Source organism: Chlamydotis macqueenii, chromosome 4 (assembly GCF_036417535.1).
Source record: "Chlamydotis macqueenii isolate bChlMac1 chromosome 4, bChlMac1.mat, whole genome shotgun sequence".
Lineage (NCBI taxonomy): Eukaryota > Metazoa > Chordata > Aves > Otidiformes > Otididae > Chlamydotis > Chlamydotis macqueenii.
In genome coordinates, this window is record NC_141559.1 from 23,807,324 (window position 1) to 23,909,313 (window position 101,990).

Below are 101,990 nucleotides of genomic sequence, written 5' to 3' on the forward strand. Positions count from 1 at the left end.
AGATTTGGGAAAAAGTGGTCAAAACAAAAGTATAACATCCCATGCATCCCATGCCAACGTGGTATACAGGCTTATGGAAATGTTTTCCCTTTTTTTTTTTTTTTTTTTTGGGGGGGGGGGAGGTGGGTGGCATAGCAAGCTGTGGCAACCATCGCCTCCACTGCCAAGTCAGCATCACCACCTAAAAATATTTTCCTCCTGTTTCCCAAACTGATTAAGATCCCAGCACTGCTCACCTTCCCAGGGACAGGCAGTTTAATTCTTCCCTCAACTTAAACTGTGCCTTCCCTTTGGTTATCCCTAATCATTGGGGTAGGTGAGACAAGTTTAAATCTTTCTTGATACCATTAGCACATCTTTGCTAGAATGGGAGGGATTCACACTACTGCACAAGCAATGACTGAAAAAATGTCATTGTATACAGAGCAGTCATCTTATATTTTAAAATATGTGTAACTTTCCAAAAAAAAAAAAAAACCCAAACAACTATCTGCATCCTACAGTACACAAGAGGAAAAAAAAAAAAAAGCAAGCCTTTTCTCTATCTTGATTGGGTTTTTGGGAACTTCTAGAGCCAAGAATACCCAAATTTTGTCCTCTTTGTGAGCATTCAATGCATTATTTTAGGATTTACCTCTCTCTAACAAACAAGAGTTCTCGTGACTCTCCATGTCTCCCTCAAGATTTACACCTCAGTCTGGCAATGCATGCAGCTTTTGTACTGAATTAGTAACAAAGACCAAGAGCAGCTGGACTACACTGTGCTCGTTCAAACCTGGGCTATGCTTTGGCAGGATCAGGATGAAAGTATTTGTCTGCTACCCAGCTTTTATGTGACACACAGAAATAATTAGAGAAGACAAATGTGGGTAAATTTCAAAGAACCACTAGAGGCCAGTAGAAGTTTGAAATGCGGGACTGAAAGATGAAATAAAGGGAAAAAGCAGTTCAGTTTTTCAGGATGACAAATGCGATTCTCACCAGCAAAGGAATTTATATTTAAGGCTGGTATTTGCTTTGCACCTTTTTTTTTTCACATAATACATAAAAATCAGAAAATACAAGAATAAAATTACTTGATTTATTTCAATAAAGTAATTTCAAAGAGCAATGCACGTACCAGATGAATAGCATTAACAAGAGTCCCAGCTGTAAAGGGTGGGAAAAAATGTGAAGAAAAGTTTAAAAGTAGCAAAAAATATCAGCTTTAGTTTTGCCATTTTGCTAATTTTTAGTTCAGTCAATGATTTTTACCTTTAATTTTGTGGTTTATTTCCTTAAAAATGAGCATGCTTCAATTTTTTTTTTTAAGGTTAAACTAACAATTCTTATTTTTAAGAACTTGCCAATCAGATGTGTTGTGAAAAGAAAAATCTGCTACGTACCATCTTTCTGTCCTGGTTATTCCATTTTTTAAGATACTGGTCACTTCAATATGCAGTCATCTCTTATGAAATAGATTTTGCATAGTAACAGTGAAGACTGAAAAGCCTTTTGCCTAAACAAAGAAACAGCAACATCCAGTTAATTCTCGCCTAACTGTTTAGCGGTAATTAAGCAAAGACAATTTCAGCATCAGTGAAACCATGAACATGGGCATTCTAAGATAAATTGGCTAATAAAAATGGACAGATTCTGTTTAACTCAGAAGCCAAGAAAACTGGTTCCCAAATGCATCAATTATTAGGTGTACTCAAGGTGTACTCTAGGTTGATGGTACCAAATCAAAAAACGTAATAGTTTTTATCGTATTTTCCAAGACAGCAAAATTTGAAACATCTGGAGCCATTTGACTTTTCTTTTTCCCCATAGCCTCCTCTTTTAAAAATACATATAACACTAAAATCTGAGTGAATTTGATTAAATAAATTAACTTTAAAAAAATCTCTACCCCATATTTGTACCATGTTAAAGTTAGCTGTGGCTTTTGGGATTCGCAAAAGGTATGAAGCAAGGCCGTCAGTTTACTGACTTGCTGAAGCAATGAGTGGTACATGGCTGTGGTCAGGAGAACACCACCACCTCTGGGCTTCAAGCCTATTCATGCTCAAAATCCCTGTGACTTCAGTTTATCTGCACTATTGTAGATTCATTTTGAATGCAGGTATTGAATACATCTTTAGAGACAGTATTTTCAAAAGGAGCTGAAGCTAATACAGCTGCAAATCTCCTTTCCATCTGCTGGGAAAATCCCAGCCACTTTCACTTTATTTTTTTTAGTCTTTTAATTTCCCAATTTACAGGCACGATTTCACATTCTTAATGGGGACTCCAAAGTGGGGATTGGAGGGGATGCATTTGTTTCTCTGATTTATTTAGTTAATTAGCAAAGTAGCAGAGAAAACTCTAGGTAGTTTTCTCTGTAAAAATGTGCTATTTGAAAGTACTACAGCCAACACAGTTCAGTTTAGCACACAGGCCAGTGCAGAAATTACCATAAATCCACATCAACAAACTTTAGTGGATTTCCAAACATCCTGCCATAGGCTGTGGCTTGCCATCTGCTCTTGCAGGAGCAAGGTGCTGACTGGCAAAGCTTTGTCTCCTCTCTTTGGCAAAACGTGCAGTGTAGGAGTGCTTTGCTGGCATGTTTAAAAGGACTCTAGCTTCTTAATGGGGTCGGCCAAAGGATCTTGCCACTTAAGGCTGCTCTAGCAAGTGACACCTTCCTAGAAACCATGCTAACAATGTTCTTAAAATCCTGATCGAGATAAACAAGGGCACCAATTACCTAAACTGATTCCATGCTGACATGTGCATGAATGCATTTCCAAAAGCAAGAACCAGCTTTTCTATGCACGTGCATCTCTAATGCAGGCTGCGAGTTGCCAGATAAATATTCATTGGGTTAAATAATAATGTTTGGCTCTCATCTTTTCTAATTTGTTAACAGGAGAGGCAGATATGGAATTGGAGTTTCTACAAGCTTTACTTACATAAGGAATCCCGGTGACGGATTAATGTCATTCAACCAGACCTCTTCACATTATTAGACCTTGTGCAATCAGCCTCTTATTTCTTTCCTACTTGTGCTCCAGGCTGAAAATTAGCATTGGGCAAGCCTCAAACAACCTGATTTGAATAACCAGAAGTTTGGAACATGTTTCTTGATGCTTTACATCTGCCTGGGAAATCTCAGCAGAATTGGTACATCAACTGTGTAGACCTCCCTACAGGCAATTTCCAGGAATGCCATATTACAGAGTTAAGTTTTTCCAAGGCCAGAAGCAAGGTGGTGGATTCTTGGATGAAGCTTCAGATCCATTGTCAAATCTGCATAGCACTAGCTTAACTGAAATTCACCTCTGAGTATTTTAGAAAAGCAGATGTCCGGCCTTGTCTTTGCTGAAACATCTGTAAAGCTCCAATCACTGTTAAAGACAAACAGTTTCTAGAACAGGGAATCAACATAGAGGTCTGCAGTTTTAGAATAGTCTTATATAAAAATAAAGAAGATTAGTCTATTTTCAATCGTATACCATTTTTAGCTTGGCTATTATTAAGCAAAAAAAAAAAGGACCAAAAAGGAGCAATTGTTTTTAAATACATTTAATGTTATGAAACATATTACCTTTATATTGTTTAAATCCTTGCTAAATCTTAACATCAACAATAATAAAAGGTTTTTAAAAATATTTTCTTTAATCACACAATATTCTCTTTGTTTTATTCTAGGGCAAAAAACAAACAGAGTCTTCATAAATAAAACACTGACATGGAGTATGTAAGACAAACCCAGGCAAGACAGTTTGCTAAAAAAATTTGTGAAAAGTGCATCTGGCTGGCTCAGGACTCCCTGAGTAAGGTAGACATTCTCCCACACACCTCTTGGCTGTTTGGCCTCTCACAAGAAAATCTGAAATAAAGGCTGCCTTTCTCATTTTAAAGGTATTACATATACATGTCACTTGCAGTGTGAGGTAGGAACCAGTTTATAGGGGTTGTATCTAATCTGGGCCTCACCCCCTTATTGTTGCCCCTCCATTTTCTAGGCAAAAAGATAGATTTAAGTGCAAGCCAAAGCCTTAGCTATCTATGAAAGCAAACTACTGTTTACTTTCAGTTGCAATTCATCAGTTGATTATAAGGAAGGACACTTGTCATGATTTTCACCTTCAAAGCAATAAGCAGCACAAAAAACTAGATGAAATTTTTTTTCCAAAGTATGCCTTCAAAAGGAGGGGACCTGAATACTAGAAGAAAACAGTGTTTCTAAGTGATCTAATCCAAAACTCCATGAAGTTTCTATTTTGTAACTGAACCTGGCCCAGAGTAAATTCTTAGTTGAAAAATAGCAGCAACTCAAAAGTGCATAAATTACAAACTTCATCAATAAATTAAGGGAATGGATTTGCTGCATCTAACTATCCTCCTAACTGTCCCAAGATCCTTTTCATTTTATAATGGACATGGAAAATCAGAACAAAGACACTACTATTTCGAAACCAAAACTAATATAAAACCTTCAGCAGATTTCTTTCTGAGATAAGGCTTCTACTGAAATTCAAAAGATATGTAGAAAGATTGGAAGGAGCCTAATAATAAGACAACCCCCTCCTCCACCACCGAGGCTTAAACATAGGCTTTTCCATCCATATGTAGACTTGTAATTCAGGGTGTAAGTTTTCAAGAAATGCCAAGCATCTCATTCCCAAGGATGCTGATTATTGGAGAGCGTGCACAGTAGGAAGGCTGAGGAGAGACCCAGTCCTGGGCAGAAGGGGAGGCAGGATGCTTTGGAGAGATTTTCAGCTGTAGTAGGTGCAGCCATGGGGCTTGCAGCTCCTTTCATTTCTCATACAGACTCCTGTGAGTCCTGCATTCACAGCCTAAGCAGTCTGGTAGCCATTCAAAGACTTCAGGAGACAGTACTGGAGTGACATTTTGGATTTTCATATTGAAGGCCTGGGCCGTAGGGAACAGTAATAGTCATGTCACTGGACCCTCTTCCACCAGCAATCCATGAGATTTCATGCATGGAGGTAGGAAAAGCACTTAATTGGTGTGTAAGGATTGCATTTACTCTGAAGTTCTCATCAGGACTATAATACGAAATTACTCTTCAGCAGGACGTTACTTGTAAGACAAGATCATATTTATTCATGGCACAGATGACTGAAGGAAGACAGTACCACTCATTGCTTTCTTTGCAGTGCGATGGTTTCCACTGGCTGGCATGCCCTTGAACTATTTCTTGAACGAAAAAGGTAGTTCCCAGTTTATTTGTGGTGAATATTTATTCTTCCATTAGCACAAATTTAAATGCTGAATTTCCTTCCAGGGAGGTTGTTTGTAGAGACACACTTGTTACAAACAAATTTAGGTAGAGCTTGTGTTTCTGTATCTTAAGCATATTGTGAGTTGAACAGAGTAGATCTAGAAAGCCACTGGTACAGAGGTAGCAGCAGAGTATTGTGATAAAAGCACTTCCACAATAGCACTTTCAAATACCTTGATCGTCACCCAATCCACCAAAAAAATTCTGTTAAAAATATGCTTTGAAAGAAGAACATCAAGAGCATCTTTTCCATTCCAATTTACTGCAAGCACAGAAATCCTCCTTTTCCTTAGCTAGGACCTACCCTCAGTCCTGGCTGACCCACTGTTAGCCATCAAGGCCAGGGTGAACATCCAGGGTCTTGGCTGCTGTCTGTGCAGATCATAGTTTCTAACAAGAATAGTAATGAAGAGCTCACTTTGCTAGAAACACAGCTGTGACAGCATTTGCTTCACTGGAGGAAGAAAGTTCAGCTTCAGACCTCAGCCATGGCTGAAGAAAAATTTGGGTTTTTTTTCCTGGAAAATGTTTGTATTTATAAAGCAGGTAAATTGGTAACTTTTAAACATTAGTTTAATGACATCAGTTCATAATTTCTGATTAGTGAGAATGTTTCATGCCTCAAAGATGAGGCAGGCAATCTCACATGTTTAGTATAAATTCTCAAGGGGTTAGGATCTCTGACAGCAAAGATAGCGTTTGCTGCGGGCAAAGGTTGCTTCAAACTACATATGAATATATATACTAAAAATAACCTTTCAGAATTACAGACAAATACGAGTTACACGTAGTCTGTGTAGTTAAATACATTTTTGATTTTGGAATTAGATGCCAGTTTTTGAGGTAATCCAGTCACGGAAATAAGTCACTCGTGTGTAAACTCCAGGTTTATTTGGTTTGGCACATTCGTCTCCCCAGCTCACTATTCCCACGAGGTACCACATCAGTCTGGAGTCTGGAGTAACCAGTGGTCCCCCAGAGTCCCCCTAGAGAAAGAGGAGGGGAAAAAAAAAGATTTAATTGATCAGAAGGGAAAATATTCTCTCCATAGACAGGGTGTGTCCAATAAGAGAGGAAGGGAAGCAGTATTTGAAGAGCTGCCATTTGTGCAGAATCCAGGCTGTTTCTGAAATTTGAGTCAGAACTCTGTGGCTTTTTCCTATTTGCCATGGAACCTCCTGACCTGTCTCTGTGGTTTTACAGTTAAAAAAAAAAAAAAAAAAAGCTTCTATTTTTTGAAACACTGCTCCCCACCTGCCTTGTCTTTCTCCTCATATAAAGTAGGGAAACACAAATATATACAGCAATCTAAGCCAATGGTAACTTTTTTTTTTTTTTTTTTTTACAATAACCACTATCCTGTCAACAACTTGCAGCAGTAACATTTCAAAAAGATTTCATCAGGAACTTGGTCTTCTAATTAGCCAATATCTCCTTAAGATGTTAGCCAACATGAAAGGCTGAACTCAGATACTTTTAATAGCATGACATGGTAGTAATAGTTAAACTGGAAACCTTACACGCTGAAAGGGAATCCTTACACAACAGATCAAATTCCCTATCTTCTCCCAAAATGCTTTACTTAAATAAACAGCAGTTACACCCTTCTGTTCAGGTCTCTTAAAGGCTAAGCCAGAGAGGAACAGAGGAATCGAGGCTCTCAGACTTATTTTGCAAGGAGTTTGGCTTTGGGCATAAATCTGCAGGACTGGGATTCTGGAAAGAGTTTATCTTGCAACAGAACTAAGGAGTACATTCTTCATAAATAACATAAATAGAAATTACCTTTTCAGAAGTTACTGTTATAGAAATATTTTCATTTGAGCATAAGCATTTCCTTGCAACATTTGCAAACCTGCACCACGCATGTATCCTTACCATTCAATTTACACCTACCTTCCTTACAGTCATGTTTGTTTCAGACAGTTTTACTTCCACTGATCTAAGTCTGTTACCAAAGATCATATCATAACAGATCTATTATGAGATGATCCAGTCCAGAATTTAGTTTCAATGAGTGGTAGTGCTTTTTTCCTGGCAGCTTAACTGCTACATTCTTGAAGTTCTTCCTTCTTAACTCTACAGATGTCTGGTCATGGCTGGTTGAGACATTTAATTTTTAGCTCATATTTAGTATTTCAGCATTTAGTATCTCTGTCAGTGTCTTGTCATATCACTTTGCAAACAAATTGTTAGTTAGATTTCACAGAAGAAATTATAAGAAGCAAATGGGCTTGTAGCAGGTATTCTGAATTACAGTATAGGAATTTAATTTCGTACTATGAAAGGTTTAAGTTTTGAACATTATACTAATTTAGCTCTCTTAGTATGGGTTTGATGTGCTAAATTATATGTACTAAATGCTATTTAATTTTACAACTTAATTCCTGTTTGAACAGAGCCTATTTAAAGGACTAATAAACTGTAAGTTAAGATTTGGTCAACCAGATACTGGAGCCAGCATTAAAATAATTTTCCTTTCTAATTTTCAGCTACAGTTACCTGACAAGCATCTACTCCTCCTTCCAAGTATCCAGCACACAGCATCCTTGGTGTTATGTCCCCATCGTACACTTCTTTTCTGTTGCAAGTGTTTGAGTCAATAAGTTTTACTGTTGCTTCCTGAAGAGCATTTGGAGCTGGACCTGAGGGAAAATATAGTTTGGGTATTTATCAACAGAATTACTTTGCAGTAATTAAGATACAAGAAGAGCTTTTAATGTTCTTTCATGGAGGACCAGCTTGGTTTGGTTTAATATGGAGGTTTTGCTTGTTGATCTGTCTGGGCTAGGCCCTTAAGGAAAATGTACATACTCATAATCTCACTTAGGAACTGTACAATTAAGACAGAAGTCACAATTGCATGGTACATAGTGCCTTAAGTGTAAAATTATATATTTTATACATGTTCCATATAATACCATGGAACACAATACCTAGCAATTTGCGCAGATGATACAAAAAAAAAAAAAAGACATCTTGGTTTCATTGCTAATTCTGCTCTTAGCGTGGCCTGATAAGAGTGCAAGCTTGAGTAAGTCACCATCTGCAGCTCACTCTGCATATTTTCCTGAAAGTCCACAGAGTTATCTGTACCTTCTAGCTAGGGCTGGAAGAATATTTTTTTAGGCGCTATTTAAACACATGCATGGCTGGACCACATGTCTTAAGAATTTACAATATGAAATGGAAAAGCTGGAAAAAGAGAAGAGTCATCTTCTTTATTTCTGCTTCAGTGGATTGCCACTCTGTCTTTGTCCAGTCTAATTTTAGAACAAGAAACTGCTGCTCACAATTAAACAAACCTATTGCTTATAGACACAGAATTAGGCTCGCTGCTATACAACATACAGCTACAGAAGAGGTATCCATTCAGCAGTAGATCAGAGCCACTGTTTATGTAACATACAGGTCACCTGGTAGACTCAGGACTCACCGTCATTGGTAAGTGCTCCCCAGCCTGTGATGACAGCATAAATATTGTACGGAAAAGTCTGAGATGGCTCAGGCAGACAAACACGGTGTATGCTACTTGTAAACTCAACTCGTTTAGAGAGCTGCACAAGTGCAATGTCATAATCATGTTCTGGGTAGCGGTACTTTTCATGAATAATAATAGTCTTGACTGATCGTTTCAAGCTTGGTGGCTTCAAAAGAGCTCCAAAAGTAGCAATCCATTTCTGAGGGTGACTCATGCTGAAAAAGGTAAGAGTGCTGTAAGTATTTAGCTGTAAATATACGTTTTTGGGACTTTAAACTTGGTAAGCACCTTTACTTTAAAGCTCCTTCAAGCCAGCTCCCAACTAGATTCCTAAGGCATCCATCACCTTCCATAACACTGAGTCCCACCTGATTGTGGGCAGCTGCTAGAAGAGGGCAATCCTGCATTCCCTCCTCAACCATGATCTCATACTCCTCCCCGCTCCTTGTCCCTGACCTAGCCATTGTGTGTCTGCAGGGTGTAATCAAATCAAAAAGCTCTTCTGCTAGAAAACTCTTCATCTCCGTTACTCTTTTTGCATGTTAATAATCCGCTGAATCAGCTGTTCCATCTTACATGCCCTGCAGCTTCACAATTGCCACACTTGAACCAGAAAAGTGCTGGGAGAGTATGGCTGAATGGAAGAGTAGGAATGTAGGATTATAACTTCTGGTAGCAGCCTGCAGTGACAGCAACCTAGTTGTGACACAAAGGAGCACCTTTAGAAATGTTTTGTGCAACAGGAAGGAAATACTCTGCCATTTCAGTCATATTACCTTTGCTCAATATGCCAAATGGCTATTGATTTCCATTCATACAATTGGCAGTTCTGCTCCGAAGAGTCTTTAATTTCTCATTGAAACATTCAAATGATGGGTCTGCTTCACCCTGACTTTTCTCTTTCAAGGCAGAAAATTTTTCCCCTGGAAAGAGCCAGGGGTGTCGTGCAAATCTGGAAAGCTACACAACTTGGTACACATGGGGCAAGTTCTGCTGCAGATTCTCTCTAAGTTGGGAACTTACTCTCTGAAACAGTGAGCTGCAGATACAAGCCATGTATTGCTGATGAGTGTTGCACCACAGCGATGGATATTATTGTACTGCAAACTAGCTTGCCACGGCCAGTCCCCGGTTTCTGCAGAAGACAATCCGCCGACTATTCTCAGTGATGATGATTTTGCCATTGACTTGACTGATCTATTCTGCCGTAACCCACAAACTGTCAAAAAGGAGAAAGAGTGTATTAGCTATTTTTCCATTTAATAAATATGTTTGCCAATGGCTGTGGAAAACATATGTAAAATTACACACCACCTAACACCTCTAACAGTATTAACATCAACAAGAAAACATACCTTCCACCAGCCCCCCAAATCATGCCCCAAATCAGAGATCCTCATGCACAACCCATTTTGTTAGAAGCCTGAATTAATAACTGACTATTATGGAAAGCCATGATGGTCAACCATTCAGGCTTAGCTGCGTGAGCAGCCCAAATTAGGAATCAAAACCCTTCACCACACACCCAGAACAATTCCCAAATACAGGGATTGCCAACTTTAATGTCCCAGGTAATTTGCCATTAGGATGAACATGGCAAAATCTAAGATGAGAATGATCCAAGCCATGGGTTTTTACCATACATGCACCCAGATTACATTAGCAAGATGTCACCTGGAAACAGGCCAGGCAGTCTGCAAATGGACCTGGAGAGGCACTGCAGGCAAAGAGCATCACACTAATCCAAGCCAGAGATGACAAAGGCATGGATACCTCCAGCATGGTATGCATCCATGACAAAAAGTATTATCCTCCAAACCCAGAGAGAAATTAAAATATCCATGGTTTTAGCCACTAAACTCAGGATATTCAGGAGCAGCTGAAGCTCCCCAGTAGCTTTAGAAACTTCCTTAATGGACAGAGCTGCTTCAGCTGTCTTCTCCCATCAAATCCATCTTACCTGGACCAAGACCTACTAGTTCTCATCCAGGCCCCGATTTCAGCTAGACATTAGGAAAGTTGACAGACAGGACTATCCCAATCCATTGAAAAAGAGACAGAGCTAAGAATTATTTGCATAGTCACAACACAATCCAAACCATTGCACTGCCTGTCTCCTGCAGACAGTGACCCGAAGCGGGACAAAGCAGAAATTGGTAGTACGTCACTGAAGAGCTGCCACCCCCAGGGCCCTTGGAGTCCTCGGAAGTGAAACACTGGAGCCATGCAGAGTGTAACCTCTGCTCCTTCCTGCTAGGATCTGCACAAGGTTATGTTAACAGTACCTCACAGTCAAAAGCAGCAGCAATAGCACAGCAGATTAAAGCTGTTCATAAATTTGAAAAACAAAACAAAACAAAAAGTCATACAATATTGAGATGCTCATGTTCTCAGTGTAGACTCTACCCTGTTGTGAAATTTAAAACCACAATGAAAGAAATCAGTGAACTCTAAATCTACTAGTCCAAAACTTTCCATGTGAAAGCAAAACTGGAGAATATACTCTGCACTAGCATGTTTCCCTCCTGAAAGCTATTTGCAATCCTAGATTAATGGTCCTAAAACTGCACAATCCTATCAAACATCTGAACAGTGAATGTTCAAAACACAGCACCACAGACAGACACAGCGTAAAAGCTGTCACTGGTACCAACAGCAACTGGATCAGGCTAGTAAATAAACAAGCGTCCTGAGCATTACAGTGCTCAGCCCTCACTGGCTAAGTCCTCTGTTTCCTAGATGGCAGGGTTTACATTTAAGATGCACCCTCCACCTTCCATACCAGCACTGCTGGAGGTAGGACCATGCCATAGGCACTTACGCAGCAGGACCTGTGTCTCCTCTCTGCCCAACCCTTGGGATTTTTATAGAGCCCTCAGCACTTGCTCTTTTCTCATTTCTCACAGAATTGCTGATATTTTTAACAGAAGGAATACCTCACTGCAAAAAAAAAAAAACTGAGCAGAGAACTCAGGAGTGGGTGTAGACTTTTTCTAGAAGGGATTTTTACCCCATCACCACTATTTTCAAACCAATCTTCCTAAGTATCCCAGAAGACACTAATAAAAAAGGCTGTCTCATGACTGAGCAGAATTTCTAAACACATAGCTCATCTGTGTGAAGTACATGGTCACATTCATTGGACAGGAGGATGAGAAAAGGCTTTTAAGGGCCAGGAAAAATGCTCAGAGACTATTGATGCTAATTAAAACAATCAAAGATTTCCCAGGCTTAAAAAGCCCTTACTTACTGTCACTGAAGAGGGCTTCTGCTGTTTTCATCTCCATATCTGAAACAAAAAAACCAGTCAGAGTAAGACCAGGACAGCACAGACAAGGTTTCTCATCTGGATAGTCATCCCACGCAACAGCTATTGGAGTACAGGGCACTGCAGGAGATATGGCTGAGGGATCTGCCAGAGAAACCAGTGTAGCTCATATGTGGTCACATTCTCGCGCTGGCTATTGCACTCCTCTCTGCAGTGCTGCTTGCTGTTCTCCAGCCAGCCAATATCCTCTGAGGACCAGGTATAGCCCTTCTCCCATCCTGCTCAACCTTGATGTTTCTGGAGGGGAGTACAGACAAAACAAGCCCTGTATTACTCAAGATCCACAATTTTGTTGTGGATAAATTTTTACAGTGGAAAGCTTTGAAGTTCTTTTTTAGCAAAAAATCAACTGGCCACATTTTACACCAGAGTGAGGGCCAGAGGAGATCTGATACTCACTCCGTGCCCTCTTTGAGATCAGAAGGCACTTACTTCACTGCAGCAATACCAGCTTACAACAGCAGTGGCTCACTCTTTCTCCTATCTTATTGAGCATCAGGGTGTCTGGCAGACTATTAATACTAAAAGAGATAGTTAATAGCAATTTATTGCATGGCACAGCAGGTTCTAGCCATACATTCCCTCCTGTAATATGCATGTTGTATGTTCATGGACAATACAGTATGCTCATGCTGATGTGATGGATGCACTTGACCCCTTCACCAAACTAGTGGTAGTCTGGTACAGGCTCCAAAGGACATAAAGGCCTGAGCCATAACCAGGCCAAAAACTCCTCTACTTCCAACCTGGTCTCTGAAAACCCATAAAGGAGCAGAGTGTCACAATAAACATCAATGCATATGAGCTTGGAACACTGATCATGCAATTAACATATGAATAGCAGGTGGCTTTTCTAAGATTTATTTATCAAGGAACAAAGAAAGTTGTGGGTACAAGCAGTCTCATACATACCTTTTCCATAGCACGTTATTTGACTACAAGCCAACCACTTTATCCTTACTCTTTCTGTATCCGGTCTCTCTGTCAATCACTCTAACTTGAGTGTAACTCAGTTTTAATTTGCATGTTTTTCCATGCAGTAATTAATAGAGTTAATTAGACTATTAATAGAGTTAATAGATTTAACTTTGTTAATTCGCACTTTTACAACATTGTATTAAAACCACTTTTCCTAATACCCTTAACAGTGCTTCTTTAAGTGATCTAGATCACCCGTTTATGACAGCTGACAATAACAAGCATTGGCTCAAGGTGTAAGTCTATTCCCCTTCTTCCAGGATACTATTTTACTAGAGCTACCATTTTAGTTGCCAGCAGTAAAACCAATTTTTTTTTTTAGACTACACTTTCAATAAAATTTTAAAATTATAGAGTGATTCTTGTACAGCATCCACAACTTCACATTTTGCAGCTGGATAGCCTTTCTCAGATGATCCCTATTCTTATCCACATACTTAATTCCTCTTTTCTCTTTGCAGCTACACAGAACAATATCCTAGTTTTGATCTAAAACCACACCAAGCCAAGCCAGGAGGAGTCTTTTTTGAACACAAAGGGCTCTGGCTCATAGAATCATAGAATCATAGAATGGTTTGGGTTGGAAAGGACCTTCAAAGATCATCTAGTCCAACCCCCCTGCAAGAAGCAGGGACATCCCTGACTAGGTCAGGTTGCTCAGAGCCTCATCCAACCTGGCCTTGAACGTTTCCAGGGATGGGGCATCCACCACCTCTCTGGGCAACCTCTTCCAGTGTTCCACCACCCTCCTTTTTCCTAATCTAATGTGAATCTACCCCCCTCTATTTTAAAACTATTACTCCTTGTCCTGTCACAACAGGCCCTACTGAACAGTCTCTCCCTATCTTTCCTGTAGGCCCCATTGAGGTACTGGAAGACCGCTATCAGGTCTCCCCAGAGCCTTCTCTTCTCCAGTCTCAACCGCCCCAACTCTCTCAGCCTGTCCTCATAGGAGAGGTGCTCCAGCCCTCTTATCATCTTCGTGGCCCTCCTCTGGACCCTTTCCAACTGGTTCATGTCCTTCTTATGTTGGGGGCTCCAGAGCTGGATGCAGTACTCCAGGTAGGGTCTCACCAGAGCAGAGTAGAGGGGCAGAATCACCTCCCTCGACCTGCTGGCCACACTCCTCTTGATGCAGCCCAGGATGCTGTTGGCCTTCTGGGCTGCAGGCACACATTGCCTGCTCATGTTGAGCTTCTCATCCACCAGCACTCCCAAGTCCTTCTCCTCAGGGCTGCTCTCAATCCATTCTCTGCCCAGCCTGTATTTGTGCCTGGGATTGCCCCGACCCAGGTGCAGGACCTTGCACTTGGCCTGGTTGAACTTCATGAGGTTTGCACGGGCCCACCTCTCCAGCCTGTCAAGGTCCCTCTGGGTGGCATCTTGTTGCCTATTGCGCTTGTATCACTTGTGTTTTGCTTGTGGGCTTGACATTCCTCCTGGTATGCAGGGTGAATTCCATGTTTGTAATCCACCATTACTAGATGTATACTCATTCATTTCTGAATATGACATTAAGCAGATTATGATAGAAAAAGGAAACAAACAGAACTCCAGTGCACATACAGGTTGACTGCGGACAACATTACAGAGCAAAGGCAGTGCTAGGGCTGCTGTATGTGCATGCAGTCGCTGCTTTATCTTGTAAGAATGGGAGATGAATTATAATTGGACATTTATATAGTAACATAGTCTTACTCAATATAAACAAGAATTGTTCACATAATAAAGATAAGTAGGTTTTACTGGTAGGTAAGCAACAACTTGTGAGGTTCTCTGTCAGTAAAAATGCTCACTTGTACTTTCTCCGTTCCTATGAGAGGAGGAAAACCCTGTATTGGGTTTGCGTGGCAAGGTTTTGGTAGCAGAGGGGCTACAAGGGTGGCTTCTGCGAGAAACTGTCAGAAGCTTCCCCTGTGTCTGATGGAGCCAATGCCAGCCAGACTCGCTGGATGGCCAAGGCCAAGGTGAAGGGATGCGGGGTGGATTGTGTGTAAATTGTCCACTTTTGTTCCGTGTTGTGATGATGTTTTTTTTTATTTTGGTGTGGGGAATTATTCTTTGTGGATGTGAGTGAAGTTTGTAAAGATTGTGTGATGAATATGGATTTTAATGATAATTCTGAAGTATGTGATTCACAGAGGCGAGGGGTAGAATGAACAGGTACTTCTGCATTTCAGGAATGTCAGTTGTATTCTGTGAATTTCCATGGATAATATGGATGGTTGTTGCCAGGATTTCCTACATCAAAATATAATAGTACCAGACAGTAAAAGCTAGGCCAGCAGAGGGATTCAGCAGTGATGTAAACATTACTGTTTGGTAACTTACAAAATAAGGAAAAAAAAAAAGGTGCTGAGCTGTGCTAAGGATTTGGCTACTTCAGCTATATGTTTATATCGACAAGAAGTGCTTTCAAAAATCTGGCCCTACTTGTTTATTTCAACTCTGATGAGTATCCAGCATTTTCCTAGAAATTCATACAACCTTCAGAACTAGCTCACCATTTGGGTCACACTAATATTTTATAGCTGGAAATTGGTAAGAAAACAACAAATTTAATCAGCAATGAAAGAGCACCTTTTACCTTCAAGTGCAATATTGATAATAATGTTTTTTAGCTCCTCTCTGGGTGGAGAGACATTTACCACATAATGCCTAATTATAAAGCCTGCAGTCAATTATTAACATTTACATTACGTTGCAAAGCTCATCAAGAAGACAAAAGGAGCAAGCAGCTTGTTAAAGTGCAGTGCCAGAAGCAATTCAATTGGCATGTTCTCACTGCACTGAGTTTTGCTGTGAGTCACACAGCTGTTCTGCAAGGCACCTGTCTGTATCCCTGTTTGCCTTTTTACGGGGCACCTAGAAAAAAGTACAAACCTCATGTGGGCAAAATTTTACCTGTTGCTTCCAGCTGTACTGACTTGTGTGTAATTGGAGAAACAAGTCTTCCATGCACACACTGCAAGTCTTAAATAGGATGTCTGTACAGCTTTGAATTTTAGCATATTTTATAATATATCAGGACTATACAGGCAATACTCTTCCACGCCCACACTGCTGAAGGAAAAAGTTCAGTGACACCTGTCAATAAATTTAATGTTGTATTCACCAGGGCAGGGACACTGCTTTGCTTTAGAGATCTTCCAGATAAAATGCCCTGACCATGTATCCCATAGCAGGAGCTGGAACATAAGTACTAAAGAAAACACCACAGCAACAGAGAAAACCTCAAACTAAAGGGAGTTTTTAAGAGGTGAAAGCATGTCTGTCTGGCAACAGACCTGTGAACCCAATGTACAGATCAGGACAGGTGAAATTAAGGACACAATATCCAGAACTCAAAACCAAGGTCCCAAACCCAGAGCACACCTGTGTGTTTGGAATCCTGAACTAACTGACACTGTTTTCAGATAAGCTGAGCCCACAGTAGATCTCATCAAAAGCAGGGAGCACTTCGGGTTACACGATACTGCTGAAAATCAGGTTGCTCACTGGTTTACCTCATTAGGGGCTTGCATTCGTTTGTAATAGCTTGACATTTTTGGCCTGGTCAACAGCAGAGCTGTTGACATTGTGCTAGCCAACATGTTGCAAGCCCTACCTTGAAGCAATCACTTGTAAGGCACGAGAGACAATTTTGCTGCCCTGCTCATTCACTAGTTGCCCCAGTTGTTTGCACTACCAAGAAAAAGCATCAATTAGTAACAATTAAAGTGTCATATCTTGTCCCAACCACATACAGCTGCAAAAATAGTTGTTTGTGCCACATTTAGGAAAGCAGGTTCAGGCATTCACTACGAAAAAAAACCAACTTGAACATGCATTGCCTACTTGTAAAATGGGACTTGCTATTTAGTTAAACCTTGCCTACCTTAAAAGAGAAAACAACTATTTAAATTAAAATCACAGCAATCTATTGAAACATGTCTTAGAGATCCTTCAGAAGAGGGCTTTATTTTCCAACTGGATAACCAATTTTGTTAATAGAGTTATTTTGCATATTTAGTAAACACAATAACCTTAAAACACACTTAAATTATTGGTCTTAATTTCCTACTGATGAGAATAGTGACTTGCAGTTACTATTTAAGATTATTACCTTATCAGTAAATAATTTATTTTTACTCCTCAGTATATGTGTTTGAGCAAACATGGAAAGAAAAGGTGACAAAGCAAGAGCAGGAGCGCGTCTTTATTTTGTGCAATAGCCACTTAAGGCCAGGATTTCTAAGGGAGTTCAGTGTCCAAAGCCCATGGATCTATTTGGCAACCATCTAAACATTTGCAGGTTCATAGTTAATTGCAGAGTGAATGTAGCCACTTACATCTGAGAGATTCAGAGCTTCCTACATAAAAATGTGCTCACTTTGCCATGCGTCTAAGGACTAACAGTGTCAGTGCATCAGAAGAATTATTCTTGTGTTCACTGCCCCATTTCATTTTAGCCACCAAAATAATTTTTTATATTAAAAGGAAATAACAGGCAGAACTCTCAGTGACATAAATGCAGCAGACATTATATTGAAGTAGTTCAAGAAAGGCAAGCAAATGCATTATTAGGGGATAGTATGCATTTTCAATGTGGAAAGGGCTGGAGATGGCTGCAAAGTTAAAGATGAGAAATCTGTTTTAAAAATCTGATACAGCTTTATCCAATTACATAATTTTTCAGAGATGGTGATTCCTACAAGAAACTTTATTTTCTTTCAAGGTTTCCACCCATGATTTTCTAGATGTCATAACATAACTGCTAGCTTCAAAGCCAAACTGTGTGTTCCATCCTCTATTATATCAAGTTCCCACATCTCGCTTGTTGAAGTTGGTTTTTCTCTACAGAGAAGGCAAGATAGAGGTTATCTTAAATGGAGTATGAAGGGAGGGGAGGATTGTAAACATAGAAGAAAAAAAGAAAAAGTACATGTTTCAGTACTAATAACGCATTCTTGGACATGCATTTGAAGCACAGCTTTGTGAAATGCACCAGGGAGCAGAGGAAGCATTTTCCCCACTGTCCTTCATCACATTTTAATAACAACTTCCTTGAAAAGAGAAAGAATTACAAAATTCTTAGCTGCATCAGAAACAGGGGGCTCACCTAGTTCAGTATTATTTAGGGTAACAACAGTGCATGCAGGCAAAAAAAAAAAGATGTGTGGCAAGTTCCAGTAGGTCACCAACCTGGACAGCCGACAGGAATGTCACAGAGTGCATCTGTCCTCCACTGCAGACAAAGATAGTGATAATAGGTCTACCCTAATAGTCTTTAATTACATTAAAGACATGAAGGCCTTGAGGTACTGGAGTGAAATGAGAATGAGAGCAGTGAGCAGCAGATTCAGTTATGTTCCCAAAAACTGTATTGAAAAGGAAATGCAGGAGTTTCCTAAAGATGGCAAAACATGAGCTTTGCGCTCAGCAGGAAAGTCATGCTCTTAAGTGGTTACATAGTGCACACAACCTAAAACATCTCCCCACTAACCTTCCAATATTCTCCCTGCTTTCTCAACAAGAATTACCTCCCTAGAGTTATGCACCCTTGTAGAAGTAGCAAAACGTAGCTTAGATAGAGGTGATGCAATTCTCATTCCTTCAATGGGGGAGAGTAATCTGGTAAAGACAAGGCAAAGGCTTTGTACCTCTAATTGTCCCTGTCAACCAGCCCTTCCTTCCCTACTTATGTCCACTGGACCTGTCCTCACATCTACGACTTCCTCCCTCCTCTCCCATCAACCATATCTTAATTCTGTCCATTTAGGACAGACAGACGTCCATACCTCACAGCATGCTTAAAACAACTCCATCTGGCTGTCCTGCAGCCTGAGGAGGGATCTGCATGGGAAACGATGCATCAGTTTTGTAGCAGGTATCCAAGCTAACACAGTTTTTAGCATTACTTTTCTTCCTGGCCTACACTCATGCCCCAGCCACAGTCAAGGTCCCACTACAGTAGGGGCAGCCCAAATCACTTGCAACCTCTGCAGGCAAGGCAGAGAAAGGGAAAAATAAGAATTGAGCAAAGAAATTAATTAGATCAACTTATCTGAGTCATCTAAGAAGTCAGGCCAGGATGATTTCCTGCTTAATTCCTTCATCACAAGCATGTCCTTGCAAAATATTCATTTAAAAATACATTTCATTCCCTCCCATTTCAGTCAGCCTCTCTATAATGTTGCAAACACTGAAATGTACCACCTTGTGCCAAATTAATGGCATCAAAGTGGAAGAATGTCAGCTCTCCACTGTATTTCTCAATGTACTGTTCCACTGGACATGTTCAGTCCACTCTCCCAAGCTGCTGTTGTGGCTAGTAAAGTACAAAAAAACCAGACTGCTACATACATCATTTGAGATGAAACATTACTCAGTCATCCAGGTCAGACACTCACCTGCACGTCTCCGAAAGAAGACTCAATAAAGAAGTGAGAATCTGTCTCCTATGTTCTGTACTTTGTGTTTGTAAGGAGCTTTAGCAAGCCCCAGATGCCAGATAGATAGAAATAATAACAGTTGACTTGTTGATCAAAACCAATTAATGACTCATTGTTCATGGTCAAAACCCTTGGCTGTGCAACAGATGGAAATACTTCCTACTCACTTTGAACAGTGCCAGTGATCTTGCCACCAGTTTCTTTCTGACGTCAGAAGTACATTCCCAAAAATACATTTTGGGAGAATTCCAACCTTCCTGACAAAGGGAAATAGTCTGGCAAGCTGCTCTACACTTTGCTTAATAGGGATCCAAGCTGTGAGGTGACTCTACTTCTAACCAAGAAACCTTTGGGGAAAAAAAAATTCGGCCTTGTAGAAGATCTCTTTGGTGTCAGAACTATACAGAGGACAAACTGCGACAACTTCTTTCAGTGCTAGTGGAAGAGCAAGTCCTACCATAGGTGTTTCCAAGTCACTCGACTTTGATATCTCATTTTGCTGGCCCTTGCACTACTGTTCAGAGAAAATAGGGCTTTGTTTGCTTGATTCTCCAATATTAGAAAAATATCTGGGCTTCTAGTGGAGTTTGTACACAAGTGCAGAGATTTCTATCACCTCTCATTCGTCATCAAAGCTATAGTAGGTGTCTGGAGATACTGCTGTCCTTGACCAGGGGACATAAAGTCTAGCTAAATAAGAAAGCAGGGACTTCAGTAATAACACATCTGAAGATATCCTGAAGACATTTGTCTGAAGACAAATGTATTTTTGCAGCCCCATGTAAGGAACATCTACTGTTTAGTCATGATACAAACCAGAGAGAATATAATTTTTTTTCCTGTAATTTTTGCACACTTGTCATTTTTTTCACACCTGTATGATCAAGCTTCTCTCTCCTTTCAAAAAAACCCTGAACTAATAAAACATTGTCAGTTTAGATTTTATCCCCTCTTTATTCCCAATACTCAAGAATGAAGAGGCAAAGGAAGTACTACCCCTGGGCTGGCAGACTACTTAGTTTTGTATTGCTGCCCTGAACTGCAGCTGAAGATCCTAAGTGTTGCACCCAATTTGAGGAGTTTGTTGGAGCTGATCCCCAAAGCAAACACTTTTAAGTGAAGTGCAAGTTGAGACATGGTGTTGAACAACAAAACTATTAGGTCCTGGGAGGTAGACTTAAGGAGGTTCTCCTTATCAGACCCTCCTAGCATGAAATGTAAGTAAGCACCTGACATGGATTGGCTCAACTAGTTGGCTATGCTTAGCTACACTAAGCTATATATTATGGCCCCCAAAGTATTTTGATAAGGTGATTACAATGAAGAGGTTAATGATTTTTTACAAGCTATTATGAAAATGTTCTGAGATTGCCTCAACCTAAATGAGGATTCCAGCTGGTAAATCCATCAAAGCTACAATGAAGGAAAATTTAGAAAGGTGCTGCAGAGCATGGAAAAATTCTAGGGCTTCTTAGCTTTCCTTGGTTTAAATACTAAAGTTGAGCAGGATGGGCGAGAGAAATGGGAAATGTAAAAGCTAAATCCCTCTCTGGACCTCCAGGATCTGTTGAAAATTGTCACTTCTCCTAGGTGTGAGGAAGAAGACTAGCTTTATAAATTGAGACCTGCATCTCCTCTAAAAGTATGGGAGTGCCCTGTTCTATACTCTTCACTTGAGTCAACCTAGTTTTCTTAAATGGCAGCAGCAACAAGAGCTTGCCTAAGCCTCATAGCATTGCTGAAATCCTGTTAGCAAAGATAGAGCCAAATGGAACCTTTTATTGTCATCTCCTAGAAATGGCAAGGTATTGTTTATGTTCCTTCGTGTCACGGTTGCACAATGCTACTCTTGTAGAGAGTAGTAGACCTAGTGTAGTCAGTGTCTTATGGTTAGGCTGGGAAACCCAAGAAAAGTAAGACAAAGTTTATCGTACATCTTTATCAAAGTAATACAGATGTGCCATCTTTTACTGAGATCAAATACTTAACAAAAACATCGTGATTCAATTATATCAGCTGATTTTTTAAACTAGCAACTAGTGCTTTACTGTAACAGGCCTGGTACAGTTCAAGGTCAACTAAAACAGAATTCTGAGTCACTTCCCACATCTTCCAGACTGAATAAAAGCAGCTAATCAGACAACTGATGAGAAGATCACAGTCCTTTTCTAACAAGTGTTTTTGTACTCCTTCCAGTTTTATCCTTTATGTAAGGCACCAAATTATACTGAAGCTTCAAAATACCAAATCATGACCTGACTGTCTTTGAAAAAAAGAAACAAAACAAAAAAAATCCAGAAAACTCTTTGAATTTCTCTAGTTGATGCCTACACACTACTCATTTCTGGAATAAATTACATGTGCACTTTCCTGAACAGGAACTACCGGCATAGAAACACCACTGCACAGAAATAGTGATTCTTTGCCCAAAGGGCTGTCACCTATCATCTCAAGCTATTCCAATGGGGAAGGCTGGTTGGCCCACCAAGAAACGATGGGTGTGTAACAACTCATATTTGAGTTTCACTGCATTGCTGCAATGCAATGTGCTCAGTTCAAGCACCAAGAAGCAGAACAAGAGGTCGCTACTGGTCATTTCTAAGAGGGAAGAAGTCTGGATCCATCCAGCATGGAATCTGGCCCAGGCTGCTTTTTCTTTCAACACAGCCATCTGGCCCCTGCAGATCTCTGCCGGTTTAAGTAGTCTAGTGTGGAAAAGCAGGCAGCAGTACTCACCCATGTGCTGTACTGTCAGCATTGTGCTAGGAGTAAGCAGAAGGTCTGCAAAAACAAATGGAGCAAGTATCTCTCCCTTCCTTTCAACTAGCAACTCATTCTTGAAAACTCTGACACCCAGAAAAAATACTGTTTACATATAACTGAAGCCAAGTCAGAGACAAGAGTCTAAGCCTGCACAAAAATTCTCTAACAGATAAGAAGTGTAGAAGGGGAGGAAAACCCACCTTTCAGTGTCTGATAATTCACTAAATCAAAAACATAGTGCTGTTAATTTTCATATCCAGCAGATGCAGGTCTGCTTTGCAAAGAAGGTGATAGAGCCTCATCTGAGAAGTCACATAGATAAGAACATTTTCCCTTTCTTTCCCTTTCCCCTGGGGAATTTGCAAGGATTCCTTGCAAATATAAATAAATTTTCATTGCGTTGGCTGTTTCTCCACTGTCATCTAAGCATAGTTTCTGCACTTTCAGGCTCCTCAGAGCAGCAAAGACATAGGGAGCATGTTTGTGTTGCTGTGTACTGAAGCACTGTGGTGAAGCTCCTACTCTTTACCCTGATACCAGCGTAAGGTTGGTAATGCAGTTTGAAGGGAGGCTAAGGCTGTACTGAGAGGCCACAAAGCAACTGCTCCTGTTAATCCGTATCTAAGTCATATTTAAAAGACTTACGTGGGGTTTATACATTGCCACTGATTTTGTTCTGACTTAATGAGCTGGAAAGTCTGTCATTCAGATGCAGTAAATAGCCACCATCAGAAGGGAAAAATCAAGACCCACCAATAAGAAAAGGGCAAGAACTACCTTTAAGAGAGATGTAATATACTTACTTGAGATGGTAGAAGATCTGACATTTATTCTCAGAGGCCCTGTGTATTTTTTCAGGCCCCTCTGTAAGATCCTTTCAACTCTTTCTCGCAATGCTTCTCTAGAATCCGTGGAGGAGAACCAGAATGTGAGCAAAGCCTCTGCCATCACACCGTCAGCATCTGGGCTACAAACCAATGAAACATAGTCTAGTTACCTTCAGCCCATTCTTGCATTTCTTAGTTTTCATCTTAGCTCCTTTAGCAATGGCAATGTAACATAAAGGATTAGATACATTTTTGAACATTTTGTACATTTTTGAGAGAAGGAATTGCCAAAAGAAATCCAAGCAAATGCTGAATGGTCGAACATGTCTTAGGCTAGAAGAAGGTATGATGTTTTCTGTGAACAAATGGCCAGACCAATGTTATAATGGAGTCTAAAAAGCAGTCACTGACTACGTGCTTAGGACACAAGAGCAGGAAGGAATAAACTGATTTGACTCTAATGAAAAGCTGGATACACAGTGCTTCAGAAACATCAGGCAGATGATTAATGGTATCTAGACAGACCTTTCCAGGGCCTTGTATATACACAGAATAAAAATTTCCAATCATCATCAATAAGGTACTTGAGCAAAGAGGAGAGATCACACAACCCAATTCCACTACTGCAACCTCTTGGGAGAATGTGACTAATAACCTCACATTATGCAACAATAAATGAAACTCAGTAGCATATCCACAATCTACTTATCACAGCCCAAGAGATGGACCACAAAAGGGGCCTTTAACACCTCACTGAAAAGTACAAGTGGCACCCACACTGGGACATACAATTCCCCAGTTTTGATGTAAGATCAGAGGAAAGAAAAGGAAGAAAAATCTTCTAACAGACTGAATTCACCTAGTAGTAGTGTTTACTTTTCCTTAAAGCATCAGATACTGCAAGAGACTGAATGCTACAGTATAAACACCAAAGAGTCTAATCTGGCATAGTAAATCTTGCTCCGTGTTTGCAGATGGCTTATCCTTGGTCATTACAGAGAGATGATAAGAGCATGCACAGAGAACCTTCTTTCCTGTTCCTCCTCCTACCTGAGCCAAGAAGCAATGACACAACCCACAACAGGTGGAATCACAGTTACTTTATACAGGGGGTGAGCTAAAAGCAGGTTGCTCTGCATCATTCAGATAGGAAAGGAGAAGATCTTCCAGTTATATTTCACGATTTTAGAAATTTGTAATTAGATAAAGAAAAAATAAGAAAATTAAAAATAGAAGGCAAGTAGCTTATACAGAAGTCATGCAATCAGGCTATGATCTTTGAAAGGAACATGCACCAAAATGAAACGGACACTCCTGCGATTACCAGTGAAGGACAAATAAAAGGTCATGTGTTATGAGCACACCAAGGCATGCTGAGTATTTCGTAGGTGAGCAGAAAGACACGTTCCTTGCTTGAAGGATCTCATAATTGAGACTTAGTAGCTCTATGTGAACTTTCCTACAGGCTGCTTTTTCCCTTTGTGCCAACTTCAACATGATTGCCACTCTGTTTATTTTCCAGATAGTATCTGATTCAACTGTGGGTGTTGCTCTGCATTTCTGAGGTGTTCCCTCACCTCTCCCCCCACTCCTCTTCCTGTGCTATGCCACACTGGAATTACTGTATCAACTCTTGCAAGCACACCACACCTCTCGAAACCCTCAGGTAAGTACAGCCTGCCTTGAATCACTCACTATATAGCAAAAGTCCAGAGCCAAAGCCACCTAGTCAAGATTCATTTTGTCTTTCTCAATGAGCAGTGGGCATTATTACTAATGCATTATTTGTACTGAGCCAAAAAAATATGCACAGTACTTTCCAAGCAAATTCACAACAATGACTTTGTTTAAAAGAGCTTGCAGTCTGAGCACTTAAAGAGGCATAAGGCTTGTATATTTGAAAAAGCAAAGAAGCTTTGGCGCATACAAATCTTGCATTCAACACAGGAAACATCACAGCAAATACCTCACTCTGTCCTTGGGAACAAGAACTACAGAACTTCTGTAGGGAAGTTCTGTAGGGAACCTCTCCCTACAGACTGGCCTCTCAGATCCTTAAATCACCTTGTCTATACTTATAACACTCTAGCTAGTATCAAAAATATTCCTAAAGCTACATTCAAATAATGAATTGTGTGATTTGCCTAACTGGGAGTTAAGGTATTATTAGCAAATGAACAGAGAATAAAAGAGAAAAAAAATTATAATCCCCACCACAAGTCTGACCCCCTTTTTTTTTTTTTTTCCTTTTGATCTCAAAAAGTAGGGAGAGCAGACTTGAAACACATATGAAGCAGGGTGACAAGGAACAGTTCCTACAAAGAATGGCTGAGCAGGCTGGGACTTTCAACTGAAAAAAAAAAAGAGTAGAGCTCATGGGGTATAAGAGAGAAAAGGGTTATGATGGGAGTGTCCAATACCACTAATTCCATGGGAAGAAGGGATAGAAATCCACTTTTTATCACCTCTTCCAGCATAAGAACTAGGGGCCATTGAATGATCCAAAGAAGGTGGCTTTTCACAAGTAACTCCCTACTAAAGGATTGAGGTCCAGAAATTTCAAAGAGTCCAGGGGAGACTGGATGAGTCCTTGGAAAATAACTCCACTGGAGGCTGCTAAACAAACCACAACCACTTCAGGAAATCCCAAGTGGTAGATAGCTGGAGGTAGGGAGCCTACCAAGAAGCATTTATCATTCATGTCTGCTGTGCTGCTACTGTTCTTTGGGCAGCTGCTTATGCCAGTTCTTTAAGATGCAGCAGGGACAAGGGAGACCTTCTGAACCAGCGCAGCTATGCTTTGGTTTTACTTGACAAGCCCAGCACAGTAGCAATACTTGACGTAAAATGACATCTGTATTATAGTGAAGGAAATAGTTTTGAAAATGCTTTTTATTTTTAGATAGCTCAATTTATAGCTGCTTTATTAGCTAAAGTTTGCTCAAGATCTGAACACAAACTTGTACAGAATTTGGACTGAGGGAAGTTTTATCTTCTGCATCAAGATCCAAAGCAGGGCATGGTCCAGAATAAGATTATGCACAACTGGGGATTATGCTCCAGTCTTACATAAAATACACTTCAGTCTATCAGATCAAATGGCTCTCTAACTGGGCTTGGTGTGCATTTCATTTTATCTCAGCTGTGTGCATTTATTATAATCTCACATACCTCACTCTGATTAAGCGTGAACGGATGTATTTTTTCCTTAAAATGGAATTGTAAAATGTCTTGTCGATCTGTTGAAAAAAGAAAAATATAAGATAACCACAAAAAAGGAGGGAAATGGGCATATTGCTGGAAGGAACATTCAGAAAACAGCATTCAGTTACAAACTCACAGCTTACAGAGCCAAGAAACATAATCCAGCCCAGCCTGTAAATAAAATTTGCCACACACTGTTTCCCATTTGGCCTAAGGCACATAAAAAAAAGTTAACTAATTTTTCTTAATATCCTATGACTACATCAGTGTGCCACTATAGTGTTGTCCCATCCACTCCCTGGCATAATAGGAGATATTTACAAGCATCCTTGAAACACACTGCTGCAATCTCCCAAAGTACAGCCTCCTAAAGATGGCCTACAGAAGGGCTACAGCATACTGTGCGCTGCACTGTAGTGAGCCGCTTTTGTAGGGCTCCTTTCTGATAGAGAACTTACCCTTGGTCCTACAGAAATGTATAGCAAAACTACCAGTGATTTGAAATTACACCCCTCAAGCACCCTTGTGATTTGCCACATGCTAGGGGAATTGTCAAGCAAGTCTCATCAGAAATTGGAAATCTAAGATTCATAAGGAATCGATTCCCAAATGACATCTTTGCTGGTGCCTGCTTAACCACATCCTGCTTTAGGCTGAATGTTGTCTCAAGATTGCATGATCAGTCTGAGACAGCGCAGTCTGATATAACATGGCATGAAATTCTGCCAGGAATAGTTCAGGAACACTGAAGAATATCTATTGAGAAATAGCAAAGTCACTAGTGAGGTATGCAGTTCCTCCTATCAGCAAGATCCAGTAAATTGAACGTATCGTGTAAACATCAAATGCATTACAGGAAAAACTACATAGAAATGCTTCACAAAACCATGCAAGTTGTCTTTTTTTTTTTCTGTAGTGTTTAGCACATAAGGGCTGTCTGATTCAGCCAAGTCTCCAGATTCTCTGTCTTCCAAAGGAAAGAAAAAAGTAATGGTTCTCAAATTTCTAGTATGTTGGAATCTTTCAGATACAGAAACAAGCATGTAAGCATGTAATGTGGGAGTGATTCCTCCAGAAGAACACAAAGCCCCTCTTTCCAGCCTTGGCTGTCATAAGATGAAGCTTCATGTCATTATACAGTAATACTGAAGCAGAATAATTTCAAGATGAAAACTGCACATTTTAATATTTTAAGGTGATTTTAAGTATACATTAGTAAGGAAAAAATACAAGTTCTTAATGGTCATGTATTGTGCTGATCTTTTATCTTGCTGTTACTGGCAGTTATCTGGAATCACTCAGGCATTTGGAACAAACAAAATTATTTGAAAAAAAAATCAACTGCAACAAGCTACTGTATATATGCAGAATACACTTTATCCTGTTACTTTGCAGATTGCCAGCTGCTACCACTACATTTTATGAGGCATACAGGTAGAAAACAAGAACGAAGTGTTTTGTTTCCTCTGCAGACTGTTCTACCAGACCTTGGTTATTGGAAGTATTTACCCTCAGACAAAAAGGTTCTTTTTTTGGTTGTTTGTTGGTTTGGTTTGTTTGTTTTTTTAGTTATATCATTTGCTTATAATTTCTGTCAGCGTTAACTGCTTCATTGATGATTGTGTAAACAGAAGCATGCAGTTAAGCAGCACTGCCAACTTCATGGCATCCAATAGCATGTGCTGTCTTTGGCTGCACTGCGTCTGAGAACTTTTGAGATCTTTGGGACAGACACTTCTTTGCAGAGTGCTTTGCAAACAAAAGAGAGCCTTGAGCTGGGCTGAGGTACACCTCAAGCTTCTACATTGCTAAAAAGTAAAGCGAAAGCAGGCTTACTTTAACCTTGGGACTGAAGAGGGCAAGAATTCACAGCAAGAGAGGGTTAAGTCAATATCACATTCCTGAATCCTTTATCTCCTCCTGGCAATTATGTTTTCAAGTTATCTGTACCGTCTCATCTCAGATTGCAAGTGGTTTTGCTACACTTTCCACCTGCATTTCTGCAGCAGATACAGGGATCCTTACTTCTGTCACCCATTCTCTTTTGTGTCTTTGCTACAGCCTGAGTAGCTCATGTGACTGCGTTTTTTTGTACTCCAAACCTGTTCAGGTTTCTCCTTTTCTCCTTACCCTGGACAACTTCCTAGATGTTCTATACAGTCTGATCAGAAACATCATATGCTGCAGCAAAGACAAAGATTTCCAGTGGCATCTGAAAACTACACACAGTGCTTTTCATGAAAAGAATCTACAAGTCCAAATGCAACTGAACAATCAGCAACAGACATTGTTTTCAGAAAATTCAATGCAAAAGGGATGCTAGTTATTTTGATAGAGAGAACAGTAAGCATGTAATTTAAAATTATACCAAAATGACTAGATTTCTGTTACTTCCATTCTCTTTCACAATTTCATATCTGAATGAGACAGTAGCCACTTTTTCCTTCCTGTTACATACTGTCACTAACTTTCCCCTCAGTACTACATCACCAACAGAGAAGAAAACAACTAGAGAGTTATTTTGTTTCCAGTGATCCTTGCAGGGGCCTTTAACACCTTCAAACTTGACCTGGTATTTTTCACTTTCGTAGTCTGCTGTATCTTATCAGGAAAGACATGCTAGTCAAACCTTTGCACTGTGGCCCCTATCTCTCACTTGCTGATGAATTAGTTTGACAGACATGAATCTATCCCAAATCTCCTCTTTCCTTCAATTATGATTTTGATAACCTGAATAATTAACAGTAATCTTTATATTCATACAGAGTTTATGTAAGAGGAAAAGATGTAGCAAGATGTCTTCAGATAATAACTTTCAGATTAATATTCTGTCTCATGTTTTTACTGTTTATCTTCTGGTAAAGCCATTCACACCCATATTAAACAGTAAACATTTCTCTCCAGCCTGCTTACAGCTTGCTTTTCAGCTTGAGTCATGACTCTGGAAGCAAAAGCAACTATAATTTTGTCCATTAACAACGTGGGACCCCATCCTGCCTGGGAGAAGCATCTACACTCATTTTAAGCATTTTGTTTTGATTACAGCCACTCAAAGATGATGTTGTCATAACCAGATCCCTTAAATTCACCATTGATTAAGCGCCTCTCATTTGTTTTCTTGGCCCTTGTCTAACAGCTTCCCAGTTGTTGCTGCAGGCAGGATGTACAAGCATTCTTAACCAAATGCTCCTTTCAAGCTCCTTTCCAGCTCCTTTCAAGTGAGCAGCATTTTCCTGACAGCCTTTATTTCAGCATTTGTCCAAACAAGAGTTTCTTTAAGTTAATGTTTGCTGGCTAGTTTAGCTTAATGCCATCTGGTATTTCCTCAATTTAATTTAATATCCTTTATCTTTTTTACAATTTTTTTTCCATGCAGTATAATTTTCTAAGACAAACGGGACTTCACTCCTGAACACTGGTCCATCTATGCCAAAACAGTAACTAATAGTGGCTAGTACCAAAGATGCAATAAGAGGGCAAAACATTCCCACCTGTAAAAAACCAGCCACAAAGGAAATTCTTCCTTGTTCCTTGCAGCCAGAAGTTGCTTTACACCTTGATGAACAATATTTGTTTTCCTATCCTATCTTGAATAACTCCGGATCTCATCATTATCCTCTTTTTCTTGTGTCACACCATGGCTAATTCTCTGAGGCCTGTAAGCAACCTACTAAAATCTTCATGATTTCAGAGTAATCCAATATACCCTGCCTCCCTGCAACCTAAAAAAAACCCAAGCTCTGGAAGTAGGTCACATGCGACAGGGATCCTATCGCTCCAGTGTAGGATGGGGCTGACATAAGCTGGGCTTGCCCTAGATGTGTAGCTGTGTCTGAAGTGACCCAGCAAGGTTGGCTGTGTTAGCCCTTGCTTTCTCACACCACACACTGGTCTGCCACTTCACGCAGTGTAACAGGGTTTATCAAAAAGGCAATCTTAAGTCTAGTTCAATAGAATTTTCCTCTGGGATATTTGCGGAACCCACTGAACTACTTGTGTGGGAAGTTCAAAAGCATTCAGTACATTTGGGAGCACAAATCCTCTTGTTGCTCAATACTACTCCTCTTTTGCCTGCTGCCAGTTTAGTCCTTCAACAGCTATCCTCATACTACATTCTTCCTCTTGCGTCACTAGCCTATTACTAGTGATTTTTAAAGCTTTTGGACCATAAATGTTAATTGGTACATACCATCTGGTTCAGTGACTCTCTCCAGTTTTGTGACAGTCATACAATATGAATTATTACTAGTCAGTTGTCTTAATTCTGTACCTAACACCCAACTTGCTGGCCAATTTGCATCCATACAACTCAGCCTGCTGAGACCTCCAGTGCTGACCATAATGCAAATTCAGTAGTACCTCCCTTGAGAACCTGACTTGTCTCCTGCCCAGGCTTCAACTGAGAGGTTGAACTCTGTTGGAACTCTGCCAGAGATTAGAGGGAGAGAGGGCAGGAGGAGAAATACAGAGAAGAACAGTAAAAACCGAACCTGGCACTGTCCCAAACCAGGATGTGGGTATCACACGCCCCTTAGAAACAGAGAGATCAATTACTCACAGCAGTGACAGCCCTAAAGCCACAGCGCTCACCTGAGGCAAAGAAAATGTACCTGAAGGAGACTAAGTGTAATGTTCCATGGGCCTCCAGCAAACCAGAAGACCAGAAACTTTCCTATCAGAAACCATACATACACAAAGACAGCATGTGTCACGGCAGGCAAGATCAGTGTGATCCCATACATCCGCAAATGGTGTCACAAACTCTTCACAGAGCTTAACTAACTGGACTGCTAAAGCTGGGAGGTAAGTAAGCACTATCTGACTTTGCACCAAAATAAGGAGCTCAGCTGGAGCTGAGCTGGTTCTTGGAGGTGTTGACTGCAAAAGAGGAATAACTGATCTGGTATAGTAATTCCTAAAAAGGTGGGTCTTTCAGATAAAAGAAATTAAGAGGACTAATACATGGGATAATGTCAGGATTTAAAGTACCATGCTTATGCCTAGTGCAACCAATTTGAAAGGCATGTAATGGCATGAGAGTTTCACTATAGCCATGTAATAGTGACAGCTGGAATTAAGGTCACCTAAGTATTCCCATTCCTACTCCCTGCTTTCAATTGTCCATAATTAGCTTCCTAAAACTTTCACACTGCCATTGAAATTTTGTCTACTTAGGGAGAAGAATTTCCAACTTTTGGAGAAAAAATCAAGTTGGGAGAGAAAACTATCTGGGCCAATATCCAGAGAAGGGTTTTTGTGTTGGTCTTGTGGGGTTATTTTTTTTTTTTTAAAGAAGTATGCTTTTCCCAGGAAAATGACTCTGTGTTTTTTTTTTAAGCAATACTTAGATGTAAGGGACTGAAATACAGGAGCAAATAGCTTTTAAGAAAAGAATAATTTTATGAAATGTAAGGAAGATCAATAGTGGTGGGTTACAAGTGCCCAAATACCATCAATCCTGCAAGTTCAGTACTGAATTTGGATTCTCACTTTTGACAACACTGTGTTCTAAACAACCACTCTCTTGTCTGGCCAGATTTTGATCTCAGTGACACCAGTTCACATCTTGAATCACTTCATTGATTTAATTACCTGTAAACAATGCAGTAATTCTGGACTGTGGGCCTATAATTAAGATAAAATCTTATTCTTAATTGCACACACCATCTATAACTGCCCTTTATTTAATTTTGAATTTCTTTTTCCTGCTCAGGTTTGCATTAGTTTTCCTTGTGCACATTTTACAGCTTTTCTTGCCATAGCAAATTAGATCTGAATTACATTTACTTATTTTGTGAGGAGTATGGGGGTGTCTTCTTATGATTTTTATGGCTTTATACATGCTTATTAGACCTTCTGCCTTGATGAACCAAGAAAAACATGAAAAAGATAAACCAGCTTGTATGCCTATTACTTGAGAAAATAACATTGTAATAATAAGTCAAAGAATCAATGAAGTTGAAGGATCGTTGAATTTAAGTTAGGCATATTGTTGATAACTAAACATTTCATCCTGGAAATTCATGCTATTTAGGTAGAGCACACTGGTGGTTTGAGATCTCACAGGTGAGGAAAAACACTAAGCTTCATGCACTACACTGCATCAGCTCACACCAGCGTTGAAAAGTACTTCATATTTTCCTCATATTTTTTTCATTCCCTATGCTACTGTGACCTGTGGAAACAGGAAAAACTGGAAACAAAAGTTAAAGCAAGAAAGTATTTCAATTTTTAAAGCAATGCAGTATATGCCTATGCCAGTGGTCTTTTTCTTCTTTTGCTTTCAATAGAAATTTCTGAAAAATGCATAACAAGTGTGATACAAGTACTTTCTGTGAGTTATTTCCTCTCTCAGTGTACAGCATGTCACCCATATCTTAAGGCCACACCTCTGTGTGTGTGTGTGTGTATATACTGACAGTCGAGTGTGCTGTCACCCTCTAATTCCAGAGTTAAATAAACAAGTCGCCACACTGTCATCTTGGCCACAGTGTAACGTTGCCATGTTTCCCAGTTCCCGGAATTACCGTGGAAAGATGCTTTCTGCTTTGTTTCTAGCCCCAGTCACCCATAGAGGGCACCCTTATTCTACCGTGCTAGCCCAAGAACAATGCTTCCTATTTGCGAGAACCATTCCTTTAATATAAAGCTTTTAAAGCAGAAGTTGTCAAATGCCCTAAATTTATTTTAGGATTTTTTTTTTCTCAAAATGCTGCTTAATCTTAAATATTTTTTTTCTTAAATAAAAGATTTTTTTTCCATGTTACAACATTATTTTACAGAATGAGGAAAAAGGGAGAATATTATTAAAAAGTCTTCAAAAAGATTAATTTTAAAAGCTTAGTTTTTCTGGCCTTTGTACTATAGATGCACTTCTAAATAAAATTGGCTTCAGTGAAGAACAAGAAGAACTCTCAATAAAAGTTCCATTCTTTTCACTTCATTTTGGTACTAGGCAAGTATTTGAGGGAGCATATACAGAGCCTAGGAATGCTTGTGTTTAAATAAGGACGTAGGTTTTAAATTTTGTATCTGTATCTGAAAACACTACAAAATCTCTTTTGAAACTTATTACAACCAGGAGTATTCTTACTGAGTTTGGTCTGGGTGCTGCAAGACTCTGAAAAGTCTTTGGAAACATTTGGCTGCTGCAGCTACCATAATTTCTCTTTCTGTGATCTGTCCAATGTATCTTCAATTTTCTTTTATTTCACAAGCTGAGTGGGGAAGATAAGTGTTTTATGGGGGGTGAGGGAGAACAGCAGACATACAGGAAATGAAGCCACATGATACTTGTAGACAGTTATACTTTTCAACTTGCTGTAACATAGAGTCACGTTAGACTCCCCTTCAGCACACTCCCTTTTCTTGGGGCACATTCAGTTATCACTCCTAAATTAGTTCTCACAGTCTGGTCTCCGAGAGCAAACAGTCTTTAGGAGTGTTTCAAAAACGTGCTGCCTGGGGGATCTGCTGCCATTGAATTAACCTCCTGACCCAAGGACCATAAGGACTGATTGAGCAAGCCACACGCTTCTGAGCTACACCTTAACACCCGCATGGAAGGTGTGACAAACACACCTCATGTACAGTTTCAGCCAACTTTGCAGCTAGCTTTGGGCTCTGAAGTGATTTGTATTTCACCTCCCTCTCTCTCCCAAATACACACACGCACACTTCTGCCCCCAAGGAAGACTTGGGTCACATCTGACCCTAAAAAAGCCAAGTGTCATAAACCAGCACTCTCAACTGTTCACTCACTGCTTTGAGTTTGAGCTCAGGTCAGATGGAAACTTTAGCCAGTATTTCAGGCTTTGGCCCTGCAGATGTGAAATTAAGCTAGACACAACTCAAATGATAAAAGGTACTTCCTAGTACCAGGATGACTGCGAGCTTATCACTGGATATAAAGTGGAAAAATCTTTCAGTTACAAGTATCCTGTTGAGGGCTAATCCATCCACCAAACAAGGTTATTAGGTGTTAAAGCTCTGCTTTCCATGGAAACATAAGTGTCTACATGGGAGTTAAGAGGGAACAAACACAAAGAAGCTCAAGTACTGTGATAAGAGTGAATAAAACCTGAGTGTGCCAAAGGAACTAGGCGAGTCCTTTCCTTGTTACCCATTGTCACTTGGAAAATTCTTTCCTGTCTCTGGGGACATCTTCTCAGGTGCTGAAGTGGCTTCATGGATTTGGCTTTTCAATTCTCTCCAACTCAATTCCCTAGCTGCACAGAGGAGATATCACATTCCTCCCTGCCCCAACAGAAGGGGCTGGGAAACTGCAGGATGCTTTGGTTATAATTGAATTGTGCTGAAGCAGCTGAGAATCTGTACCACTGAGGATGCAGAGGACAAAGTGAGCACCCATTGCACCCCACTGGTTTCCTTCACAGTAGTGGCCCAGCAGAGGCATTGGATTTGGCCAACAAGCCCTGTTTGTGAGCCACAAAGTGGCAGGGATGGTGCAGAACTGAAGAGAATGACTGAGTCCCAAATGCTGCACTTGACAGTCCTTGGGATCCTCACTCAGCAGCACAAAGAACACGAGGGCTGTAAGTGGGGAAGGAGGCACATGGTACCTGCCTGCCCTACTGCTTCTTCCGCCTTCTAGTGAGAGGAATGTGTTAACAACCTTTAAAATCATAATCTCCCAAGGGAGAAAACTGCCGCCTGCCTTACCAGCTCAAGTACAAGGATTCATCAGTGAGTCCAGCCTTAAACCGAACAAGAATAGGCACAGCCAACAGAACTATTCTGCAGCATTTTCCTGTGGTGTTGCAAGTGCCTCTGCAACACTCAGTAGGGACACTGCTTCTAAGTTATACCCACACTTATTCAATTCTCTCAGATAGGACAAACTTGAAGAGTTGTATTCATTAAAAACTTTCCCTAATATCTGTACTTAAGGACATAGAAGATTCTCTTACTATTTGAGGTCATTGAAGCAAGATATCTGTTTCTAAAAGACATATCCTGGCACACAATACTGAGTCCTGAGGCAAGAATTACTTGATGAAATTCCATTACTTCAATAGAAATATTTGAATAGGCAGTAGTTTCCCAGGGGAAGTACCCAGGTATCCTCTTAATAAAATCCCCAACCACTCTGCCTACATCCAGCCAGTTCTGTGTTGGTTTCAGATGGTTGAAGGACAGAGAAGAGCCCAGGCACCTTGTGGATCATAACAAGACAGGCGAAATCCATGTCAGTCAACTCCATGGCTTGAGGAAAGAAACAAACAGAGAGAAAACAAACACCTCACCTCTCCCCGAGCCACTCGATTAGCTATACTACACTCATACCTGAGGAGCATCCATCCACCCAACCCATGGCCTGCCTTACCATCACATGGGAGCAGAGGAGATTAAGGGATAATGGACAGGGCATGGCCCCAGAAGTAAGGGAGGGTACAGTGTCTAACGCAAAAGTCCACAAAGACACATGGACTAGGACAGGGAGAAGCGGCCCAACAGCAGGGCAGGGTACAGCTCCAGTCAGAGAAGGAGACAGGGAGATACTAGGTGTCTGGGAAAGAAGAAGAGTGTCATAGGCTGTCCTCAAAGAGGGGAGAGCCCACAACATCTAGGAGAAAGTATCAGAAAGTTCTTGTAGCAATAAAAAGAGCAGACAGGTATATTTGCAAGTCACTGATGGGCAGGGTAAAGGCTGATGTCCATTTCTATTGAGCAACCAGCCATGTACTGAAGGGGTGACATGGTGTGCATACTTGGTATCCACTACTCTGTCACAGCTAGACGCTTGCCAGCCTTCAGCTGAGACAATTCTCATTAAGATGGGCTTGATGAGGTGCTCATTTGAAGCTCTCCTCAATGCACACCTCCTTCTCTTGGGGTCAAAGATGATTTTCCACTCTGGATGCAAAATCTCTCCACCCTCTTCCCTACACATGGGGCAGTTAGTGCTGCTGCCCAAAGTAGGCAACTGGGATCATCCCAGTCACCCAGGCCTACCTAGATCTAGCTTTCTCAGTTCCCTCCACACTTTGGGGAACCACAGGGGCTGAAGAAGCAAGGCTTAGAGCAGGGCCTTGGAAATGTCCCCCGAGATGCTGTCAGTAAGAGGGTAGTTAGGGCCTCCAAGGCATTCTTGGGAAATCTGAAAGAATGAATACACTTTGTGGGAGAAGAAAAAAAAAATCCAAGTCTGGTGAAGGAGTTGGAGAAAACCAGTGGGTAAAAGTTGCACAGATTAGCCAAGCATTAAGTGAACCCACTATAAAATAGAGACTCCTTGGGAAAGGAGCCATTAAGGCTGTGACTATGCCCTTGTCCCAGTGTAAGAGGGGACGGTCTCGCACAGTGCATTTTAGCTTGGCAATGGAAGAGTGACTGGTTCAGCTAGAACAACAAGGAAGCTCTGGTAAGTTGGAATATCTCTTTCCATGGTGGCATTCAGTCAGGTCTGCTTTTTCAAGAGAGCACAAAGGGAACCCTCATAGTTACCTGCAGGAAGCCAGGCAAGGAGCAAAGACCTTTCATAATTTGTTCCTGAGTCCCCCCAGCTCCACCCCACAAGACATTTTCCAGACTTTCCAGTCAGCCCTGAGATGTTGACTGGTGCACCAGCTTCATCAGCTCTCTGGCATGATCTTGCTGCATTCCCTCCCACCTTCCATGAGATAAGAGAGTCAGGAATGTCATTCACACAATGGGTGTTACTACTCAACTCTGGAACCCAAAGCAAACATCAGGGCATTTGCTGCCAGTCCCAAGGAAGGCATGGGATTACTTCCCCATGGGAGCAAAAACATTTTTCCTAGTGAAATGTCAACTCTAAAAAGAGCTCCTTTCAGGGTTGTTCTGGGGACAAACAGAGGAAGATTCATTAGGGAGGAATCAGAGAAGGGAGCACCTGGCAGGGAGTTGCACTAACTCAGGTAATTTGAATGCTTCTGATTATCAGAGATGATTCACTTCTGTTCACTTTGCACCAAGTATTGTGAAAGACATCTGCATTTATCTGCATTGACTCACTGTTTCACAACATGAGCTTAAAGTATCTTTACTACTATGAAGATGGGAAGGCTTGGCCATCCAAAACCCTGACACCAGTTGGGGAAAGACTGCAAGGATTTTGATAAATCTAGACAGATCAGGAAACGTGATTAAAAAAACTCAATTCTCTCCTCCTCTATTAAAGAGATAGTGTGAAACCCTGAACATAAAAATGCAGATGTTCTAAGACAGCTGTCTGTCAAGAAGTCAAGAGGATATTTCTGTCTCTGGAAAGATTGCTTTGATTTTTGAGTTTTTCTTGGAGAGAATCAGACTTAGTAGGAACATACTGTTATTCATTAGTGTATGGATTCACTTTAAATAAACTTATGGACAACTCTCGATCTCATACATCTTATTTAGATGGAACACCTGGAGCTAAATCACAAAAAGACAAAGTTTATAGCAGGGGCCATTTATACCAGCTGACATAAAATTACAACAAAGAACTCAGCAAATTTGAGAGAGCAAGGCAGATGTTAATGGTTGAATTAAAGACAGCTCTTAAGAAAAGTCACAGGAATGAAGGAAAGGCAATATTGTTCTCTCTATGTTTGTTATGGTGTTACTTATAAGGTACAATTATCGTGCTCTGAAATAATGGTTCTTACTGCTCAACCAGCACTGGTATTTACTGTCACTACTGTCAGAAGTGCTCAACACCCATAGAGGATACACGGTTTCTAAAGCATTGGCTTCTATTCCAGCATCTAAATTAATAGCCATGTTCAGAGGAAATTTGACTACATTGGACACTATCTGAAAGAACTTCTTCATTAAAATAAGTGTTTCTTTGCCAAAGGAGCCACATTTCTAAAAATGAAGAGAGAATATAGTGTGAAAGGGATACAACTTTACTCAATGAAGTGTTATTTCTCAGACTTCTCCCAGCCTCTGCCTTCCTCCCACCTCAGCAATACACCATGTCTTCTTGGTCAGGGAGAACATTCCCTCTCCAAGGTCCCATATCACAAGGTTAAAAGCCTGCAATTATTAGGTAATAGTTGTAAAGTGGTAGTAACTAAGTAAATGTAGCTTATGTAAGACACTATACATACAGACATGCACCAGGAGCAGATCTTGGGAAATGTGGTATGGTCCCTGGTAGGCAAAGCTGGCAGAAATGAAGTAAGTACAGAAAAGAGGACAACTTGACTAAGATCTCCAAGGGCCTCAGCAGAGGAGTTGAGAATAGATGCTAGCAGTGTCAAATCTCTATATAGCACCCTACTTCTCCAGAGTGGTGTTCTCAACAGCTCACATTTTGTTGTGGACAAGTGGCATGGCCCTAAATTAAATTACAGTGGGGAGCAAAGCATTGATTGTCCTATTAACTGAGTATCTGTGCCAGGTTGCTAAACAAGAGGTAAGAGATACGCATCAGACCCTGGTGAATGAAACACAAAAAGATACAAGTACAATCACATGCTTATTGCTGTAAAGAGCTGAACTCTGTAATTATCATCTGTGGGGAAGTGTCTCAAAGAGAAAACAAGAAAGGAAATTGCAATGTGTCTGTCTATTTCCATAGCTACTATATGACCGAGAGCCATGCAGCAGCCTTTGTTATTTGTAGGAGGGTTTCCCAACAAAACACAGCAAAGGCACAGGAAGAGGGCTTGTGTATTGTTTTCTCAACACACAGCAACAGCCTGTCAGGTAGAGTTCCCCACCCCATAAAGAAGAGGGTGTAAAAGCATGCTTTCCTTAGAGACAGTGGGGGGTAAATCACAAAGCCAGGCTCAGGGTAGGGACAGAGAAGACACACACAAATGATTACTGATGTAGGAGGAAGCTGAAAGCATTGTCAATACCTATTTCACCACTGCAAGGACAAAGAGAGGCGGCATGCTAGAACAAACAGACTGGCAAGTGCCTAGTTTTCAGGTATGATCATGGCTCTCATGCTATCCATTTCCCAGGACTAACCATGGGCACTCAGGGTACACCGGAAACCTGTGGTCTAAGAGTGTGCTGTTCACATTAATGACTCTTGTATTATCAAGCAGTCCTTAAAAACGGAAAGGCACAATGGTCCAGACTTACCAGCCTCTCAACTCTCTCGCTCAGGTCTCTAAATCTTCCTGAAGACTGTCTGGACAATTCATTATTGTACTGGATGTTGGTGATTTTTACGTTGCCACTGTAATAGAACAGCTTCTGATCTGTAAGGGAAAGAGGAGGAACAGGCAATACTCAAAGCACCAAAATGATTGAACTTTAGAGAAATACCCTGGCCTGACTGATATCCAGACGTCTAGTGAGTAGATGAGCCTTCCTATATCCAACCCATTCAAATATAGCTTCCAAAACCTAGGAGCCCAGGAGTGAGAACTCAGTTGAGTTAGGTGATCTACACCAAGTAGTCACAAAAAGCCCAGTTTCCCCAACAATTACATTTGTGGCCCACCAACAGTACTTTGGGCTTCCACAGGGTCACAAGCTGCATCTTGCTGGTCAGCTACCTTCCTTCCCGGCCTGTATGCTGACTCAGTGTCAAGTCCTGGCAGGTGACTGCTGGTGATCAGGGCAAGAGAACAGAGAAAAAGGTAGAGGCAAGGTAGAGGCAAGCAGAAGGCTGTTTGCCACTCAAGTAAGGGAGACCACAGCACTTGAATATTGACCTCATCACAGAAGTAAATCATGAGGAAGATGTGAAAGCAAGTGAAAGCCAACAGAAATTGCCGGCTCTCTTGCCAGCTAACCTACCCCTCACACACCGAAGCCCCGCTCCGGGGAAAGCAGGGCATCACACGCATACCGTCAAGCCAAGCCTTCAATTTAATGCTGCACAACACAGGGTTAAATACCCATACACCTGCTACGCACGTGAATGCACCCGTCCCCTGCGCCCATGGATTTATCCGTGCCCACGGATCTATCCGTGCCCACCACACACCTGCCCCTGCGCCCATGGACTTATCCATGCCCACCACATACGTGGACGCACCTGCCCCCTGCACTCATGGACTTATCTGCGCCTAGCACGCGAATCACCGCAGACCGCCCCTCCTGCATACATGCAGCCCTGCTAACGTTACCCCACAAGAAATCACAGCCCTAAGCCACCTTGCACAGCAGGAAATTTTTCTAAGAGATCTGCAAAGATGCTAAATGAAGAAGGAAGGACAGCTCCAGAGAAGCTGGTGGTTTTTCCCCAAATGAGCTTTAGGTAGATCGATGAAAAGCAAACTCCCAGCACTGTGTGGTACAACAAGCACAAAAGAAATGCAATAAACCTAGGACCAGGCCAAATGTAAGGTCCTGCATGTGGGTCGTGGCAATCCCAAGCAGAAATACAGACTGGGCAGAGGATGGATCGAGACCAGCCCTGAGGAGAGGGACTTGGGAGTGATGGTGGATGAGAAGCTCAACATGAGCACGCAATGCACCCTTGCAGCCCAGAATGCCAACTGCATCCTGGGCTGCATCAAGAGGAGCGTGGCCAGCAGGTCGAGGGAGGTGATTCTCCCCCTCTACTCTGCCCTGGTGAGACCCCACCTGGAGTACTGCGTCCAGTTCTGGAGCCCCCAACATAAGAAGGACATGGACCAGTTGGAAAGGGTCCAGAGGAGGGCCACAAAGATGATAAGAGGGCTGGAGCACCTCTCTTATGAGGACAGGCTGAGAGAATTGGGGCTGTTCAGCCTGGAGAAGAGGAGGCTCCAGGGAGACCTTACAGTGGTCTTCCAGTACCTCAAGGGGGCCTACAAGAAAGATGGGGAAAGGCTGTTCAGTAGGGCCTGTTGTGACAGGACAAGGGGTAATGGTTTTAAAATAGAGGACGGTAGATTTAGATTAGATATTAGGACAAAATTTTTTATACTGAGGGTTGTAGAACACTGGAACAGGTTGCCCGGAGAGGTGGTGGATGACCCATCCCTGGAAACGTTCAAGGCCAGGTTGGATGAGGCTCTGAGCAATCTGATTTAGTCGAAGATATCCCTGCTGCTTGCAGGGGGGTTGGACTAGATGACCTTTGAAGATCCCTTCCAACCCAAACCATTCTATGATTCTATGAACATTGATATGTTATGTAAAACTTACCATATGCCAGAAAATAAACTAGGAGACCAATGGTGATAGTTGCTGCCACTGCTGTTCCAATAACAATTAGAGCAATTTTCCAAGGCTCAAGATGTCTTATTTTGATGGGTGGTTGATGAATCCTGGGAGAAAATAAGAAGAACAAAAGGAGAAGATTAGTAAGAGATCCTTTTCTATTTAAAAAAAAAACAAAAAAATGAAGTTAAAGTTTTCTCTCTCAACATCAGCTGATTCTTCCCAGCAGTATTAACTGGCTTCCCACCCAATACCCTTGAAAAGGAAATCATGACTCAAGACTATTTTGAAATAGTCTTTGAAGTTGTGGAGATATGCTAGAAGTCATGGAACACAGACAGAGTTTGAGGGTTTGGGTTTTTTTATGATTAGGGCCAAATTAAATAGCAGTTCAACTAAGCACTTTCTTACGTGATCCCCAACTGGAAATTTGCAAGAATAAAACTTATTTCTCAGCTAGGTAAACTTTGACACAACAAGTTGGCAGCTTTCAATTGGTTAAACAATTCGGTTATCACAGACACACTGGCACCTTTGCTCCCAAAACTGCTTTGTGCAATAAAATTGTTTAGAAGCATCCCATGCTTTGTATAGTACATATTTATACATTATCCAAGCTGCTCAGTCCATTTCAGCCTGCAAAGTAGGGCTAGACAAAAAAAAAAAAGATATTTCAGCAGGCCAGCCTGTGCTTCCTGTTTTACTCAGACTAAATCTAAAAGCAAAAGGCAAGCACTGCTCTAAGCAGTATTTGCTGAAGTGATGAAATGACAGGGAAGGGCAGGAACATGTGAGTGGACCAGGAAACGTAGGTAGGAAGCCTCACCAGATACTTCTCTCTGCTGTACTCTTAATTACAGAGGTGCTAATCCAAATTAACTCAAGGAAAGTCAACAGTCAACAGTCAGTAGGTCAGTACTATAGTTAGACAAAAAAAAACTGCCTGAAAAAGGTTACTTACAGCAAATTCTGCCTTTGGCTATAAACGCAAAGATTTCTGAAGATCCTTAGAGCCGTTTTTCTATGATGTTATCAGCCATTACAAAATATAGAACCGGAAGCCACAATTTTTGGCAGAGTCCTTCATTCTAGAGCCACAACTACCTCATTCATGCAAACATGCACACCTTCAGGTTAATGTACAACCTCCCCCAGGAAAGCAGGCTGCAAGGATCCTCTCCTGAGAGCATGAGGCATCTCAGTGAGTTCCCACACTCATAACAAAGTACATATATCTCACTTCCAGAACACATACCTCATGAGCTATAAGATTAAATACATTAAAATAAGTTGAAAATAATCACAAGCAACCACTGCAGCTGCGTGCACAAATGACACAGCAAGCACACTGTGTACTGTACATAAATATTGATATTGGTTCTGATATTTCATTCTAATTTCATTGTACATACAGCCTTACAATTATAGCATTATTACTTCAGCTTGGAAAACAAATGACTCAGGCTAAATATCGTGACACTTGATTGAGTGAAAATGGGAATACTCATTTGTCACTCATATCTGTTCTGACTTGTCCTGGATCTCCTAGCTAGTGTTTCTTTCACTTCTGCTGTCCTCTAAAACAGCTATTAATTAACTTCTCATCTCATCTGGTTTGCTTCAAAATGCATCTATGAATCCATAGTAAGGGAAAAAAAAAAAAAAGAAATAAAACAGCCCTCTTAAGACTTTGGAGGTAAGCAGCTACTGTATGGAAGTTGCCTTAAAACTTTAACTAGAGAAATAAAAAATATGAAGGTATAAATAGTCAGAACTCTACCTCATTAAGAAGCTTATTTCTAAATAGTAACTCTCAGGTGAAACCATAAAGTCAGTGATGAGTTCAGCTTCAATTTGTCATGTGGGTTTGCTGGGAGGCTTTTTTCTGCAACTCCAGCGAGTAGACATTTGCATGGCCTATATGCTTTGCAAATGTTTCTACTATGTTTGAAGTGAGACTAAGTTACAAGAAAAGCCAACAAACCAAACAAAAAACTGCATTTAACTTGACACAACCTACTCACATTCATTCTTGTAGATACTCTCATTTATAAAAGAGTTGTCTTCATGGAGCTGCACAGAAAGAAAAACACTCAGAAGGTCTTTCAGCTACAATGGTCCTAGCATAGCGCCAAACCAAAATGCTAGGTCTGAGAAGCCCATTTGAAAGGCTGAATGCTACCTCTCACTGCAGCAGGTGAGAATGAAGAAATAACTGCCTATCATATCAGTGAAAAAGTGGTTTCAGACCAGAAGTAACATGGTTGGGACACAGTTAAATATTGAGTATTATATAATTTCAATCCTTTTCAGCATTCTTTTGTACACAGTATAACATTTTGTATAACTCTTATTCTCTATTTCTTCCTTTTGGAGTTCCGTGTTATTATTTAGCAAACAGAAACCCCAGTCCACAACAGTACTCACACATGTAATTTTACTCACACACGTGTCTTTCACCTAATTCATAAAACCTGTTTGAGAACATAATTTCAAAGAGGTGCAGAGGGGACTCAGCATCAGCTTCTAAACTGAATTTCCTCAAACAAGAACCTGTTTGATAAATACCTCTTAGAAACTCACTTAATGGGGAGGAGGGCTGTTTTGGGACTTGGGATGTCTTTTTTTCCTTCCTTTTTTTTTCCTGAATAAACTTTCCCCCTTCCTTTTAAATAACAACATGACATGACTGTAAAGGTTTAGTCTCCACTCCTTATTTGTTTTAAAAACCAAAATTGGGTTTAAAAACAAAACATATTTTTGAGTAAAATGTCTTTGGTTAGGCTCTACCATCTGGATACTTCCCCATTTGAACAGAAGTGCAGACTGAGTACAGCAGGAGGATTTCAAATTTCAGTTTTCAAAGATATCTGTGAGACAAAAAACACTAAGATTGCTGGTCTGATACTTTTCCATTCCCATTAACTTTAAGCTTTATAGCTGCTTTGCTCTGTCTCCTGAGGTTCATTCCTCAAGGATAAATTATTTCACCTGACAACATATCCCATTGTGTAAAGTGGCACAGTACTTACAGGAATTCAGTACACACAAGAGAAGTAACTATCCCAGAACTGAAACAGCTTCGATCCACATGATGATCCATCAGAGCTCGAATACTCTGCAAAGTACTCTGCTGATAAAAGTTCAACTGTAGGAATTTATTTTCTCAGATCAAGAGTGAAGCAGTCCCTGCTAAGTCCTTGGGAACTACATCTGCTCAGCAGAGAGGGAACAGGGAGCATAACCTAGAAATGCACAGCAGGATTAAAAGCACTCCAGATAAGAAGGGCACTGAAATCCTCAAGAGCAGAAATTGAGATTTTAAGCCTGAACCAAATACCAGCTGAAAGCCTCCCACTGACCTCAGTGGGCTTTCTGTCAGGCTCCCTTATGCCTGCAGCCTACAGAGTCCTCCCATCTAGCCCAGAGACTCTGCTCTTTCCTGGACAACTATGCCCATGCAGTAATCTTACCTACACAGCAATCAATGACTGGATTTCACCTCTTGGCAGAAGGCTGCCAAATTCCAGATTAAGATTTGTCCAATTAGGAAGAGGAGTGAAATATTTGCTGACAAAGAGAAACAACAAGAACTGATATAAAATTGCCCACACTGACATAACAATTTTACATGTTTGTCCTCTCTTTGTCTTCTAATAATTCCTAACTCTGTCCTGGCATTTTCGAACAGCATTCAGCTGACATTTTCCTAGAAATGTCTACTGAGAGAATTCCTGATTGGTGATTTGGAGTCCTGCATTGTGTACTTGGGTTCCCCCTCATCATGAGCACAAAGAAGCCCCCGGGAACCATTTCCTCAACAAGGAGCTCACATCAATAAACAGAGAGCCAGAGGGAACCTTCCCGTTACGTATTTTACAAGGCAGACATAAGAAGGACACAGCTAATTATGTCCATTGACTTTTAGTAACAGAGGAGTATTGGGGCAAAAGAGATCAGTCTCAAAGAAAAATTTAAAAAGCTTACCTAATATCCTAACTTTTTTTTTAAGGGTGCCATTCACATAAACATTGATTAAATAAATCATGGGTGCACTTGCCTCACTGCAGCCTGAAATTCTTAGTTTACAAAAGAAATAAGAGTATCTTTTTCTTTTTGGAATTTAGATTCACTTCTTGCACAGAAGAAGAATTAAAATTGCCTTCTACGAGTCAAACCATCTGCTTCACAGGGAAAGCCTCAGAGGTCTTCCTCATCAGGGCAGAAAACATGCTCTGACACCTGTGGGAACCCCTCCATTATCTGCAGTAAGCTTCATATCAGAGATGAAGTCAGCATGCACCATGAAAGAGAACACAGGCTCCACTTTGGCATACACACACTGACAGTGTCTGCTCCTGCTCAAGAAAGGTGCTGACAGGACAGTCTAACAGCCAAACCCAAAACAGTCATGTAGAGATGATCTCTTGTGGGCTATTAAATGTCCTTTGGTTTTAGTCCTATAAGAGAGGCATGCTTAGACAGACACATTTTCTCCACAATTTTTGACTTCATGCAGTACTTCTCTCTTATTAAGGTACTTTGAGAAAAAGAATAATAAAAACCTCTCTATCAGCCTTAGCAATAACTGAAATATATAAATACACACAATAGGACAGTGATGGCAGTTTAATCTGTTTACTGAAATAAATCAGTTTCCTGGCATATGAAATGTCACTGCAAAACAACTATACTTACATCACTCTTCAAGAATTCTGCAAGTCTGAGACAATAGACCAGCCCTTATGCCTTTGAGATAGCTTGTGCGCATCTGCGACAGTTTATATCCACTGAGAATCCGATCCAAAGTATCCAGCTTTTCCTGTAGTTTGGAAGCTTATGTTTCTGGCTGAGTAATAAGCTTTTCCTATATTTTTTACTTTATATATAATAAAGAATTGCTAGGCTGGTTAGATAAACAGTGAGATGCTGTAATCTAGCAATGTATTTTCGCTGAACAGAGATGGACAAATTTCTTGAAATGCTGTTGAAATTTGAGAAGACAAGAGGTTCAGTCAAGACTCTGAAACCCCAGGCAGAGAAACTAGACAATTCCCACATTCAGTTCTGTATGAAATCTGTCCCCCCTGTTATCACCAAATCTATTCACAGACTACATGAAGTTTTCAGATTGTCTTGCATCAAAAGCACGCCAAATTAAGCTTTGTGTTAGCTCAACTTCGTTCAGAATGAAGATCTCTGTGTAAACAGAAATACAGACATGGAAGGAGTATGGGATGGAAGCAGAATGACTTGATTTTAAAAGCTTACACAGACTCAAAATGCCCAATCATAAAACCGTCTGTGAAAAAATTAATAAAGTGAGGCACTTCTGCAACACCCTCTAACAGGAACAGCAGAGGTCAGACAAGCTGCTGGGTTTACACTGAGGCTTGCTCAGTTAATGAAGGCAACTAGATTTTTAAGGCTCAGGAGAAGGTCCTTTCTCATTCTGGTTTTCCTGTCTAAAATGGTCAGAAACTCAGAGAATGTGGCAAGGAAATACCAATTGCATACGAGTCACATCAGGTCTGGTGTGTATCAGAATCAAAAGTATTTTACTAGGGTTTCCTGGAATCAGGATCAGCCCTGCGGCAAAATGAGCAGAATAGGTTTCTGTTTGGTACCATGCAGGAACCACATCTGCCTACGGCAATAATCAAGGTTAACTCCCACTAATGCCAATGGGACATGAGTGTCCTTGCACTAGGGCTGGCATCCATTTCCTGCTACACCTCAGCAGTCTGTAATTTACACTCATTTTGCCCACCTACTGCATGACAAATTGGTGCAAGTGGCACTGCATTTCCACCTATATATTCACTTTTAGACTACCATGTACAACAACAGGTGCAACATCTTCACAAGGAAGTTGCAGGTAGGACACTGCATTTGCTTCCCAGACTGCAGGACATACCAAAACAGAGGAAGGATATGACCAGAAAAGCTGTCTACTCCACCCAGTTTTCCTTAGCAGCTTTCCTTCCTGAAGGATTTTACAGAGCACACATTCCAGCTTAGCTTGAAATGTTGTGAAAAGAGGCATCTTGGAACTGGATAAAGCTAATACTGAAGCACCGCTCTTATAAGAAACTAAGGGACAGCATGATGAGCTCAAACAGCAAGGCTTACAGCTCCACTTTCAAATCTACATCCCTGCCCAGCAAAGAACTCTGGACATTTAACAAGCTACCCAGAGTCTTTGGTTAAGACCAGGCAGTCTCCATCCCTTTCCAGATGTGTAAATATTTAACTACCAACACAGATTTCCCCCAACATACTTTAGATTTTATAATAATCTAAACAACTATTTAAACAAATAAATCCTTTCCTAACTAGGAAGCAACCAAACTGGACTCAGATATTGTTTAACTGCCCTGTAGCACACTGTTATTAAAATTATTTACACCACTGTTGATATCAACAAGACATGACAACTAGACTTGCATCTAACTAGAAAAAGGAATGGCTTTTCAACTCTGCTAGGTAGAGAACTCTCACTTAGTTTTCCCTCTTTATGTAACATGCACAAACTCGTATTCACAGCTGATGGGGATTTCTTCCTCACCTGACAGCTAGAGTAGCATAGCTTATAAGGTATGGATATTAAACAGGGCAGAGGACTTTGGATATTGAGCAGGGTACTACTAAAGAGCACAGAACCAAAAGCTAAACGCAGTTCTTTCTCCTGGCAAAGTAAACACTGTACTGACTAAAATTACATTGTCGTCCCAAAATGACAAAAACACTTAAGTGGGCATAAAGACTAAGTTTTGTCAATCCAGAAACAATGTGTCTACCTCAGCATGTCCAGAAATTATAAAAAATATCCCAATTTAAAAAAAAAAACATTGAGGATGGAGGAAAATAAGTAGTATCTTGCAATCATCCAGAGCCATTTGTCCAAAGCAATGCCAGAGAGGAGACTAATATTGTAGTCTTTATCAATCACACAAAAAAATTCAGCCATCCAGCTAAATCATTAGGATGTTAAAAAAAAACCAAACAAACCAAACCAAACCAAAAAACATTTCAGATTATTTTGGATTTTGTTTCTGAGGTCATACTTTTAAGCTTCATCAATCGCTGATGCAACAACAAAAAACAAAAGGGAGACTGAGCATCTCCTATTGCCACAACACAAACACAAACAACAAGGCTCACTGTACATTTATGACCAGATCCACACTCTGACCCAAAAGAACATAGTAGAGTGTCACAGCTGGGAGACTTATTTTTGTAAAAATACTCTGAACTTTCCAGCAGTGTCATAAATGTTGTTATAGTAAAACAAAACTAAGGACATCTAGCATCTCTAACTACACAAAATACTTTCAGATACAAACCACCTTGTAGTCACTCCCTAGAAATCATGGCTTTTTCCTTAAAAGTACTAGGGTCAAAACTGGAAGAATGAACACCTATAGTGTTCTCCTTATGTAGTTCTGCTGCCATCACTGATTTAACTGGGACATTTTGCAGGGTTTGGGGGAAATAATATTGTAACTAGACCTGACCAAAACCCATGGTTTCCCAAAATCTTGTTACTAACATTTGATTTTGACACAAAGGAGCTTCCTGGATTCTGCACTGCTGCAATAAAAGCCTGTTAGGGGCAGGGTAAGACAATCACACGGAGGAAAGGTAAGTCTCAAGCTAAGCCTTCACATCATCTTTCTAAACAAAAAACAAATCTTTGTGGTTCTGGCTATGCTAGGGAAAAATTTCCCTCTGTATTTCTCACTCCAGCCATATGTTATTCTTTTCATTGAGACCACAACCTCCAAAACCTCCCTTTCAGCTTGCAACTTACTGTTTAGCTTTCCCTCCATCTATTGCCCCTTTTCAGGCTCCACATTTCAGATGGATCCATGATGTACCCTAGATCTAAAAGGATGAAAGGGGTAGAGATGGAGCAATGAGGTCCAAGGTCAGGCAAGAGAACAAATAGATTTCTTTTCTGTATCTGTACATGTCCTTGAAATCCTAGAGCTCTCCCATAGACAGTATCCTTTACCACCATTACATCTCCAAATCAGACTTGCCGAGTTAAAACACGCCACTTACTTTTGAAGATCCCACGGTAGGTCCCGGTAGGTCTGGTAGCCTTTCTGACCGCCAACCAAGGCTTGACTAAAGTCTGGACTGCGTAGTGAATGCTGCTGGAAAGTGCAGGAGTCACATTGACTGGTGTGACAGGAAGGGAAAGGTGTTGAATGAAGATCCTTCATTGAGGCACAGCTGGTGCAACACCCAGCACCCTGTGGGTTATTGCAAAATGAGGGAGCGAACTTCAGAATAAAAACAAACAGAGGTAAGCATGGAGTTGATAAGGAGATGCAAACCTTCGGATCAGCTCTGCATCAAAGAGCTCTGCAGGCAGAGATGGACAGAGCAGATAAACCGGCCCAGGCAAGAAGGCTTGTTCTTCACCGCAGCAGAACAGGAAGCACACAAGATTTCCCTTTTCCAGCACTCCCTTTCTGTCCAACTTGTATCCCTACAGCAGGCCTTCTCCTGAGCAGCAGCACCTGTTACTGAACACTCACTGTAAAACCCACACAGGTGAGGCACCACACTGTCCACAACGCTACGATAGCCAAACACAAAAGGCCAAATACAAAAACAAATACAGACATAAATGGCTTGGTCAGCCAAGCCTGATCTCCCTCAGTGCTCGCTCCTCCACAGCTGTCCTGGACTCCCTTGGCATCAGGGACATGACAACTATAAGTATCCAGCCTCCTAATTACATGTTAGTCATGTAATGGTTGGCATAACCCCGCCTGTGGAAAATGCTTACTCTGTGAAAAGGGCCACCAATCTCCTTGGAATTCCCTTCTCCCAGCACAAACATGATTCTTCAGAGCCAGCTGGAAAGAGGAAAAATGGATATTCTCTAGCAAGAAATTCTGCACTTGCATCTAAAATCCCAAACTAGTAAGGAAACCAAACTTCTGGTTTCTAGTCTTTAATGTGCTTGAACATGTGCCAAACATTTGAAGTATTTGGTTTTCCAATGAAGTCCCAAGATTTCACAGTCATTTTTAGGGGAACACTTACTAATTTCCAGAAAGAATCTCAGCAACAGAGGTTAAAAAAAAAAAAACAGCAAGAGGAAAATTTCACCTAAGTCCTACATATTTCATACCTAGTCCTTTTCCATCTTTCCACAAAGAGGCCCATTCACAAGCACTTCAAAGCAACAGCCCATTTTTAGGACAGTGGGAAAAGCTGAACACTGCTGCACAGCATCTCCTGTTTCTCTAACATTGATCTCTTCCTTTGCTTTGATCAAATCAATTGCTTTTTTTTTGGCTTCTCCTAGCTCCCTGTAGAAAGGGCGTTGTTGCAGTTATGTACCTTACTTGGGGCTTTTCTGACTGAATAGAGAGTTATCTGTCAAGTACTAATATCCTCCTTAGGCATTCCCTTCTGCTTCCCCACTTCAGCCCCGTTATTTTCCTTTTCAAGATTAGTAAAACTCAGCAAAGTTTGTGGACAAAGAAAATCCCTGCTCGACTCAGAAACACGCACACACTCACAGGAACTCTAGCACTCAATGGAGTGCTGGAGAGCAATTCAATCTAGGAGTTAAGAAAATACCTTAGAATTCCTTGGTTTAATTTTTTTTTCTTTTTTTTTTTTGTGATCACAAAACCTGTCATTCTTACAAAACACACTCCTAGAATAGAAAAAGCTTAATTAAGTTTGAGATGTAATGCAAAGAAGCACATAGCAATTTCTGCCCAGAATGGTCAGGCTGAGGCTATGCATGTCTTCTCACAGAGACAAAATTTGGCAGCATTGTTAGTGGGTTACTAATATTAATTTCCTCATTAGTATTTAAGACGGAGTGCCCTGAGTATCCAGGCCAAGCACACCAGGAAAAGGTGGCCCTCTAAGATGCACAGAATTTTCCTTGATATGCCCAGAACTTTCAAGGCCAGCTCTACCCACCTGGGTCAGGTAAAAAACATATTTCAGCAGAAGTAGGTTTTAGCCAACAGCTAGAGTTTGAGATAAAAGTTACCTGAGATCTTGGGCTCTGCAACAAGATTTCATGGAGATGAAGAGTACTGATATCTATATACCACATTGCTAAGGGTGTGAGGAGGCAGTGCTACAGGAAGGGTTTCATTCATCATCAGATGAATGAACTTCTGGTAACTTTCAGAGCACACTAGGACACACCTTCCTGTTGTTACTCCAGATCATGAACAACAGAGATATTCCAAAAACATTATTTGATTTAATAGAATCATAGAATGGTTTGGGTTGGAAGGGATCTTTAAAGGTCATCTAGTCCAAACCCCTGGAACGTGTCCAGAGAAGGGCAACAAAGCTGGTGAGGGGTCTGGAGCACAAGTCTTATGAGGAGCGGCTGAGAGAGTTGGGATTGTTTAGTCTGAAGAAGAGGAGGCTCAGGGGAGACCTCATTGCACTCTATAGCTTCCTGAAGGCAGGTTGTGATGAACAGGGGTTTGGCCTCTTCTTCCAGGCAACAAGCAGGACCTGAGGAAATGGCCACAAGTTGTACCAGAGGAGGTTTAGATTGGACTTGAGGAAAAACTTTTTCTCTCAAAGAGTGGTAAGGCACTGGAACGGCCTGCCCAGGGAGGTGGTGGAGTCTCCGTCCCTGGCAGTGTTCAAGAGGCGGCTTGATGAGAAGCTACAGGATATGGTTTAGTAGCTGTGGCAGCAATGGTAGTGGGAAGACGGTTGGACTAGATGATCTTATAGGTCCCATCCAACCATGTGATTCTATGATTCTATGATCCTGCAAGGAGCAGGGACATCCCCAACTAGATCAGGTTGCTCAGAGCCTCATCCAACCTGGCCTTGAACGTTTCCAGGGATGGGGCATCCACCACCTCTCCGGGCAACCTGTTCCAGTGTTCTACAACTCTCACTGTAAGAAATTTCTTCTTAATATCTAATCTGAATCTACCTCCCTCTATTTTAAAACCATTATCCCTAGCCCTGTCACAACAGGCCCTACTGAAGAGTTTCTCCCCATCCTTCCTGTAGGTCCCCTTGAGGTACTGGAAGACTGCTATAAGGTCTCCCCAGAGCCTTCTCTTCTCCAGGCTCAACAGCCCCAACTCTCTCAGCCTGTTCTCATAGGAGAGGTGCTCCAGCCCTCTTATCATCTTCATGGCCCTCCTCTGGACTAGCTCCAACAGCTCCACACTCTTCTTATGTTGGGAGCTCCACAGCTGGACACAGTACTCCAGATGAGGTCTCACCAGAGCAGAGTAGAGGGGCAGAATCACCTCCCTTGACCTGCTGGCCACACTCCTCTTGATGCAGCCCAGGATGTGGTTGGCTTTCTGGGCTGCAAACACACATTGTTGGCTCATGTTGAGCTTCTTGTCCACCAGCACACCCAAGTCCTTCTCCTCAGGGCTGCTCTCGATCCATCCTCCGCCCAGTCTGTATTTCTGCTTGGGATTGCCATGACCCAGGTGCAGGACCTTGCACTTGGCCTGGTTGAACTTCATGAGGTTTGCACGGGCCCACCTCTCCAGCCTGTCAAGGTCCCTCTGGATGGCATCCCTCCAGTGTGTTGACAGCACCACACAGCTTGGTGTCATTGGCGAACTTGCTGAGGGTGCACTCTATTCCATTGTCCATGTCGCCAACAAAAATGTTAAACGGGGCGAGGCCCAATATGGACCTCCAAGGAACACACTCGTCACCAGTCTCCACTTGGACATTGAGCTGTTGACCATCCCACCAATTCTTTATCCACTGAGTGGTCCATCCACCAAACCCAGGTCTCTCCAGCTTAGAGAGGATATCATGCAGGTCAGTGTGATTACCTTACAATCAAGGGGTTTTTTTGCAATCTTCCTAGCAAAAATTGAAGTAGGTAATTTTTGTTTTCAAATTAATTAACCATTAAATTGAATTGTCTGGGAAAACAGTGGAAAATAAGAAAATACACTTGCCTGTGTCAGATTATGCAAAATCAATTTATACATACCTGTCCCCCAGGAACAATGGTACAGATAGGCCAAGAAAAGACAATTATTAAGGAACAATTTTCCTCACAATAAATGAGCAAGTTGCGAAGTGCTTGGTATTACAGGGTTATTCAGTAAGCTAAGCCAGTTACTAAACTTTTTTTGTTAATACTAGGAAAGCTTTATGGAACCTAGCTATCAAAGCATGGGGTGGAAATCGAAGAATGTGGGTGCACAGGATTTTGTGAACGAAAGTGTAAAAAGATGTAATGACCATTCTCTCTGTTTAAACCTGCAAAGACAGCCCAGCCAGTCAGACAGATTACTTGCCTAAGAATGGTAATAATAGGCTATCTTGGTTTATGTTTGCATACTTTCACAGGCTCCCTGGCTCTAGAGACAATGAATGTTTTTAGAGAAGACCATTGCCCAGCCCAATAGCAATAACATCTTCATAATGTACAAGCAAAGTTGTTTTGCATAATTGTCTACCATTTACTCAGCCTGAGCCATGAATTTTAAACCAAAGATGGTGGTCAGTCATTACTTTTAAACTAAGAAGTGAACGTTCTTGCCAGCAATGTTTAACAGAACTGAGAGAAGCACAGCACAGCCCTAAACAACATGAACTAATTAGGCCTGCTTTTTGTAGGGGGTTCAAGGAGATGACCTCTGTACATCCCTCCAGATCTAAATTACTCTGTGATTCTGTGAGCATCTGATAAGACCAAACTGGTAAACTGCGATGAAATCCTTCCTAGGACAAGTCCACCCGTTTTCCATCAGCACACCTGGACAGCTGCAGAGTTCCATCAGCACAGTTATGGCTTCAGGCCTCCGCCTCCTGAAAAACACAAAGGCATCTTGCATTTGGCCTTCAAAATTCAGGGGAAGCTCTAAATGAGCTGCATTTCTTTATACTTTTTAATTTCAGCTGTGGAGAAGCTACACAACTCTTTTGACAAAAAAAGAGGTCATGAGTTTATTATCCTATGCTTTCCCTTGCCACATGAAATTTCCAGCCATAGTTTTTAATAACTGATAAGTAGAAAAACAATCCACTAAAAGGACAGAATTATTCTCCAGAGTCACTGCCAGGGCTACAAGGGAAGCCAGGCCCTTTATCTCAAGCCTTGAGAAGTCACTCAGGGCCAGATTTTATTACATGCCCATGCAGCTTTGAGATACTGAGCACGCAGAGGCTCTCAGATGCTATAGCAATGGCACCAAGTTCTTAAGTATGCTAGATCCTGCCCCAGTTGGTTTGCAATTAGTCCCTCTTTCCAGGCCCTTAAAACAGAAACTGCTACACCCGTCTGAGTTGCAGCCAGATAGGCCAGCCCAGAATACTGACAACGCCCTTAGACAACAGAAGTCCCCCACTGTCAGAGTCATTAAAAAAGAATTCATAGCCTGTCACCCCATTCAAGGCAAAATAGCAGCATATATGTACTTGTCCTCTGCAGCTGCTCAGCCAGAGCTGCTGCTTTGTACAGTGAAACAGGCCAGCCTGCATTTTCTTCCAGGTGCTGCCTAGCAATCAGACTAACAAGCCGCTCTCTACATCCACTGCACAAATCCTCTGCTCCCAGTCAAGATGCACAGTATCTCCAAAGAGACAGGAGATCTTTATATGAATTGGACTAGGCCTACAAGGAAATAAGGCACATTACGATAAAAATAAATCCTTTCCAGGCACAGCTCAAATTAAACAAAAGAACAGCAGCATTGTTTCACGTATCAAAAGTGAGACTTACTGGGAGCGCTAACACAGGTCTCTTGCAGAAGGCAATACACTCAAAACAAGACTTTTCCTACATCTCTATGTCCCCAGAAAAATACTAGCTTGGACTTGATTTCATATTATTTGTTAGGAGCTAACTTCCCTAGTGGAAGCCAGAGTCTAGCTTTTTGAGATGCTTTCTGCCACAGCTATTACCTGCTCCAATTTGCTCTGCAGCAGCATGCAAGATCCTAAGTGTGATTCTTGTGATCAATTGCCTGATTTATCATTCACTGCCTTCAAGGCTTCTGTTGTGGTTTTGTTTGGTGGGGGGGGCCTAAGGTGGTAGCTTCTGTAGGAAACTGCTAGAAGTTGCTCCCCTTTTGTTCAGTGGACTTGGCCGGGCCTAGTGTGGACCCGCTGCTGGCCAAGGCCAAGCCGATTGGTAGCAGAATGTTCCCTGATAACGCCTCTGCGATAACATATTTAAGAAGGGGAAAACAGAAAAAAAGAAGAAGAAGGGAAGATGTGAAGAAGCTGAGCGGGGGCAGAGGCGCAGATGGGGAGGCGCAGGCCTCATGGGCCTTGCAGGCCTCACCCTCTGGCCTCTTGCCATGCGGCCAACTGGGCCCGACTCGGCCCGGCCCGGCTGCAAGAAGTGGAGAGGAGATGAGCTGGATGATGTGAAGAGATTCTGAGAGGCGTCTGCCAGCCTGTTGTGAAGAACTTGTCTTGTGAGAGGAATGGCTGCAGACGCCAAGGTCAGTTCAGAAGGAGGGAGAGGAGGAATGTGGCTCCTGGCCAAGATTCCCCTGCAGCCTGTGGTGATGACCATGGTGGAGCAGGTTGTCCCCCTGCAGCCCATGGAGGTCCATGGAGGAGCAGAGATCCACTTGGAGCATGTGAAGGACCCCACATCGGGGGAGGTGAATGCGTGAAGGCAGCTGTGGCCCGTGGAGGGCCCTCTGGGGCAGCTGTTCGGAGAGACTGCACTCCGTGGAAGAGATGACCCATGCCGAAGCAGTTTCATGAAGGACTGTGGCATATGGGTGTGACCCCACAATGGAGCAGGGGAGGAATGTGAGGAGTTCCTCCTCCGATCATGAAGCGGTGGTGTAAAACAACGCGTGATGAACTGACCACAACCCCCATTCCCTCTTTCCCCCTGTGCCACTTGGGGTGAGGGAGGGAAGGTAGTAGAGATAATGTTAAGCCCAGGAAGAGGGAGGGGTGGAAGGAGGTTATCTTGTTTTCTCTCATTATCCTGCTGTTTGTAGTAACCTTGAGCCGTTTTTTCTTATATTATCTCCCCCTATTCTCTCAGAGGGTGGGGGGAGTGAGAGAGAGACTGCGTAGTCTGGTCCCGATCGGGGCTGAACTATGACAGCTTCATAGACTTAATTAGACATAATGAAGACCAAGCTCAAGACCTCCATCCTGCAGCCATTTCAACCCTGGCTGTTCTTTAAGCCACAGCTTAGGAGCTCTGAACACAAATGCAGCATGCTTCAGGCAGGACTGCTCAGTACTAAATAAGGATCCCGCTTGGTTTTCTGCCTCCCTGTCAGATCTTCTGGCTCAAGTCACACTTGGGTAACCTGCTGTCTACCCAGGTAGCACAGAATGGATTGTTTTCTCTTCTGTGCCCTGCTATTTTCATTGATTGCTCAATCAACAGTAACAGTGCCAGACAAGCTGGGGAGAACAGCGCTAGATACTGCATCTAAGGGTCGAGCATGATGACCTGATATCAATCATCTTCTTCTATCACTGTCACAGAAACAGTTGAGGGGCAGTTAGCTCTTCTAAGACAGTACCTGCCCCTTAGCCATGGTCATGTGCCTTTCGCTGAAGCTGCCAGGCACTTTGGGAGAACAGAATCACAGAGTAGCTGAGGTGGGAAGGGAACTCTGGAGATGGTCTAGCCCAAAATCCCTGCTTAAAACAAGGGCAGCTGTACCAGGGTACTCAAGATCATGTCCGGTTGGGTTTTGTGTATCTCCAGGGATGGAGACTCCATAATCTCTCCTGACAACCTATTTCTATGTTTAATCACTCTCACAGTAAAAAGGATTTTTTCTTATGTTCTCACCACCCTCTAGCATGGGAGATACTATTTCCTAATACAGTCCCTCCATCTGGTCAGTCCACTGGGGAAGGAATGATCCCAGTAACAGCTCCCCTTGGTATGCAGGTCATCTCCACTGGCCTGGAGAACAATGCCAGACTGTCTGGGTCACGACTACAAAGGCTGCAGACTGCAGGTGATCCCAAAGTCATCTAGTCCCATGCCCCTGCAAAGCGCAGGGACATCTCCCACTAGATCAGGCTGCTCAGAGCCTCATCCAACCTGGCCTTGAATGTTTCCTGAGAAAAAGCCACCAGCAGTAAATAGCAAACAATGTATTTTTCAAATAAAGTGTCATTTAAGAATGAATTCAACTAAAAATAAAACTTTATTCTAACATAAAGCAGATTAACTGTAATTTCTTATATTTGTTTCTGAACTATTCTAACCAGATGAGTTTTGAAGTTTTCTTTGCAGTAATAATGGATCAAAGACCCCAAGCAAGCTGAAATACTAACAGCTATGTTTTATAGAAGGATCCTGGTTCAAGCACACATACGGAAGATTATGAGACTTGTTATTCTGTTCAGTTCTTCACTTCAAACCCTTTGACAGAAACTCCACCCACACAGCTCCCCCAGTCAGATACAACCACACCAGCTGAACATATCCTTGGGTCATGGCACAGCTATCCAGCTACTGAGTACTCATAAATGTTTTAATTGTCACACACACAGCATGCACTCAGTCAGCAAAAAGCAGTTTTCTCTAAGCTACAAAAAAAATAAAAATAAAAATAAATGAGATTTGTTAAAATTATGTCCTTTAAGACTCACTTTATTGCACTTGATCTAGTAAAATGTGACAAAAGGTCTACTGTTCTTTCCAAAGACAGCCACCTTCCCCATCCATAGCCAACCTGACATGTCCTGTAATAATAAAATAAAGCTGTTACATTCTTTTTTACCCTCTCAGATAATCTCAAATTACAAGACCATCCCTCCATTATAGACTAGGATCAATGAACTCCAGCATGTTTTATTCAGCAAGACCTTGCTCTTCTAGCTCAGAATATGGTGCAATTTGTACCAAGTTTCCCATCCTGACAGAAAAGGGACAAGAAGAAATCTGGGAAATGTCTTCAAGTATCATCAGAAGTTGTCAAAATGGGAGATCAAAGCAAACAGTAGCTGTATGCCACTGCAAACATCCCAGGCTCTCAGGTTCTCAAAATAACTGCTGTTCTTTGCTATCTTGTTTGCAAGAAGGCTGATGAGCTGAGAAAGTAGACTCCTGATGACAATATCTGATAATGTGCCTTTCCAGTCTACTTTTCCACAGGAAAAGGTCTGGCTGTGGTGTGTCAGAGAAGCAGGCAAAACCTGCTCAGCCCCTCGCTCACAGCATAGCACACTGGACTTAACACACTTAAAGGGAAGCATTTGATGCCAGCTTTCTGATGGAGGAAAAGTCTGAAATTCATCAGTGCTACAGAGGCCTATGCTAAAAGCTGAACCACTGTAGTCTCCTCAAACTTTGCAAGACAATCGTGTAGCATCTCTGCATCTTCAAGGCAACACAGCCATGGTGCCCTGCCCCCTAGATCCTCTACTCAGCTGAAACAGAGCACAACCAGCAGCCAAGAGCTTAAGGCTCCTACACAACACGATTCACCCTCTAGTGTCTGACACGAGACCTGCACACAAATTTGGGTAACCTCTGACCCAGGTAAGTAAATTTTGTCCAAGTCTGGATGGCGTTTTAATCTTCTAACAGTTATCCTCTTCTTCCAGTTATGCTTATCTAACAAGTCAATAAAACCAGATGGTTAAGACTACACAAAAGCCAGTACATAAATACATGGTATAGGATAAGTGTAACACGATCGAAAACAGAGGAGTCCCTATCTTACGGTTGCTTACTGTAACAAAGGAAATTAACAAGTACATGAAACAGAAGGCAAATTTTTAACAAGCTTTATTAAATTTACATATAAATTGCATTCCTGTTTGTCATGCATGATTGTATAGTTAGATACATCCCATTCTGCCTTGAGTGAAGATGTTAATTCCGATGAAAACATGGCTGAGAGAAAATTAAGCTTGTGGCTTCAAGAATAGGTGAGACTGCAGCTTAAAAGAAATACAAATCTCCTAGGCCGCCAAATAAAATGTTTTGGCTGCCTACATTGCTTCTGGTTTTGATAATTTCCCTCAGGAAAAGCCAGACAATGCTGACATCAGTGTAGTTTTTCCACGGGTAAGGGATTCAGACCTATCACATCCATCTGCACCAACATTCCCAGTGGATGAAGGATGTTCTTTCAAGTGCTCTTTTTGATAGTCCCCATTTATACTGCTTTGCATCACCAAGAGGCCTCAGAGAATGTAAACTACATTGTTTCCAGAAGAAAATGGATCAGAAGACTTGTTCCAGCCACTATCAGGAAAATTCCACAAGGCAATCCAAAATAAAGGTTCCCAAAACATACATCATATAGTTTTTAGGTCCTCTTCAGCCCCACTCCTCTTGGCTGCACTCAGAATTAGGGTGGATCAGGTACTGTATCTCTCCAAGTAGATGCTCAGAACTGGTAGCTCCTTTTCAGCCTTGTGAAGCAGAAAAGGCTAAAATAAAAGAAACTTAATAGTCCATGTAACTATCAAGCAGGTATTCTTTATTACAGCGCTGGGCACACAGGGGATCGCTCCTCCAAACGTGTGCAATGTGTTAAGGAACAGGTATAGTATTTATGCATCATAGACATACATATTCATAGAACTCCTGAGAAGTTGGTTATATATTAATAGGTTTCCGAAAAATAATTATCATAAGTTTCTTCCCACGACAGGTTATTCCCCGGTCTCTGCGTCCATCTCCTGTCTGTTCTCAGGAGTCATAGTCTCTCTGGTAGTCGTTCTCTCCTCCTTATCACTGTGTCCAGCTGCGTGGGTTCAGACTTTTGTCCTGCTTTGTTCTTGCTGCCAGGGTGGTTTCTTGCTTTTCCCAATTTCCTTGGTTATTCCACCCTATCAGTTGGTTCTAAACTTCTTACATCCCCTTATCTTGGTCTCAGCCAGTGTGTCTGTACCCCCTCAGGGTGTTCCCATCTAACTTATCTTAGCTCTTGCTAGAGCATCCTGAAAGTATCTCCTTAGGTTAAGTTTATGACTCTACTGTTCTTTCTCTCAAGGTTAGTAAATCATTGATCACTATTTATCAGCTTGATTCCTTAGTATTAACCCCTTCTTTCACTTCTGTGCAGCACTTTGGAGAATATTTACTGCAGCCCTTGATACAGAGCAAAATGCTTAAGGCTTTCTGATTTTGTACCTAAAATAAGCACAACTGGAAAGTTCACAGGTGCAAAATATTTTTTTTTGACATCTACTTACCTGTTTCGGGGAACCAGTGAGATAGCTAGGATTTGCAAGCCTAAAAATGTTAAGTTTCCAAGTTACAACAAAATCCAGCAGTATGGGGAAACCATTATACCCTTTGAAAATCCAAGTCTAAAGCACTTTCAGAACTGGAATACCATGGCATCTTGTAATGATGCTTTTCTTCACAAAGACAGAATTTTATTCACTGTCCTGGTAAGACAATTGCTACCAGCAAGTAAAAAAAGATCATATATACTTGTCATACATCACTTTTAAGCTTCTCTACAAGAAAAATACTTCAAAGTTATGTTCTGCTTAAGAGACTAAAATGAGATTTGTTGGGCTCAGACCTACAGAATCAGCCTGACGCTTTTTACTCCCTACACAGAAATTAAGCCACCAAGTTTGTTTCTGAAGCTCACAACATTCCACAAGAAAAGTTCCCTGAGAAAAGTTATTTTAAGTGACAGCTTTCTCAATATACACAAATACAGAACACACAACAGCTGCAGACCCTTCATGCCCCTCCTCTGGGCATCCAAATATTCCAGTACCTCCAGTGAGGCTCTAAGAAAACCACAGTACTCTGTACTGACAAGCAGCCAGATCACAGGATGCATGATCAAAATACTTCTGTTAACTTGATGGATTGCTGCTCTGTTTGGCAGCATTTGCAGCAAGCTGCATAGTCCAGAGGGGATCCCTTGAACTGCCATTGACTATGTCAATTAACTTGTACACAATTTAGACAACACTTTGATCCTAAGACTGTAATCACTAAGTGCCTGTTTCTCCCAGATCTTCTAACCATGAGCATGCCAAAAGCCTGCTGTTTGCCTTTTCTAGCCTGGCATAAGAAAAACAATTGAGTGGCTCATTATCTAGCAACTAAGACCACAGCACTTGCTGTTGTCAGGATCAGCATCTGCACAAAGTGTTGTAAAGAGTCTGCAGATGCACCAAGGAAACCATCCTCACCAGGAGTAGGCATGTTCTGCTGCTGGGGTGCAGAAAGTGTTTGAGATCTAGCTGCCAGGTGGAAATATGGGCTCCTAGAAACATGAAGAGAGAGACACTACGAAGTTTGTGTGGTTGAGGTCAAATGAGTTAGCTATGGTCTGGCAATGAGATGCAGTCAATTCTTACTTCCTGACAGAAGAGAAAGATCTTTACATAAGATTACTAGGTCAGTCAGAAGTTCTGCCCTGCTCTGAAGGAGCAGGTATTTCCATTGTAACACAAAGGGTTGTGGGTTTTTTTTAGGATGCAGCTGAAGATGCACATATTAAATTATAAAGACTTGAGAACACCATTCACAAGAATAAACAGTTTGAGAGGGCTTTTTTTGCCAATGCTCATACTGAGATTGTTACAATCCTCCATGCTGCACAAAAAGTCAAGGACTTTTATTCAGAACAATACAATCTGAAAAGTTAAAACTGGAAATTAATTCAGCCAAATATTCTGATATGACAACAGACTGATATGAACATAAAGTGTTTTTTGGTCTTAAGTCCAGCAATCACTGTCACAGCTGTGGTAGGGGCTGTTCATATGAAGCAATGAGTGGGCGCACATACACTTGTTTAAAAACAGTGGACAGAAGCTGGTGTTTTCCACCAATTCCTTTTTCAGGACAACACAGCAAGGAAAAATTGTCTATTCACCTAAGTAACATTCACCAACATAACATTAGGAACCAGGACTTCTCCTTCATTAGAGTGCGTTCCCTGGAATGACTCAGGAAAAAGCTTAAGAATAATTCAGAAGCGCAGCAGCCTTGGAGTCAGGGGCTGGATCGTGCCCTGGGAACACACAGCAAATGGGCGGATTACATTTCAGTTATAACCTGTCTTGGATGCTGGTAAATGATTGTTTGGGCTCAAAACACTTTGCCTGAGTATAAAAGTAGGGGCCAAGACATTTGGCCACAGAGAAAAAAGGGTCAGTATATTGCATATAGACCAAGGCAGTTGCTCCTTTGACAGAGTACTTCCTGAATAAACAGCTGTTACATGGATCAAGTCTATTCCTGGCTGGCTGTAGGCCAAACCAATTTCAAGTCCTAGACTACTCCAAGCTTGCTGGTACTTGATACATGACCACAGGCTAAGCCAGCAGCTGCTTAGAGGGCAACCACAGAGCAGAATGTGTCAGAGGAATAGTCGTACACAGTCCACAAAACTTAACTCTCTGCAGGTTTCAGATGCCTGTTTTGGAGTTGATCCAGTTTCGATAGTAAGTCGCTCGCGTGTACACTCCTGGTTTATTTGGCTTGCCACATTCATCTCCCCAGCTCACTATTCCCACAAGATACCAGATTCCTCTGGAGTTCACATGCACCAGTGGCCCACCAGAATCACCCTAAGGGGAAAAATGTCAACAAGCAGGAACAAAGTAAACAGCGTTCACCTCACTAATGCAGCAAGCCTCAAATTGCTGTTACAACTGACAGATACTTGTCTCTAGACCATAGATACAATTCAACCTCCACATGGTTCACTGACAAGCCACAGGCTGACAGTCTATGTCTAATTCAGTCTCTCCCACTCCACACCCTCATATAGCTGTATTCTCTCACAAGTACATTATATATAAAACCAAAGGACAGACTTCAGCCCATGAGCCATGAAGCTCTTCATTTACATCTGTCAAGATACTGAACCCCATAACCTTAATCAAGATTCCCCAAAGTATATTTTATTTCTAGGAAACATCACCTCCCACTCCACCTTTTTCCTTTTTACTACTACCTATGAAGAGACTTACCTGGCAGGCATCCACCTGCCCCTCCAAGTATCCAGCACACAACATTCCAAGTGTTATTGCTCCGCCATATACTTGTCTTCTATTACAAGTCGTAGTGCTTATAATTTTCACTTCCGCTTGTCGAAGTTGATTAACACTATGGCCTAGAAGGAGAAGTGGCAATAGAATTTGCAGATACAGTATGCAACCTAAAACACTCCTCAACGATTAGGAGTAGACAGATTTTCCTACAGCTTTTCTGCCATTACAAGCAATGAAGGGAGCCACCCGGACAATGTTTCAGGAAAAAAAAAAGTTTCCCACACCTCTGAAGTCTTTCACTTGTTCCCAAATGTAACCCCTCTCCATCTTCCACCCTCACCAGATGCTCTTTAGCATAATGGGCAAAGAGATTTTTGTACATGCTTTTGTGTTGAATTCAACTGTAGGGTACCAGATATGTCCTTGATATCATTGGAAAGACCATTTGGTTAACTGCAATGTGGATTTGGACAATCATTACACACCCCAAGAGTCTACCATGAAACACAACCTATACTGTTCAATGGCTCTCGAAAGCATATTTATAGTTCCATCATCTTTAATCTCACTGACATGGACTAATTAGAATGAAGCTCACTTGAGCCATTGGATGAACTGAAGCCTGATTTATGACCGAAGGAAAAATAACTGATGAAAACTGTCATACCTCTATGACAAAGGTGAACGGTGAAAGAACTCATGCCAGAGCTAAACCCAGAGGGACTGGGCCAGTGGGAATGGAGAACAGAATGTATTCAACAAGCATAATGCATAGAGCAACAAAAAGAAAGTGACTCTTACTCCTGTAAGGCTAACCTGTAGGGTCTTTCCCCCATATTCCCATCCATGGACAAAGTCAGAAAAAAAGCAGCAAACTAAGTCCACAAGTGTATCATTGCCACACGCACCTATCAAACACCAAGTCTAAAGAACTCAAAATGCATTAAAACTCCATAAAACTAACATCAGTCTTCTCAGATACATGTGTGACAGGGCACAGGAAGGCAAGAGACACTCACCATCATTCTTCAAAGCTCCCCAACCTGTGACAAAACAGGAAGTGTTCTCTGGGAAAATGTGAGATGCCTCAGGAAGACAGACACTGTGCACATCACTTGTGAACTCAATAGCAGAGGCAAGTTCCACAACAGCCACATCATATTCATGATCATGGATGAACTCCCTGTATCTTTCATGAATGATAATTCTTCGGACTAATTTTTTCTGTTTTGGAGGTCTCAGCAGAATTCCAAAGCTGGCAGTCCACCTCCGAGGATCTCTTACTCTGTAAGATATTTGAGGTTATGTTACAGTCACACAAAACAAGATCCTCAAAGGAGCTTAGCTCTCTATTTAAGGATCAAAATGCAATGTGGCCAGCTTTGCCTAGTAGGACAGAGAAGAGTCAAACTTCATTATCTTTAAGCAGGGACAGACGTTAGTGGGCCACACAAGGTCAGAGCACCCAAGAGTCCTAAGGTCTGTAGGATCAGAAAGGTGCTGATGACTTACCCTCTAAAGCAGTGGGCTGCAGTCACTAGCCACGTATTACTGATCACTGATGCACCACAGCGATGGATCCCATCAAGCTGAATACTAGCCTGCCATGGCCATTCCCCGTCCCGTGCACGCTGCCCGCCAATTATTCTCTCCACTCCTGCGAAAGAGAACGTCTGTCTTCGTATTCCACAGCCTGCCAAAGAAAAGGCAACTCTGCTTTAGCTGATTGAGGGAAATGAGGATGTTGCTTTGGGAAAGGCCCTCATGGCTGCAGGCACAGGCATAACAAGGCAGGGGCGTCAAAAGACAGCCTTCACCTAAAGCAGTACCTCCAACAGGGAAAGCAAGTGTCATGGTCACAAGTGTCTCAGGATAGATGTGGGGTAAAAAAAAAAAAAAAAAAAAAAACTTTGGTAGAAGAGTCACTACCTTTTCATTAAGCCAGTTTTCATACACACAAGCCCATATGTACTCACATGGGAACTGAAGGCTATATATCTGAGACTGTTTATTTTCCCCAGTTATAACTGTTTATCTAGTTTAAAAAAATATTGCCTCTACAAACCTTGCTTTGTTTGACATTTGACCAGGGCTGTACAGAGGGAAAGGTAATATACATAGCCATTAAAGTGTCTGTGCATACAGGTAGACATACAGATTATTAGGCACAAAGACGTGCACTGATAGTTAACCTAAGCATTTTCATTCATATAGCTTTTGTAATAATGGCATGTAAGTTTCATCTAAAGACTAAACCTCTCTTGGTACTGTATGAAAAAAAAGAACATCCTTAGTTTGCTTTTGTTTTTTTTTTTAAAGACTTCTTTAAAATTGAGTATGAAAATACTGAGGAACCCCAGCATAAACAACCACCGCACTAGGGCAGCTGTAAGCTTTAATACACACATCACCTCCAAAAAATGCACAAGACAGACACTACACATCACTTGTGAACTCAGTGGAGGAAATTTGTTCCCATTATTTGTAACATTCCATCTCTATAGCAAAGGTAAGACCAACATAGTCAGTATAGCTTTAAGGATCACAGAATTGCTGAAAATTAGTTTGCAAAAAAAAAAAAAAAAACCAAACCACAAAACCAAATAAAAAACCCACCCACAAACTAAGCAAACAAAGAAAGGATTTTGACAGGTCACCTCCAGGTCAGCCTTGACAATAGCAACAAAAAAAATAGTGTCCTCTTCCTCCAGTTTATTTATAGTTACTGTGCCAATGCCACAGTCATGTATTACTTGGCTGAAAAAAGTCAGATCCAAACCAGTTAATTCTCATAGTCCATTTAAAGATGGAAAGCAAACATGCAAAGGTTCCAAAAGACCATGCAGGGGACTGACATAGTCCCTTGGAAGGGGATTTATGCTGTCTTTCTGTTTCCAGAGGAGCTTTAAGACGTCACTGGGGAGCACTGAACAGGAGAGGGACTGAGAATCTGCCCCACTCCAGGGCTGTGCAACTGCCTTGCTCTCACTGTGGACAGCTCTTCCCCCTCTCCCACTCTCTGGCTTTTCCCTGTATATTGCAAGGTTTAGCTCAAATCTGACAGATATCTATTGCCAAACCTTTCTGCAGGGAGTTGGGGGCAGGATGAAAATGTTTTTGGAAGGATTCCAGCAAGAATCTTGTCCCACAGCAACTGCAGTCCTTGTGCAAAGCTCACTAACAGCAGCTACATGCCCCTACTTCCCATAATCAATACTAAAGCAAGTGCTCCCACCACCAATTCAGAATGTCTGATTGTGCAAACACTACAGAGTCAGCCTGACTGCAAGAAAATGAGACTAAGTCCTGGCTCATGCATTGTCTACTGCTCTAGTATCTTTAACAAGTTATTTTTTCAACTTGCATCTCAAAAGCATAAGAATCTTGTAAACACAGAACCTATAGCACCATGTTGTCAAACCTTTTCTATAAAGCATCTGTACTTACAGTTGTTTAACAGGTTATCTCCCTTTTCCTTATTCAACTCTGAAATGAAAAGCAAATACCACAGTGAGTATATCTCATACTGGTACATGATCTAGCACAGACTCCCTCCCTGCACCCAGAAAAAAAACAAATTAAATGGCTTGCATTGCTGCATAGAGAGACAGTATGGTAAAAGAAGTAATTTGCTCTATTGGAGGATTAAGTCTCTGTTCCTCACTGAAAGTACAAGGCCAAAGGATACATCTTTCTTGCCTTTTACAAAAGCATCAGATGATAGCAAATAGGTCCAAGTAACATCTACAGGTGCTGGCAGCTGTACACAATATAAAAGCCCACATGCATTTGTTCAGGTTCAGTATCGCAAAGTGGTCAAAACAAGTCTTCACAAATCCTCAGTGTTGAGATTGACTGGAGCTAAACTGTAACGTTTTTGATTTCTTTCCTACAGAGATTCCTCTGATGGGAACCAGTGACAGATTCATGGGAGAGGATTACTGCCCAGGAACCTCAGGATTTTGTTACGAACATTTGCTACAGCAATCTCTCAAATAAGCAAATGAAATGGCAGGGGGTGGAGAAGGGAACCATCTCAGCCTTGTAATTTTTTAATAGCTTTAGGACTCTGCATTTCAGTACCAATTCACTGTGTGCCTTAAGGTAATCTGTGAACTCATGGTCACAAAGTTGGGCCTTTCTTTGATGAATGAGGAGCTCGTTCCACTGAGCTAGGTCACACAGAGAGACAGCCTCTGATGCACAGAGAGCTCACACTCATAAATCAGTGCCAGTATGCTTTAGTTCTTGTTATGCTACCTCTTCCCAGTTCACAGGCTGTCAGCCCTAACACGCAATTTTGAGAAGGCAAAAGAAGAAAACAAGAACACACTCCTCCCCTGCTCCAGCTTAAGGTCCCTTCCGTGGGCTACAGTTCTTCATGAACTGCTCCGACATGGGTCCTTTTCCATGGGGTGCAGTGCCTTAGGAACCAGCTGCCCCAGCATGGGCCCTCCATGGGCCACAGCCTCCTTCGAGCATCTGCCTGCCCCAGTGTGGGGTCCTCCATGAGCTGCAGGTGGATCTCTGCTCCTCCGTGGGCCTCCATGGGCTGCAGGGAGACAACCTGCTTCACCATGGGCTGCATCACAGGCTGCAGGGGAATCTCTGCCAGGAGCAACATTACTCCTCCCCCTCCTTCTTCACTGACCTTGGCATCTGCAGCCATTCCTCTCACAATAAATTCTTCACAGTCAGGCTCAGGCAGGTGCCTCTCAGGTTCTCTTCACATCTCCTCTCTCCTCTCGGCTGGGCCAGGCTGACTTGGGTCCTGGCAGCTGCCCGTTGGGAGGTCAGAGGGTGAGGGTTGCAAGGCCCACAAGGCCTGCATCTCCCCCTCTCTGCCTCTGCTTCTGCTTCTTCACTTTTTTCTTTAAAAAAAAATTTTCCCCTTCTTAAGTACATTATCACAGAGCGGTTATCAATGTAACCAGCTGGCTTGGCCCTGGCCAGCGGCGGGTCTGCCCCAGACCCGGTCAGGTCCACGGGACAAAGCAGAAACTTCTAGCAGCTTCTCGCAGAAGCTGCCACTGTAGTCCCTCCACTACACAAAACCAGTACACCCACATTTGCATACTAAAGTGTAACTCACTACACTAAGAACGGCAAATAATAAGGAACAAATTCCAAGCTAAAAACACAAACCTAAGGCACTTGCCTGTGAGTCTAAGGGTAGACTGGTCAACATTCAAGAACGTGGAGCTTGTTTTCAGCTTTCTGTGTAACACACGGTTGACGTGACCCCAGCTGACTGCCTTACTGTCAGCCGAGGCAAATTTAAATACCAGAACAACAGATGCAAGCACTCCACCAGGATCTGGGCTGCAAACCAACAAAAACAAAGTAAGTGGTGTCATTCTCTTTGCCCACTGCTCTTTGTTCTGCTTTGCACCATCTGCCTTCTTTATATGAGAACAGGTCTGGCCTGTTCTATTCTGTTTGTTCTATACATCTGGCACAGATGTATAGAACAAACAGCATAGCTGTGCACAAGAAAAGGAAGAGGATGGCATGTCGGCAGGCAGCAAAAGGCTTGGTTCTCAGTACAACAATGATCAGAGGGAATTTTCTGGAAACTGTTACAAGCAGTATAGCTGAGGAGGAGAGGAGGGATCACTCCCTTTGGCCTGCATGCAGCTCATAGTCAGCAGAACACAGAACACAGTTAGCTCCATTGTATCTAGGGGCAAAAATCTCAATAGTTATCAGAGCAAGGCATGATCACTTACTGTCTGCATGAATTATTAGGCCCAACATTTTAGACTAACAGTCTAAAAGAAAACCAACTGAAACCTGGAGGGAAAGATAGCGAAGTTGTAGCTAAGCTCGTCTGGTGCCTCGCTGCAGGACAAGGTGTCTGTAGTGGAAAAAAAGCTTGAAACAGATAGACTGTTTGGTCAGTGTAAAAGGTGTAAAGAAATGGCTTGAAGGCTAGCTCCCAAGTTCTGTAATTTCAGTTGATACACAGTAATGAGAGGCTTGTAGAAGAAATTAGCAGCATAAAACAATGTAGAACAGTTTAAGGGAATTACTCATTCCATCTACAGACAGGTGAAGGCAGGAAAGCCCAGGAGTACTGTGAAGACATTTATGTCTGGCATTCTTTACTGTCTAGGGAAAAATATTCCACAGCAGAACTGATTCTTATAGAAATACAACTCCAAACATTCACAAAGTAATGTGAAGAAGAGGGAAGCAGTAGGTCTTATTGCTGAGACCGATACATAATTACTGCACAGAGAGGAAGAACTTAAAAGCTCTCGCACAGGACCTTTGTACCTGTATGCCCCATTGGCTTCCTTCCCTTAACCAGAGGGAAGGGACAGATACCTTATCCAGATATCTGTCATTGCAATCATTTATTCCTTCAGACCTTTTCAAGAGGGAGGAGAATAGTCACCTCTTGCTGTACACCATGTAGAGGGGCAAACACCAGTCATAGGAAGTGGAATAAAGAGCTGATTCTGCATCTCTCAAGTCCTTAACTAGTAGTAAAAACTGAGATCACCTAGTAATTCAGTTACTGCATCACAGCCACAAACAACTGGTGTTTGAGTAATCAATCTGCAGAAGTATAAGGCCAAATTTCTCTTCCTTGCTGACCTCTGAAGGTAACTGAACTCTCAGTATTGTGAGCACCAAAGAAGAGCAACAACCAGCCAAGATTTAGTTGTCCTCCTGGTGTAATCCAAGCATCAACATCCAGGCACACTCCATATGGTCAAGGGGTGGGAAGAAAGGATATTTACACATCCCTTCTTATTCCTGACCTTCACATTACTTACCTTAAACTGACAACATGGGACCTGATGTACCTTTTACTTAGAAAGGACCCCTTGAATACTGCAGATACCTGTTAAAGGAAGAGAGTATGTTAAAATACATCTGCAATATATACATGCTTTCAAGATATACAGTCTTGTGAGCCTCCAAAACACAAGAAAATGCCCTCTGAGCTCCACCTCTACACCAAAACTACCGCTAAATTTCCATGAGAGGATGCAGAACCAAAATAAACAGCTGAGTTGGCTGATTCTGCTGTCCCTTCTGCTCTGTGGGTGCCTGTTCCACCACAGGGCTGCAGGAACAGACAGTACCTGTGCTTACCATTTGCTTGCGCACACTCAGAAATGCATCTTTAACCTGCTACAGCAAGGTCTGAAAGGTAAAATAAGTCTCACAACAACCTCTGACTCTTTATTTCCAATCACACAATCGTAAGACTCTTCATCATAGGTCAAGCAGAAACAAAGAAACAGCTTAGCTTACCATGGTTTCAATCTCTTCGCTCAGGTGCCTGAACTCTTCTGTGGTTTGCCTTTCATACTGAGGGTCGTACTTTACATTGGTGATTAGGAAAGATGCATTGTAATATCGGTCCTGATCTGCAGAGAAGAAAAGGAAAGATAGCTGATCTCCTTCAGTACAATTCAGACATCCACAGCACCTCACAGAACATGGCACAAATAAGGCTCCCAGGCTCTAGCTGTGACCCTGTCAGCTGTGGAATTACAGCTTTAGCAGCACTTTGGGAAAAGGGGGCTCTGGACTATCTTCTTATTCCATGGACCAACTAGCAGCTCTTTTCTACTTTGAGGACCATCCCAAGTAGCTCTAAATTACACCCACTACAACATTACTCTGGGGACCATCTTCGCATCAGCCTGAGGTGAGCACAGCACGAGACACACCAGCCCACATATGTCCCTTCTGACTCAGTAGACACACTCACTCCTCCCTAGCTGCAGTCTGGCATGTCCCTGCCCCTTGCACCCATTCAGCAGTCAGGTTAAGCTTAAAATCTGGCTCTCAGGTGAATGGTACAGAGGGTCTTCATAATATAGAGTTCGCAAAAAGCAAAGCTAGGCTGTAGCTATTCCACTGCTCTGTCTAGTGTGCTAATGCAAGTTATGGCCTCATCAACTCTTGGTGGTTTGTGAGAGCAACACGATTAGTTCCATCATAACAGGAAGGCATTTCAAAACCCCTCACACTGGTATCTCCGACACTGGGAATGGAATGGCTTGGCTTCCTTCATCTGCTACCAAAACTAGGCACTTGGCAACCAGGACTGACTCCTGGGCTCCAAAAAGTCTAAATCTCTGCCCTCTCTCTTTCTGGAACATCCTCAGCTAGAAGTGCAAGATTCAGTTTCTGAAAAAATCCTGTTCCAGACCAAGCTTACTATGCATAGTCTGAGTATTGGACACACCCCCGGCTTACACAGAAGACTGCTAGTTTTTGGTTAACCATGGACACCAGTGGAGCCACCAGGGAAAGACAAGAAACAAAAAGAGGGACAAAACTTAAATCTCTGCTTTAAGTAAAATTACATTTTAAGTATTCTTGCAGGTTTTCTAATAAATTCAGATCTTGAATAGGGTCTAGTAAGTTTTCTCATGTGGATTCTATACCGGGGTGAATTGTATACCTAAATCATCAGGCAAGACCACAGTAGCAAGTGAAACACAACTGATTCCTAAAGACTTGTGACAACAAAGAGTGGTGCACTTACCATGGCACAAAAAAAGTGTAATCAAGCCAATGATGAGGGCTAAGCCTATTATCACCAACACAACGATGATTGCTATCTTCCATGGCTCTATACGCTTCGTTGCTCTGTCCATCTGGATCACTATCTACACTGAAGAAAACAACATGGAGAAATTCAACTCTGTTACAAAGACAATAGCGCATCATGTGCCAATTCATATCTGGCACAGCTTAGCTCATAGAATCATAGAATGGTTAGGGTTGGAAGGGACCTTCAAAGGTCATCTAGTCCAACCCCCCTGCAAGGAGCAGGGACATCCCCAACTAGATCAGGTTGCTCAGAGCCTCATCCAGCCTGGCCTTGAACATTTCCAGGGATGGGGCTTCTACCACCTTTCTGGGCAACCTGTTCCAGTGTTCTACAGCCCTTATTGTAAAAATTTTTTTCCTAATTTCCAATCTAAATCTACCGCCCACTATTTTAAAACCATTACTCCTTGTCCTATTGCAACAGGCCCTACTAAACAGCCTCTCCCCATCCCTTGAGGTACTGGAAGACCACCCCAGAGCCTTTTCTTCTCCAGGCTGAACAGCCCCATCTCTCTCAGCCTGTCCTCATAGGAGTGGTGCTCCAGCCCTTTTATCATCTTCGTGGCCCTCCTCTGGACCTTCTCCAACTGGTCCATGTCCTTCTTATGCTGGGGCCTCCAGAACTGGACACAGTACTCCAGGTGGGGTCTCACCAGGGCAGAGTAGAGGGGGAGAATCACCTCCCTTGACCTGATGGCCATGCTTCTCTTGATGCAGCCCAGGATGTGGTTGGCCTTCTGGGCCACAAGGGCGCATTGCCTGCTCATGCTGAGCTTCTCGTCCACCAGCACTCCCAAGTCCTTCTCCTCAGGGCTGCTCTCAATCCATTCCCCGCCCAGCCTGTATTTGTGCCTGGGATTGCCATGACCCAGGTGTAGGACCTTGCACTTGGCCTGATTGAACTTCATGAGGTTGGCACGGGCCCACCTCTCCAGCCTGTCAAGGTCCCTCTGGATGGCATCCCTCCCTTCCAGCGTGTCAATGGCACCACACAACTTGGTGTCATCGGCGAATTTGCTGAGGGTGCACTCTACCCCAATATCCATGTCGCCGACAGATGCTGAACAGGGCCAGGCCCAACATGGACCCCTGAGGGATGCCACTCATGACTGGTCTCCACATGGACATTGAGCCGTTGATCACCACTCTCTGAGTGTGGCCATCCAGCCAACTCCTTATCCACCGAGTGGTCCATCCATCAAACCCATGTCTCTCTAGTTTAGAGAGAAGGATGTCGTGCGGGACAGTGTCAAAAGCTTTGCACAAGTCCAGGTAGATGATATCCGTTGCTCGATAGATGATATCCATTGCTCAGGTCAGCTGACAAACCTCACAGAACGAAGCAGGTTGAGAAGGACTTCTGGACCCTGCTGGTCTGACGTTCTGCTCAAACCAGGTTCCACGACAGCAGGTTCCTCCAGGCTTTGTCAAGTCAGGTTTTTAGTATCTCCAAGGACAATGATCCTCCACTCTCTCAGGAGTCCTGGTCCAGTCTCTGACCATCCTCATAGCAAAGCTTTTTCTTTAGTTAGAATTTCCTGTGTTCTAACTTGCCTCTGCTGCCTCACATCACCCCTAAGAAAAGCCTAGAGTTTGGTGCAGGTATTACTAGTAGAGATAATTTCCCATCAAGAAATATTACACAGATTTCAAGTGCAGCTGACTGCTCACGCAGGTGCTTAAACTGAACATAAATGTAATAATTCATGACTGATGAAATAACTTCTACACCAAGGATACTCTAGCTACCAAAGATGCCATATAACATACAGCTTTGAGTTATTTTTAGTTGGTGTAAGTAGTAATACTTATCAATCCCTTACAGCGTTTTGGTCTTATTGCACGAAAACCACACATACCATCCTGTCTCCTGCCAGATAGTCTGTCAGAGGGGAGAGAAATAACTACTTATGTGTAAATGTGATATGGCAACAAGACTGGAGATATGGTGATATGGCAACAGCAGACCTGCAAAAGATTTGGGAACTTGACTCCACATGGACAAAGGCACATAAGACTTTCTCCTCCATTTATGTCCTCCTGTGCAGGAATAAGCAAAAGAACATCAGGAAAGCTGCATTTTTGCGCATGTCCTCAGTAGCTTTGTTGTAGGATGATGCAAAGCCTTAAACACAATTATTTCAGCAGCCAGCTCTAAGGAGCAGGGAATTTAGCTGATCCATGTTTGTATTGCTGTGGACCAGACATACTAAATGCTATTTTCCTCTTTTCAAGCCTATGGCACAGTAATTTCTAAGCAACATCTGAGAAAATAGGGGCTGAAGGGCAGAAAGGTAGGCAGAGAGAGTACGTCTTTGTAGGTTTTCTGCCTACAAGGTGGCAAAGAAGAAATCACAGTGAAAGCAAGGCAAGATACCAGCAAAGGCTCCATCTTAGGAAATGAGCTGGGGCAGATGAGCAGCGAAGGCACAGATATGATGCACAAGTCCAAGACAGCAAAAGAAATTGAAGTGGTGGGAGAGTAGAATGGGGTTATACACTCTGCCCTGAGAGCAAGAAAGCTGAGCAAAGCTACAAGGAAGAGATGGTAAGCAAGACAACCCAGGAGGAAGGAAAAAAAAAAAGATAGAGCCACAGAGAAAGCAGTTGAGAGGTCTGCACACAGTGAGAATGTGCTCAGCAAGTGACAGGGAAGTTGGAAGCAACTCAAAGTTTAATCTCCTCACATAAAAGCTTGGTTTTGGCTAGTGAGAGTCCTGGTAGGTATCCCAGTTCATTGCTTAAGAAGGGAAGGAGACAAGTTTTCACCCACTCAAATAGGAGGCATACTGGAGAGAAAAAAAAAAAAAAAAAAAGTTAAAACAGGTTAGCTTCAACCAGCACTACAACTGCAGGTGGTCACTAGCAGCAGCTTAGTCTTAACAAAATACACAGGAGAGGTGACTAGGATCAAGCATTCTGCTTCAGAGTCACATGCTACAGAGAAGCCTAGTACCTGTTGTGCTTGCTTTATTGGGGCAAAGTTATGTCCTGGCAACGCACAGTCCAAGTTTTCCCCAAGTCTAGCTGTCTCTCCACTAGACTGGCTCAGTTCCCTGATTACTAGGCTCTTTAAAACAGACTGTAGAGCAGTTGGTAAAAGTCTGAAAGCCCAGGCTGGCCGAGATTACTTTCTTTGGAAACTGCAAGTTGCAGTAAGAACATAATATGTACACACTAGAGCTCAACTGGTTCTACAAAGGCCCTGACTTCTTGCCTCCTACACCTTCACTGTATATACTATCCATTATCCCTGAGGGTTTAATAGTTGCAGAGATGTGGAAAAAAATCTAAGACCAGTGGGACTGTCCTGCCTCAGCTTCTTTAACATGCTGCAGCCTCCCATGGAGCATTCCCATTCTCATCTCACAGCTTGGAGTCTTTCACAGTCCCAGTTTATCAAATTTCAGCATACCTCTTGGGCAGCCAATTACTGTCCTTGAGGGCAAGCCCCTTGGCTAACCAGAACATCCTGCTATGGCAATATGCCCATGCCCCTCCTTAGCTAGCCACCAATCATGTTTTAAAGATTCTGCTTTAGCATCTGAGTTCACTCTCCTCACTGGAGAGCTTTTGCTCTCCAGCCTGAGCCTCTGCCATCAGTCTTGATCAGACTGGTTCCCTGTGCTTCAGCTGTCCCCACCCCAGTGTGCTTCCACCTGAACGGCAATCAGAGCAACACCCCTCCATTGCTCTTCATACAGAGAACACGAAGCACAGCCCTGATGGCGTATTGCTGACTCTGCAGATACTGAGGCAGCAGTACTCTTGTTTCATAACCATCGGCTTTCTTGAACTGTATACAGACAGATTTCCTCAAGATGTGGCCTTATGCCTAAGCTACAAAAGCTTAAGACTCACACTTGAGAAATGAGCATCTCACTACCTGTGGAACTCATGCTCTGACAGGCAGCACTGTCCTCCCTTTCAATTTGTCTCTATTTCCTTTTTGTGAAAATACCAGCTGCATCGACAAACACTGGTGGCACAGATCCTCTTCTCCTCCAACATTTCAGAACTGCTTGCTCTCCACAGGTCACACAGACTTGCAAGGGGAAACAGATACCTTAGGAACTGCTGCAGTGCTGAGGGAAATTGAAACCCCTCCCTCTCTCCTCATGGGAGATGAGGAATAAAAACCTGCGCCACTCCTGATACTGATTTAACTTTAAAATTTTTAAAGAAAATAGTTTAAAGGAAGCACTTCCATATAGTTCTACATTAATATAGGTAATTAATTTGTATATAGGATATACAAATTAAAGTGGAAATACCTCTTCAAACCCAAAACAGTTTCCTCTCTTTAGCAGGATGTTCTTGACTTCCATCTTGCTATGGTAAGTACCAGAATAGGGGAAAAAAAAATAATCTGTTGTGCAATGCAAGCACCAAGCCTCATAACTTCCCACAGTCTACAGTTGCCAATATGTATCCTTCAACTGTGATGCTTGTGTGCAGGACCCAGCTCAGCAGCCTCCTTTTTTTTTTTTCTTTTCCCCTGTTTTATCAGCAGACCTGCTTGTCACCAGTTGTGCAGAAGGGTTGGGGAAGAAAAACTCCTGGTTTTAACTTTTTAGAAATACCTAATATTTTGCCACCCATTTCAGGAATCAGCATGAATGAGGGGAACAGATGGTCTTGCTTGGCTCCAAATCAGCTCTCTTTGAAGAACAGCTGGAGTGTGGGCAACACCAAATATGTATTGCTTGCATTAGAGCAGCATATATTCCCAGTAGTGCCTAAGAGTTCTAGCCTTTGACATTGTTATGCTAGGGTCTGTATTCACAAAACAAAATAGACTCAAAACTAGATCTGGTTTTGAGCCTGCCTCTACTGAGACCTACTAGGATGTTCAGTGAAAGACAGTTCTTGTTGTCAGGTTATGTCCACTCAATGCATTCAGTCATTAATCACACACATTACATCTCCAATTAGCTCCTTCGCTGTCCCAGCCTTTTTGCTGTTAGGCCATGGAGGGCAGGATCGTCACAGTCTACCAGAACCACCACCTGACAGGGATTCCTCTGCCTGGGACATCCAGCTCCATAGTTACATAGTTCAGTGGCAGGTGAATCCCCCTTTTGAGGAACCAGCCTTCTCTATGGTCTTCTCTGCACTCTAGTAACCAGGAAAACTCCACCCAGCAACACTCGCTGTCCAGAAGAATGCTGATCCTCTGCAATGCTGATGAATGCAGAGGCAGAGATTATCTCATAGCCTTCAGCCATAGATGTATCTTTTCTTTCTTCTTGTGGCAAAGAGGTACTGCTTAACAGATAGATGTTCTCCTCAGAAGACTCCCAGTACCACAACTGTCTGTGTAGATGCCGTCCAGAGTTGAGTGTTTTGTACAGCCTCACATTTTTTTGCTTCCTTATACCACATGCTTTGATTTTTTTACTGCCCAAACTCCAGTAAGCTGTAAATTAACAGGGGAGACAGGGGGGTTCAGGTAACAGCAGTGCTTTCATCCTCCAGCTTGGATGAGGATAACTTTCATTCCTCAAGAGCAAACCTTAACAAGACATCAGAAGCCAGACTCCACCAGGAGACCTCAAAGGCTGAGTCCTCTCTGCTCTGAAAACTACTTCCTCACAGTCTGTATCTGGCTACTTTCGGTCTGCAGTGAATTAGCAAGAAGTTTCAAACCCAAGATTTTTTAGTTCAGTAAAAAACTGCTTATTCTTGGCAATACTATGGATGAACATTAGACTTCCTCCAGCAATTCCTGTTCTCATTTAAAACATGCTTCATTCCCAAGGAGCCAAAGACAATGCATGGAGACTGCAGCATCTGACAATTTCATATTACCATTCATTTGGATCTGGAAATGCAAACTATTAAGTCTCCTAATTTGCATACCTTGGCTCTGAGTCAAAGAATGCATTTTGATCACTAAAACATTATTCCACACTGAAAAAAAAAAATCCCCATCCAAACATCCAAATGAACTCTTTTGGAAATAGTTATGTTTCTATAGAATTAAGTTATTTTAAACACAGTAAAGCTGTGTTTAGAGAGAGATATATTAAATCAAGCCTCAATACAGGATATTATAATAAGTGAAATACAGCAAGAAATAAAGCTACGTTCATCGTTACTGGCACACTAGGAAGAAGGGTTGTATTGAAATTTTATGGAGACAAAATTGTCTGGTCTTCCTTGTGAAACCAAGGAGAGAACAAATAGGATTTCAGGTTGGATTTCTGATCAACCCCAAATGAATTCTTTATCTTTCACTTTGGAACATTTACCCAAAAGCAAAAGATAAGCACAATACACAGGTGACAAGCTGTTTTTCCTCTCTTATCCTGTACTGAACTCCCAAAAAAGGTTACTAAGTTCATTCACAATGCAAGTGATGAAAGTTTAGCTTCCACCTCTGCCTGTCAGGATTTGATTCACTATATTGAGCTTATCCATCCCTTCAAGTTGAGCTACTGTGCATTATCAAAAGCCTTATTAAGAACAATACCAGAAAACTGATCAGAAAATGTCTGTTCAGACAAGAAAAGGAAGTGTAACTTTATCATCTGTGTCATAAGAAAAGGCCGTAGTCACTGAGCTGCTGTGTAAGCAGGAAACAGCTACCCTGTTCTGTTTTACAGATCTGCCCTTGACATTTTTTGACTTCTTAAGCTAAGCCCTCATAGGACCCTGACCTAGATCTGCTTTTAGATGAATCTAAACCATGTTTTCTGGCACCAGCTCTTCACTCAAGGTGTTTTACCACACTCCACATAGAAGAAAACATGCAACCTCTTCTACCTGATCTGCTGCTGCCTTCCTACAATAAATTTATTAGTATATTTTTTTATTATTATACCTCTGCTCACTGATATTCCAATATTCTCAGAAAAGCCAGTGGAAGAGCTCAAGCAGCACATCTGCTGATGAAGTGTCTCCACATCTATAGCCATGACCAGTTTTTCCATTCAAAGATGGATTTCAGGCACACCCCTACAATCACTCTTCCTAGAAATGGGACCATTCAAAAGACAACTGAACAGACTAATCTGCTGGTCTGGTGAGTGCAATTTGAAAATCCAGGCTAAGTTCCTGAAGCTATCTACTTTGGCAAGGTGGTTAGGAATGACAGCAATGGAAATACATCTTGCTTAGTCCAGGAGTTGTGTATCTAAAGCAAAGGACCATGAAGGATCACATGCTAATTGCACTCCCACTTTTGCCACAAGCAATTGCACCAACCTAATGCTTCTCCTCCACTCTTGTGGCATACTCAGCACACACATATCTAAGAGAATGGGATAACATCCTCTGCTACTTTGGACTTTGAAACAGAAGCAGCTAGTGCCTTCCTAAGTACTGCAAGACCCTTGTTTAGATGAGGTCTGTTACCTACCAAGCTCAATCACTCAATGTTTGATATCTCCCAAAGCAATTCTGATATAATGGAAGACTTCCAAACATTCAAGGGATCTGCTGAGGAAAAAAAAAATTGTGTTCTATGATGTGTCACGTTGAATCAGCTTGATCTCCCCACACCCTTGCACATCCCACAAAAACAGTAGGTGCTGCAAGCCAGCCCTCTGCAGTCAGATAAAGCATCACTAATGTATTTGCCACTTACTAACTGAGCTCTTCCTCTTAACCATCCAATTGTACCAAGGTCTTGTTGCTTCTCAGGAGCACACTTCAGGTGGGCAAAGACAACAACTCCAAATACTGTTCTTGACATTTGCATCAAGATTCAAGGGTAACGTTCATTCTTTGGGATGTGTTAACTCAGAGCTTACCAGTAACTATATTCATTATGCCAAAATGCTGCTCATTCAGGCTTCCCCGATTATTTGATCACCTTTGCAACCAGCACAAAAGGTTGGTTGTTCCTTGCTCTCTTATCCATTTTGTATACAGCTTTTTGGAGGTTATGAGCTCTTCAATTTTTGGGATAGAGCTAACCTCCTGTACTACTACAACAGTCTGTGGGACTTAACTGTAATATCCTTGATTAATAATGCATCTTTCTACAGTTCACTGCCACAGCCAACATCTCAAAAAAGACTCTCATGTTCTGAAATAAGTTTTAGTAGAACTAGGAGGACTACTCATTACATAAGCACTTCACAATGTGCATGAACACATAAGAGGCCATTCTAGTGTAAAGTACATGGCCACAGATTGCAATCAGTTTAGGATAAGGTTCTGCAACTTCTACATCATCTTTACCGCTCAGATTTCCACTTCCAGCTGTGTTGATAACAGACAAGTATCTTATTCTGTTAGTTCGGTAGTCCCAGAATATAGCAGTAGATCTCTGCTTTTCAGTCTTTGAAAATAGCTCTGCCTGCCTCTCTTCATCCTGCTTCTACTGGTTGAAATCTACTCCAGAACTGAGACACTAAACAAGCAGCTATAGTCTTTGTGGGTTTTCAGTTTGATTTTCATTCCAAGGCAGGGTGGGTGAAATGATCCGGTGCCAGATTTGGTGTGTTTCCAAGCTGATTCTGCTCAGATTAACATTTCACTGGCTGCATACAAAGCCCACGAAGATAAACAAGAGCACAATAAGCTATTTTTACCTAATTTACTCCACTTACACTCTTGTACCATACTATTAGCTCATCAGTTTTGACTGCAACACATTTTAACTGCACTAGTATGAACAGCAGATCAGAGTCGGGACTCAGTGAGATGACTCTCACCTGCTTCCCACCGCAACCTTCAGTAGCCATAGGCCACCTTGATTTGTCATCATACCATGCTGTAGATGACCTGGAGAATTCTCAGAAAATAAATGCATCTTGGACAAGGAGAAAGAGTGAAATATCAGAAGTATTACTGATGCATGGAAGGCAGCTCAAATCAGAAGTAAGCTCAGAGCTAGTGCCATTATCCCCACACTCTTGGTCAAAGATAAAACTGCCCTATAAATCTATGCATGATATAGCCATGCTGCCCAAACTACCAAGAAGCAAATCAGAAGGCTGTGGCACTCACCTCTGCGTACCACTAAGAGGTCAGCAGGAAGCTCTTCTGCCTGAGAGATGCACTGTCCCAAATGCCACAATGCACTGTGTAGCATCTCAGCATAGACTTGAGGCTTTATCTCCCGAATTAGGAAAGAAAGGAGTCATAGGCAAGTCAGAACAAACAAGTCCAGCAAGTCTCAGTGACAGAGGCTTACCTAGTAGCATGATTCCTCCCCTAAAACTATAACAATACGCTTCTTTCATCACACCTTTCATCCAGGAATCTTGAAGCCTTTTCAGAGTATTAACTACACCCTGCAACACCCCGAATCAAAAAAGCCATGAAAATTTTGCAAGGACATAGACTTTATTTCCTTCTTTGGTGTAATTAAAAACAAATCAGAAACTATGGGCATAATCAAAGCAGAAAATCTGCATGTGCTAAACAGACAGTGTTCAGTCCCAGGCCAGATATGGAGTGGACATAAATTGATGTAGATTCAGTGGCATGTGCTGCATGTGCCTCTTAACTCCCTTGAACTTCCTTGAAATCAGTCATTTGGCCAGACAAGAACTTGGCCCCCATAGCAACAGCTACATTCAAGTCTGTCATTCTTTAACTCCTTAGATGTTTATTTTAATTGTGGCCAGCCTGCCACACACACATATCTGTCTTGGAAAAATTCTTCTAGGTATTAAACATTTGTGATATAAATATTTGCAGGTTGTGTAGATAAGCATTTCTACTTGTGCTAGTTACAGAAAGTAAATTGGAAAGTCAAATAACACAAGAACAAACTCTAAACTAATGCTAAAGCAGCATTTCTCAATCTTTTCTTGGGAATCTTTTTTTTCAATTTTAAATCTTCTCAGTTCCACACAAGTTACTAGAAGATACATATGCCCATATAGCCTTACATATAGATTTGTTTCAGAGGGCAAATAAAGAAGACAGAACATCACAACAAGATAGGTGTGTGGCACATATTTGCTTTGCTGCAATAAAGTTTCTAACATCTAGGGATTCTTTTTCTCCACCATAATGACCTTCATTTGACCCCTCTACAGCTCAGGGATCACCAGCTTAGTAACACAGTGATGCAAATACATCTTACATGGCTGGAGCTCTTCCTTCCTCGTTATATCAAGTCCATAGCCATGTAACAGGAAGACTGCCTTTCTGGGAAGGCCAGCTTCTTTTGAATGAAACATAAGCTGAAAATAAGCCTCAGCTTCTCATAATTTGGATTCAGCCATTGTCTCAGCGTAATTTGTTATGAAACACAATAAATACAGTTGGTAATGATGCACATAATGTAATTGCATCTCAATACTTTAACTGGAAGCTGCATTGCCATCCCATATAGGAACATTTCTTTTGAGTCAGTCCAGATGTGCTACAGAAATGCAGTCAGAAGCCTAGCTAGAGCACGACAATTTCCAAGGGTAAAACATCAAGTGTCATATGGCTACTTGACCTGTGTGTAGGTGGTGGAAGACATATTCATTCCAGGCAGTCCACGATCCTCAGAGATAAAGCCCTTTCTTGTGACTTTATCGTGACATAGGTGGAAGAATGCATGACAGAGAGGCTTCATGGCAATCTCTGAACAGTCTCATCTGCAGGCAAAAAAATCTATTGCTGCTTAAGGAAAGAGGTTAAACCAAGGAGGCTTTTTAGGGCACTGAAAAGCTCTTCCAGACCTAGTTTTGTGGCAGGAAGGCACCAAATTGATTAAGGATGTAATAATCCCAGGCAATCGTCCTCTCTCTGCACAAAGTGTCAGTGTATCTTCTTGTACTGACAATACTTCCCTGGCACAGAAATTCCAGCTGAGAAAAAGGGACAGGCAATAACCACCAGTAGTTCAGTTACAAGTATCTAATAGGTTTGGCTCCTGATTCCAGAGATAGTGTACTGATGTGCCCACTGGTGCTACACTGACAAACTTCAAAAAAAGCCTGGACAAGTCGGGAAATTATGGGAAAGAGGCAGGAGTCGTGGTCCACCTGGGTACCACATAAAAGAAAGAAGAGAGATTCTGGAGGCACAACATAGGATGCCAAAGACTAGGACTCTCATCGTAACACAGGTGGTGGGGGGGAAAAGTCTCAATGCACGACTAAAGCAATGGCGTAAGGAAGAGAGGCTCAGGTTCATCAAGGACTGGGGAAGCTTCTGGAGTAGGTTAAGCCTCGCAAAAGATGACCAGATTTCCACCTCACCTGAGAGGAAAACTGGATCTGCACTTCACATCAGGAAGATCATACAGAAATTTCAAACTGACAAGTAGGAGAAAACAGATTGGTGCACACAGGATTTCAAATGGTAGACACCACAACCTCAAGTAAAGAATAGGACAGAAGTTGACAAAAGACAAATAGTAAACAAAAGTAGTAAAAAACAAGTCTGATATGAACAGGAAACAGCAACAGAAAGCCATACAATGCTTTCCATGTTTCACAGAATTCTCTGAGAAGATAATGACGGCACAGACCGAGAACACTTACCTCAAACAAGGATATAGACACAGCAGGTAAAAAGGAAACATGGTAGCAGGAAGGAAATGGAATGTGAAAATCCCAGGGAACTATTATTTCCAATTATTTTGATTACTCTGAAGTAAAATGTGAAATCTTTACATTGGCCACTCAGATAATAGATTTCTAGATGCCGCGAATAATTGTTTCAGGAAAAAGCAGCCAGGAAACCCACAAAATGGAAAGCAACTCTTGATTCAGTCCTGACTAGTACACACAAGTGGTTCATCATATTTCTGCCATGTACCTGAATTATATCAGCATCAGATTCAGCATTTCTACAGACCCTCAAAGCCAGAAGATCATCTACCACCATGCTCAATTTCAAAGCCAGGAATCATACAAAAGTAGAAAAATCAATGAACCTAAAAGCAGAACCTTAAAGAACTGCATGTTTTCTGGAAACAGGGACACTATTTCAAGACATCATGTTAGTCTCAGAGCAAATGCATCCTGCCTGTCAAAGGAAAAAAAAAACAAACCTGAGGAAGCCTAAAGCTAAATATAATGGTATATAAAAAAAAAAAACTAAAACCAAAACCATTGGGAGCAAGAAAGCACACTTTAGAAAAGTTGAAAAAAAAATGAAAAGATTATAAACTCAGGCACAAACTGAAAAAAAAAAAAAAAAGAAAAAAAAAGAAAAGCCCCCAAAAACCCCCAAAACAAACACACCCTGCCCAAAAGTTAAGCAGAAGCATACCAGAACCATCTAGATGACATTTCTCAGGAGTAAAGTATCAGTATAAGAAACTGGGGGGAAAAGCCAACAATAAAGTGACCAAGATCAGGTAGCCCTCAACCAGGGTGAAGGATGGAAAAACTGCATTATCGATGATGGTATGGAACCTCTCACCCAACACTTCTTTATTGCCAGAAGACCAAGGGAAATCTTTCCAAAAAATAATTCTGAAGCAAGAATGTATATCATATTACACTGTCAAAGGTTCCCCAAATAGCCACATAGGACAAGCAATTAAGTAATAAAAGTAGCAGATGTTTCTATAAATATACTATATGAGGTAGAATCATCACAGCTTTTGTAAAGCAATGTGCTGCCTTGCAAACCTACCTCAATTCCTGAGCAGGCCAACAGCTGGTGCAGGATGCAGATCTGATTGATAATGTCTGCTTGGATTTCTGAAGAAATCCAGTAAGATCTCTCACAAAAGCCTCTTAAAAGATCTGAGCTGCCATAAAATACAAAGGCTTGAGATGGAAAAACCACTTAAGAGAGGAAACACAGTATATAATTGATAATGCTTTTTGTGAAGCCAGGTCACTGTCTCACAGGAATCTCTGCTATATTCATAAATTGTCTGGAAAAAAAGAAACAGTGAGATGACAATCATCCAATGATAACTATGTACTCATTACAGTAAAGAGAAAAACCGCAACATGCTGCAGAAACATGTATTATTGAGACATTATGTAATAAATAACAGATGAACTTCAGAATGAAAAAGTATAAAGTGACACACATACAGAAAAAAATCCAGTCCTAACCTTATCTAGTAATTGTCAGGTGTTGAGTTGGTTATTCTTTTCAGGAATAAGATTGAGGCAGTCTCCTACGAGAATATTAACTCAGGAGCAGTCAAAAAACAAGAGGTATGCTAGAAACCACTTGTAAAGAGAACAGAAAAGCAAAATCATATCACAACATTAATCCACATTACGCCTCTATCCTGAATACTGTGTTAAATTCTGGTCCGTTTGCCCATCTTAAAGCCAATACAGAGGAACAATAAAAAGTCCCAAAAGAAGCAGCACAGGTGACCAAAGTAACAAAGCAGCTTCTATGCACGAGATCCCTGAATAGACCAGGATTCTTCAACCTGAAAAAGGCATGGAGGAAGGGATAGGGGTCTAGAGAGTAATGTGTGGAGTAGTGAAAGTGAACAGGAAAATACTATTCAGTTTCTTCTCATACAATAACTAGGGGATTTCAAACAAGAGCAGCAGGTTTAAAACAAGTGGAAGAAGATACTGTCATATAATATACAGGTAAGATATGTGACTTCTTTTTGCAAGGTATGTAAAATGTCAACTATTTTGCACATTTAAAGGGAAAAATCACTTTTCTGGAAGAAAATTTCACATATGACAATTTCAGAAGTTTATAAAAGACTCTCAGGAAGCACCATAATGTGACTGTTGTGTTCTCATCTTCCCTAAGTGTCTTCCATTGACTGCTCCACAAGTCTCTAGTTCATTTAGCTGCCAGATATTACTTCATAATAATAATGAAATATTATTAAGCCTGTGATAGAAGAACTGCCATCTTGGAATCAATGCTTTCCCCATCTGTCTCCCGAGCAAAATGTGGTCTGACCTGCCTAGCTAGATCAGCAGCTACAGGAAGGATGTATTGGTGTCTTTGCTCTTAGACAGTTAAGGAACCATGGCAGCCCTCTCATCAGGATAATTGGAAGGGTCCTACAATGATCACCTAGTCTAGCTGTCAAGAAACTATAGGCACAGTGTTTCCCAGCACTCAAAAGTGCATTCAGCTCAGGTCATAGAGGAAGCTTGTGCTTTGCAACAGCATGCATTCCTGGCTAGAGATTACCCTACCTGTATCGTATCTGTATCTGATGACACATCAAACTCCAGAAAGGGGCTGTGGCCTCCCAGGTAAGCTGAATGATGTTCCTCTGATCTAAGAGTGCCTAAAGGAGTGTCAGAAAAGCAACAACACCTTATGTCTTGCACATGACTAAAATATGCCACTGTCTTTCTGGAAATTAATTTCAGACAGGCACTGTCATTTTCCTAGATTCCCCCACAGCTTGGCAAGTGAGGTACAGTATTCAACAGGCACTTACCTGAAGTCAAGACATAAAATTACTTTTTCTTTCACACGTACACACTGGGATTATATCAGTTCATCAGTGACCAATAAGCCAAGCATGTTCTTCATCTTTCCTTCTCCAAAGTTGTCTGGTTACCAAGGCATCTGCCAAGGAATCACTTTACTCATAACAATTTTGAATTAATATTAGGATAGAAAAATCCTGACAGGATATTTGCATTTACAAAGGTTCTTGCCACACAAATTGCTTAGCTTTTTTTTTTGTTGGGACAATAGCTCTTCCTTCAAGAAAAAGTCAATACTGATCTGGTGCTGCCACTGCAAATATAGCTCTTGAGGCAGGCTACCTGGCAGCCTTCTTGAATAGAAGAGCTGAAGGAAACTCAGGATACACCTTTGTAGCCACAAGTTTAAGAGAGTCCAGTCCCCAATGCAGTACGCTGCGACTCTCACAGTTGTGATCTGCAGACACATTTGAGAAAGAAAGGAAGGCTGCCCACAAGCTGTACAAGTTGGAATGGAAAAGCCTAGCTCTGTATAATTAAAGTTACAAAAAGTTTGGAATGCAGCTCTGTTCTTACTTGTTACAAACAAAGTCCAGATTTCATAGCTTATGCTTTTTCTCATGGTTACACACAAGTATCTTCCAATATATTAGCAATACTTTAAATATTCAGCAAGAATATGTTTTAAAATAGTTCTTTCAAAGTATTCAGGAAAGTCATATTCAAACTTATGTATGAGGAAAAAGCGCGGTATACACTCAACACACCTTACAACTTGGCTTGTCCCTAAGTTTGAGTGTCCTTTCCAACAAGATGCATGTGGCTCAAGTGTATCTACCACTGGATTTCAGTCACATTCATTTGTCCTTACAAACATCAATTATTAGACTGTCCAAACTGGCACACAAAGCTCATCTTGGCTCACCTCCGTGCAAGTGACTTTCCGAAGAGAAAGTCTGCATACTCACACGAACACAAAATTTCCTAAGAAAGGACTCAAAACCAGGGCTCCAGACTATGGTCCTTTAAACAAGATATTTAGGAGCAGGAAACTTGTAAAGTTCTGGAATTTCCCAGGATTAACCCTAGTTGGACAGACTTCACTAAACACAAAATGGCAGTCAAAAACACAGTGTGCCTGCAGCCTCGCACACTGACTGGCGCTTGAATTCCTCTGCCCGGGCTAGCAATTAGGCCATGCGAGCACAATGCCTTTGCCTGTGCTTCTCTGAAGATCTAACTCAAATTCCTCCCCTAGTATTTAAAATAAAGCTCTTGAAAAACTTTTTTTATCAGACTCACAAAAACAATAGCTACTAAATCTTCGCTTTCCTTTCTGATTTTATTGAGCGAGTATTCTCATTATGAAACTTCAGGAAACAAGAGCAGCTTTCAACACACAAGGACCTTCCTCCACTTTCTGCTTTTTTTCTGGGTAGCACTGTTGCAGCTGAGACTGTCATAGGGTTGTGTTTGATTACAGCTGCCAGAGGATTTGTTGCTATGTTTATTTTATTAATAGTCTGTCTAATTCAAGGCAAAATGTGCTTGGAACTTGAAGCCTTCAGTCCAGCTTTGGAGCCTGCTCTAGCCTGATGCTTGGGCTACCTGGTATGTTCAAATCGGATCATCTTCCTGATGTCACATCCTTGTGAACACGAGAAGCAATGTAATACTCAGGCACAATAACTGCAGGAACTGAAGCTGGAAGAAACATTACACAAAGCTAGACAATTTTCTTTTTTTATGGTGTCTGAACAGAGATACCCTATGGCAGCAAGGCATGTATATCAATTAAGCCTGGTTCTGTTATTTAAGACAAAAAAAAATATCCATGAAAGGGTAGAAATGTAGCTGACTCCTAAAGTACGTTCACAGCTTCATCTTAAGCACCGAAGTTTCCTACATGGCATGCAAAGAGAGTGGAATTTCCCCACAAAGAGCTCACCATCCTATCTGATCCACTAGTGTCACCCAAATAACCCCAACGTTCTATGACTTCAGTCTCATTGCTTACATAAAGGATACAATAAGAAAGCCATAAGCAAAGGTAAGTGCTGTTTCAGCCTCTGGAGAGATATTTGCTAACAACCTTTTAACACACTGCTTTGATTTGTCAGTAACAAAACACTAACAGGATTAGGTTGCTCTGCTAGAACTGTAGCACAAGCTACAGAATATCCAGCATTCTGTTCAGCAGCAACAAGTCTAAATAGCTTGTGCACGTGCTGGAAATTATTCAAAGCAGAACTTACTGCACAAGCACACCTAAGTCTTCAGCTGTCCTTTTTTATTGCTGTACTACCAATTTAATTGAACTCATGTATATTGCAAGCAGATGGGGCAAAGATCCAAGGCCAGTGGATACAGAAGTATTTTTTAATGCCTGTGACGCTTCACTTTTTTTTTTTTTTAAATTATTATCTCGTTTTGCTTCCTGTGCCCTTAAAAGCAAACTCTATAGTTTCACCTAGGGCTCTGAGTCAAGCAGCATTTACTCAAGTCTCCCACTCAGGATAATCCTAAAAAAACCCTCCTCCTTACTAAACTACTGTGAAGTAATTTTCTGGTTGGAGCCTCCTGCTGCCTTGTCAATCTCTTCCCTAATTGAGAAACATACATTATCCAGAATTGCCCTGACTTGTAAAATGCTGAAGAATTGTCTTAAACACTAAGCCGTTAACAAGATCTTGCTATACTAATGTGTCATCGGAACTGCTTCAACAACCCTTACTCCTCCCTATCATGTCTGCCATGACAGCTCTAGTTTTCTTCCTCAAGTGATATTGAGACATATGCATGCCTACAGTACATGCTATCACCATAGTATTTAACCTCTCCTTGGGCAGTTCTTCTTGAAACACAGAGAAATAAGAACAATCATCTCCTATTGTAACAAATTGCCCATGTAAAAGTTAGTGCAAAACCAGAAACTGATAGGCAGGCACAGGTCTACAGCTGACTCATATAATCTTCACTGTGTTACCAGATACTGAGCTGTGCTAATACCCACTAGCTGAAGATTTCTTCGCATTACTTCAGGGATGGCTATTCAGATACAGGCAATGAAGCGTGCGCTTGGAGACTAAGCTACAAGTTTTATTAAAGGCAAAGTAAAAAAGGGCAGAAGTAACAGAGAGATTAAGAAAAAATATCCTTCCTTATAATTTGGTTTTGGATTTCTGTTTATCTCTAGGGGATGAAAGATGACTCCAAAGAGTAAAGCAATTTTATATTTGTGTTTTCTGTTTAGCATAATTGTTCTACAAAGCTAGTATTAAGATGAAGATAAATTTAGATAGATCTGCCAGGATCTGACTCCTGTTGTGAAGGATGACATTAACAACATGTCCATGAGCAGGCAGAATATTTCCAGGTTATCATTAGTCTGTAAGAAGATACTCAAGGAAATGGAAGTGGTTGTGATCTTGAGCACAGCACTGGTTTCTAAATCAGGAACGGGAAGGTGGTGGTGAGGAACAGTAAAATGAGAATCAAAAATACTGCAAGTTAGACCTTAGAACATTTGCCCATGAAGGCTGAGGCTGCCATGAATGACAATGATCTAAACTTAGCTGAGCAGAGGGGAAAAAAATAAAGACATTTGTGTCATTCTCATGCCTACTTTTAGCCTCCAGAAAGGAGTCAGGAAAATTTGATGCTACAGCAACAAATAAAGGAATATCAATGTTTGAACTGCTGGACAGCTGAAAGGAACAGGTCTTCAATACCAACCCAGTGGACCCTGCAGTCTCATGGATCCAGACATCTTCCTGCCACACTGAGGGCCATGTCACAGTGGCACTACAGAGATATCAGACTCCAGAAATACAGAGCAAAGACACCATGCAAATAGCTACCCGTATGTGAGATAGCTATTGCAACAGCCATGACCTGTTACATTTCATCGCTCCTGTCTGTGCTGTGCAGAGGTGCGCTAGACCATCACCAGCAAGAACACAGCATTGCCCCTGGTTGTACACAACTGCCTGTGCCTCCCAGCTCCAGTACTCACAGAGAGCTTATTCTTGCAGACTGATCCAAATTCTCTCCTACACCCAAAGCGTCCCAGCAGCAAAGACTAGCAGCAACCACAGATGACTTATCTAGTAAGTGTGGAGCTCCATCCTCTACAGGAAACAGAGCAAGATACAGACGATGCTTACAGTAACACTCAATACTATAGTTAGATAGTTCACACAGCGGTGGGAGACAATCCTTCCGTAACTAGCAACCTTCCACTGCAAACACTGAGTTACAGAGCTTCAAGATTTTTACTAGGTAGAACACAGAATTTTAAGGGTTATTTTTTTTCCTTCTTTTAAATATAAGAGGATCATCCCCACCCTGGTGCCAGTACTTTCACATATTTAAGTAAAATAGAAGGACACATACATATGGAATGTTTAGCTATAACAAGGTTGCAATAACAACACAGCAACATCTTTGTGCTCAGCATCTGGGTGATCTGCCTGCAGACAGGCAGGGTTTTTGGGATGCTACATCCTCCCTGCTTGCTGAGACTGGGTGGGCCGGACCCTGGTCTGAGCTGCTAATAAAAGAGAAGGCTGGTGCAGGGAGCCAAGCTTACAAAGCATTTGGGTGGGGAGATGGAATCAAACAGCATTGGTGACAACTGAGTCTCTCAGGCTGTCTGCATACTAGAAACAGTCTAGGTACCTCCCTTACTTGTGGAGAGATGAGGCTCTCGAACTTAAGTGGAAGGAGTCTCCATCTCTCCCAAATAATCTCTACTTCACACAGATACTGCTAAGCAGTGTGTGCTCAAGGAGCCAGGCCAGTGCACTCCAGCATACAGCAGCTACCAGGGGAGTAGTTTTTGCAGTGATAAGCCAGCTCCTCCATTGCACCTGCACAGGGACAAGTCAGCAAGATCATTTCCAAGACCATCTAGGTAAGGTTGGAGACCTTGGTGAAACAGTACTCTTGACATTTGCAAGGGATGCAGGGACAAGAGCTCTGAGCCAAATGGGCAGAAGTCATGTCTCACTTCTCTGCTCTAGGTTGACAGAGGAGCACAGCTGGACTGAGTGGATAGTCAAGGGCCTGCTGAACGGCCTGTTTCTGCTGCAGTCATTAACTCCATGCCTCCACTGACAGCTAACAAAGACGGTATGCACAGTATGAGACACTGAACTCACCCTCCCTTCTGGAAGCACAGTCCAGTCATCTGCTTGTAAGCTAGCAATGCTAAAGATCTTATAGGCATGATAAACCTAACTGTATGGCCTCATCAAAATGGTTACTACAACTAACGACAGAGGAGAAAAAAAAAAGTCAACTCTGAAAGCTGTGATAGATCAACATGAGAGTACACAGAAATTAAAGTGCGTCCTAGATATATGGAAACAAATCAGGATTTAATTCAGAAGTAAATCAAGTAACAAATATAATAGTATGCAATAGGGTGAAGCGCAAGATCAAATGTTTGTAGACTAAACAACTTCTCTTAAATTCTGAAAGATCATCCACTGAAAAAGGGGAAATACTTGACCATGCTGTAGGCAATCCAGAAATGGCTTGGAGCCAAAATTGTGATTAAGCCACCAAAAAGGAAAATGTAAATCTACGTGGTATTGCAGACAAGCTACTCTGAGACAGAAGTATTACGACATGCACAGCAACACAGACTCCCTCTGGAGCATCACACATAATTCTGCTGCCACAGATGAACTACACCTAGAGCAGACATGAAGAATGTTGTCAAGAGAATGAAAGCAATGGAAAGCTATTCTTTCAAGACAAGACATAGATCACAGTCTATTTTAAAAGGACATGGAGGACAAGAGCTAGACAATCAAAATCTGCTTGGGCAGTTATTCCACTATGAGACTTGGCTGGAACTAGAAACAGCTGCAGTGTTGTAAACACCAAGCCACCCAGTGGAATAACAGCCACAAACTACATGGCAAGACATGCATTTTTCTTGGAAACAGACGTACTTTGATATTGCACATGATGCAATCATTTTGTTTATGACACTTTAAAGTGCTCTTTTGCATGATATTACTCACATTCTGAAAGACAAAAGTCTTCAATGGCAGGGGGAAAACACTCCTTGACTTGTTTCTGGGGATGAGAGGGAGGAGAGTATCTTACTGGTCCTCCTGGATGGTAGCTCATCCTTAAGTAGCCAGCTCCCTCCCTCCTGACTAGTCCTTTTTTTCCCCAGACTCTCAGGACTTAAGTGGACGGAGCAGAAGAAGCAGAGGAAAAGAACTACATTTGGAAGGGAACAGAAATGGATACATGATGTTTAAAGAAAACTGACTGCATGGTTGCTAATTATGTAAACTATCTTTCAGCACACAGCTGATAGCTTGAAGCCAAAGGGCAGGAAGAAAACACTCCATATAAACCTGTCTCAGCTTATCCAACAGTTTCCATTGCTGGGCCACAGACAGAAGTACTCTGAGCTTCACCAGACTAACTATAGTGTTTTCAGGAGAGGAAAACATGCACAAAAGGTGCCTTTTCACCCTTCATTTGTAGACTGCCTCTCCAAAAGGCTGGCTTTCCTATAGAATGGCACACAGAAAGACTCCATTTCACTGCAAGGTGAGGTCAGGCCATCGCATGGCCTCACAGTCAGCTAATCAATGGGAACATCTGTGAAGCCCTCTCTTAAAAGCTTTTTTAGACAGTGAGTTAGAGTCTCAAGGTGAACATAAAGGATTTATCAGGGTCAGTGCATAATATGAATTAAAAACTGGTATTGCACTCATTCTAGAAGAAATGCTTTGTAAGAACAAGTGTTGCAAGACACATGATCTAGCCAAGAGCATTCAGGACTGTATGACTTAGTTGCTAATAGAAACAGGAAATATCTTTCCCTCCACACTGAATGATGCTTAGTAAAGATAGGCGATATTGTTAAAACCTGAAGGCATGCAAATGCCCTGTGTGCTTGATCAAAAGCTCATCTAACATACATGTTAGCACTAGCAGAATGCAAAAGTCTAGAACTTTGCAAGATTTTTAATTCAGGAAGTCAGTAAGACTCACTCACAATGACATAGTCCGCAAAACAAACACTTTGCGATTATGATGACTCTACAAGGGTTTGGCAGTTGACTTCGCACAGACTAGTGCTCATTCATTGTAAACAGTGTTTTAGTTCAAATACTCAAGAACTTCTTCAGGCCAAACCCTCAGGAAGTGCTTGTCAACCCTAAATCTTATGCTGGAGATGAGGAACATGTATTCAAGATGTTCAGCCATACATGGCATTCCCACAGGAGTCAGCAAGATGTGGGTTTTGGAGAAAGAAAAGTCTTCAACTATAAGTCTTCAATTAAAAAATTACAGCTTTTCAAAATGTCTTAACTCAAGTTGTCTCTGCCACCAGCAGCAACACCAGAATGAGTATTAATCTATTTGAAAAGGAAAACTGAAATTTCCAAAATCTCCGGATGCAGAGGGAGGGAGAAATGCTTGTACTATTAGCTATACTTCAAACATTGACACATTCATTGTAAAATTACAAGTAGTTGACATTCACAAGTAGCAACTGCCTCCCCCCCACACCTTAGCATAGCAGGTGGTGCTGCCAGTTAGGACTGGCTCTTCTGCCTTTTTCTTCAAGACAAAGGAGCCAACAACAGGAAGCTCTATGCCTGTGCTGGCATCATGCACAGGCTCCAACTGCTGCTCAGGAAAGGTGACGGTCTGCCCAAGTCCTGTGTGCCAGACCCTATGTATCAGACATCTCAGATACCCCAAAGTGTCTCAGATAGTGTTAGAAGCCAGTGTGATGACAACTGAATCAAATCCAAGGAGACACTGCTCTTTCCAGTGCAGGAAGAGGGATCTCCATTACACTGGCAGTGTAATGCAGTTCACATATTCTCCCTAAAAGTTCACCACTGCTGCAGGGAAATTAATTCCCAGATATGATCAGGTGGGAAAGTGCTGTTCATATCTTAAATAATCCAGGATCCTTACATTGAAAGCAACCTGTGGGGGCCACTGCTAAAGTAATTCAGGCTTAAATTTGCACCAAAACAAAAGCTTTCACCTGGTAGGAATTTAAGTACAAATCTCTATTTATCTACACAAACAGCTCCAAGGATTTTTGAAAGAAGCAGCTAGCTCTATGCCTAAGACCTTTGAAAGTCCTTGTTTGAAACACAAGCTTGCTTGTCAAAGCTACTCATCTTTAACCCCATATGTTATCAGTTAGGATTGCAAGGGACAAGTGTTGTGAGATGGTCCTGTAAGAAGTAAGGAGTGATGTCTGCTAACAGTCAAGTCACCACACATTAGCTAGCTACCAATTACCTGCTAAACTGTATTAACAAGTCAACTGCCAATTGCAGGGTAACCTGAACTTACTTCTAGCTGATTTATAACAACATGTTCAGCTAATACAATCTTGCTTTGTGCTGTGATGGGATAGAAACAAGCATGCAGTCAACATGACTCAGTTGAGCTGTACCATGTAGAACAAAAGCAATCCGAAGGTCACCCCTTTTTCTGGAGTCCCCAACGATCCTTCCTGTAACTCTGGGGTTTGGCACCTCCGCAGCATTACCAGTAGTTCACTATTAACCCCTTCCTCTATCCTGCAGGAAAATACACCCCAAAAAAAAAATTAGAAGAGAACATAAGAAACCTATTAACCATGATTTTCTAGTTCTCTCCCTCTTCCCTCCAAGTCCTGTATCTTTGTGGTCACCCTCACAAATAGCCCCAGGACTAGTTTACTTAAATTGTATGTAACCTCTCATAATTAATGTTGGAAAGAGGTGGAGCTGCTGTTGTAATAGCAAGAAGCAGCCTGTCACTAGCCACAAGATTTAAGATAAAAATTAACAGGCAGAATTCTCCTACACACTCTACCAAGGCCTGACAAAAATCTAAATGTAATCAGTTCAACGAAATGTAAGCTCATGTTACTCTACTCCAAGTGTAATGTTTGACAATAACATGGAAAACTTAATTGTGTGAGGAGTGAAGACTCATTTATATCATTTAAGCTACTAGGTCTTCATTAGACACTCCTAATCATTAAGTTAAGCAGCCTGCTTTGTTCTAACCATAACTCATGACTGGACTAGCATACGTTACACTGTTTTACATTCCACATAAAGGTCTCCACCTTTCTGTCTTGAAGACCAGTCTTCCTTGATCTTAGAATCATAGAATAGTTTGAGTTGGAAGGGACTTTGTAGGTCATCTAGTCCAACCTCCCTGCAATAAGCAGGGACATCTTCAACTAGATCAGATTGCTCAGTGCCCCATCCAACTTGGCCTTGAATGTTTCCAGGGATGGGACATCAACCACCTCTCTGGGAAAACCTGTTCCAGTGTTTTACCACTCTCATGGTAAAAAATTTCTTCCTTACATCTAACCTAAATCTACCCTCTTTTAGTTAGTCCTTGCCCTATTGCAACAAGCGCTCCTAAAATTTTTGTCCCTATCTTCCTTATAAATCCCTTTTAAGTATTTTAAGTATTGAAAGGCTGCAATAAGGTCTCGTTGGAGCCTTCTCTTCTCCAGGTTGAACAGCCCCAAACTCTCTCAGCCTGTCTTCATAGGAGAGGTGCTCCAGCCCTCTTACCATCTTCATGGCCCTCCTTTGGACTCACTCCAACAGGTCCACGCCCTTCTTATGTTGAGGGCTCCAGAGTTGGATGCAGCACTCCAGGTGGGGTCTCACCAGAGCAGAGTAGAGGGGCAGAATCACCTCCCTCGACCTGATGGCCATGCTTCTTTTGATGCAGCCCAGGATGTGGTTGGCTTTCTGGGCTGCAGGCGAGGATTGCCAGCTCATGTTCAGCTTCTTGTTCACCAGCACTCCCAAGTCCTTCTCCTCAGGGCTGCTCTCAATCCATTCCCCGCCCACCCTGTATTTGTGCCTGGGATTGCCACGACCCACATGCAGGACCTTGCACTTGGCCTGGTTGAACTTCATGAGATTTGCACGGGCCCACCTCTCCAGCCTGTCAAGGTCCCACTGGGTGGTATCCCTTCCCTCCAGTGTGTTGACCGCACCACACAGCTTGGTGTCATCGGCGAACTTGCTGAGGGTGCACTCAACTGAAGTCAACTGCAACACTGTCCATGTTGCCAACAAAGATGTTAAACACTGCCAGCCCGAAAACCGACCTCTGAGGAACGCCACTCGTCAGCAATCTCCACGTGGACATCAAGCCATTGACTGCAACTCTGAGTGCAGCCATCCAGACAGTTCCTGCCTCTTGCACATGGGCTACCACCACTCGGTCTTTCCACACCCTAATGAAGCAACCGAGGTTGTCCACGGCCATATTTTGCAGTAGCTTTCCACAGCAAGGATGCTGCAAAACTGGATGAAAAGATAAATCAACCTTTGATTCTTTCCAACAAAGGAGGAAACAGGAAAGAATCAACAAAAAGATAGTGCTAGAAGCAAACCCCTCGACCCTTACAAAGACTTTTCCAGGCATGAGACAGTGACTGTACAGACAGATCATGTACCCATGTGTGTGCAGAACTTTCTCTAGGTAGCTACTGGTACCTAAACTAAACCAGCTTAAAATACATCACAGTGGCTCAACACAAACAAGAATGGAAGTAGATACGTAGCACCATTGCAGTTTAACTGGTCAATTTATTCCCTCAGGCTCTTAGGCAGCTCTGGTAGCCTCTATGGAGCTCAGCTGGCCAGACATCTTCCAGAATGCAGTTTAACCAATTTAATGGTACCTGCAGGATGCCTGTCACACATCCTGTCCCATGAGTGACAGCAGCATGGGTGTATTGGACCTATTCTTAGTCTCTCCCATCAGGTCTCCACAACTAAATGGGTTTAACATTTGTAAGAAATATAAAGGTTGTTTAAGGTCACCATGCTGAAAGCCTGGACCAAGTTTATTATCCTGTGACAAAAAAAAAGGCTTTAGAAACAAGGGAAGAGACAATACAAAGCAGAGGAAGGGAGTCTATTAAGAAGATGACCTTCAAGAAGCTGGAGATATGTCCAAATGCAGGTGACAAAAATAACAAACTCTTCTTTATAAAATGCCAACACAACCTAACAAAGGCTCAGGCAAAGATTCAAAAACAGTGTGATCAAACATAATCTGACTAATAAATCCTCTTCCAGTACGTCAGAGCAGGAAGTTCATAGGATCAACAGACTACTAATGGAGTACTGACAGCAGATGTATTCAAAACAAAAAGTTAAGTAAGTTCTTCATGCCAGCCTGGGGAAGTTTGTACTCTGGAATTTCTATTTAGAAATAGATTTTCTCCTATGTTCTCACCAAACTAAGTGTCAGCAAAACAGGATTTTATTCATTCTTCCATTAACACTTGCTAAGGTCAGGTAATGTTCACCCAAGCATTCAAAGATAACTCCTTCAAAGGGGAGCAGGATGAAGGTGAGAAGAGAAGCTTCCCCTCCTGAAGACAGCAGGGAGGAGGCAGATAGGAGGGAGAATTACAATATTAAAACTTGAGCTGGTTCTCGAGAAGCTACTTCCACACACGTAAGGTAGCTGGAAAATCTCATTGAGACCATCAGCACATGGCAATAAACACAAGAGCAGGAGTGGGACAGGCATCAAAATTTCTGTCAGGTTCTTAGCTAAACCTCAAGAGGGAATGGGATGAAAAATCAGAGGCTTGAAAACCTCAGCAGTCCACCTACCTAAGTGGCAAGCAACCAAACATGCCTCTAAAATAGCAGGGGACCATGCAGTGTGAGAGTTTTAAACAGTCTGTATTTTCTGGTATCTCTGCCAACATTCTCCTGCAGATTCTCCTGGAAACCATGCTAAGGCACATGGAGAGCAAAGAGGTGGTTGGTAACACCCAACATGGCTTCACAAAGGGCAGATGGTGCCTGACCAGTTTGGTGGCCTTCTATGACGGGGTGACAGTATTGGTGGACAAGGGACGAGCAACGGATATCATCTACCTGGACTTGTGCAAAGCTTTTGACACTGTCCTGCATGACATCCTTCTCTCTAAACTGGAGAGGCATGGGTTTGATGGACGGACAACTCGGTGGATTAGGAATTGGCTGGATGGCCACACTCAGAGAGTGGTGGTCAACGGCCCAATGCCCAAGTGGAGACCGGTCACGAGTGGCGTCCCTCAGGGGTCCATGTTGGGCCCAGCCTTTTCAACGTCTTTGTCGATGACATGGACAGTGGGATAGAGTGCACCCTCCGCAAGTTCGCCAACGACACCAAGCTGTGTGGTACCGTCGACACGCTGGAGGGAAGGGATAACATCCAGAGGGACCTTGACAGGCTGGAGAGGTGGGCCCGTGCAAACCTCATGAAGTTCAACCAGGCCAAGTGCAAGGTCCTGCATGTGGGTCGTGGCAATCCCAGGCACAAATATAGGCTGGGCGGAGAATGAATTGAGGGCAGCCCTGAGGAGAAGGACTTGGGTGTGCTGGTGGACAAGAAGCTCAACATGAGCAGGCAATGTGCCCTTGCGGCCCAGAAGGCCAACCACATCCTGGGCTGCATCAAGAGGAGTGTGGGAGGGAGGTGATTCTGCCCCTCTACTCTGCTCTGGTGAGACCCTACCTGGAGTACTGTGTCCAGTTCTGGAGCCCCCAACATGGGGACATGGATCAGCTGGAGAGGGTCCAAAGGAGGGCCACAAAGATGGTAAGAGGGCTGGAGCACCTCTCCTATGAGGTCAGGCTGAGAGACTTGGGCTGTTCAGCCTGGAGAAAGGAGGCTCCGGGGAGACCTTACAGTGGTCTTCCAGTACCTAAAAGGGGGCCTACAGGAAAGATGGGGAGAGGCTGTTCAGTAGGGCCTGTTGAGACAGGACTAGGGGTAATGGTTTCAAAACAGAAGGAGGTAGATTTAGATTAGATATTAGGAAAAATTTTTTTACAATGAGGGCTGTAGAACACTGGAACAGGTTTTCCCAGAGAGGTGGTGGATGCCCCATCCCTGGAAACGTTCAAGGCCAGGTTGGATGAGGCTCTGAGGAACCTGATCTAGTTGAAGATGCCCCTGCTTCTTGCAGGGGGGTTGGACTAGATGACCTTTGAAGGTCCTTTCCAACCCTAACCGTTCTATGATTCCATGATTTCCAAGCTCCTGTAGTCAGAATAAGCCTTACCTTTTCCCAAAGGAAAAAGAAAGTACCTCCTCTCGGATTTTTCTCCTTAAGATAGCATGACACACAGGCAGAGATATGACACCAGAGAGGAGCTGGGGGAAATCCATGCTAACTCCAAAAGGTCAGAAACTGCGCTGATTTTAACAAGACTATACAGCATCTGGCCTTTCCCCAGACCATAGAAGAGGCTGCTTCAGCCTACTGCAGTATATGCAGCCCAGGATAGGGATGGGATTCCCACCTGGATGTTAGAGAGTCTCAGAACAAGGTCAGCATGGTCAGCTATGTACGGAGCCTAACAGTCTCATTCCTAGCATAATTCAGAAGAGCCAGTAATGACCAAAGGATTATTACTATCATTCTCATGTTTAACTCTCATGCCCCAAAATGAACAGAGCTAATATGAATCCTCACTGAAACACCAGCTATAACAAAAAGGGCAAAACAGCTTGCCTGCTCTTTTATGTCCTTTAATCTTTCCAGAGGGTGATTACAGAGCTGCAGTGTGACAGAATCACTCTCTCTGACTTTAAATGGCTGAACTGTTTTGACTGAGTTTACCTCAAATGTATTACTGGTATTAAGAGCAGATATGGAAATAAATCACATCCAAAACTGGAAAACAAGTGACTGAATACAGACATTTACAACATGAAATTGTGAAGTGCCTTCATCTGTAACACTAAACACTGCTTCGTCTCCAAATACTAGTGAGAGACATAACCATCTACAGACTAGGTTTAAGTTCCAACACTTGGAAAATTATCTAACAATGCAAATGCTACAGGCATTTAGTGAAATTAAAAGTAATAAGTCTATAGTGGGTTTTTACACATTATACAATTACTACCTTGTTGCAGCATAGGAATGTGACAAACAGCTTTGTAATATTTATGAAAAATATAAAGCAGTTGACTATCTGGCTTTAAATAACAGGCCAGTTCTGGGCTGACATCACTCTTACTTGTAACTGCAGGGAATTTGTCTCTAGCTGTGGTTACACTGCAGAAGCCCTCACTTAGCATGTTGCAAAGCAATCAGCAAATGGGTCATAAAAACAAGGATCTCCCAAGGACATAACCTCTTGGACAACTAGCATTGGCCACTAAAAGACAAGCTACCATATTAGTTTAATCTGGATCACTGTAAGGTATAACTGTTCTGGTTTACCCAACTTGCACTTAGATGACTGCATTACAAAGACACAGAGGAAAAAAGAAAGAACAAGCATATCCTTACAGTATCTCCCTTGGCAGAAATGACCTGATCATCACGCTATATCCACTTCTAGTATTTCCGTTTTTCTTTTTAACTACAAGTGAAGCAGCAGATCTGGTTTTGGACCTGTACCAGACTGACACTGTACCCATCCTATTTGATGTGGGAAGAAAAAAAAATACCAAAGGCTCATTTCTTAGGGGAAAGTCTTCTGCAATCACACTTCCTCAGTATTTACCCTCAATATTTCAATGCCACCACATGTTAATGAAAGGGAGATTATATTTACACTCCTACTAATAGAAAGGCTTGAGTTTGAACTCAGGTTTCTAGACATCAGAGAGCCCTCATGAGCCAGGGGATGAATGACACAGCCAACGTGACTGACCAAAAGCCAGTCAAATAGAGATCCATACAAATCCGACTTCCTTGGTCTCGCTGCACACAGTTGGTGTCTGGAGAAAGCAGCAAAAATGTCGACTTTGGCTCTGTGAGCAGTGCTAGCCATCTAGCCAGACAGACAACAGGAGCTAGGACAGGCATGGAGGTACTGCTTACCGGCTAAAGCCTCTGATCTAAGACTTAAGCAGAAGGCCCTAGTCTGTTAATCCACTAGTAGTGCCTAGCTTCTAATTTGGAAGAAAGTAAAGTCCTATCTCCTGTACAATAGCATAAAAAAAAAAAAGCCATCACAATGCAGCATTCTTTGCCAGCAGGTTCTCAAGAAGCCAACATATATGCACCCCAGGGTAGCTGGGGCTGCCAAGTAGCCTGCCTGCACGCTGTGTGCTGCCACCTGTAACAGGTCTCACCTGGTGAGATGGCCTCCCTAGCTGCATCTGTCTAGACATATCCAGTAGCAAGCTAGAAATTTAAGAGAATTTTCAACTCAAAAAGACAAGCTTTACTAGAACCTAAATTAACTTTTTAAGAAGGAAAAGCAAAGTACCTATGCAAAACACAAAAGAAATAAAACAGAATTATAGACAGGGCTCTCCTAAGTGACTTCTCCCATTTTGCAGGTTTGATTCTGGTCACTCTAGTGGTTTTCTGGATTGCTGCAAACCCTATACAATCCCTCCCTCAAGGAAGTTACTCTTTCCATCACAAGAGGTTTGGCTACCTCTTCTTCAACTCTATAACATCTCCCCATCAGTGGCAGGCTCCCAGGGCTCTGGCATCCCTTTTGCCACTTACCAATCAAACAGAGATTATGCTCTAAGCATTATGCTTCACGATCTTGTACTGTTCCCCTCTTTCTTTTGAGAAAACCAAACTTCTTGTCATCTAAGTTGCCTTGATACTGCTCATATTTGTGTACACAATCTACCTCAATCCACTGAAGAGTTTTTAATTCATTGCCTAAATTAAACTACCTAGATGATACAGTCTGCTTGGTAACATAGGAACTGAAACCAGTATCTCTCAGAAACAATCCTATAAGCGCTGTAAGATGGCTGAGCCACAAAATAGGGCCCATGTAGTCTCC

The 101,990-nt window shown here is 42.0% G+C and overlaps 2 protein-coding genes across 2 annotated transcripts; both read right to left on the bottom strand.

Moving 5' to 3' along the window:
- Nucleotides 1–6,102: 6,102 nt before the first annotated feature.
- LOC104478846 (transmembrane protease serine 11A-like) lies at nt 6,103–50,231 on the bottom strand. The gene is made up of 11 exons (XM_086747067.1): nt 50,178–50,231; nt 49,442–49,635; nt 41,360–41,481; nt 39,359–39,477; nt 26,261–26,328; nt 23,066–23,229; nt 12,010–12,048; nt 9,783–9,978; nt 8,715–8,974; nt 7,781–7,923; nt 6,103–6,264 (listed from the first exon to the last, which is right to left on the bottom strand). Exons 1-11 carry the CDS (start codon nt 50,229–50,231, stop codon nt 6,103–6,105), a joined length of 1,521 nt encoding a protein of 506 aa, XP_086603193.1.
- Nucleotides 50,232–62,719: 12,488 nt separating this feature from the next.
- On the bottom strand, nt 62,720–80,954 carry LOC104473255 (transmembrane protease serine 11E). The gene is made up of 10 exons (XM_086747105.1): nt 80,862–80,954; nt 71,823–71,946; nt 70,577–70,692; nt 70,093–70,160; nt 68,466–68,629; nt 66,755–66,793; nt 64,820–65,000; nt 64,327–64,592; nt 63,287–63,429; nt 62,720–62,881 (listed from the first exon to the last, which is right to left on the bottom strand). Exons 1-10 carry the CDS (start codon nt 80,934–80,936, stop codon nt 62,720–62,722), a joined length of 1,338 nt encoding a protein of 445 aa, XP_086603231.1. The 5' UTR covers nt 80,937–80,954.
- Nucleotides 80,955–101,990: the final 21,036 nt, after the last annotated feature.

Excerpts from the sequence above, each read along its gene's own strand:
- LOC104478846 (XM_086747067.1), bottom strand. The coding sequence starts at position 50,231 with ATGTTTGTGCTGGGAGAAGGGAATTCCAAGGAGATTGGTGGCCCTTTT. Across the intron at positions 39,478-41,359 it reads AGTTTATTTTCTGGCATATG|ATCAGAAGCTGTTCTATTAC; the intron begins GTAAGTTTTACA and ends TTTCCCTTACAG. Across the intron at positions 26,329-39,358 it reads GCGAGAGAGTTGAGAGGCTG|ATCGACAAGACATTTTACAA; the intron begins GTAAGTCTGGAC and ends TTTTTTCAACAG.
- LOC104473255 (XM_086747105.1), bottom strand. The coding sequence starts at position 80,936 with ATGCTACACAGTGCATTGTGGCATTTGGGACAGTGCATCTCTCAGGCA. Across the intron at positions 68,630-70,092 it reads TCCCATGTTGTCAGTTTAAG|CCCAGATCCTGGTGGAGTGC; the intron begins GTAAGTAATGTG and ends GTTGGTTTGCAG. Across the intron at positions 65,001-66,754 it reads AGATAACCTGTTAAACAACT|GCTGTGGAATACGAAGACAG; the intron begins GTAAGTACAGAT and ends TTTCTTTGGCAG.